Below are 115545 nucleotides of genomic sequence, written 5' to 3' on the forward strand. Positions count from 1 at the left end.
GAAAAAAAAATACCCTTCGAATTCTGTATATATTTTGTAAAAATAACAGTTTAATATTTAATAGAAATACGGGTAAAGTAATTAGTAACACGGGTATTATGATATTGGTGCATTAATTGTAATGCGTGTAGAGTTATAGTTATATGGGTAATGCTACCAAAATTACTAAAGGGAGGTAAAAAATGCAAAAAATACCATTACTGCGTTAGTAACGCATAGAAATATGGTGATATATGCTACAAAATCGGTCATTATTTTTACTTTTCTTAAAATTAAAATCTCAAAACATTTTTCTCAAGTTTGATTTTCTGGAAATATTTTAGAACACGGCTTCAAATGCATTTGTCATTAAAGCTGTTTCTGGAGGCATACAGCTTTAAACATAAGAATCATATTCAAATTTATTCTATTGATTTACAAATATTATATTTTATAAAAACAACAGATTAACTCTTAAATTTTATGTTATAAATTTAGGGTTTAATTGGAAAACCTAATAAGGCATACTCTATGTGTGTTGTTATCAGCATATTACAGCAATATATCTACATCAGTCTCAGCATTTCTTAACTGTTCATTCACATGATTTTTCTTTTCTTATAGAAAATCTAACTCTCCAAAAAGAGTACGTAAATATGTAATTGTTGAGAAAAAAATGAGAACAAAGCGTGGAACGATTATCATCCAACAAATCAACAAACAAATCTATTCTATCTTAGCGAAGGAAATTATTTAGCGGCATTCAACCTAAATTAAATATGGGTATCCGACTACAATAGATATCACAGCGTGCACATTTCACACACCGTGGTTACTATCACGCGGAATATCGCGTTATTTTTTTCTGCTTAGCAACTGAGATTTTGGAACTAAAAGGGAAATTAAATACCTGTTAAAAGACATTGTCATTCAGAAATGGATCAAATCGGAAACCTTGAGCTTTCGTTAGTATAGAATATTTTTAAATATTTGAGTTTGCAAACTTTTAAATCTAAAGAAAATGTCGCATAATTTTCTTTTTTGCTTTGACAGGTTTCTTGTAAAAAGTGGGTGGGGTAACATTTCTATGTGATCATTGTTTCAGTTGCTGATCCTTTTATAAGTACTATGTAAAATATCTTCATGTAAATTATCATAAGATGTCCTAAATTCATCCCTGTCCTAGTGTCAACACTATTTCTGTTTATCTCACAAGTTTTGTCAGATGTTTGTGAAGAAAGAAAACAATTGGATATTTTAGACATCAAAGTAAATTTAACGTATCTGCCACATTTCTTCAACATTAAAACCTTGGATTATTAAAAATATAGTATATCAAACTAGCACTGTGAAAACAGGGTTGCAAAACAATAAATTAACCACCAAATCTACGAGTTAGAAATCGTGGTCAATCTTAACTAGTGTATTTGCCAAAAAACTTACTATAAATTGGTGAACACTACTTTTTCCAATGTTTACAAGACAAAGTTGAATAAAACTGTTGGATAGAATATAGTTAAGCGTACCCTAGAAAAAAGCAAGTCTGTAATTATGCTGTTGTCGACGTAACCCAGTCGGCAGTTACTTGTATTATAGGTGGGGTAATATATCGACTGACACAGACACAACAAATGCAAATATCTGAAATATCCAAGATATTTATTAAAGAATATATTTACACAATATAAATATAATTATACAACTATAACATGAAATGGTCAAATATGAAGTGCAATGGAGCATTACACAACATACCCGAACATAGCATATTAAGTTTACGGGTGACAGGTTAGTAACAATGAGAGATAGGAATAATAGAAATATAGAGAGATATAACGGTATAGGATCAGGGGTCAAATAACATATAACGCATTAAGATACAGTTAATATATTTTATTTGAAATGATTAACAAAATATAAGGCAGTGTACATTTTATATAAATTCTTATCCTACGACATACTCCTCCAGGTTCGTTAAATATCCTACGACACTGTCATTATGTTACAATGTGTTATTCTCATTTTTGTTTGTTAAAAGAAATATCATTTTTGTTAAATAAAAAAATGTAGAGGTGTGGGGCCAGTAGCACCTATTTGAAGCAAACATGCAAATATTGTTTATATTCAGTGGGTCAAATCAAATCAAAATTTATTTATTGTCAGTATATATATATATATATATATATATAACATTTTACAAAACATAAGCTATGTATTATTAAGCTTTTGACCGCCATAGTGGATCTGCTAAACTAGAAGGGATGTGTACCAAACAGTTTTATAAGAACACTTATCTTATTTTGCATAAAACCCTTAAGTCATCTTGAAAATGTCAAATTACCTTTATTTTTTTGCTAACGTTAAAAGAAAGAAATTTTAAAACTATTATTATGTTACATGTATTTTAGTAATTTATCTACATGCAAGTATACTGCAACACAGTATACATGTTCATGTAAATATGTGTAGTTAATTTTGTTCTTGCATTTGTAGATGGGCTCAAGGTTACAATGGAGGGAAAGCACACTACATTGATAAAGATGTAATTTGCTACCTGTGTGGACACAATATAAAGTTTGTGGCAGAAGATGGGGCAGAGACAGTTTTTAACTTCCCGGGTGAAGGTGTCGGTCCTTTTGCTGCTCACAGTCTCAGTAGATGTTTTGCTGTTGCTGAAAAGTGTTTGAACCCAAAGATTTATGTATTCATCTATCCTACATTTAGGCAGATGTCTATCCTAGAAAGTAAGTTTATTTATTTCTCTGTGTATCAGGTTATAATAAAAGAGTAATAAATATTATTAAAATCTATAAACAAACAATTACCAGAAAAAAATATAAATGAATAATTATCAGACAAAGTTTTTATTCCATAAAATGTTTGGCACTAAATATATTTATTTTCTTATTTTTAAACAATTAATTTTTAATTCAAACTACAATGTATATTTGTTTTTAAATATAAGTTTATGCAAGTTAGGCTTCAGTACATGTAGCTTGCACTTTCCAGTATAGTCCATGAACAGACTCGATCAAACTGAGCCTGCAACGTTTCCAGTTTTGCTGTTTTAGACTTTCTTTAGAGATTCTAATTCTCTATATTTTTTTCATACAATTCAATCACCGTCTTATTCACTACAAGTCATAACAGATGATTTTGTCTTCTCCTTTCAGAAGGTGCCCAGTTAGAGTACACACAACTGTTTTTCTCAAGCAGTGATTTCTTGTGCAGTTTGTCTGGTATTCCTGAATTTGAACTTACATTATGGTGTGTACAATATTTTCTCTAATTTTTTTATGTTTAGAGAAAATTTAAGATCTTAAACTATCTGTATAATATTTATATCTTGTGTTAATGAAAATTTGAAAACAATTGTTTAGGAGCCTACTGTGAGATTAGGAAATGAAAAGGAACTAATATCAAGCTAAGGATATTACCTATGTGTCTAATACTGTGATTATCTAAATAAACAATTGCTATAAGCACATTTTTCACATTTTATAATTCTCACATGAATGCCAGTTACAGCTGATATGTTTACCCTAACAAAATCTTTAGGGAAATTTTCAAAATATATACTGTCTGAATGACAAACAGTGCAGACCATAATCAGACAACTGAGCACAGATGTACTGGTTGATCTTGATCTGCACTGGTAGAGTCACTTATTACAAGCAGGGCAATGTTATCACATATATCAACTTGCATATATCTATATACAACTGTATATGAATATCCATATGCTCAAATGGAATATTTATATATTTTGTAGGAACTTTCAAGATGGCAGTCAGTTATGTAAGTTTGCCTTATCAAGGGAACATATTCCTACAAGTCTGTCATTTAACCCAGGCAACTGGAGACAAATCTGTGTGACCACAGAGAAGAATATCACCATGTTAAATATAGAACAAAGTGACAAGTACTATGTAATGCAGCCAACGTAAGTATCTGAACTGTTCAAGCCTGATTCTTTGATTGAAAACTGTATCAATTTTGATTAAACTATGTAAGCATGACGAAAAATTATATGTAATTATTTAAACTTGTAATTATTTTTATGTAAAATGCATGTTGTTCTTAAAGTTGAATGATATATGGAAATACTTAGTAAGAATAGTTTATCCCTTTTTGTACCTTTTCCTTACCTACCATCCAAGTTTGTTATTTAAGAAAGTAGTATTACATAAAAGCCAAATGTTAGAATCTAAATTTTAGATGTTTGTACTAGAAACATATAATTTTATGATAGGTCTATCATAAGGGATAATTGATCTATGACTTGTATTTGACTTGAGAGCACAGTGCTACTGTGTTAGGCCAGGATTGTAGAACAAAATTCTGTTCTAGTAAAATTGACGAGAGCCGAATACAATGATAAATCTAGATTCTATGACATTTGTCATATATACCAGTATACCTTCTAATATTTAAACTACATTGTATAAATTTAACTGCTACATGTATCAAATAACATGGCACAACATCAGTTCAGATCATAATTGTGATAAAATATATGAAGTTTATAAAAAACACACAATATGCACATGTATAACAAAAAGTAATAATTAAACAGATAAATATAGGCACTTATATCTGTTGTTTTTTTGTGGATCCACAAAATTAAAATCTAAGGAAATTTCATTTCTTCTGTTGTAACATTTTTTTTGCATTTAACTTTTTTTGCAATAATAGAGAATCAACAAATTTAATAACTCACAGAATTGTCTTATGTGACAAAAGTATGCTTACTAAATTAAGTGAGTACACAGTATTTTATGAGATAAAACGTAAGATGAATGTTTTCAGTTTAGTTCAGTTTGGAAAATTTGATTGGCCCTATCACAGGTAAGCTGGGCACCCAAACACATTTTCTTTTATTTTTGTCATCTGAGCAAACTATTGCTGGTTAGATCATACTTTTCACATGTTTTTTTTTATATTTCATGCAAAATCACTGCATTATTTTATTTTTTTCATTTTTTTTTTGCTTGTGCTTGATATTGTATTTTCTGAAATGTAAGAGTGCTGTAATCACATGTTATGTTCAATATTTTTGTCATGCACATTTATTTTCATCTATTTATGAGTTGAAGAAATGTATGATTGTTTTGTCTTTTATAATTTCATTTTGTTTGAAGTCTGTATATAAAGTGACATGCATTATAAAATCATTATGTCCTAGCAAGCCATCTGGTTAGCTCAATAAGTAGAGTGTTGGACTGTGTATCGGGTGACCTGGTTTGATTCCCGGAAGGTGCAGGTCACTTTCATTGTGATTGATCATGTAATCTTTTCTACTGTCATTTGCACTGTACCTCTGCTCTGACATATACAGCAATTATCAGTTCCTTGCCAAAGTGAAGGCAACAAGTACTGGTAAACTGCTTGACAGTCTGCCCAGGAACAATATGGTGGATGAACTGAGCTCCGTAAATTCATTGTGGCTTAATGCCGTGAACCGGAGTGAAAACTACCAAGTTACCAATACCATCACCATAATGTCCTAGGTAACTAGGATTATCCAGGAAATCATGTGTCTGGGAGAGGGTTTGTGGCATGGAGATGTTTTTCTCCTGGAAAAGAAATAAATGTAGTACATCAAATTTTCATTTCAACATTCTATAATCAAAGTCCATAAAATGATGTGTTATATATAATTAGAAGATGATAGATAAAATACTTTTCTTTTAGGGAAAAATCACAAAAGTAGAGCTTTCACATTGTATATGTTAATGTATTAATGTTGTATTTTTCCTTTGGTTTAAATAATAAAATACATGTATTTTACGTTGTACATACTGCATATATTTTTTATTCCTTTTCTTTCAGTAATGTTTTCTTATTCCTGAGACAACCTTGTTAGGCATCAGATGTCATCTAAATTTATATTTGCATTCAAAATGAATGGCAGTATCATAAAAATATATAAGACTTTCCTAGTTATGAAATTATTAGTAACATTTCTTTTCTCATAACTTAGAGGTTTGACAATACATATGGTATATTGGAATGGTTGGTGTGGTTATTATTTGAGCCGCATCATGACAAAACAAACATAGTGCGTTTGCGACCAGCATTGATCCAGACCAGCCTGTGCATCCGCCCAGTCTGATCAGGTTCCATGCTGTTCGCTATCAGTTTCTCTACTTGTAATAGGGTTGGTAAGCTAACAGCATGGATCCTGATCAGACTGCGCGGATGCGCAGGCTGGTCTGGATCCATGCTGGTCGCAAACCCATTATGTTGGTTTTGTCATGGCACGGCTCATTTGTGTTTTTGTAGTTATGTACAAAATTATTAGTAATGAGAAAAGAAGGATGTTGAATTATTTTTATCAATTCTGTACTTCAATTTAGTTTGTTAGACATCAAGTAAATAGTTTTAGTTTTCTACATGTTAAAAGTTGAAATCTACAAGATTAGAATCCAAACATTTTAACTATAATTCATTATTTACCGGTACAATATTTCATGTCAGTACATTGTGTTACTGTGTTACATTTAGGGATGGGACATCTGTAGCATGTGTCTTTATTACAAATTATTTACTTATTTTTGATTCGTTAATTCACAGACGGGTACGATTGCCATCTACAGATCCCGATGCTGACGACGAGGATGAATATGTACGTGAAGTACCAACACGTGCATCAACACGAATGACACGGTACACAGTCGATGTTCCAAAAGCAGCAAAGGCTGGACTTGTTGGTGAACTGGCAGAAAGACTTGATGATATTCAGGACAAAACTGATCGTGTGAAGCCTGTATCTCAGGTCTGGACACCTATTGGTGACCTTTATATTGGATGTAAGGGTGGACAACTCCTGAAGGTAAAGTTTTGTATTGCATATTGCCCACAAAGTTAATGTTAACATTTTTAAGAGACCACTGTTGAATTATTTATGAAATATTGAATGAACTTGGTGTTACAAGATTTGGATATAATCTATGACATAGAGGTATATTTTTTCTAATTTAAGTACTGTAAATATGTAATCAAGATGAAGAAGAAAAAGTTCACTGTCATATATATGTCCACATTTAGATTTATTGCCATTGATGACATTAAACTGGGATGATATTATGTAAAATTTTAATACCAAAAATAGGGAATTTTATTGAATTTCAAGTTCTTGTACATACACTGTATATATAATGTTTATATGTTTAGGTGGATGGGGAATCACACAAGGCTCGAGTGCTATATTATCCACCAAAGGTACCGGAAACACCAGGATCCAGAATGTCAAGTGCTGGTATTGTGCGTGAATCCATGGTTGATATGAAACAACCAGGTCGAATATATTTATTTATAATTACATTTTCTATTTTAATTTCTGAAATCAATAATTTTCTACAATTACTTTTTACTATTACTACAGTAATATCAGTGGGGAACATCCATTTTCATAATTGTTTTTTGTTTTGCTTGTTAAAGTTTTATTTTTGACAAACACATATTCATAAATGTATATTTATTTCAGTTGAGGATGTAAGCGATATGTTACTAGATGGAAGTATTAACTGTGTTGGTCTTCACAAAAGAGGTTTATACTGTGCTGGCATGGTAAGTTACACCCACATGTTGTAAAAAGCAAATTCCTTTTCTTATGATACACAAACAGGTGTAGAAGCAGAAATTAGATAAAAATGCTGTACATTTTACCCTGTAACAGAAAAATAGTCAGGTGTTTTTTTTCTCTCCATAGAATGGATTTTAACAATTAAAATGGATACCTTATGAACAGTACAAAATACAGGTTACCTGGTTTGTTTTTATGTACAAAAAACCTCATATGTCATTTGTAGAAGTGAATTATATTAAGAAACCAATTATGTGAATCAAGAAGAAGAAACTTTTATATATAATCATGAAATTACCATTTCATTTGAAATATGATCAACTACCTCTCTGTGTAATTTCTGTGAAATGACGGAAATCCCCCTGATAGGGAAACAACAGCATCCAATTGAGTAATGCAAAATGACCAAAATGACCTCACTAAATAAAAAGTTGGAAATATCACAATTACTTAATTGCTCAAACTTCATTGCTGTACCCAATACTTGTTTTTGAATTTAACTTTTTTTTACATGAATTTATACTGAGATTTATTTTTACAGGATGGCACATTGAGACTGGTAGATGTTAAATCCAGCAATGTTCATGTTATAGAAAAATGTCACGTTGGTGTCCCAATCTCTTCCATGACATTTTCTCCGAGTTACAGACATGTAATTCTTGGTTCAACAAGAGTAAGTAGAATTTTTCAGATACAATCTGTAAGCCTTTTTGGTCCATTGTAAAATGTCTTCAATCATATGAAAATTTGCTGTGATCTACAAGAGGACTAAAAACAAGATACCAAATTTATAATAAGTATTATTTTAGATGCAGGGTTATATGATGAACTGAGGAAAATTCTTAAATTCAAATTGAAGAAATTTACAATTAATTAATTTCCATGGTCTATAAAGTCTACAAACATACTTCTAGAAGTTTCTTATAAATCAAGACAAGAGATATACGATTTTTTATTTGTTTTTATTGTAGGGAACATTGCATCTTTATGAACCAGGAACAGCAGATAGTCTCAAACTACTGAAAGATCTTCATCATGGTCAGTTTGTTGGAATATCATGTCTCCCAGGAAATGAACATTGTGTTGTATGTATACACATTTGTCCAATTTTTATATAGTTTAGTATATCTTTCTGTGACAAAAATAGAAACACATAAAGTATTTAGAACCTTCCTGCTCTTTTAAATTTAGAATATATATATTTCATCTCAAATGTGTTAAAGTGACTGTTAATTAACAAAAGTAAATACATATACATTTATAAAACATAAAAATCACAAAATGAAGACTCAGTTTTTTACTAAAATGCAGATTTTGGGGAAGATATTTTAACATTTGATATGTAAACATGTTGAAGTTATTCTTAATACAGTTCATCAACTGACTAATGTTATATATTTATACATTTATTTGTTTTATAGACTGCCAGAGAAGATGGGGAAATACAAGTATGGTCTATTGATAAGGGAAATATGGTTTCCTCATTCAATGTTGGAGTTCCAGTAAGTATTTACATTTTCATGTTTATGTAGCTGAATAGAGTCTAGATAGGGTTGGAGGTTGTACTCAGGTACCTATTGGTGCCTGAAACAATGCATGGTTGGGTATCTGTGATGGCCTTCCTCAACCAGTCAGACTCGAAGGTCACCATATGACCTTTATAAACCCAACAAAACAAATAAACATTGCAGTGAAGGGTGGATTGGCCCTGTACTGGTTACATATAGCTATGTTATTTCCTGCTTGAGCTGCTAAATAGTTTACATTCATATGAATCTCCAGCTTGGCTTTATTACAAGTCAAAATATCAGTTTTATAAATACTGATTCTATGTTCCTTGTCATACTATTTAAAAAAATCTATGTTATGATAATATACATGATATGTTAATCACATACTTTTGTTTTTTAAAGGTATTTTCTGTAGCATGCAGTCCAATGTTACATGTTTGTGCTGTGGGTACTGCTGGTGGAGTCATCAACTATCTTGACATGACTAATGTGGAGGCACCAAGGATCATACAAGGGGTCAGGGTCTATGAAGGGCCGGTTATGCAGCTAGTGTATGTATAATCATAATGTTCATCTCCATACATTATTGCTCTAATAAATAGAACATCCAAATTTAACCCTGCTGGAACGAATAGTGATAAGACTTTGCCACCAGTATAGAGCTAAGGCCAGCCTGCATATCTGTGCAATCTAACCAGTCTCTATATTGTTGGCTGACTAACTTTTAATTTTCATCTTGATATCCCAATATCTAATAAATAAAAATTGTTTGTTTGTTTTGGGTTTTACGTCACATTGACACAGTATAGGTCATATCGCAATGTTTCAGCTTTACTGGTGGAGGAAGACCTCAGGTGCCCTTCCATGCATTATTTCAGGCACCTGAGTAGAACCACTGACGTTCCGTAAGCTAGCTGGATAGCTTCCTCAAAGAACAAAATTGTAAAATTTATTGTATGTAGTATTTCCAACTATAAAGAACTTTCTAGCTTTGAGCACAGGCCTGCAAATTGCCTAAATATTTATTGAAATTCCATCTACAATGTTTCCTTTATCTAAAATTAGACAGATAAGTTTTTGAATGGTTCAGATATAACCCTTTTATGTTATTTTCATGTTGAATATTTATTTTAAATTAGACAGATAACATAATTATGGTACATAAGTTTTTCAATGGTTCAAATATCATATTTTTATGTTATTTTTATGTTGTATATTTTTTTATGATAACCAGATATGAAGATGAAGGCAGATATTTGCTGTCAGCATCAGAGGAGGGCCATATTTTCCTCATTGATGGAAGAGCAACAGAAGGTTTCAAACCCTTAGCCCATACAGGTACACATCTACCATTCTAATGATAAAATAAATAAAATGAAAATTTGAAGAAAAAAAGTACTCATGCCTTTTATAGAATAATGTTCTAAATAAGGGGGAAAAAACCCAAAACATGAAATAATTATATATGATTTTTAAAAAGTAACAATTTGCAAGGTGCTTGACAGTCCATTTAAATTCTGATTTCTATTTATGGTAAACTGTTCACACAAAAACTATATTTTCAATCATTGATTACTATTTCATAGATGTTAATATAGAAACCAACTGTTATTTTTTATGATTAATTTGATTATTATTGAAAGGAGGTATAAAAAATAATTTTAGAGATTGGTTTTCATATCATTTGGTACATGTACAATGTTACCAAAGGTAGTATTAGTTGTTTGCTTTGCAATGCATAACTTACATGAAACAAAAAATTGTGAACATTTTTTATTAACACCAAATCTATTGTAATGTAATATTTACAGAAACCAGTATGGAAGGTATATATCGTACAATGAGTATAGTTCTAAACTAATGTCTTATTTCACTAAACATTGCTGTACTAAGTTGAAATTCTTTTTTGGAATATGCAGCGATATTTTCTCTATGCCCTTAAGAAATAAGAATGTATATATTCTTTTGACAATTTGTTACCTTAGTGCAGTGACAGGTTAACCTCCTATTAAATTATAATAGAAGTTAACCCATTTCTGCACTAAGGTGATTTATTTCTGCTTGATGAAAGAATTGGTCTGTACTCTTAACCCTAACCTGCCAAATTTGTGTAATATATTTGTTCTGCTTTGATTTTGGAACAGTTCATTCAAAGTTTTAGGAGTTTCAATATCAAGATCCAAAAATATGTGCTACTGCCAGTATAGAATCTCGTCAGACTGCATGGATGTGCAGGCTAGCCTGACTCTATCCTGGCAATAAAGGCCAGTCACTCAAGGTTACAGCAGGTTAAGGGGTAAAGGAATCCCTTGGCATTTTTATTGTCAAAATATGAATTAAGTTTAATTAAGATTTGTTAATTATTCTGTAGTAAAAATACTAAGGAATGATGGCCTACTCTTGTGATGTTTTTTGTTTGCAGCTATTATATCTGTGTTTTAAAGCTTTCTGTGTCAATTAATCATATTAACTGCAAAAAAAAGGATTTACTTTGTATTTTCATCATAAGTGTGTAAGTAAGTAACGGCTTTATTAAATGAGGCAACACAGTTGGGCAAGCCCAGTCTTCCTGTATCCCTGTCAGCCTTAACAATGTACAAAACAATTTATATAACACAATAAATACATCAAGAAGACATCAAATAATAACATGACATACAATACAGGATATATTAAAGAGGTCTGTAAATTGAACTCTCTTTTAATGTCTGTGGCAGTAATTAAAAGCTTATACAAGTATGGAGCCAGCCTGCATGTTCAAACAGTTCTACCAGCTCTATACACTGCTGGTGGCATGATTCTTGTGTTACAGTGATATCACAATTTGTGTAACTGATAATGGCCTGTGCTAAACTTTGTTTCATCAGTATAGCGGTGAAGGAAAAGTGATAAAAGAATGATAAACACAATACTGAACTATTGTATTGATAGGTCAATATCTATTGTTTTAATAATGTGTGTGTTGTTGTTGTTGGTAGGAAAGCACAGGTTCATGGAACATGTTGTGATTTGGCTTAAGGTCACCTTGATTTGAATTTCAAATTTCCATATTCAAATTGCTAAAGGTTTTAAGTAATTATGAGTAAATATTATAAAATACAGGAATTTTGATAAACTAGAACAAAGGTTTCATTCATGAAAAGTTTGATTGTTTATTATTTAATAAAAAAAGCCTCAAAAATGAGTAATTTGAAAGAATTCTTTCAGAAATGTTTTTTACTAAAAATTCTGATAGTTGACAATGTATTTTATGTAAGACTGGTTTGACTATTTTTAAACAGACTTTGGGTTTTTGGCTTCAAAACCCTTTTTTTAAAATTTTCCCTTCGCAACTGACCCCAAATAGCACATGTTTTAAATATATAAAATATTTTACAAATTTGACTCATTAACTATCAAAGGGTTTTAATAATAGAAAAATAAAAAAACTAAAAAAAAAGTAAAAATTTTTTTTATTGATTATAAGAGATAAAAATTTTTATATTCTAGGGCAAAAAAACTTTTAAACTAGGGGAAATCTCTATACCTTCTTTTGGTGTAATGACTTTACTTCTAACCCAGAGCATTATAGATCCTATAGTATCCTTACCCACTAAAGTATTTGTATATTACTATGTGTATGATTTAAGGACTGATTATATATAGAATTTATTTAATTACTATATATTATACATGTATATTGCTTTATATCATAAAGGTAAGCCCCTTTAGCTCAAATAGGTAGGGCATTTGGATGGCTGCTTTTATCCCTGGGTGAGGTGAAAGTTCCCCTTGAACATTCCGGTCAAATGATCATTTATCTCTCACTGCTAATTCAGAAATCATGCAAAATAATTTATAGCTGACTTGTTGACATATTGGTAATTACTGATTAATTATCCAGGAAAGCTAGTTAGGTTGACCAGACTCTGAGATTTAACCAAAATATGTTAAATATGGAGTAAAAACCAGTAAAACAAATAACCTAACAATATATCATTTTGATACTTGTTATTATTTGATTTTGTTTCTTTCCGCAGATGTCATGATAATCACTTTGTGTGACATTCAGGTTAAGATTTACTGTGTTAAAATACAAATATTTTATATATTATTTATAGATGCCCAAGGAGAGATTCAGGCTGTGACAACATACACTGACTCCAAGAACACACTACGTGTTGTTGTGACCCATAATACATCTGGCAATAAACGTATGGGTGCCAACTATCTGACAACATTCGAAGTTTCTGATGATGTAATGAGAGGTATGTAATTCAAACAAATTATAGTATTTTTGTAAAACTAAGGCTATTCTGATATTTTTTATTTAAAAAAAAAAAAAAAAGAAAAAGAAAAATAAATAAATAAAAAATAAATAAATAAAAAACCCGAGCTAAACAGTTAAAATTTGTGAATGATTCCTAATTGATATAAAAATGGCTGACTTTTTTATGTTTTCTTTGTCAATGAAGATTAATTACCATTATTGTTTTATGTAATTATATCATTATGTTCATTTCCATATTATGCCACTTTTAAGGCTAAACTGTTTTTATTATTTCATTGAAATATTTAACAACATTTAGAGATAGGCAACCGTGACTGAGTGGTTAGGGTTTTTGACTTCAAACCACTTGACCCTCACTGCTGTGGGTTCAGATCAGGCAAATTCTTTTATGTGAAGAAGCTATCCATCTAGCTTATGGAATAAGGCTGGATAGTGGCCATATGACTTCTTCTATGTTCATATGATGTAAATCCTAATAAAACATATATATATATATATATATATATATATATATATATATATATATATAATATATATATATATATATATATATATATATATATATACATTCCTAGCCTTCAGTTTACAGCATGCTGAGATAAAACTTCAACTTGCATAGATTTGATTTATAGATTTTAGTAACTTTTAATGATTTGCTTAATGAAATGGCTATTTACTCTTCCATTAACAATTTTTTGAAAAAAATATCCATATCTTTGTTATGCTAAAATGTTCTTTGTGTTCTATTGCAATCATTTGGATTAATTGAACTATGGTAAGTTGCTGTTGTAACACACCATCTTTTGGAGTAAATGTTAATTATTTGTACAGTACCTGAATATATGAACATCATACGTTGTTGCAGGGTTGTTTTTGTAATAGATTAAGTAAACAAACATCAAAAATGAGTTCATGAATTATTTTAATGAATGATATGTAATAGTTTAAATATTACCAAGTTATTTAGAGTAATTTACACTAATGCTTTTACATTATATATAATTCTCTTTTTCTCTTTGTAGATTTGAGATATAACTGCAACAGTTTAAAATATGATTTTAAAGACAAGTCCATCAAGAAGGTCTCTGTGAAGTTGGCAGTACCCTCTTATGGTGCGGCTATATCCGAGGGCAACACCATGTTCACAATGGCCCAGAATAATAAAGCTGTGCAACAACATACACTGCCAAGTCCTGAAGAGTTGCCTAAGGTAAAAGACATGGTATAAAAAACTGTATACAAGGGGCCTGAAAAATCCATTGAAATAGTCAAACTATTCCATTTTTATAGTTGTTCGAAAGTAAATTTGAATAAGGATTTCTTATATAAATCTTTTACCAGAGATTTTCAAATAGGAAAATTATGAAAACCAGGTAATTTGACAATTTCCTGCCTTATGTTGATTTTGATTATATTTACATTGATTAAATGCATGGAATGATCAGAATAAATGCATGAAAAAAGGAAACATTTACATATCAAATTTAGCAATTTGCATTCATAAATGGAGATTTTTGGGTTTTCAAAATTTATGTGTTTTTTAGTAACACATTGTAACCCCCATCCTTTTTCAGTGGTATTTTAAAAAATACCCCATTTTTAAAAAAAAAAGTCTGAACGACAAAACCAAATTTTAAAACCCTGCAAAAATAAAGGGAAATTTTAATTTTAGAAATATTTTCTAAATTTCAAAGTAAAATTTTTCTTCTGCATTTTGTTAAAAAAAACAAAGCGAAATTTTTTGTCTTTTAGGATTTTTAAGAAAGGGTTTCCCTCTTTAACCCAAAAATCAAAAAATCAAGGTCATAGTTGCCTGGAGGCCGAGTGTTGCTGTCTCCACATCATAAATGGCTAGCCTCTTATGGGACAGATGGCTCTGTTCTTCTTCGAACTATTGGACAAATGGTTAGTGTTGTATTTAAAACATTAAAAATTTTCAGCGGTTTTAAAGTTTTTTTTGGGAAAGGGATGTGTATTTTTTTGAAATTTTTAAAAACAACTTTATTTTGGGTTTATAGAGTTGGTTTTTACTATGCCCAAATGTTGGTTTTTTTTAATTTTAAAACCCTTAAAAGAGTAAAATATTTTGGGCTGTAAAAGCATTTTTCACCTTTCGGTTTAAGGGTTGGGGATTAATGCTTTCCCAAAGGATCACAAAATTTAAACCAAAATATTTTTTTGATTTAAGGGGGAAAATTTACCTTGACACAATGTTCATCTGTCATTTGCATATAAAATGGGCAAATAATAATAACCACTGCTCAGGGCCAAAGGAATTTATTTCACAGGCTGAAAGTTTGGGAAAACAACCATGGGAAAATTTTGTTTTAAAAAATATTTTAATTTTTTTAAAAAAATGTTTCAACCCCTTTAAACCTTTTTACCCCCTGGTGAGGGCCCAAATTTTACCCGTGCAATTTCCATGTCAGCTGGGACATCTTTGTGTTTAATCATGTTCAGCCCTTTTTGCTAATTTCCCAATTTAGTACATTTTTAAATTTTCCCTAAAAATGATGAATGGTTTTGTCCAGATTAAAAGATTTAAGATTTTTAGTGTTGTTAGATAAAACTATTATGTATTACATATTTATTATGCTTTATTGGTATGATAACGAAAATGTATTTCATACTAAATTATTTTTTCAGGAGAAGACAGTGTGTATTACACCACATGATTACAGAATCGGTGGAGTTAAATGTATGGCATTTGGTGAGGACAGTCAGAACATATTTACAACAGGGTTTGATGGTGTTCTTACTTGCTATTCCTGGAAGTAAGTGCTTTTACATATCAGCTATGTTTCCATAGATGAGAATAAATATTCAGAATTAAATTCTTGTATACATATCAGCTTACATTTGATAAAGTTGTTTTTTTTCTGGGTAAACCTCTCATGAAAATATGTAAGCTAAGGCTTTTAAATATTATGCATGCATATCTATTTTTATCTTGAAGGAAATATTGATAATGATATGGTAATTTCTTGTAAACGAAAGTTGCAAGAATTATTGACGGTCTTTCGCACAAAGAGGTTTACATAGAGATAAAGATGTAATTTTTTTTTTCTTTGACACTATAAAATTTGATAGTGTATAACTTGAAACATTACCTATTGTTAGTCCACCTTTAACACAACGAAGGTAAGTTAACTGCAGACTTTGAAACGATAGCTTCTTACAAAAAACTAATTTATGTTTTGCTCAATTTCATACAAGAGCTTGCTTAGATTTGTGCATTACTTCTATCTTACTTCTGCTGTGAAATAAAACTGCATGTTATTTCTATAAATGAAAAGATTTGCGCATATAATATTTTTGATTACTTGAACAATTGACATTTTTCAGTGACATGAAAACTCCATGCTGTTCATTGCCTAACTTTTTTCTAATGTCTTATCTATAAATTTCCATAAATTTTGTTTTGTTTTGTTCATTGATCTAAGTTTTAACACCTTTAACCATTCCAGTTTTCAGCAGTCTTTGATCTGTTTTTGCTATATTGCGATTAAAAATCACAATCTGATTGCTGCATCTACTGCTAAACAGTGCTTGTTTTAAAATTCATTACCTTCAGCTTTGTGTTAAAATGGCATCAAATTTTAGGAAAAGCTAATCTTTTTATATAAGATAAAATGTCCTTTAACAACTTTTCAAACAATTTTTGTCTTTTACATACTGGACCTAAATATTGTATGGCATGGCCCAGGGGTTAAATGCATCAAACTAGTAAATTAAGGATTGATTTAAATTGATTTTTTTGACACTTAGATAGAGTCATCATGTTTCAAAACTTAACTTACACTTTAAATAATGCAAAGTTACATAACATGATTTGTTATATTACAGATTTCTCAAATGATATAGATTCTGTACTAGATTCCATAATGGATATTTTTAACAAATCTAAAGTATGCGTGACTGAAACAAAACGGACTGTTCTTAAGCATCAACCTAAATGGTTTGATAACGAATGTTTTGTACTGAAAAAGAGTAAATACTATCATTTAACGTCGCTATCGAGAATGTAGATCGAATTCTAACCTCGAGCATTACATACAAGTTAAAAAAAACAATTCAAAAAACCTTTGTGATTATAAAAAGAAACATTTCTTTAATAACAAGCTCGATGATTTAGTAAAAGATTTCAAATAACCCTAGATCGTTTTGGAAAAAAAATTAAGTATTTTTTTTGTCTCGTCTTCAAAATGGTAGCGCTCAGAGTAGTTTCCTTTAGACTCTTGGAAAGATCATTTTGAGAAATTATTTCAAGGCCTAGTTGATGAAGACGCAGATGAAATTGCTCTAGTTGATGGAAATTTAACTGAAAATTGATAATGAAAATTTTAACGCAGAGTAAATCCCAGAAAGAAAAAAAAATATTAATGAGCATTTTCAGAAATCTGCCAAAGGGCCGGGGACTTGACGATTTTCCCACCAAATTTCTTTTAAATACACATTTTTATTTTAAATTTGCCCCTTAAAAGTTACTTTATTTTAACCAGACTTTTTGCTAAAAGGGGAAATTTTTTCCCTTCAAAAGGAGTACCCCTATTTTTCATACCCTTGCACAAAAAAGGGTAATGTTTAATGATCCAGCGAATTATCGCGGAATCTCTTTTTTTAACAATTTTTTATGTTTAAGAATAAACACATTCCCATTTAAATAGGGCGGTACTATCTTTGTATTGCCAATTGTTTTATAAAAAAATAAGTGAAACGGAATGCCAATTTGCTGGATTAGAGCTGTTTATTAAGTACAACAAGATAATTGCAATTTTCTTTGCATTCCACTATTTCTAAGGGCCACTTTTCAAAAGAAAAGGGCCAAAATGTAATATGTTTTGCATCGTTGATTTCCAAAAAACAGCATTGATCTTTTTCAATCGTAAAACCAAAAAACTTTGGGGCAAAAAAATGTAAACTTTACAAATGCTAATATTAGGGGGAAATCTTCTTAAATTCTATTATTGCTATGTATTTAAATGTAAAAAGCATGTTGGTTACGTTCGACACGTTCAAAATCCTCAGAATTAATTTAATTGCCCGAATTGGGCCTCAAGCCCAGGGGAGTTGGGCTTCCACGAAAATTGGTTTCTCATTTTTATAAATGAATTAATTCAGTTATGATTTGAAACAATGAGCGATAAAATTAAGTACAGGGGATAATTGCCAAAATGAAAATTTTTCAATTATGGCTTTGCTTTTAATGTTTTGGCGGGGGGATGACGTTAGCCCTTGATGCACAAAAAAACCCCAATTTAGAGGGATTTTTTAAAACCAAATTATCCCAACTTATGTATTAGGAAAAACGTTTTGCAAGGTCTATTGTTTTGCAAAAAGTTTAAAATATATTTCAAAAAAACCAAAAAAAAAGTCATGGTTTTTTTAAAAAAGGGGCCAGTCGATTAAGCGGCGTAATTGGAATGTTTTTTATTTATAATTTAATCAGGGGGGGGGCAAAACTTAAAAAAATAGTTTTAATCTTTTTACCTATGTTGGGAGTAAACATTTACAATCCCACTATTTGTTCGGTTTAAAAAATTATTATTGGGAGCAATAATTTTGCAATTGAAAAGGCTTAAAACGAGTATTATTTTTCTTTTACCTTTTTTCTTCCTTTGTATGGATATGGAACAATTGCCTTTCAAAACATATTTTTAAAATTTTATTTGATTACCCCCAAATATTTACCATTCCTTCTTGTTATGATTCGAATTATTGGGTTTAAAAACCCCCGATTGGAAAAAAATTGTGAGGCTTATTCATCGTTTAGCTTCGTAAAACGATTTTAAGTGCGTAAATAGAACATCTAGTAATAATGTAGTATTAGGCGACTGTGGTCGTTATCCAATTTATGTAGAATCTGCCATGCGTTGCATAAAGTGCTGGTTCCAAAATTATTGAAATTACCTAATGACAGATATGTAAAAATTTGTTATAGAATGCTTTCAAGTACAACATGTGCTAAATATTTTAATTGGGCAAATGAAATTGAACATCTTTTATGTAGTAATGGGTTTGGGCACGTTTGGTGAAACCAAGGAGTTCAAAAATGAAAAGGATTGTTTCTCCATTTGTTTTTGTCAAAGACTTAAGGATAATTATTTGCAAGGATGGTATAGCAAGTTAGATTCTAGTGATTGTCTCTCATTGTATAATCGTATTAAAAAACAATTATGACCAGGAAACTTATATATCTATCTTAAATATCAGGAATTCAGACATTGCTACGCTCAATTACGTTCAGGGCTTTTCACATTTAGAAGTGACTAAAAAGTCATATAGAAAAATTAACACGAATGATTGGAATTTGTAAAGTATGTTCCTTAGGATTATTTGAAAAATGAATTTCACTTTCTATTAGTCTGTCCTGTATATGCAGATTTAAGAGCAAACTATATTGCTAAGAAATATTATACTTGTGCAACAGAGCACAAATTGAATATATTATTATCGTGTAAAAATGAAAATGTTATAAAAAGTCTTGCCAATTATGTTTATCATGCAACAATTCGAAAAAAGATGATTATGCAGTTTTGATTTAGATACGTCTATAGTTTATCATTAACAATGTAATTTGTGTGAATTGTTATAATGTATTGATGAGTGTATCCACATAACTTTGTATCTTTTTAATGTTACAATTGTATATGTTATGGGCTGGTGGCCTAAATCAATAAATTCTGTTCTGTTCTGTTCTGTTCAAAATGTTGATCTAAACAGATTTAGGTTATAGGTTAGAATTTAAGGCATTGGAATTGATTTTTTTGACACTTAGATAGAGTCATCATGTTTCAAAACCAGGTATCCTCTTTAAAACGCAACAAAACAAACACTTGCAAATATTTTATCATTTCATCCTTGAACATTTTTACAGCTACACACCAACTGGCATGGGTAAGGCTAAATCTGCCATGGAGGCTGCTCGAGCCAAAAAGTCCCGGCTGATGACATCACAGAAGGAAGAGAATGAGCATCTCGCCAGAATGACCGACTGGACACCTGAGGACATAATGAGACCTGCCTCAGATAAAATGCCTCCAATGAGTCGGGAGGAAAAAGTAAGATAACAACTTTGTTTCTAATATGACAATTTATGAAGGTGTGAATTTCTTTGTCATATAAGATATTTATTGCTCATGAGATTTGATGCTCTATTATTTACAGTTTAAACCCACTTTTATATGTTAGCTGTAGCAGAATTCAGGATTTAATATAGAATTTGTTATGATTAAGATATTATACATGTGTAATAAATTTTGATATAACAGGAGAAAGCGAAGAGGGATGAAGCTTTTGAGAGGGACGAGATCTATGTAACACCAACACCTATCCCAGAACCTGATGCCACATGGCTGCAGGTCCAAGAAATGGAGGTAAAGAATGTTTTTGTTTTCTTTACTCTGTTTTCTCTTAAAATAAATACGAAAAGAAAACACTTTACCATTACCTAACTCTGTTTGATAATGATGGGTCTGTTCGATGTGGATTTTTTTAAAATTATGTAGGACAAAAAAAATGTGTAGACAAAAATTTGATTAATTATTGACCACATTTTGGAAAAGGCATTAGAGGCATTTCATTTAAGAGTAAAAACATTTCGCAATATTAACCGTTAACCTTCTGCGATCAAAAGCAGTCAGCCTTTGTGACCAGTATAGAGCAAGGCCAGCCTGCACATCCTTGTAGTCTGACCAGGGTCTATACTGTTGGTAACTCAATATATTAATATTATTGATATTAAAATCACTTAATCTTTGAATGGACTGTTCCAAATTTAAGGCAGCTGGGACATTATTATTTTGTAGATTTAACAAGATATTAAAAAAAGAAATGTTGAAGTATGGAATTATAGTTCTAGTTAATCAGCTAGTGTAAGATAAGAGAGGAAAGTGAAAAACTTTGGTTGACTTTGTGGACTATGTCAATACAGTTTCGCTTTTTATTCATTCTTTTAACATACAATATAGTTTCTAATTGTGTGATTATATTTAGAATCCTCACAACATTAGTAAAGAATTTTTTGATCTTGTAAGTACAGATGAACGTGGACTATTTTGTGTAGAACAGTTGTATTTGAAATGTAAATTATAGCTGGTTCCTGTGTGTGTAAAACAGCCATTGCCCGTGTGATAAGGGGATAGGATACAAAACGAATTATTGCTTAAAATTGTTTTTGATTTATTGGGAAATTATTTTTTTAACATTTCAATTTAAGTAATCCAATACACTTCAGAACCTCTTTGCTAGTAGTTGTTGGTATATAGTTTACTTCCCTTTTCATTCCTTCATTCCTGTTGATTAAAAAGCTCATCATGGATTTGGAATTCTTATTCCAGGTGTCAAAATTGTGTCTGAAATAATAATGAATAATGTATGGAGGTGCAATTAGGTGTACCTTACGACTTTCTCCACCATTGAAGTCAGAAAGTCACCATATTGTCACCTTAGTGCAGTAACTGGTTAACTCTTATAAGATTACATAGAGAGTTAACCTGTTACTGCACTAAGGTGATGATATGACCGACATAGTGTTGGTGTGACTTACAAATAAACAAAAACATCTCTGATTGTTTAAAGACAATTACAAAAACATAGAATCAAATATTGTTACAGTATACATTATCAAATAAGATTTAATAAGTTGAATTATTAAAACTTTATTACAGAAAGTAATTTTTAAGATAAAGTTATCCTGTCCCCTCAAATATTGTGACTTGCATAAATAAACATCCAATAGAAAAAAAATGTCATAAAACACTTAGCTGAAGATTTTTTAAATTTACTATGAAGAACAGTATCTTAAATAAGAAAAGTTAGTTCAATTTGCTTATTACATATTGTTGATATGTGTAAGTGTGCTTATTGTTGTATTTGATGTAAGTATAAACATGTGTATATAACATGTTAAATATAGTGGTGAAGCACCATTTATAAACTCTCTATGTTTGACAACTCTTTGTTCAAAATATTGAAAAGTACAAAAAAAATAATTCACTTTTTTCTATATAACTGCATTTTTCAAATAAGATAACCATCTAATATGATGAAAAATTTATCCAATATAAATGATTTTATTGAAAAATAATTTTGTTTTAAATTTATTCATTACAATGATCTTAAATATACATTCACAAGTTTGATAGTCTTAATTGTATTTCAATGATTAGATTTTAAATGGCCTTAAAATCTTTTCATCTCATCGGACATTTGAGCTCTCACTATTTAGATGTTGAAATTTGCAGTTTTTTTTTTATCACTTTTTTGCAGCACTGAGCCAGTGTATTTATGAACATTTTTTAATTCCACATTTTAAAACCAGTCTGTTATCTACATACATGTATTGTGTAAAATGCCATAAAGGCATCTGATTATGGAATTAAATATTTTTCATGTGTTTTATGTAATGTATTTCAGTCCTTCAAAGAGGAAGATAAACAATATGCTGATGTGAAGAAGAATTTGAGAGTTTCTATTAGAGACATGAGGAGAACAGTAAGTTATAATAATATAGTGTTGATACTTTTCTTTTTGTACATGTATCTTGTTATAGATTCCAAAAAGTTATTCAATGGCCAGATAGTAATTGGCCATATATATGAACTATCTTTTGCTTATTTTGTTCTTTGGTAATTGGCATATTAACTATAGGGATTTTGTATTGTGTATGGAAGTCAAAATACTATCATACAAGTAACATGTTCTATTTATAGTTACAAACAATGTTAAAGAACAATGAAACACTGCCAGAGATAGAACAGTTGAACCGACATGAGTTTGACCTTGACATTGAGGAACAGCTGAGACTTCAGGCTGAGGCTGACCAGGAAGTGGAAAGGGTAAATTATTGAAATTATTTTAAAAAATTTATGCGCGTTGTCCAATTTTAAGGATTTTAAAGATATCTGGGAATCAAACAGTCATGTAGTTTTAATTTATGATAAGCTGTAGGCAATTTACAAGTCAAACAGTTTTTTTCTTTATATTAGACAGAAGCATGTATACATTCTCTTTGTTATAACACTTCTAGCCATTATTCTGATATTCTTAGGAAAGACTGTGAGATATACAGATATTGGTTAAGTGGTTATAATAGGTGTAATATTGAAAGTTTTAATCGACTTATACATCTTTTTAATGTTGTATATAATCAGGTTCGTGAAGAAATAGAGTTTGAGAACTTAGCTAAGATGTATCTACGTGAGATGATCAAACGCGAGTGCTGGGATGAGATGGTGGTTAAAGGCAGAGCTGTCCAGGTATTGTTTTAAACATATATATTAATACTGTGTTGTATAGATTGCAAATATTATCAAATACTGGTCAGCTTTCTGCTTGTTGTTAAAAGAAACAAAGTCATGACTCAAGTCAAGCTTGAACATATATCTGTTTTACAAGGCTTATACCTTTACTCAGCCAAAGCCTTCAGGCTGAGCCAAATTGATTACCATTTATAATCAATGATTCATTTTAATGATGATATATAAATTATCAAAACATTGAAGAAAGTGTCCATTTCTTCAAAAATCGTATTAGTTTTTTAGTTCTTACTGAAATAAGCTTTTCAAATTTTTTATCTCTTATCTTATGCTTAGTTTAATAGATCTCCATGGCAAGTTGTTACCCCTGTTGTATGTTAAAATCCTTTGGACTTCAATTCTTTCAGAACAAAAGAAATAAAAAAAATGAATTGGACAAAATGATATGTAATTGGTTGATATTGGTAAAACTTCTAAGCAATCAATTAACTACCTGCTCTTTTTTTATTTGTACAGGCTTTTAACTCAAATCTAGAAGTGAGCAATTTCCCGATGAGAGAACGGTTACCCGAAACTGTAAAACTCATAGAAAAAGTTACCAAACGTAGACAGGTTGAAATTGCAGAGGTCAAGGTATTTATATTATATTAACTTCACTATTTTATTTTTGTAGTTTCCAAAAAACAACAAATTCAGTTATCTTGTATTATATATATATATCATTTTCCCAAATTTTACTCATCATTTCCCAAATTATAATGGTTTATATATTTGAATGACTTGAAAAAGAGTATAAATAGAATGAATCAAGAATAAAGGTTGTAAGGGTAGACTTTTTCTCCCATGGTATTTTCATATTTGCACAATTTAAAGTAGATAGCTGTTGCACTAGATAATTTGCTTTGTGAAATCATGGGGGGGGGGGTGTTTTTTCCAATCTGTTTTTGATTTTATTCCATATTTTAAACTTGTTTGTGACAAGTTAAATTTAAATTTAAATAAAAAATATTTGTTAGTTATATGTAATTGTTAGCAGAACCATTTTAATTTTTTTCTATTATTTTATGATAAGTTTACAGTAAATTTTCAATAAGCCTTGTTTGTCAGTGATATATTTTATTTAAAACTTTTCATATTTTAAAGAATTTCACATACTGCAAAAAGAGTTTTGTTAATTTTTCCAGCGAATAAATACATTGATAAATTAATCCAGACTTATTGAAGATTTATTCAAATTTTGTTGACTTAGATTTTACATGAGAGAGAGGACATGAGGGTCAAGGGCATTCTTGATCTATAAGTCAATTTAAATGTATCAGTTTATATACTATTTCCTATATCTGAATTCAAATGATTTCACATTGCAAACATCTGATAATATTTTTCCCTGATTCAAATATTTTTTCTTTTATTTTTACTTACCGGGTTGTCATTTTTAATCAAGTAGCAGACATAAATTTATTGGTTTTGTATTTTATATATTTTTCAATCAGTAGATTTTGTTTCTTATTTGATAATGTTATTATTATGTTATGAAATTATCATGTTATAACAGCATCATGTTATAACTTTATCATGTTATAGTTTTATCATGTTATTATATTACTATGTTATTATATTAGGCATTGGATGATAGGCATATTCCTATGCCTAAGAAAAAGGTACATGTATTTTCTGAAATATAATTCTGGACAAGATGGCTCTTTTAAAAAACAAAACGCTACTTTAACAGAAAATCTGGTCACTCTTTCGTATAATCAATGTATATCCTTTGGTCAAAGTCAAATTATTTGTATTCTCCTATTAGAATATATTTTCATAAATATTTACTATTTTAAACTGACCTTTATTTTATGAATTTCATAAATGCTAGATGCATCCTTCGACTGAAATATTTTACTCACACTATCATGGACTCTTAACAAAGATTTCCTTTGTATGTACTAAAATATTGCAGTTATAGTAAATATAAAATTTCAGCATTTTTCAGATTCTTTGAATTAAGAAAGGGATGGGGGTGTACCCTTATCACAAAAAATGAAATTATTTAGAAAGAGTGACCTATTTTTGACAGCAAATTGTCATACACTAAAGCTAATAGTTTCTTGTTTGTATATTAGACTGACTTAATCATAAAACAGTAAAGTGTGTATTAGTATGTTTGCTGTCAAAAACAACAAGATGATATATTAACCAGAAACTAGTATAGATTTCCTTATTGTGTTCTTATAAATGCTATCACTAAAATAAAACAGGCATTTATACATGTATACATTCATGTTAGAGTTGTGTGTTCTTGTTTTTACTATACCTATATAATATATTGTGTTTTAGAAATAATAATAAAAACAACTTTCAGCTTTATACCATTGTATATTAGTTTTGTTTTACTGTATTATAAATTGTTAAAAGAATAAAAATAATCAGATGTAAAATATTGCAAAAGTTTTACTTCACTTGACATGAGATACAGCATTGTAACACTGCGACCATTTAAACAATTGGGCTTCAAAGCAGTGCTTATCAAACATTCTTTTCTTTACTTCTGCTTTTATAAACTCACAATAGAGCTTCAAAGAAACTTTTAAGAAGGAAAAAATATATATGTTTTAATAGGAATTATTCTAAACCTTCAAATATTCAATTGTTTTGATCTCTTCTCTTTTCAATGCAAGGATGGAATTTACTTTAATATTGCTCTACTGAGAACATTGCAGTGTTATTTATTTATTTTTTTGTGTGAAATGTTTTTATGAAAATGTATATTAGGAAATATAATGATAATTAAATGTTACACTATTCAGATATCACTATTGTAATTTCCACTTTTAAAACCATTTGCTCTCACAGATTCAGCTCAATTAGTATGCTAGTAGAGAACAGGTTGTCTTATCATTTTTAGTTTCTTCTCATACTTCATCAGTACTTAGTACTGTACTTACATTCTTTATTTTCTCAGTACTGATTCAATTTTTGTGTTTCTGGACAGATAAACATTATTTTAAAATTAAACAACAACAACCATAAATTCAGGACAGATAAACATTATTTTAAAATTAAACAACAACAACCATAAATTCAATCAATGTTCAAGCCTAGATCATAAGATAAAATGCATCTTCTTTTATTTTTATTTTTAATAATTACTGATAGTATTTTTTCACTGTGAAATTTAAAACTTTGTAATATTATATTGTAAGTAAATGGTGTTAGGATTGCAACTCTAGTTTCTTTTTGAAATAAGATTAGGGCCAGGAATTATATTCAAATATTCGAAACACTGCCGAATATTCGAACATTGAAAAACGAATACGAATATTCGAAAAAAAAAAATTTTTTTGTATTACTTTCAAATTTCAATTAAGATCGTAAATTAAACCATTGACCTTTACTTGACCAGGTGTTAACACGTTTGTATGACGCGTGTCAACGATTATCGCCAATTAACTGTGAAAACTTTGGGGTGTAGTTGATCAAAAGGGCACCCGTTTCACAGTTTGCAATTTACCTGTTTAACAGAATATAATGTAATTATTTCCGATTTTAATTATCCTATTTACTGTTTTCTGTGCAATAATCTTTCAGGTTAATCAGTAATTGTCTTAAATTTTGTGAAGACAAAAAAAAAATGGACACTTTATGAAAGCTACGCTCCTTTCGCAGCTCACTGAATACACTCACGTTACTTAAAGTGAGCGATAGTGCAACATTCGACTGATGCGCATGAGAGTATATGAAAGCATGGTCAGTGTCTATATTCTGTCAAAATTCCGTAGGAATTAGACACCGTGTGATATTTACTGCGTTAAAGCTAAATTTATCTGAAGAATATTTTAAACCTTATCAAAAATTATATATGAATAAAAAAAATATATTGAATTCAAGTTAAGTTTCAATATAAATTATGTGTTTTTGGGGCTTAGAAGCTACGGTGATTCATATTACTGTCAATCAAGTCACGTGAAATACCTCCCGTTAATAAGACAAATGATCAGCAGCCGGATTAACTGAACAAAAGACAATCAAATTATAAATTTATTTCAAAAGTAAACATTTATGTCGATTTACAATATATAAAATAAAAAACTTTTACGTAGTAATATAGGTATTTTTAATCGTCGATTATTCCAAGCATATTAAAGTAGTATAGTATTCAACATAATCAATTTCGGATACGTATACGTCAAAGAAAAATATTGGAACAAATTTTGTAAAAACGAATATTCGAATATATTCGAATATGGAAAACGAATATTCGACCATCAAATTCCTTATTCGTTCCCAGCCCTAAATAAGATACATAGTAGTGATATATAGTCAGTCACATCTTGTCTTATCTGATATAGTCCAAAAGGTGTTTTGTTTCAAACAAAAAAGTTCATATAACCAATCAAAACAGTTCATATAACCAAACAAAAAAGTTCATATAAGTAAACAGTATCAAAATTGCTTGGTTATAATTTTTATTTCACTGTTGCTGATTTGTCACATGCTGAATGCCTGCTTGTATTCAACCAATCATATTAATTGATTCAAATTTGAATTGTAATAGTGTATCAGCATTGTACATGTATATAGGTTTTTTGTGTTTGCTTTATATAACAATGTTTCAGTAGATTATAAGTGGTTTAGTGCCTAGCTTGTTTAATGTGTGGCTTATACTAATATCTTTATAGGCAAGAAAAGAGCACATAGAGACTTCAACAAAGCCAGCTATCACCACAGCGGTATGTATCACACTATTTTGTAAAACCCCTTCCCAGAAAATGGACTTGTCTAATCTAATAAACAATCAAACTGAATAATGATATTTGAGAGACTATCTGTCATTATGGAATAAATTTCTAAAATTCTATTTACCCCCCCCCCCCCCCAAAAAAAACAAAACAAAACCTTTTACCAGGTCTCTAAAGACAGACCTGACTGCAATGTTAAGATGGAACTTTGATAATGACAAATTGTTATAGATATTCATATAATATTATAGATTTTTTTTTTGTTATAAGCTTTACATGCAGCTTTTCAATCTAAGAAAGTTGGCAGAGAAATATGGTTGGGATAAAAAAGTAAGAAAACAGAAAAACTTATGAAGTTGGTAACAACATCCCCATGAAGAGTCATTTTCACATTGTTTTCCCCAAGTTTAGAGTTGATTTTCAATAGTATTTCAGTCATATTGTAAATACGTGAGGACCGCTATCTTAAAAAAAATTGATTGATTATGTACAAGTACTTGCCTATTTCTTTGTCCACACGTAACACATCACCCTTCCATCATTATCCATTCACCTAGTATTCTTCCAAATCGCAAAGCATTGTATTTATTTCTTTTCGATAAAAAATAGTTCTATATATTGAACTGCTATATGATCCCATAAAGCCTATTCTTCTTTATAGGTTTGGCCAAAGGCAGTGGTCATTGTGAATTTGCTAAAAAAAAAAACTTCCTGAAACTTAAGTAGAATAAATCTTATTTTTTCGTAGTTTTTTTCCACTACAAAACTAAATTATAATTCAAGCTGAAGATCATGTAATATTTTCTGTTTTAGATGTTTTTAAGTATTTTACAACAGAAAAGATATGGATATGGTTTAGTAAGATTCCTGATCATTTTTAAATGTTCCTTACAGTTAACAAGTTAAATTTCTTATATCCATTTTTGATATTTATATACAATTGTTCAGTTGACATGTTAAATCTTTTATATTTTCATGTTTAATTCTTTCTTAAGTCACTTTCATTGTTTACCATTGTTTAGAACAGTTGACTATCTTGTTAAATTTTCAAAAAAATGCATGTTTAGTTGCTTCTAACTTCCATTTAAATATTATTTTAGGTGAATTGAATTGGCTCGATGTTGCTTAAATATCTTAGTGTGTATTATAGAATAATAGGTCGGGATTTTATATGAGATTTTGAAAAAGTATAAATTCAAATTATTTTCAATATTTCTTATTATTCTTAAATTACCTGAAATATTTTGGCCAGTTTTGTCATTTGTGATATTGATATACAGGTAATAAATACATTGATATTGTTGTTATTTTTCCTGCCTGTTTTCTCAGTGTTCCCCCACATTTATTGGTGGGCCCACTATGAGTTGGGCAGTATCCAGTGTTTGCACGGTAAATTGTAACTCTGGTTGTACAATCTGTTGTAACCATAGCAATTTTTTTAAAGACCATTTTTTCATCCAATACAATTTCTTTGTGTTGTGATTGTAAGTGTAAATGTATACATTTCTTGCATTTGTCCTTGAAAATTACATTTCAATATTTCATGATTATGTGATTATTATTGCAAATGGTGAATTAATTGATTAAAACTTTATCAATCTAAATTTAAATTGTAGTATTTAATTTTGTTATTTAGAAATTGATTAATTTGTACAATGTATGTCGTAGACAGTTTTTAAATGCATCTTGTTGATATACAGATACATATAAGATAAGTGTGTCAGGTATGGTAAAAAATTATTGCCTTGATGTTCATTTTTTCTTAAATCTAATGTGATGTGACACGTTTCTTTGCAATTATTTTGTAATTTGAAAAACAAACAAAATATCTCAACAATTCTAAAATCAGTTCAATTCTGAAAAAGCTCAGATTTTTACTTTGAGATAATGTGACAGTCATAAATTAAACCAACTTTCATATTATCCTAGATCTGTTGTAGATTATCTTGATAATGAATGGTTTTCACTGTTTAGGATAATGAACTTGTATTGATTCTTTCTGATGATATGACAATTGCATGTATATATACTCGGCTTTCATATTATCCTTTAACATTTGTAATAGATAATATTAATAATTGAATGGTTTTCACTGTGTAGGATGATGAACTCAATGAGGGTGAAGATGATGACGGGAGGGAACAACCGTCCAGTACCGGAAGTCTTGGTAGGTGTTACTATTTATAGACATTTATTACTACGGACTTAATATTGTTGTGTTCCAATACTCCGCTATTTCACTATTCAGTTATTGTGTGTGAAAAATATATACATATATATTATAATTTAAAGTTGTTGTTTGGGATATACATTGCTGTATGCACTGAGATCTATCTCAATTTCACGAGCAAGGTCTTAGTGATTTCTATGAACATAATTTGATAAATATATGCTAGAGTCTTTGTTATATTTCTTGAATTTTCTTGCATTAAAGATTTATGACCTTAAGAAACAAATTCTGCTTACAGTTTAAAATACCTTTTTACATAAATTTGAAGATGCTTCTTTCTCAATTTTTAAAAATAATGAGTTTGTCAGTTAACATACAAAACAGAACATCTTTCAAAGTTTTATCTATTAATTCATCCATGGTTCTAGTTAAATTTGATCATTTTAATGCATTGTTCATTCATAACATGCATGAGTCTTAATATAATTCTTTAAACTGAAAATTTAATGATAAAGGAATGAGGGTTAATGCCCTTTTTTACAAAGCCCCAAGGCTTATCAGTATGTACATATTATGTCGTCATAGATATATATTTAAACAAATGTGATTATTTTTAAAGTTGCGGACACTATAGGTAAAGGAAGAACTTACTTTTTTTATTTACTTTTTGACAATTACAGTTAGCCACCAAACCCAGTTTTAATATAAAAACTCGTTTCTCACATAACGAAAAATTCTACGTGAACTTTTTTTTAACACAGTTCATATTACTCACAATCTTGTATATAAAAGTATCCCTTTTTCTGTTCATCTTGGGCAAATTTTTATTCTAATTTAAAATTTAACCAGGTAGAGTTAAAAAAAACAGTCAAGAAATTATAATGGCTTATTCAAGGACCTACACTGAGGTCTAAAAGCGTAAAATTTTAATTTCAAACCTAGATCAGTTGGGTCACTTAAAACAAAAAATTTGCAAAAGACAATTAAGAAATATGTCCAGAAATAAATTGCAATGCTTTTCAAGATTGGCGTATTTTTCACAATTAGAATAATAATTCTAGAAAATTGGGTAAAGCTAATGATATAAAATTTTTGCAAACAATTTATTAGACCTACATCACATTGAACATTGATAAAAAAATTCCAGTCCCATCGATCATGTCAAAAAACCTCAGTGGGGTCCCTTTTTATTGCTTTTGGTAAGATTTTCTAGAATGGGGGTAAAGTATTGAGAGTAAAAGAAGTATCATTGAAGAACCATGATTATTTTGAAATTAACTACAAAATTTATGTGTCTCAGAATGTAGGAAAAGGATACTTTAGAATATATATTTTTATATAATACAGTCTTTCTGCATGAATAAGATATTCATTTTGATCATTGATTTATAACATTAACCAACATTTAGGGTCTTTGTCATTCAAAGTGTATGATATTTTAATACAAATACCTGAACTGTTAACTTAAATACACCTCATCATTCTCTACATTACTTTCTATATACATGTACATTTCTCATTTTCTTAAATACGAATAATCATTGATACTTTTACTGTCCTCTTCATTATTATATTCATTCTACATTAATTACTATGAATTGAAATAGGCTCAAAATGTTTGTTTTTTATAAAATGTGGTAGAATAAATTTTGATTTTTTCCTCTTCAAGGCATACTTTCTGCCTTGAAGTGGGTTGTAAATTGGAGATGAAAATAAAGAGTAAACTCAGGGGAAAAGAAGTTTAGCTTTGGGGTGGAAGCAAGAGTTAATTGATGGGAAGTATACTAGGGGTCTGGGGAGAGTATATTTAAGTAAAAATAAAATCAAGAGTAAATTAAGCTAAAAGTACATTGAATGGAGAGACATATCAAGTGGGTGGGGGTGGGGGGGTCTATTCAGAAAACTAGAGTATATTTAGAGAAAAGTATAGGGAGGGGTAAAGATAGAATATGCTGAGGGGGAAAAGTACAAGAAACAAAAGTAAATAGAGGGAACAATTTTATTACGGTATTATTATTAAAGGAAATAAAGTATATACATGTATGTGGCTTAGAAACAAACATTATTGGAGCCTATTGATATTATAATCCTTTATCTAATGCTATAATAGACATATAGATTTTGTTTAATTCACAAGAAAAAATTTGCAGTTAATATTCATAATATCTCAAGAATTTTTGTCGAACACTCTTCACTGTATTTTGAAATTATTTCAGTCACAAACAACTAAAATTACCATGTTGATTTTCTTGAATGCCAGGACCACCATATTAAAGTGATAATGATTGTTATATGCTTTTTTATTTTATTTTAATAGGCAGCATGTACAACATATATATTGCCGGTATATAGTTATAACACAGGTCGTTTCTGTGAACCATTGTTGTTCTTTTTTTTGTTCTTTTCATTTTGCTACTTTTGTCCTTTATCAATAATTTAAATTATTTCATAGTTTTCACTGAAATTGCTTTTGGGTCAAAATCTGGTATTATTATAAGATATATATAACCTTTAACCTTCTGAATTTGTGTAAAAGGATTGCCCAGCTTTTCATTTGGAACAGTCCAGTCAAAGTTAAAGGGGTTTCACTATCAAAAATTAAAAATTGAGCTATCAACAGGGCTGGCGTTCACAATTGCTCTTAAAGTCAAAATCTCAAATCTTGTTGAGAAAAAGTTAACTTGAGATTTTTCTCAAGAGAGACTGAATCTCGGCCAATTTTAAGGTAATCTTAAGTTGACATTTGTCACAGTTTGAGAATGTAAATGAAAGCTGGGCCTGATCAGGTCACACTGCTTGGATGTGCAAGCTGGCTTGGATCTATACTGCTGGCAAAGGCTTAACACTTTTTATTCCAGCAGGTTAAGTGTAAGCATTTCATTGTTTGAAATTTATTTTCATGCTTTTATAATTTTGACATTGTCAAATATTATCATATTTTGTTATACAAATATATATACTTATATTCTTATATTCTTATCTAGGCAATATGGTTTATTCTATATTTTATCATGCTGTAGTAAAGGCTAAAGAAAAAAAAACAAATGGAATAATTTACAGAAAAAAAAAACACTAACCTAATTGATTAAATACATCAGCTATGAACATAGGCAATAATATTTTGTTCAACTTGAACTTGTTTGCAGGGTAATTTAGGGCTGTACACAACATGATAACATGATTGTGCATGTTACTCAGATTTCTCCTATATATATTTTATTTCATTTTTTGTTCAAGTGTGAAGCGTATTTTTATTGATACAGTATGTTTTATTATTCTATATCTATTATTAACATCCAGTCATTGCTTTTAAATTGTACTATGTGACCATCCAATATATTCCCATATTGGATGCTGTAGCAACCCAATATGATTATCCTGTATTGGACAGTGAAGAAAATTTGGTCTTTTCCGTGTAACATTGATGATAATGATAAAAGCCAATAACTACAAAGGTATTCAAATGAATTATACTAAAAGCGTTGCAAGCATCTTCTGTCAAACCTTATCAATACTAAGTTGCATTTCCTTAATATAATTTGGATATAGAATAAACAGGTTATTAAACATTAAACAAGTACAATTCAGAAATATATTTGACACTCATACACAGCTTTAGAAATTCATATTAGACTAGCTTGGTGGCTCGTCCAATATGGTTTCTCCAGCTGTGTAATTGTCCAAATATATTCCTGTATTGTACAGAAAAATGTTCAATATCTTATTATTATAACAATAAACAGACATTTATTTTGTTTTGCTTTTTCACTTTTTATACACAGGATACAATATATCAGTGACAGATATTTTGGGTAATGAGAGAGAAGTTTTCATATTTTCATATATTATATATTATATATATATCTCCTCTCACAAACCCAGGGACAGTATGGTGATGGCTTCAGTATATACTCTATCCAAGCTTTCTCCAACAACTCTATTTTCATCTGATAGATTTATACATTGTTAGATTTATACTTATTTTTTTTTACTGCAAGCATGTTTCATTGCAATATACTTTATATATATATATTTTAATCCAATATTGAAGAAAGATGAAGATCATTTTAATTGAATTCTCCTGAAACCCCAAAAAGTCATAAAAGGACAGGCCTGACAGTGATGGATTGATGTTGAAATGAAGCATCTGTCTGCAGTAGCTATAAGAAAAGATTTACATTATATTTTCCTAGTTATCTCCTGTTATGTACCAACTGGTATTTTTTTGCCCTGGGTGAAGGGAGACAAGCATACTTAGGACTTTCAGCTCCCACTGTCAGTGGAATGGACCCAATTATCAGGAAAGAGACATGAAATTCTATTCTAGACATGTGATATGTAGGGTTTTTCTGGATTCCACTCTAGGGATTTAGACATATCCATTGTAATAGGGTGGGATTTAGATAATAAAAAAGAAAAATAATGACAAATTTCCAATAGTCAGCCTGACAAGACAAGCCTATATGGGACAAAATATTGATATACTTTTAAATTATTCTTTTCATTCAGATGCAAAAGAAAACACTGTGCTTTATCAAAGTTACAGTAAAACTGTTGTTTTGCTGTTCTATGTTTCAAGAATAAATGAATGTATTAATCATTATTTTTGGAATGAAATCCAAAAATTGTAAAAGTTTCAGACAAAATTTTTCTCTTTTGTCACTGAAAAATTTTTTTTCTTGATTTTATTGTAGATTGAATATATATGATTGTTATACATATAAATTGCTAAGAATGCACACGAAAGAACAATTTCTTTATGATATGCATATTAATTTGTAATGACCTGCACATTTCTTTGAAATTTCATAGGTTATAAAGTGCATGTTTATTTTTAAGATATGTTTTTTAGATATAAATCCCCATTGATTAAGGTGCTCCATCCATCTACATAAGTGTTATTTTTTTACTATTCTTACGTAAATAAGCATTTGTATGACTTTGATTTAGAAACACTGCTCTTAGTCATGCAAATGCTTACAATGAATTTACATGAACACCACTAAATTTGTGTGATGCTCTTGCCCTGTTTGATATGTGTTTTGGAACAGTTTATTGGTTATCTTAGGGATTTCAATATCAAATTGCTGAACTAAACATCAAACTATCAAACTATACTTAGTCATGTCAGACAGCATGGATGTGCTTTACTTGCACTTTACTGGTGGCTTTAACTAAGAGAATCTTTCATTTGGTTTTTTTAAAAGGAAAACCCAACCATAGGGTGACTGGTTCGGTTGGATACAGGTCTTAGAGACTTTCCAGCACAGCTATTTATAGTAACTTTTATAGATTATTTACTATCTTGGTAGCATTCAAAAATGTGTTACATATTATGGTGAATATAAATGAACAAATTTATGATAATAGATGGAAGGTGCACCTTAATGCTTACCTTAATATAGTGCATGAAATTGCAGTCTTATATTTCATCTTATTTCAAACAGTTATGTTGTATGACTAACAGCTTCAATATTTCATTTAGATCTAACATTTAGGTGACATGATATAGTAGAATTATTATACTCAAGAAAACTAAAATCTTAGAGGAAGTTTGACTTTGAAGTTCTCTGTAAGGGATGATAGATCTTTTTGCATGTTCATTTTAACTTCCATTAGTCGGATACATATTTTTACAATGGACAAATGATAAAAAAGTTGACACAATATTTATAGAAGAATTCCATAAAATGGTTGAAAAGAAGAGATTAATTTTCTTCAAGTTTTATTTACAAAACATTTTTTTTAGAGGTATACTAGATTCCCTATCCCCCAGAGGTATCCCTTTGTTAGCAATCTTTGTCAGTACGCCCCAAAATGTAATTAAAAAAGATGTCTTTTAAACAGTTGCATAGTTACTTTACATACAAGTTATATCACTTCTCAAACAAGTATTTACTGGGTTTTTGAGTCAAAATTTTGTTACAAGCATATTTAGTTTAAATACATGTGATTTTTTTTTTTAAAAAACCCATAGATGTGATTAGTTAGAATACTTATAAATGTATATGCATTTTAGCTTCAGAGATTTAGTCTAAATAAAAATACAAAAAGAAAATTAGCAATGCATTTAATCAGCTATTTTAGCAGCATATTCCTACATATTCAGATATTTCATTATACATTTGAAATTTTTACTGCTGTATAACCATTTTTAGACTGAAATATATTATCTATTTCCTTATATAACAGGTGCCCAGTATGGTGGTGGGAACGAATTGTTCTACAGTCAATTTGAACTCCACTCTAGAGAACAGAAAGTCAACCAGATCATCTTATTAGAGGTAAGAATAGTTCTTTCTTGCTTTTGCTCCAATAATTTGTAAACTTGATCTTCCCTTCAGAACATGTGGTGGGGTAGTTGGGGTGAAAAAAGTGGGAGAAATGAGTCATGTTTTTATCTCCTGTTTTGTCTGTGCTTTGCCTAGAGCCTACAGGGCAGGGTCTTTACTGGGGTCTAAGTAAAACTCATTATTCATACTGGACCAGTGGAGATAAGGAAGGGGTGATATGAATTGATTGACCAGTTTATCATATTTTCCTTGAATTTTCCTCAGTTTTGAATTTGTTCAGTGTGGACATTTTTACTCTTGGTCATAATCAACACTTTAAATACGAATTATTTAAAAAAAAATGTGGCTAACTGACTAAATAATTATGCTTTTTCAAATGAGTCATCATTTAAGGCTTACAGTAGGCTTGAATCCTGGCAGGAATCTTGAATTCTTTTTAGTACATTTAAAGCAATCCACACATGAAGTTAACTTGTAGATTGTTGCAGTTTCGAATTCTGCCAGGGTCTATTTGAGGAAGCTATTCAGCTAACTTATGGAACGTTGTTGGTTCTACTAAAGTGACTGCTAATGCCTTAAATAATGCACAGAAGGGCAGCTGGGGTCTTCAGTGGTTCTACCCAGGTGCCTGCCAATGCATGAAATATGCACGACTTGGTACTTGAAATTCTAACAACAGGAAAGCTAGAAAGTTTGCTATTGTACCAATGCAAATGTGACTAAATACCTCCCCTTTACCAATAGCAACAAGTAAATGGATAAAAACATGGATTTACCATAACCATTGTAGACAATACATTCTGATTGTGATTTAATGATTCAAGTATAAAAAGGTGTTCTCAAAACATTCCCAATAATGTTCTTGAAATTCCAGTTAATGTCAAAACTGTTTTAGCAATTTATTATTATAAAATGAAAATTATAAGTGAATTGTTCAGTGTTGTGCATGTAATTTTGATTAATATCTCTGTCTACAGGATGCCATTTATCGTATCAAACAAGTGTTTAACAAAGACTTTGATGAACTCTTCATAAAGAAAGAACAAGAAATAGGTAAAATCAAGGAGAAAAACAAGCGAATAAGGAAAATAATTGCTGACCTTGACTTTGCTGAAGAGGTCATAGAGCCAAGTATGGGTGTGGCTGAGAAACCAGAAACTTTGTTGACAGTTGAGGATGATGAGGTAATGTCATATTTAAATTAGGAAGGTCAAAGACAGGTCATATGTAATATGATGTTCTAAATAAATATTATCATGTTATATTATAGTTGAAAAAATATGATTTTATGTGACCTAAATTGTTATGATATTTTGAAAAGATTGATGAAAAAATGACAAGCTAATAAAGCTCTTTTAAATCTTTTTTTTCTTAAATGAAGAATGTGTGGGAAAAAAAGACAAGAAAAACTTCTTAGCAATAAAGTTGATTTCTCTACCAGATTGGGCTAATGTACAAAGTCCCTTTATATAAAATAAAGTATGTTGTTACTCTGGCATCAAACTCAATGTTAATATTAGTTAATACTGGACGCTGTACTCAACTTCACAGATAAATGTTCCAAATTTTAAGACCATTTTACATTTATGATTCATTAAATAATGTTTTTTATTTCATTCAAATGTACATTCTTATCTATTGTCAGGTAAAAGTGGAGAGATATTACACACCAGAGCAAAGGAAGGTGATGGAGAAGAAACAGAAGGAGGAAGAAGAGAGACGTGCACGAGAACGTGGTGATAATGCTCGTGAACGTGCTCTCAACCAGATGATGGGTGGGGTACTTGAGATAAAAAAAGAAGATGAACTGAAGAAAGTAGGTTGAAAGCAAATATAATAATAAATTTCGTTACTCTCTAAATCATTTATGACACTGACAGCGTTTTATTACTTGTAGATCCAGATATCTTATTTTGTGCTGTGTTGCTTTACTTATTTTACAATTTCAGTTTCAACATTTATTTACATGGTACATTAACAGTCCTGTGCACCTGAGTGATGGCTTATGGTATTGATTTTTGAAACCATTCATTTTTAATTATAAAGGAAAAGAAATTACATGTCTTTAGTAAAGCTGTTTGCCAAAATGTTGTGACAAAAAACACATGAATAAAAATATTTTGAAGTTCAGTCGATACATTTGGCAAATTTTTAAAAGAGGATTTTATCTTGATGAAAGATTACAATGTACATCATAGGGTACTATATACTCAAATATTAAAGATATTTTATCTACATATTTTTTATATACTTTCAGGATATTCCAAAGCCAGCATTTATGACACAGAAAGATGAAAATGACTGGAGTGAGGATGAGCAGAAACTTGCTAAGGAGTTTGAGAAAAGAGTGAAGGAACTCCAAGAGGAAAGAGAAAAATACAGAAAGGTATTTACAGTATTCCAGCTCATTAATTTTGTTGTTTTTACAATTCTTATTTCTAGACCAAGGTCCCTTGGTTTTAATGCTCATATCTGGGTTTATAGTGTTTTACAGTCATTTCATATACACATATATACATGCATATGTAAACAGTGAGCATATATTTGACTAAGTTGTAAATTTTCACACTCTTTACTATACATGTATATAGTTTTTATCAAGATGCATGGGTTAATGGCAATGAACTTCAGATCATCTATCTTCACAGTTTTACATTTTAATTTTAATTTGTTGCTAATTGTTTCTAAGATTTCAGATGAAAGCATTCAAATTGTTGGGGGCTGTTTGTTCCCAAGATTATTTTAACTGATTACCATCTCTTGATTTCAGCAACTGGAGACTGAATTAAGAAAGAATCAGGGTTTGATCCAGGAAGGTATGGCAACATTTGATGACATGATGAACACAGTGTTCATGAAGAAAATCAAGGTCATGATGGTCATTTACCAGGTTTGTACCTCATTTATCTTGTATATTATGGTGCATTTTTACATGTGGCTAATGTCTTTTGTATAAAGGTTTGACTATTTGCTTGTCTTGTGACCTGTTTTATGCTAAGAGCAATAATCAAAGCATTATCTTAATATTTTCAAAAGTGCCCTGTGTTGGAGTTTATTTTAATGGTTAGAGGTTCCTGTTTTTTGAAGATTGATAAAATGCATCCATTGTCTTAATGTTGGCAAGAAAATGGTAAACAAAATATTTATTGTATGTTCCTAGCAAAGGTAGACATTGCATGAAGAACTTTAGGGAAACATTAAAAGCTTAATTTCAACTTTTATTAAGGCTATAAATACATGTATATATGTGGAAAATTATCCTACTCATATCTTATACACATTCACCCCCAATCACACAAAAAAAAAAAAAATTAAATAGAAAACCCACTGTTACATTTTTTTGAAACATGTAACATTTGTTATTGACTATAACATTTTGTTCCATTTTAATCTTTAGCTACTTTTGATTTGAGTTTAGCACTTCACAAGCTATTTTTGTGTTTATTAGGAGGAGCTGAAGATCCTGAGATTAAGATACTCTCTACTAGTGGAGGAAGAATTGGGGACGAGAGAGTCAGAGCTGAATCGTCTGATGGAACACAAGAAACATCTCAAGGTTTGTTACTTTTATTTTATCCTATAAATGAGCCGCGTCACGACAAAACCAACATAATGGGTTTGCAACCAGCATGAATCCAGACCAGCCTGCGCATTCGCGCAGTCTGATCAGGATCCATGCTGTTCGCTTACAGACCCTATAACAAGAAGAGAAACTGACAGCAAACAGCATGGATCCTGATCAGACTGCGCGAAAGTGCAGGCTGGTCTGGATCCATGCTGGTTGCAAACCAATTATGTTGGTTTTGTCGTGACGCGGCTCATCATAGAGTATTTCCTTCAGAGACACATAAGTATATTCACTATTAGATTGGAAGCATTGTTGCCAATCAGTGATCATTTTAAAACCTTATAATTACATTTATATAAACACTTTTTAACAGCACAATTTTTTTTTTAGAATTTATATTTGATTAATTTTAAGAATGTAATTAACCAGTACATTTCCTTTACCAGAGTCTGGCATCTCAAGCTGTAATAGACACACGTAAGAATGTGGATAACTATCGTGAACAGTATGATATCCTGTTGGCTGAAGATAAGGTAATGGACAAGGCATTTAAACGAGAGTTTAACGATGTGTCCGCAGTCCAACAAGATCAACTTTACAGATTGTTCAAGAGAAGACCAAGGTAATTGTAATGTTACTTGTATTATGTTTGTAAAGCTGGTGGTAAGAGGCATAATAAATGTTTTTGTTTCTATTATCTTTAATAGAAAGACTATGATAATGTTTATAAAATCCATAGAGGAGAGATAGCCTAGTGGTTATTGTGCTTGCCTCACAATCTAGGATTATGGTGCTTGCCTCACAATCAACCATTTCAGGGGTCATGACCATGTTTCCTTGTCTAACACCAGTACTGGCTAGTTCTAGGAAGTTAATTCTATAAATTCTACAATATTCAGTGATTTCAATGATTGCTGGCTTTTTTAGAAAGCATTGTGTCCTTTTAACAGAGTGCTAAAGAGAGTTGCTGTTTTTTTTACAGGAAGACAGTTGTTTTTTTTTTTACAGGAAAATGTGCAGATCATTTATAGTTGAACAATATTATTGATATCAAGCATAGTTTAGTTGATGATTTGCATGCTAACATTGTATAGAAACAATTTTTACATTGATATCGAATATTAAACCAAATTAGATTGATATTACCTATATATATATATTACAACATACATATCCAATATTCACACATGATATAAAATCTTGTAGGCGTATGATGTTGGAGAGATTCCATGGATTATCGGCATTTTCCGTTTTTGATTTACGTACTAATCCATTTTTAAGGTACAACTATTGTCTACATGTTGTCCACACAGACACTGTGCATTTTTACATTATGATTTATTCTTTTAATGAGAATAAGAAAGGCATGACTACAGTTTCTTTTGCACAGTATTTGTTGTTATGAAAAATTATTTGAGATTGACATTATATAGATTATTTACCTTGAAAATTTATCACAAGCTTTACATACAAGTTACAATACAGGTTTGAATTGAATAAAGTGATTGTATTTTTAACTAGTCCAAAAAAAATTTATATGAACTTCAACAGTTTTGTATATCAAATACTTTGTTGATTTATTTACAATAAAATGTAATCTAATGCAACTTAACATTTTGTTGAACTTTTTTATACAAATTGATATTTCCTTTAATGATTTTAATTGATGCAATGTAGTATAAATAGCACAGACAGAAAACTGTGCTTTCCTTTCTGTTGGTATATTTTTTAGCATTACTTAGGTTACTAACCTTTAGGACTTGAAGACTAGCTAATTAATCATAGATGAAAAAAAAATTATATAAAGGTATAATAATTATATAAAGGTATAATAATTCTAAAAGTCTTCTTTTTTTTTGTTCATACAAGTTTATGACTAAGAAATATTCATAATTATGTTGGTAATAACTTTATATGTACATGATTTGACTGAGTTAAGACTGTATTTATTTAGGCATCAGATTCTAGCCAAACTGTCGGCAACGTCAATGTATTCATTTTTTCATCCAAAAGAAAGGGACAGGTATAAACATTGTACTTAGTGTATGTGTCTATTTCAGCTTTTATTATACAATATTTATGTTTTATCATAACAAACAAACTGTTAGAGCACTTTATTTGATGTAAAAATCAAAGCCTCTTGTTTTGTGTCTTTTTTTATCAAAATTAAATATTTCCGAATGTAGGTTTAAAGTTTGATAGCTTTTGGTGTTTTTTGGTTGTTTTTTTTTACCAAAAATTGATGCTACATGTGTATGAAATGAGTTATAAGTTAAGAAAGCTTGCAGGTCTTTACATTTACATGCATTTTTTATAGTAATTGATAGCTTTTTTGATGATTTTTTTCTCAGATGTAATTTTTACCATGGAATTTTATGAGTGACAAAAATATCATTTATATATAAACTATGTTTTCTTCTGAAGGACATATATGTGAATAGATTGTATTGTAATGTAATTCAGTATTACTAATGCTTTACTATGCAAAGACATGCTTTATGTGACATTATTCATATTGTTTCTGTCAGTAATGTGATATTTTTTTAAAAATCCTGGAAACTTTATTCTCTTCATCAACAATAACAACTAAATAAATAGAACAGAAGAAAAAAGGTATTTTTAAATTTTGGAAAAGAGCTAGACATTTTATTGAAGCATAATAATCATTATAAGTGACTTGGATGTTTTTCAAACTTATTCTGTATATAAACAATAAATCTAAATACTGGTAAATACAAGATAATTTTATCGCTCAAGAAAAAAACCATTGTTAGATTTTGGAAATTAGGACATTTTTGTGAAACTTTATGTAAAAATTTTTCAATGATAAAATTATTTGCAATATAAAGAGTATTTTTTAAAAGATATTCTGTCTTAAAAGAAATCCTAGTTTTTATTTTAACTTTTTATACATGTATTCTTTTCTTTCTTATTTATTTATTTATATTTTTTTTTGCAGCATTAGTTTTGAGGAAACAAAAGGGAAACATTTGCAGTAAGATAGTTAAAATATGTAGAAGACCTACAGATTAAAATAAGGTTATTTAGTATGTTAACATAAACATAATTGGCAAAACATTGCTTACTTTTTCAGAGCTCTGAAAATTACACGAGCAGAAGGAGATGCTATATCACTGCCCAACCCATTTGCTGACCGTCCGTCCACGGCCAGACAGAATGCCCAATCTAAAGCTTACATGGACACTGCGATGGAGGATCTTGACAAACCAGTCAACTGTCCCGAGGGTGTGGAGCCACATGTCTGGGAGAGACTATGCATGTACAGACGTCAGAAAGTTGAAAATGAGAACTTGGTAACATAACTTTCTATAGTTTAACAAATTTAAATCCTATAGAATTGTATAAAATCCCATAATTTAAACATTAATATGTTCTTAAGAAAAACAATAATATGAATAGTTTCCATAAAATGCATAATTGGTGTAACATGCAAATAATGGCAGTGACAATACTTTCAATTAACATATTGCCAGGAGATGAAATTTAAAACTTCAGAAGATTGTCAGAAAGAGCGAAATTACATAATATAATTTGATGAAAAAAGGTGAAAAATTGGTTACCACAATTTCAATTAAGATTGGTTACCACAATGGTAGTTAAGATATTTGGTTACCTGATTTGTAGTTAAGATATTTGGTTACCACAATGGCAGTTAAGATATTCTGCTACGGCAATGGCAGTTAAGATATTTTGCTACCGCAATGGCAGTTAAGATATATTTATTTATTTTAATAGTTGAAGTTACGAGCCCATACATTGGCAGAAATGCAACAATTTCAACAGAAACGACAAGAAGAAGATGATCAGCTTAAAACTGACATTGATAGTATATCGGAGCAGTTAAATAAGTAAGTTATACGTACATGTTATAGCTTAAATTCCTTTCACTTTACATTAAATTTGATAGTCGTGCAGCTGAAACACTTATGGGGCTATTGGTAGATGTCTAAGAATTATAGTCAGCCATTATGACATTGAATGCTTTTTGTCCATGAAAATGTTTGATTGGATGTCTTATTTCAAGCATAATTTTTGAGCTGAAGAAGTCAGTATTGTACTAAAAGCTTTTGATTTTTACATTACTTCATGCATATACAACAGGACTAAGTTTTTGTATAATTTAATTCTACAATTATTGTATCTTATCGACATGGGTGTTTTAAACATACTATAAAATTAATTGAAATAACTGATCTTAGTCTTACTAGTAAGGCATTACATAAAAAGTCTAATATATGAGAGATACTGTCATTAAACTGTATAGAAAACATTTGTGCTGCGTCTCAACAAAACCAACATAGTGCGTTGTGACCAGCATAGATCCAGACCAGCCTGCGCATCCGTGCAGTCTGATCAGGATCCATGCTATTCGCTTATAGCTTCTCTACTTGTAAGAGGGTTGGTAAGCGAACAGCATGGATCCTGATCAGACTGCGTGGATGCGCAGGCTGGTCTGGATCCTTGCCGGTCGCAAACGTACTATGTTGGTTTTGTCACGACGTCGCTCATTTGCTTTTGATTGTTTCCATACCAATATCCAAAAAGTTATATACTGTAGTTGTCACTTAAGTCTTTACAACTAATAATTATGTTCATACATATTTGTATAAAGGTAACATTTAGAAATGCTATATTTCAGACTGCGAGAGGATAGGGCACGTTTTAACTTGAACCTTGAAGTACAGTTATTGTTGAAGCAAGGTCAGGTTGAGGTAGATGCAGGATCATTTATACATGACTATAAAGACAGTGCTCTCATTCATAGAAATGTTGTTGAAGACCTGAATGGCACAATCAAGGTATGTTATATCTAAACAAAACAAAAGTCAAAGTCAAATATTTTATTGGCAAAAACAAATACATGTTCATCGCCAAAAACAAAAAAAAACAAAAAAAATTTTGATATTATAATTAGGAGTTCAAGAATTGTATAAAAGGACAGTATGTATAATAAAAATTTCACAATTTTAAAGGCACATTATGCCACAGAAATCGATAGACTTTTAAGTCTTTAGAAAGGGCAAACATGTGTTTAATAATTTTTTAATAATGGACTTAGAGCAAGTTAGATATTAAACAACTTACGATAGTAGCGCTGAATTTGCAATAATGTGTCATTAAGGTTGAAAATGTAAATAAAGTAGTATTTTGACTTCCATACAAAATACTAAATCACTATAATTATACTTATTACTAAGGAACAAGAGGAGTAAAAGATAATTCATCTATATGGTCAAGGAGTCAATTTTTGGAAACTGTTATAAGATACTAAAAATAGAATGTTTTTTAGAAATAAAGTTGATTTTGAGAGTTTAATAGGCCTTTAAAATAATAAATTTCTAGAGTAGATACATGTAGTACCACTAATTGACAGTAATTAATAAAACAATCACAAATAATATGTTAATATTTCAGCAACTTGGCGAGAGTAAAATAGCAAGCATGGTAGAAAGTAAAGACTTCAGAAAGGGCATTATCCAGTTAGAATGGTAAGTACAAACTTTTAGATTTATCTGCAGATACGACTCTGTTAATTGCCATTTTCAAAATTAATTTTTTATTATTGTACTAGTTGTTTTAGAGTAGATGTTGAATTTTCTTCACCAGAATTTTAATCATCGTAATGGCTGTGCGATGCATTTTTTTCCAAAATTTATTTTTTATTATTGTACTAGTTATTTTAAAGTAGGTGTTGAATTTTCTTCACCAGAATTTTAATCATCGTAATGGCTTGGCAATGCATTTTTTTCTAAATTTACTAATTTTTTCTCATCCATTGATAATGAACTATTTTCAGCCTCGGTCACCTTCTAATCTGTCAGTCCTCAAAGTTAGACAATGCAGTTTTAAGGAATGTATAATTTTATAATATATCTACAATTATCATTGTTTCAGGGAGCATAAGAAAATGTTGATGGTGATTGAAGATTTACAAAACAAAATGAAAGATGTACAATTTATGAAAGTCACTCGTGAAATACAATTGGTAAGTTTATATCATTTGTGAGCCAAAGTGTTGAAATTTTTGTCATAAATTTCTTAAATTAGATTCTGATGAAGAATTGATAGAAATTGTACAGTTTATCTATGATTTACACAATAACATACTTTAGTACATTATTTCAAAGCTGTTAAAAATACATGTTTATGTTAAATGTATATTTTAGAGCTCTAAGAAATGAAAAGATACTAATGAATGATATCGTTTTACAGTTCCTGAACTCACCAGATTACGAAGGCAGGAAGTCGGAGGAAGTTGGAAAATTAGAACTTACAATTTTACAACAGAAAAAAGTAAGTATTTCATGTTCTTTGATACTTTTTTCTCTTTTATTTCTCAGCCCCTTACAGTTTAGTTGAATTTTTCATTTGAGCATAATTTCAGTCTTGTAACAACCAGTGTTTAGCCATCTCTTACATAGCAAGATAAAATTTTTTTAAACAAAATGTTGCTTAAATGTTTTACTAGTGCTATTGACTCTGACAAAATAGAAATACAGAACCATAAACTGCTAAATACAATAATGCGTTACTTGGTTCTGTTGAGCAGAACTTAACCAAAAAGTCTCTACTTTAGAATATATATTAAAATGATTTTGCTCAAATAAACATCACATGTTGGAGTCATTCGGAGTTTCTTCGTGGTATAGCACGATTATTTAAACTCGCAGACTGCCTCGTGAGTTATCTTTAAAACACAGTATATATTTCGTCCTAAAGTTCATAACATTAAATTTCTCGTAACCTTGTAATAAGCTAAATCTTGCCCTTAGGTGTTTACCTCTTGATTGTACTCAAATGTAGTAGCAAAATTATTGCGGTATATAAAGGTCACAAAGGGAATGCTTGTAATACATATCTTGAATAAACAATAATTTATAATACTTGTTAATAAATTTCTACCTTTTGTTTTTCTAAATCAAAGATTCACGAGAAGGACTTTAGATGAGAGAAAAGAAAACGCAATATAAAAAGACATTTGAAAACGGGGGGAACAAGTAAAGATGAAGGAGAATGATAATGAACAGTTGTTAAAGGAGCTGGAAGATCTTAATGTATCAGTACATGAGAGGAAACATATAGAACAAGTCAATGGTAAGAAATTTTTGAAATCTTACCCTCTTATTTTAAAAAACCTTAACCTACTGAATTTTGTAAGACTTGTCCAGTTTTCATTTTTGGAACTGTCCATTATCAAATTTAGATATTACGATGAAAATTTAAAGTTAGTCAGCCAACAATTTACAGCTTTTAGATTTAAGTTTATTTTACTACATTGTATGTACATGTATTTTGTGTCATGAAATTTTTTAGCTCTTAGTTTATCTTTGATTTACACTATTTTTACTTTACACCTCCAACAGCTGACCGTCGTGCTAACGCTGGAGCAGAGAAACGATACCAGGAGATTGTTCAGAGACGGAAACTTGTGGATTTGGCTAAAGCCCAGGCACAGGAAGTGGCAGTATTGCGCGCTGAAGTTGAACGTCTTCGTATGAGAACTTTCCCAGCTCTGGTACAAGTGGAACATTAGTGAAACAGACTAGATAATTTATCTGTGTAAACATTTAATGTGATAAATATAAAATTATTGTGATAAATATGAACAGTTTATTTATTGTAGTAAAAGAATTTACTTTTTTTGTTTGTTGAAAACTGATTTAAAGGAAATAAAAAGTGTCACTTTATAAACGTTGTCTATATAATATTGTAGCAAATATTTTTTTTTTAAAAATTCATATGGTAAAGTTATAATATGATTTTAGCCAGTGAGCTTTTGTTATGATAATTGAAAGTTGTTTCTCAAAAATGCAGTGTACTAGCAAAATTCAAATGTTTTGTATTATGCATGTCATGAAAGTTTGGTGAATTCAAAATTGACCATTGATTATTAGTTTAAAAAATTAATGTAATGTGTGATCAGTCAGTATATATCACGCCTGACAGCTTTATGTTAAAATGGTTGTTATGTGTCTGTATTTCAACAAGAAAGATGTGTTAAAATGTGTAAAAACCCTAAAAAGCTAGCATTTTTGTCTGTCTGTTATTAATTATAAAACATCTAATCATGAGCTTGTGCACAAGATTTTTATGTCACTTAAATTATTATGTAATAAAGTTGATCAAATGTAAAATTATAATAATTATGTATTGCATATCTAAGCTTTTTTTGTTAAATATTCTTTTCATAGCTGTTATCCCTTTATTGTGTAAATATCTATTAATATTTCCATTAGAAATTTACCCTCTAAAAAGTGAATTGATCTTTTACAGTATAATGTACTGGTACATTTATTTTGAATTTCATCTTGACTGAAACAAAATCATTGGATACCAACCTATATAGAAATGTGTAAATTATAAAGGAATGTGAAAATCATAAAGAAATGTGAAAATTATAAAGAAATGTGAAAGTTAAATAGAAATGTGAAAGTTAAATAGAAATGTAAAGGTTACAAAGAAATGTGAAAGTTACTAAAATTAAGATTTTGTCAAGGTTTAAACAAAATTTATTATGCATATAAAATGAGTAAGAAAACTGACTATAAATATTTATATTGTGAAAATGTTCCATCTTTTGTAAAATTAAAACATTTATGTACAATCTATTTTGTTATGACAAATATTATTTGTTTCAAAATGAGAACATGTATCTTTTATTTTTTTAGTTAATATCAGATTTTATCAAATTCACATATTTCTGACAGAAAACGTGTTATTATTGAAATAAAAATGAAAAATCATGAATACAGAATTTGTGTTGTTTTGTCTTTCATGCAGTGATGCTGAAATAATACGTATAGTAACTGACTTATGATATAGAATAGAGAAAAGCAGAATCCCTGTAGAAAGCCCAGCATGGCAAAATTGAAAATGTTGAAGTCATATCATTTTTTTAATCGGAAAGATATTAAGGTTTTGCACAGGGTCAAATAAAGCAAAGCATTGAATATTCTTTTTATCAGAGAGAACTATAGAAGCATTTAGCTTCTATTTATAGCTTGAGATGATTTGTATCATCTGACTGGAGCATGGATGATAGAATGCATGTACCACTGACATTCATGAATAGGCACCAGTACACGGGGCCTGCAACATTTTCAATCATACAATGTTGAGTGAAACCTTTATATATAAGTTTTCTTTCTTGCCATCTCAGTAAATTAAAATGCATGTCCATAGTGTTGAATGAAAAACAGCTACTTACAACTTTCTCTTCACATATCTTTACAATATATTTTATTACCCCCCGCCGAAAAGGCGGCGGGGGATATAAAAATAGTCTCCGTCCGTCCGACCTTCCGTCCGTCCGACATTTTTGTCCGGAGCATATCTCTAAAAGTATTTGAGTTATCAACTTGAAACTTCATAGGTGGATAGACCTCATTGAGGAGGAGTGCAGTGCACAAGAATGATAACTCTACCCTGCATAATTTTTGAGTTATTGCCCTTTGTTATTTTTCAGAATTAATTTTTGTCCAGAGCATAACTCCAAAAGTCTATGAGATATCAACATGAAACTTCATAGGTGCATAGATCTCACTCAGGAAATGTGCAGTGCACAAGAATGATAACTCTACCTTTCATAATTTTTGAGTTATTGCCCTTTGTTATTGTTCAAAATTAATTTTTCACCTGAGTGGAGCAAAATTCAAAAAGTGTTTGAGATATCAACATGAAATGTCATAGGTGGATAGATCTTATTGAAGAGGAATGTGGTGCGCAAGAATGATAACTCTTCCCTATACAATTTTTGAGTTATTGCCCTTTGTTCTTTTTCATGCTATTTTGTCCAGAGCTTATCTCAAAAAGTGTTTGAGGTATCAACTTGAAACTTCATAGGTGGATGGATCTCATTGAGGAGGAGTGCAGTGCACAAGAATGATAACTCTACCCTGCATAATTTTTGAGTTATTGCCCTTTGTTATTTTTCAAAATTAATTTTTGTCCAGAGCATAACTCAAAAAGCCTTTGAGATATCAAAATGAAACTTCATAGGTGCATAGATCTCACTCGGGAGGTGTGCAGTGCACAAGAATGATAACTCTACCTTTCATAATTTTAGAGTTATTGCCCTTTGTTATTTTTCATACCTAATTTTTCACCCGAGTGGAGCATAACTCAAAAGTGTTTGAGATGTCAACATAAAATGTCATAGGTGGATAGATTTTATTGAGGAGGAATGCTGTGCACAAGAATGATAACTCTTCCCTGTACAATTTTTGAGTTATTGCCCTTTGTTCTTTTTCATACTATTTTGTCCGGAGCTTACCTCAAAAAGTATTTGAGGTATCAACTTGAAACTTCATAGGTGGATGGATCTCATTGAGAAAGAGTGCAGTGCACAAGAATGATAACTCTACCCTGCATAATTGTTTAGTTATTGCCCTTTTTTTATTTTTCAAAATTAATTTTTGTCCAGAGCATAACTCAAAAGGCCTTTGAGATATCATTATGAAACTTCATAGGTGCATAGATCTAACTCAGGAGGTGTGCAGTGCACAAGAATGATAACTCAACCTTTTATAATTTTTGAGTTATTGCCCTTTGTTTTTTTTTCATACTTAATTTTTCAATTCATTTTTTTTTTCTCAAAAAGTATTTGAGGTATCAACTTGAAACTTCATAGGTGGATAGATTTTACTGAGGAGGGATGCAGCACACAAGAATGATAACCTACCCTGCATTATTTTTCAGTTATTGCCCTTTGTTATTTTCAGCCATCAGTATTCACATAGGTTTCAAAACTGTAATCACTATAGCCATCAGTTTTCAAAAGACCTCTTAAAATGGAATTATTCTGCTCTACTACATATACATTCTTCCAATGAGCAAACACATTCAGCGGGGGATGGCCATGTTGACATGGCTCTTGTTATTATATTTTTTTTACAGTTCATATCAACAAAACCAACCAATATTATAACACAAAAGAAGGGGATTAAACTTTTCAAACCTGTTGTTGAAATGTAGTCATTATAATTTTAACAAATTTTGTAACATAGTGCTAACATTATTCATAGGTATAACAACAAACACACTAGAGATTTATAAAAAATTCACTTAAAATGACTTCATATGAGATCCTTATGAATTTTTGTACAACATTATAATGAAAGTGGCCTTTTAAAGTCAGTGTAATATATTTTATTATCTATTGTTCTTTGATGAGAAAAATATCGGTGAGATATAATTTGTATCACATTGTTTGAAACAGATTGAGAAATAGAATATTAGTCCTTGTTCCTATTATATAAGCATACTATAGCAGATAAAGATTTTCATGTTGTCATGGATAACAGTTAACCACACATCTTGGCAACATTTGGTGCAAACCTTGGTAAAATCTTACTAGTTTAATGAACAAAATATGCTTAAACTTGTTGTCAGAAAAAGTGAAACTTTGTTTATTTTTTGGTGAATATGGACTGTAATAACTTACTTCAAGTACTTCACAATTTTGAAGATTCTCTCTTCTTTATAGTGAAATCTTGGATTATAGTATGAAGAGGAATAGCAACTTCTGAAAAGAGTATATCTTACTTATCTGTCATATGTTGGCCAATTAATAGCAGCATTAAAAAGACATTGTTTCATCAATGTGTGTCATTTTATAGAAAATTTATATGAAAATAATTGAGTCCTTTTTATGCTTACAATAAAAATAATTCAAAATGGATCTCATTCAAATAAATCACATGATACACTAAAATGAACTTTGATGATATATTTCCATATTTGACTAAATATTTGAAGTATTTTTTGTTAAACATAAAACTCTTTTAATTATTGATATTGACAGAGGCTTTTTATTATTACGTCTGTTACCTGGCTTATATAGTTTAGAACATGTATGTTTTGTTTTGGGCTGGTGGCCTATGAAGCAATAAAGATATTGTATTGTATAAAGTTGCTATATTTAACTGACAAATACGAGCATTATATTTAGCATTATAAATTCTTGTATATCAATATTGTAAAATTTGATAGAAAACAGTAAACGCTGTTCTTTCACCTAATGACATAGAACATTATCAAGATAGCATAACCAGTGTACGCACTATGCACATTTGTTATATGGGTTATCTCCCATTTACCGGTACGAATTTATAATATTGACAGGGAATAGTGATAAGTGCAGACCATGGTCAAACGACACTGGATCAGTTGTTATCAGCAATAAAAATTTAGAATAAATTAAATCTTTTCTTAATACAAGCCACATGCCAAGTTATTGTTTTGGAATTTCTGCTAGCTAGAATTATGTCAAAGTTATCTAATTTCTCAAATTTGTCTTTAAAATGGTCGGCTTTAATTATTTATTTTTGAGTTAAGTTTACATATGACTTAATATGCTTCGATATGCCTTGAAAAAAAAAATAATAAAAAAAAGAAAAATATTAAGAGGATATTTTTTCGTTTGCGTGAAATATGGAATATATTTTCACGAAACATGATAAAATGCCACATATTTTCACGAGCCGGTACGGCGAGTGAAAATATGTGGCATTTTATCATGTTGAGTGAAAATATATACCATATTTCACAAAAAACGAAAAAATAACCTTTTTATTTAAATTTCATTATCAACGAATCCCCTTGCTTGCTACCAACTGCAATTGTACAGCGCACAGTAATTTATGCGTGAGCACGCGCTGTTTGGCGCTACATTGTGACGTCATGTAAACAACTCTCTAAACGTCTGTACAGCGTTAATTACTGAATTAAAGATATTGGTGTTCGGAATAATTTTCTTAGTTAGGCCATTTTCTATCAGGCTAGATAGTTTTCAAAACAATATTCAAGAAAAAGTTGTTTTGTATTTATCATATTTTTCAATCAAAACGGCGAAAGAAGTCCCTTAAAATAAATATGAGTTTTGACTCCGCCCACTTTCATATTTATATTTCATATTTATTTTTAAAAAATATGAAATATATTTGACTGATATAGCACCATATTTCATGGGTAAAATTAAATAAACACTGAGAAACCCTACAAACTGTTCTACAAATCCTGTTATTTATTTAATCTCATGTCAAAAATGCAAATTTATGCAATATGTTGGCCAGACATCTCAACCGGTTTCACGTAGAATGAATAGTCATAAATTTGATATTACAAATTTCAAAGATCCAGCGTTTTCAACTCTTGTTGCGACGCATTTTAATTCAATTGATCATTCATTTAATGACTTTTCATTTTTACCGTTTGAGATTGTCAGCGACACAATACAAGGGGCAGGACGTGAAGTGGTTGCACACTTGGTTCAAGCGAGCGAATTGGTTGCAAACTTGACAAAATGGCAAACACGACGTGATTTTTTGAAACGGGTGAACGAATTTTTGCCAGGCAAGTGGGTTTCTTAGTTATTTTGAAGTTCATTAGTATGTCTATTCCATAATGCAATATATATACCACACTCGGTTTAAGGTTTCAGCATCCTAGATTCTGTTTTGACGAAGTTATTGAAGATATAAACTGATCATGTAGATATTTTGAAATTTGACTTGTGACTGTTCTGGTCGGTTTTTCTCCTAATTTATTCGAATTTGTAAGTTTTGAACTGCATTTAACAATAACAAAATATGTTTCTGTCAATGCTGTACAAATGGTTCAGTTCGCAAGGATGAAGATAACGTTCAATACACAAAAATATCTTGTTCAAGCACATTTTGGTTGCAGACTTATAATTCAAGCATTTTTGGTTGCAAACTTATTCTTATTCTATTGAAATCCATAGTAAAACTTTGCAAAAGGATTGTAGTAGTTTATATTTATTAACCTATTTTCAATGGCAATTATTGACATTTATGTTCTTTTACTTGTTTTTGTTATAAATGTTATTTATACTTTCTTCTTTTACAACAAGTATGCACTTTATGTTTCAAATTACATGGTTCTCAGTTCAATACTATAATCATCAGTAAAAGCCTGCAAACAAAATAATAGCACATAGAAGAAAAATATTTATTGATACTTCAATTCTAAAATATGTCATCATATGTAAAATGCAAATGAAAACTACATACAAAAAAACGTATGTGAGAGTACTGCTGTATGTAAGTGAATTATTTTCATTATAAACATAAGGACATGTGCTCACATACGATGTTACTCGGCAAAATTTCCAAAGTTTATCAAAACCACAATAAATGTTATTTTGTTTGTTTCGTATGTAAAGATCAGCAGTTGCTTTAGACATAAAGTATGTAAATGTACTTATAAACCAAAAGTTAAAATGACATAACTGATATACGATTGGTAATTTACATTGACTGATATGTGACAAAACTACTTAACCTTTTCCCTTATATAAGCGTGTTTCGACGGCTCCCCACCCCCCCATTTTTGAGGCCTCAAACCGTGAAAAAATGTCATATTTAGGCCCAAAACACTGTTTTTCGTTTGAGATATGTTGTTAAAAAAGTGACCACTTTTTCGGCGCCGTCCCCCATCCAAATATTACATCAGGGGGTTGCCAGAAGGGGGATGTGCCCCCTTCTGTTTGGGGGGGTTGAAGGGGGGCGGAGTTCCCCTCATCGCCAAGAAAATTTTGGACATGTGACAGGCTAAAAATGGCCTCAGGTCGATCTTAGGGTAACTAGTAACCGGCGCTGAAAAGCCTTTTACTCTATCTCAATTCATTGAGAAGTTGCAGCACTTTGAAATCAGTTTTGATGGAAAAAAACAATGCAAAATAGTGATTTTTGGCAATTTTGAGACGCCCCCCCGTTGCCATGGTAACAGGAAATTTACCATTGAGCATGCTGTTACAGAGGCTATGGTGTAGTCAACATTTGTGCCAAGTTTCATTAGTATTGGAGCATTTTTCATAGTTTCATAGCAGTTTGAACTTGTTACAGGAGGCTTTTCAATGAAAACGGCCATTTTTCGCAATATGCTCATGGGGTATAGGTTAAAGTCATTGTTCGAGTTAGGGAATTTGGAAGATGTTTCGATTGGTCAATAATAAAGAACAATTTAAAGACACATGTGAATAATGCCCTTGTGTCAATGTTAATATAGTTTGTATCTACTATACAATCAAATTTATTTCAAATCTTTAAAAAAAAAGAACAATAATGAAAGCTGTTTGTTGCTATTTTTCTCTTCTTTTCCTTTATAGTTAGTCATGCCAAGATATAAAAAAAAGTCCTAAGACTTTGTAAAAAGAAAAGAAGTATATCGAGGAGAAAAAAATGATGAAGATAAACACAACTGAACTTCAATTTAGCATATTGTGTTTATATCTATTTGAAAGACCCTGTGTTAGGATATATCTGCACGCATGTACAATTTGTATATATATTTCTTATTAGATGAACAGGTATAATTGCCTTAATATTGCTAATTATTAAAAAAAAAGATAAGTTATTCCTCGCTAAAAATATGCATGCCACATTATTGACACAAAAGTTTGCAACCAAAAATGCTTGAAGTATAAGTCTGCAACCAAAATGTGCTTGAACAATATATTTTTGTGTATTGAATGTTATCTTCGGACTTGCGAACTAAACCATTTGTACAGCATTGACAGAAACATATTTTGTTATTGTTAAATGCAGTTCAAAACTTACAGATTCGGATAAATTAGGAGAAAAACCGACCAGAACAGTCACATGTCAAATTTCAAAATATCTACATGATCAGTTTATATCTTCAATAACTTCGTCAAAACAGAATCACGTCCTGCCCCTTGAATATAAGAATCTTACACCGGCTGCCGGTACAGACCGGAATATCTAGCTTGAGGGTAACTGTTTACAGCGGTAACGAGGCTCTGCCGAGTTTCCGCTAAACAGTTACCCGAGAGCTAGATATTCCCGTCTGCACCGACAGCCAGTGTTTGATTCTTTTTCTTGCATATTGCATGTCAATTATTTTCGGAACAGAAATTATGAAAACTGATATTTTCATTACGCACTTTTTTCTTATAGTAGCGTATGAACATACAACTTCATTCATAAGGAAAAATGACGTCATCCTAAGAACGCGATTCATTCATAAAAGGCGCGCGTCAATGACGTCATTTAACGCACGCGACTTGTCTTACATGGGGGGTGTAAGACAGAGTTTTCTAGCACCGGTGAAAACGGTAGATAATCCTGTCTGATATGCAAGAATGGAGCGTCTATGTAGAGAAACCTACTGGATTCATAAACTTTTTCACCATCTGGATTAAATGCAAAAATTATATACGACATTTAATTATTTCCGTAGATTCTTTTGCGTAGACATTCTATTATAAAATGATTATATACTTTTTCCAATATAATACTTCATCTGTTTTATGCATGTATACACGTTACGTTACGTAACATTCACGTTGTTTCCTATTATTGTTTTTTTTATATATTTTATATAAGAAATACTTGTATTTCATAATCCGTGAATATATATATCTCGAAATCTTTATTAACTTTATTAATTTTTAATGGATTTTAATATAACGTAACATGTTTACAAAATATTTTGTATAAATACGTATATTTTTTTACTTTCTTGTACATTAAGCATAACTATTTAACGAAAGAAAACTAAAATGATAATATGAAAAAGGCAAAGCCTCAAAGCGAGCTCGATGTACTTTTAACGTGAAATAGTATGAAATAATCGCTCATTTTTATTTCAAATGCAGTGACGAGTGCGTGTGACGTCACACGTACTGTGTTAAATATGGCTCCGCCCCTGTCGTTAAATGAATAACGAGTTTTGAAAACGTTGATAAAACTTTGTTTGTTTATTTTATTTCACTCTATAATTTTTCAAGCGAAATAAAGATTATTAAAAGTGAAATAAATGTAAAACTTAAAACGTTTGCGACATTAAAATAGCGTACTTGATTTGATTGTTTTGCACGTGCTGTTTGGCGCTACATTGTGACGTCACGTAAACAATACTTTAAACGTCTGTACAGCGTTAACGACTGAATAAAAGATATTGGTGTTCGGATTCATTTTCTTAGTTAGACCATTTTCTTTCATTCTAGATATTTTTCACAACAAAATTCGACTATTTATCAGATATTTCAAACAAAATGGCGCTTTCAATTTTCATTTTACATTTTCCGTATTAAAACTGTCATTCGATATTTTATACACAGCTTCCGTTATTCTGGTTCCCTGTCCAATTATGGTTCCCATAGACGTGAACGGGTGACCAGTCTACACATCCGTTTTCAGTCAGAATTCCTCAGTTTTTGTCGTTATCTTTAAATTTCGAAAAGTTGCGATGTGTCCAATTCGGTACTTCGGACGAAAGTTTTCAAAACCATCACTTAGCAGGTACTCGCGTTACCGTAAAGCTCGCTTTGCGAGCAGGCCCTTCGGGCCAGCTCGTCGAGCTCGCTAATATGAAAAAGGCAAAGCCTCAAAGCGAGCTCGATGTACTTTTTACGTGAAATAGTATGAAATAATCGCTCATTTTTATTTCAAATGCAGTAACGAGTGCGTGTGACGTCACACGTACTGTGTTAAATATGGCTCCGCCCCTGTCGTGAAATGAATAACGAGTTTTGAAAACGTTGATAAAACTTTGTTTATTTTATTTCACTCTATAATTTTTCAAGCGAAATAAAGATTATTTAAAGTGAAATAAATGTAAAACTTAAAACGTTTGCGACATTAAAATAGCGTACTTGATTTGTTTGTTTTGCACGTGCTGTTTGGCGCTACATTGTGACGTCACGTAAACAATACTTTAAACGTCTGTACAGCGTTAACGACTGAATAAAAGATATTGGTGTTCGGATTCATTTTCTTAGTTAGACCATTTTCTTTCATTCTAGATAGTTTTCACCACAAAATTCGACAAAAAATTGCTTTTATTTATCAGATTTCAAACAAAAAGGCGCCTTTGATTTTCATTTTTTATACACAGCTTCCGTTATTCTGGTTCCCTGTCCAATTATGGTTCCCATAGGCGTACGCGGGTGACCAGTCTACACATCCGTTTTCAGTCAGAATTCCTCAGTTTTTATCGTTATCTTTAAATTCGAAAGGTTGCGATGTGTCCAATTCGGTACTTTGGACGAAAGTTTTCAAAACCATCACTTAGCAGGTACTCGCGTTACCGTAAAGCTCGCTTTGCGAGCAGGCCCTTCGGGCCAGCTCGTCGAGCTCGCTATAAAGTATTCTATTTTAAAATTAAAAGTGAAAAAAATATATCCGGCTATATTCGACCCACAGGCAATCGGTGCGTGGCTTGGATTGTACATGTATACATGTACATGACCACGCCCACTTATTTTTTATAAAATTTTTTTTTTTCACTAATATGAAAAAGGCAAAGCCTCAAAGCGAGCTCGATGTACTTTGAACGTGAAATAGTATGAAATAATCTCAAATGCAGTGAAGAGTGCGTGTGACGTCACACGTACTGTGTTAAATATGGCTCCGCCCCTGTCGTTATATGAATATCGAGTTTTGAAAACGTTGATAAAACTTTGTTTGTTTATTTTATTTCACTCTATAATTTTTCAAGCGAAATAAAGATTAATAAAAGTGAAATAAATGTTAAACTTAAAACGTTTGCGACATTAAAATAGCGTACTTGATTTGATTGTTTTGCACGTGCTGTTTGGCGCTACATTGTGACGTCACGTAAACAATACTTTAAACGTCTGTACAGCGTTAACGACTAAATAAAAGATATTGGTGTTCGGATTCATTTTCTTAGTTAGACCATTTTCTTTCATTCTAGATAGTTTTCACAACAAAATTCGACAAAAAATTGTTTTTATTTATCAGATTTTTCAAACAAAATGGCGCCTTCAATTTTATACACAGCTTCCGTTATTCTGGTTCCCTGTCCAATTATGGTTCCCATAGACGTGCGCGGGTGCACGTGACCAGTCTACACATCCGTTTTCAGTCAGAATTCCTCGGTTTTTATCGTTATCTTTAAATTCGAAAAGTTGCGATGTGTCCAATTCGGTACTTCGGACGAAAGTTTTCAAAACCATCACTTAGCAGGTACTCGCGTTACCGTAAAGCTCGTTTTGCGAGCAGGCCCTTCGGGCCAGCTCGTCGAGCTCGCTAATAAAATATTTTTTTCATTCAAAATGTTTTTAAAATATCTTATTTTCAATAAATCAACAAAAGGAAATTTGTTTTTAAAAATTTCATCCATATATACTATAAATATAGTACTATATTTATAGTATATATGGATGAAAATTTTAAAAACAAATTTCCTTTGTAACTTGTTGATTTATTGAAAATAAGATATTTTAAAAACATTTTGAATGAAAAAATATTTTATTAGTGAAAAAAAAAATATGTATAAAAAATAAGTTGGCGTGGTCATGTACATGTATACATGATGATGTACTATCCAAGCCACGCACCGATTGCCTGTGATTCGACCGAGCAGTGGTTACTGTACAAAGCAGGGGAAGTAACCGCTGCGAGTTTGTGATAGTACATGCAAGATTAACTTCCCTTTAATACTCTCTTCGATGTAAATAAAAATTAACTTCCGGTAAAATTGCACATGTGTATGTTTTGAAGTTGTTTTTATACTTTTATTTTGTAATATTGAGGTATTTAATGTAACAATTTAAAAAAGAAAACTATACAACATAATGGGAAGTAAAACTAAAACCAGCAAACTTCCCAGACTGCATAAAGGAAAAGCGAAAAGATGGAAAAAGGGCCACAGTTCAACGTCAAATCCAGAAAAGAAGACTTACAGAGAAGCTGCAAGGAATAGATTTTTCAGTAAAAATGATGGTATGAAATACAGTGTTTCTCAAATTGTGCAAGTTAAGTCTAATGTCACAGGATGGTAAAAATTGCAGCTTGACCGGAACCCTCGGAATATAGTCCTAATTATAAGACCTATACGTTAGAACGGTTACCTATTTCATATTTATCATTCATTAATCATGTTAATCTGATATTTTACACGTTTCATTTTCCATGTTCCGTTAGGTCTTAACAGATCACTGCAAAAACGGGTAGCAAACAATTTGACATTAGACATCGATTTAGATCTAACTGTCTAATGCATTTAAACAATTAAGACAGCGTGTATCTACATTAGGAAGTGGCTAGCTGTACGGGCCCGTACGACTAGCCAAATGTTCTAGCCGTACGTGAGTCATGTACGACTAGCAAGAACACACTGTGTTGTTGGGCTCTGATAATTGCGTCAATTACCGACGGTATAGAAGTTTGTCCATCATTAAGGAAAGTTTGCATGTTCTGTGAAACGCATTTTAAAATTCTATTTTCAGTCCCTGGGTAGGCTTTAATTAAGGCTAATTAATTGATTGTGCTTTATTGTTCGATATTTATCTACTGTATTTGAAAATTATACAATTATATTTGTTTTTCACCGTTTTTTTTTTTTCAATGTTCTTTTTATTTATTCCACACTGATCCTATTTATTCGATTCATGTGTTTAATTAACAAAAATTCATCTTTCACACAAATAAAACAACAAATCATAATCATGAGGCACAAAATAACATATGCATGTTCGACTTCCATATAATTGTGAAAAGTGCCGTACGGCTAGACAATACAGTGAGTCCTGGCTAGTCGTACGAGACTCACGTACGGCTAGAACTTCCTTTACATTAATTTTGACCTATTTATGAACAAAACTAAAAAATAACTACCTTTAAACAAAATAATTAAACTGTCACATCCGAAAAATCATGATTTCATGATTAAATCCTCTCATTTAATTAAAATCCTTATACAGCCGATAAACAAATGGCCGCGATACAGTGCAGGGATTTTTTTGGCTTATTTTATAGCTGTTATTGGGTCATATTCCCAATTGAAAATAGTATATTATTTTCCCAATCCACAGGAAAAATTCCCAATTGAAAGTTACAAAATAAAAATATTCATTAAAATTTTTAAAATCTTTGCAAATAAGGGCTTCTTCACTGTAATAGTGCTTAAATGTTTGAAGATGCCATCATAGACAGTTATTGTTTGCATCCATTTAATCACTGCAAAATTTTCAGTCATGCATTTTGTCCCAATTTTTAACAAAACATTGCTGAAATTCCCAATTCCATGGGTATGGGTCGTGTTCCCTAAATCCTGGAATAAAAACCTGCAGTGCATGAGATCTGATTGGCTAATTCAAATGCAAGCGTTTAAATGAGTCAGAAGTTTCTAACAAAATATTTTTTTAACGAAATAATTGCCCATGCACCGTCAGTGTGTTTGAATATATTTTTCCATCAAAAAATTTGGAATCAATCTGTAAAGCCCTTTACTTAACCAGTATGGTCGATAGGAAAAAATAGATTGATATTTATTTTTTATTTTTAATTGATAAGTACATTGTTTGAGAGCTTTTGTTAATGATTGAGCATGAAATTGAAAGAAAAGATAATAAGCTTTTGAATAAAGCTTGAAAGGCACGACAATAGACATTTTTTAATTTTGTTAAGATGCTATGCTTTTATGAGCAATAACTATTAGACATTAGGCTTGACCGACATAAAACTATAACAAGCCTGTAACGTCTAATATATTGGACTACTAGCAATACTGTTCTGGGGTTCTACCGCCCGGCTCCTTACCATCTTCTCACCCAAATAGTGAACAGTTCTGAACCGTGACCTACTCTCCGGCCAGAATATGAAATTAGGCAAAGCCTATGAATGTGGAAGTTGTTCTGTTTTTGCTTTACATTTCTGTTTTATAGGTGGCATTCGGAATTCAGCACTGCTTCCCTTTTCATTTGGAACGCCTCAACAATTATTGGTTTATACAGAATTTATTTTAGTTCGATTGTGTAGGAAGCTAAAAGATAATAGACACACTTTCAAACCAACCAGTACTGAGCAATGAGTGTAAAGTTTCTTGCTCAAGGAAACAACGACTTGCCCCTGACGGGGTTTGAATCCATGCGGTTAGCGATCATTAGATTACTAGTCCAATGCGTTTACCACTCGGCCATGCCATCACTTCCATACACACATTTCACAACAATTATTATTAAGCCGAAAAGTTGTGATTGTTCTGTTATCGGAATGCTCCGCCTGTTATCATTAAGTTACATTAAAATGGCGGCACCCAACTAGACATGACACTGAAAATTTCACTGATAGGTATAGAAAATTTTTTTAATTGTTATTTATTTGATTTCAATCCTTTTGAATATACATGTGTAGTCTATAGCCAGGCAAGCCTGAGCCTGATTCTCTGACCCGTCCTTGACTTCCCCCGTATTAAAAGTCATCCTCAAATTTCTCAGTTGACAGATCAATGTGATTTAAACTCTTCTAAAGCTATATGCAGTCACATTCCCCTGTTGGGTACCAAATGTCAAAGGGTTGGAAAAACATCCAGCCTGACAGGGAAACCCAGGACTTTTAGAATTACAGTCCAGAGCTCTTAAAACTGAGTTGTTCTGCAGCTTACACATCATTTCCCCTAAATAGTGAACAGTTCTGTACTGTGACATACTCACCCACTATGTCTAAAGACTATAATCTTTACTTTTAGGGCCAAGTACATTGACTGTTGATGCCCTAGCAAAACATGACAAAAGTCAAGGTGAAAATGATGCTGAATCCATGGCAACAGAATCAGATCAGCAGACTATGGGAACCTTTAAAACATGGGCAACTAATTGGACAGACTGTACAAATGCAACATTCAGCAAAGTTCATCGGTACTGGGCCTCTAATTCGGCTCTACACAAGGAGGTATTTTTTCTTTGTTGCATTCTATATGTTGGATGTTATACAATTAAAATGTTTAATAGGAGAAAGTCCTAGTTATAATTGTGTAAGGTATTTTTGATGGAAGTTTATGTCATTAAATTTAGAGATTTTTGTTCTTCATTCACAGTTTGTAATGTACTTTAAGCACAGTTTCTGATATGACATATATGATGTTTGTTTTGGAACTGTTGGGGACAGTAGGAGAAGAGAAATTCCCACGAACAATAACAATTTAGGATAGACTATTATCAGAACTATTTTTCTGATTTTAGTAACAGGTTGTGTTTTCATCTTTTTATATTTATGAAATTCAATGGTGTGGTTATTTTGATGATAACTGAGAAAAGAGATATAACAAAAAAACATTTATTTTTTTACTATGGATAGATCCTTGCAGTCCTTGCTGCCGTGACAGAAGTGATAAAGTCAGAAGGTGGAAAAGAAACCGAGACAGAATATTTTGCTGCATTGGTACACTAACTTTACATTACCCTAATGCCGCTTGATGTTTGAACTTGACTTACTCTGACATAAACATTGAATAGTTATTTAAAAAAAGCTACAGATATTAAAACTTACTTATGATTTGAGCCGCGTCACAACATAACCAACATAATGCGTTTGCGACCAGCATGGATCCAGACCAGCCTGCACATCTGCGCAGTCTGATCAGGATCCATGCTGTTCGCTATCAGTTTCTCTACTTGTAATAGGGTTTGTAAGCGAACAGCATGGATCCTGATCAGACTGCACGGATGCGCAGGCTGGTCTGGATCCATGCTGGTCGCAAACGCATTATGTTGTTTTTTTTGTGACGCGGCTCATATAGAATCTGGTCAGACTATGAAATAGTGCAGACAGGCTTAGGTCTATACTGGTGACATAGGACTGTTATAATGGATGCCGTCTTGTTTAGAAGTTGATAAGTAATAGAAAGAGCACCGAAACACGAGGCTATCTGATCAAAAATGAACCAATCAACGGGCATTATCTGCAGTGCGGGTAACTGATACCTGCACTCCAGTTACCGCTCTGTGCATGTATATGTATACGATTTTACTCTGACACTTTTTCAACAGAAAGGTCCCCAAACTATGATAAAATTGATTAAAAGAATGCTGTTGAGCTAAAGATGTTAAATCAGAATTTTAAGAGCATTTTTGTCCAAGTTTGTATTGTAATTGATAAACATTTACCAAGTTTTTGTGTAAAACATTTTGATTTTGATTAGTAGATTATTATTTGTCTCATAAGCCAACAAGAGAATAGACAATTTACTGATATTGTAAATGGCTTAGTAAAGTATGATATGTGCAGATGAGGTACACAATTTATGGATTTTAAATGTTTTAATGTTAGTACTAAACATAATTTGACATACATCTTAACGTGAAATAATGATATGAAATTGTTTTAGATGACATCACTAGAAGGTGCGGAAGGTGTAGAGTCTATTACAGCCATTGTTTATCTGTTGTCACTAGTTTTAAAAAGGTATGTATAGTAGTAATATGTTTGAATAATAATTATTGCTAATTTGAGCAATTTTTCATGACAGGGAGGGAGCCTTATGTTTGCTATATTTTGTGATCATAATTATTGTGTTGATTAAAATTTAACTCCCATATAATTATGTTTTGGTAAAAGCATATACAGTCAAACTTGTATTAAGCGACTGCGCAAGGGAAACACCCAAAACAGTCGCTTAATGAAATGGTCTCTTAAGACAAAGCATGATAAAAAGTCAAAATTTATACATGACATCTTTATTTTGCAGTGGGAATGTTTTTCAACTTCATTTATATAAATGCTTAATAATTAGAACGCTCCAATAATCTAAATGGATGCTTATGTAAAAAAATAACTTTCTGATATTTATTGACAAATCAGTTTTGATCCATTACGTACATGTTTGACATTTTTCCAGAATTTTTTAAATCTCTGTTGTATTTCCAACACGAAAACCCTGATAAGTGAAGCTTTTTTCTGTTGTGCATTTTTCATTTGAAATATTAAAAAAACAAACTACATCTGATTGTAACGATTAATTTAATTGCTGATCAAGTTCAAGGTCAATTCAATGCAGTCTAAATATCAACAGCTAAGCGTATACACCATCTGAGTAGGGGCGGAGCGTTGCATTGTTTTATCGATATTATTGGATAATACATGTCACTCGTACACTTAGGCCATCCTTAAAAAAATGTTTGTTTGCAGTAACGCGACCGACTCACAAAATTTGCCCCTACTCAAATTTTTTTTCATGGTCTGGATAAAAAATATTTTTTTTGAATCAGAAAATTATGCCTTGTGCTTTGTTTTTGTTCTTTTAAAGGTTAATAGAAGAAATAAAATGTAGCTCTTATTAAATTAGAATTCAGTTGTCAATTTATTAATTGTTACCAGATTATCAAAGCATATATTGTCCAGCATTTTTAAATTCCATGTTTATTTGGGAGTACAGTTCAATAAAAAAAAAAATTTAAAAAAAAAATCGACCTACCTACCCACCTTGAAAATTCTGGGTCGGGTTACTGCAAACAAACATTTTTTTAAGGACGGCCTTACCTTTATTTGCATACACTAAAACGGTTTGGCAAATAGAGTTTTTCACACATTTATATATTGTGTTTTGATTGTTGACACTTGTGACATTATGAGAAGTCTAAGAACACATTTACTTGACAGATAAAAGTGGTCGTTTAATGAAAAGATTGATCTCAATTAGCTGACTAATTAGCGGTTGTTAGTCGCGTTGAGCAAAAGTCGCTTAATACACTAAAGATATAGAGAGAAAATGGACGGGGGGAATTGAAAGTGGCCGCATAAGACAAAAGTCGCTTAATACACGTGGTCGCATGGGCAAGTTAGACTGTAGTTGCCAATTTGATCTGGCACACTTGCTGTTTCTTATAGTACCTTTATTATCCCCCGCCGATAGATCGGGGTATATTGTTTTGGCGTTGTCCGTCCGTCTGTCCTTCCGTCCATCCTTCCGTACGAACCAAGAGGTACTTGTGTGACTTGGAGAACAATGGGTAACAGTAAATTCTCTTTGATCCTATTCATTCCGTTTTTACTTGTGTGTCTTTATTTAAGCCTTGTGTGAGTTAAAACAGCCAAAAAGATCAAAGGAAAAGTCACATTTTGTGAGTACGTCCTTCCATCCATCCGAATTTCGCATCCGCGCTAGTTCTCTGCCACTTCTGGCTGGAATTCAATGAAACTTTATGGGAATCATCAATAACAAGAGGAGATGCGCATATCGTCGGCTTGTTCCAGTCAGACCTTTTAACTCAGAGTTATGGCCCTTGATTAGTTTTGCATTATGCATATAGATCAAAAATCATTTCCGCGTTACTTCTCTGCAACTACTGGCTGGAATTCAATGAAACTTTATGGGAACCTTCAATACCAAGAGGAGATGTGCATATCGTCGCCTTGTTCCGGTCAGACACTTTAACTCAGAGTTATGGTCCTTGATTACTTATGCAGTATGCATATAGAGCAATAATTGTTTCTGTGCTACTTCTCAGCAACTACTGGCTGAAATTCAACGAAACTTTATGGGAACGTTCAATACCAACAGGAGATGCGCATACTGTTGGCTTGTTCCGGTCAGACCCTTTAACTTAGAGTTATGGCCCTAGATTAGTTTTGCAGTATGCATAAAGAGCAATAATCATTTCCATGCTTCTTCTCTGCAACTGCTTGCTGGAATTCAATGAAACTTTATGGGAACCTTCAATACCTAGAGGAAATGCGCATATAGTCGCGTTGTTCCGGTCAGACACTTTAACTCAGAGTTATGGCCCTTGATTCGTTATGCAGTATGCATATAGAGAAATAATCATTTCCATGCTTCTTCTCTGCAACTACTTGCTGGAATTCATCGAAACTTTATTGGAACCTTCAAAACCAAGAGGAGATGCGCATATAGTCGTCTTGTTCTGGTCAGACACTTTAACTCAGAGTTATGGCCCTTGATTAGTTATGCAGTATGCAAATAGGGCCAACTTTATGGAACCTTCAAAAACAAGAGGAGATGCGCATATCATCGCCTTGTTCCGGTCAGACACTAACTCAGAGTTATGGCCCTTGATTAGTTATGCAGTATGCATATAGAGCTACTTCTCTGCAACTACTTGCTGGAATTCAATTAAACTTTATGGGAACCATTAATACCAAGATGAGATGTGCATACTTTGTTGCCTTGTTCAGACCAGACCCTTCATTACAGAGTTATGGCCCTTGATTAGTTATGTAGTATACATATAGAGCAATATGGCTATTTCTTTGCAACTGCTGTATTGATTTCAACAAAACTTTAAGGGAACCATAGATACAAAAAGGCAATTTACATCTCATTGCCATGTCCAGATATTACTATTTAACACTAAGGCTCTGTTATTGCCCTGAATATTTATTATGATTGTCCTAAGAATATTACTGTTTACCCCATGATAAATATATAAATAAAGCCTTATGTCTTCAGTTGTTGTGTTAATAATAACCAGTACTCGGCTGGGGATATAAATTCAACGAATTTGCTTGTTTATTCACAGGTATGTGTGACACTTCAAATATTCATGAATTAAACTAAATGTACATAAAATTGAATCAGAATGTAATATTTTTCAGAGTACCAGTTCCAGTATTGAGGAATAAATTTTCTGAGGTTTCAAAATGTTTGCTTGATTTGATGGGTCAGTATGCTGATGAAGATGCTACTTCTCTTCTTAAATCTGTAAGTTGTTCTTATTATACTTCAGAGAAAATATTTTGAATTATTTTTGTCCTGTTGAAGTTTAATTGTTGACCGAAACTGATAGACTAAATAGACTAAATGAATTAATGTTAAATGTGTCCTGGTGTTGACATGTATTACTCTTATACCTCTATGATACTGCCAGTTTAATTGCATCAATCTTATATCAAACAAGTATGTATTACTTGCAAGTTAAAGTTGAAGCCCTAGCTTATAATTTTTCCATGCCATTCATCTTTTACCACTTTTTTAGATGATGATTTTCTGAGACTAGACGTTAGAAATACTTATTTAAAAAATTGTTCAGTCCGGAAGCATTTACTTTTGTAAATGCATTGTCCTAGTTATCATTTATTTACATTGCAGAGATAGAAATCTACAATGACATTGCCAATTTGTGATGAATTATATTTTGATAAAGTCCAAAATGCTGCATAATCTTTTTTTATGTTTTGATTATTTAAAGGGGCATAGTGATAATTTCATGTTAGTTCTGCATTACTTAATATGAAAAATTTATAATTATGGTCTATTTACAGTTGATTACATCGTTGGCATTTGTGTTACGATCACAAGAACGTGCTGTATGGAACAACTCCTCCACACAACAAATCTACAAGGGACTTCTTACATTCATAACTCACAAGAAACCAAAGGTGATCTTATAATGCCCATCAAAATTTTCATTTTCTATGCTATTTGAAACTTGACATGTAATATTTTGATTGATATATTCACACAACACACATATACTTCGTTTATTATTATAAAACAAAGAAGTGTTATGTTACAGATAAGGAGAACAGCACAGCAAGGTGTATGTATTGTATTAAAGGGAAGTTTATTTATGCTACAAGACAATTCCCCGTCACATCACCCTGCTGCAGCCATGACAGCCAAACATTGTATACAAGTCATTGAGGCCACAGGAGGTATGTGGTGTGAATGCTTTAAAGTACATTATTGTTTGCCACAATTCAGATAACTTACAGCAGGACTGTGGCTCTTTTCAAATGTGTGCATGTGTCTGAAATAATACATTGAGAGAAACCAGAATTTTCCTCCTTCAGCATTGCAGAAAAGTTGCCAAATGACCTTTACAGAATCGGTATTACTTTAAATCGAACTTGGGAAAAATAATTTTTCTAGCTCTAATTAATGACAAGAACAGACTGCAGCATGGATCTGGGGTCAGTATCTCGAAGCTATCGTTAGCATAACGACTGTCGTAAGCCTCTCGTTAAGGTTTTTACTGGTATCTCGAAACTCTCGTAATTAACGAATAATCGTTAAAATGCCCAATTATTAACGGTTGCGTTGAAGGTGTCGTATAGCTCTCGTTACTATCACTTTGGCACAAAAGGAAGTATACTTCGAATTTAAAATACACAAAAAAATGAGAATTATATCACCTTATTGATAAAAATGATGAACCTACATAAATATGATATTTTATTTCTTTTTCTCACATATCAAACATATGTAAGAGCTCTTTTTGTTTACATGAAGATGTAAATTTAAATGCAGATGAAAAAAATTCATATAATAACTGAAGCATCGAAAGGAATAAACTCTGAAATGTGTAATTTTGCACAAGACAATATAAATAAATATTTGCATGTACATAATGTTAAAAATGTAACAAAATTCGGTACTTTTTACAGAATTATATTTCGAAAAGTTACCTGTGATGTAATGATTTAATGACATGAAGAAAAATGCTTTACGTTACGCTGCAAAAATCAGTACAACAGAGAGGCATGAAATATATGGAAATTTTGTTTGTTGAACGTAACAGATTGAAATATTTTGCTCTTGCCAACACCAGCTGTTATATTTTTACTTGCTATATTTAAATTTGTAATACATAATCCTTTCTTAATCCTTTGTTAAAGACAAAATGAAAATTTATCCATAAATTAACAGAAGATTACATAAAAATCTGGAAACAAAGTGATCCCTCGGAAGCATTAGTCACAACAAAATTACAAGAGAACTGCTGACTCGGTTTGATTGAGTCTGTACATGAGACATAATGAATACGTGCAACATCCCTCACGCCCCCTCGCACCGGCTTGAGCGGTACCCAATTCTCAACACTTAATAGTGCTGGCATCAATGATCCCGAAGGACCAGAAAAATATAACAACACTGAAGTGAACTTAGTGAATATCCACTGAAAATAATATTTTTTAATATTAGACAGGTGACGTGACCTTATATAAACGGTTGTTTGTAAATATAACCCGAGCCGTCAGGCGAGGTTGATATTGCAAACTACCGTTTATATACGGCCATATACTTGTCAGGAATATTTATAACGAATTTATAAAGCTTCGAAATCGGAAGTTCTTTTTAAAGAGTAAAATTAAGATTTCCAGCTCGTGAAAATATATGGAAATTTATATTGTTTCGTGAACATATTCTATATTTCACTCAAACGAAAAACATCTTAATATTTCTTTAAAACTTAAACCATCCTCTCTGTCGTCGTTGTATCATCATCAATATCATAGAAATAAACATTGTCACTGGTATATCATGATCGTTTTTTAACTTACATAAGAAAAAAGAATTCTAGATTAATTATGGTGAGATTAAGCGTTTACATTGTATACTAAGCCGAGTTATGGACTAACTTTAATCTTAATTTATTGTCCTGATATGTGTTTAAATAAACAGACTACTAGTTTTCAAAATAGACATTATGACGACTGAATGTTCGCTATTTACATTCATTTAGATATTTGCAATTCCAATATTTCATCCATGAAAGCAACATTTTTCAAGTTTGAATCTTGAGCGTATACTTACACCCTGAAACATGTTAATTGCTGTAGCCTGAAAAAAATGAGGGAGGGTATTGAGAAGAAGCTCGGCCAGAATATTTGTTTTGACTTAGTAAAGTGTTTAAAATGTCTGATTTCCACTTGCAGCCTTTACTGCACAATCGTCAGTCTACAGTCGTTTTCCCTCAGTTACTAGTCTTGCTGTTTCTATTTAAAGTTTTTACCTTTCAATAGTAATCACGTCAGTTTCATAGGAATTTTCAACATTTGCAATTTTTCTTGGTTTACGTTTTGTTACGACCATTCCTTCCTGCTTGAACACACTGTTCGCGGTATTCAAATGTTTACATAATTCAATCGTTAATAACTAACGAGTAAGGAACGAACGATTACTTAACTATCGCTTTCGAGATACCCGCGCTAGTCTCTCGTTCACCAACCTTCCGTCAATCGTCAGCACGTTCATTAACGCAAATATAACGATAGCTTCGAGATACTAACCCCAGAGCTATAAATCAAGGACAAAACATTTATTTCAATTAATCTGTAACAACTTTGAAGTGATTCCACTTTCCTGTCATTGCTAAAAAGGGTTAAAACCTTTATTATCTAGAAAATGAATTAATATAACATTTATTTATTCTGTTAAGTATATTGCATGAACTTTTGATCAATTTCATCTTCACAATTTTGAGTTTCAGGAATATTCTTAACTCTGACAATATACTCTTATCAATCTAATACAGTGAAATTTGAGAAAACCGGAGGCTGTGAAAATCGGAACTTTCTAAATACCGGACAAATTATTCAGTCCCAAATTTTCTCTTCTTTAAACTATTGCATAAACATTGACAATACCGGAATCTGTAAAAACCGAATATCGGACAGTTAATAGGGGACTACAAAGTCAATTATATAGACAATTACCCTATCAATACCGGACGACGAAGGTGTGAATAACTTTGTGTACTTGTCAATTGGTTGTGTCTAAAACTCTACCTGAGCTGTAATGGAACACTGATTGTCTTATTTGTTAATTATGTCTCTTTTCTCAGTTTGATTTATTGTAAGGCATAGATTTTACTGTTTTATATAAATGCCAAAATGCACGATGAATTGGTAATGAATAAAGAAAAGAGTATTTTTATATTGCGTGGCTTTTTGTATATTCATTTCCCAAAATGACAACGCAGTGGAACAACATTTATTGGTGCTAAGTTCTATTCCATGGCCTAAAAGCATTCGACGAGAACTGTCTATAAGTGACAAAGTTAAATAAATTTAAAGACAGTGAAACTTTGTCGAGACCTAATTTAAAAACCTTTATCTGAAAAATATGGTATCGGCAATATTAACAATGGGAGCATTATTATAAACAAATAAAGTAAACTATGTTCGTTAAATCATTATCCATTACCCAAATGCATATACGGATGTAATCAGACTTTATGGTTATGAGGTAACTGCTGTTGGTTTAAATCCAAAATTTTATTGTATTTATATGCAATAATAGGACAAAAATAATTAAAAAATATTTTATTGTATTTTTATCATTTAGCAATATACATACACATGATCATGAATCAAATATACAGCATCCTTTGTAAGTCATTGCTCGGTACATAGGATCCTGAACAGCTGACGGGGACATTGAGAATACTTGACCGCTGAGAAAACCGGGAAAAAACCCTCGGTCCGAAAGCCGTCCGGTTTTCTCAACTTTCACTGTATTAAAAGAATTGATGTGTAAAAGATTATGAATAAATTGTATAAAGAATCTAAGGATCATGAAGTATATTATATGATTTTAGGTATGGGAGAGGCTATAGATACGTTACATACATTATCCTTGTTGAAACAAGTTCTTCCTGTGTTTCCTCAGAACAGTGTGAAAACTGTATGTGAAACTATACTCAAAGTTATGACCCTTAGCAATGTGGTATGTACACAACCTTTTCTTTTTATTTGATTGTAAAGACATGCATGTATAAAATAGATAATCACACAAAAAAAATCTTTTCATGATTGATTCACAAGTCTAGTGTGAAATAAAATGTTTATACATGCGATGCTATTATTCTCGATATAGATTGACATATACAATGTTCTTGAGAATACTTACCTTATTAATGGAGATTTGTACCCTATTACATCTTAGAAGTATAACAAACTTATGATACTGCATAACTGCTTAATTGATTTGAAATGAAAATTCACAAAATGCAAAAGTCATATATTAATTAAAGAAATTAAATGTCACAATAGTTCAATGAAAATTGAAGTTACAGACATGCAGTATAAGAAGAGAAATGATTTAATATTATGTACAAATGTTATATATGGTTATATATCTGATATACACAGATGGTAACTGCCAGCAGTATGCAGGTGTTGCACAGTTTGTTCCAGGCAAAACCTAAACCTGAAACCCTACCAGCTGAGCTCAATGCACAAATTATAACAGTAAGTAGATTATCTGTTGTATAGTTAGAAAAAGGGTAATTATGTTGAAAGTTATTCTGTGAGAGTTAGAGAAATGTAGGAGTTTAACATGCACCAAGCTGCCCAAAGGCTCACATGCTCTAACTACATGTATTTGATGTATAGATTTTGTTATACCTTGTTGCTGAGGGGTTGCTTTTTGAGGCAACCAAATTCGAGGCTGCATGATAGTAAAAGGCGACTAAATGGGTTTGAATTACTGGAGTCTATGCATCTCTTAGTTCCAGCAGGTGAGGTGGCTTTGACACCTGATGTTGATTTTAGTTTTTTATATCCAAGGTTAGCCAAAATCATCTTCACTGTTTAGGTTCCATATAACCTAAATTGTGTTGGTGTGCTGTAAAACCAAACAAAACAAATCTAGATTTGGTTAGGTGATTAGGTGACATAGAGTTATTTTTTTTTGGAAAATTACAAAAAACGCAAATGTTTTTGATGAGTGTTTGGACTTCAAAAACATTTATAAAAGTTGTGCTACATGTGTTGATTTTATAATTTAGGCCTTGTATGATTACCAGCCATCAGAAAACGATGTCCAGCCAACACAAGCTTGGCTAGTTGTCATGGAAACAGCACATGTAAATTTATCAAGGTGAGTTAAATTTTATTTTATGTTTTATTTTTAAAAGTTTCTTTCAGGACTGACAAAAGTTACAATTATTAAGTTTCCTGAACAGTATTTAGCTTTTACAGTTCTTTTCTTCAGCAATTTTTGAAGCATGGCCCATTCCATTGGGATAAGAAATTTAATGAGCATTTTCCTCATAATTTTGAATGGTAGCCTTTAGTCCTGAGTATTAAAAAAATTGCTAAGCTGAAAACTGGTGACAGATTATACAGCAATAATCACCTTTTGGCATTACTGGTTTGTTTTGGAATTTTGTTGTTGAATTGTTGATCTATTGGGAAAACAAATTCTATTTGCAACTTGGAATGTAACTTAATATTGATTATAAAGAAGGTCAGAAATTTCATTAGACAAATGTTTTGCCGTGATATTATCAAACATATTTTATCACTTTCATTATTTCAGTTTGGATGGGAAACTTTGTATAAGTCATTTACCACGACTATTCTCCGCTGGAATGGTGTGTTTGTTGTCGGTAAAACCAGAAATTACACAAGCTGCTGCTAAATCATTGAAGGTTTGTATTACAAGTATTAACCCTTTACTCCATATATTACAAGTATTTAGTGGTCTACTGGCCTGGTCAATTAACAGAGTTGTCTACTGGTAAATTTATAAAGTTGTTTACTAGGGAATTAAGTATTGTGTACTTGTTAATTAATTGAGTTTTCTACTGGTTAACTAGGTCATCTACTGGATAATTTATTAAGTTGTCTACAAGTTAATTAAATAGTGTGCTTTAAAAATTGTCTAATTGTTAATAAGCTGTGTACTGATGAATGAATTGTCTACCATCTAGTTAATTAAGTTATCTACTGATTTGTCTACTTACTTGTTAATCACTTAAAGCTGCTTGCCTCCAGATAAGCCAACATACTTCAAAAAAATATAATACTAAGATTTTAAGAAAAGTAAAAAGATTCAAGTAATAATTTACATGTCTTGTGGGATTTATGACTGATTTTGCAATATTTATCACTGTATTTCTACTATTTTTGCATATTTTGACCTCATTTCTGTAATTTACATGGATTGTAAATGTTGTTTGTAATGTGTCAATTACTTCCTCCGTTCCCTGCACACCATTTTACTTTTCAAAAATTGTTCATGATTCTGGAGATATGCTACTTTGTTTTTGAAAAGATGTTAAATATTACTTTTGTGATTATTATTGTGTCAATAAAACTCACAATATATTTATGTATTTTATTTAAATTTATTCTAACAGAGCAGTATTGAAAAGTTATAGAAAAAAGCACATGATAAGGAAGAACTGTAATGAAACCTACTTACATTTGTTTATTTTTTATATTTTATGTTTACAGTGTGTGATAAGCAGTTGTATTGCCCTATTAGCCGAGAGTTTGGCACCACAGTTAAATACAGAGGCAGGTAATACATCTATACATAAGATAATAAAGGCAATAGAGAGTGGACTTGGATATCAGTTTCACGCCTCATGGGGACTTGTACTTCAAATGTTTGCCGTATTATATCAGGTAAGAATATTCCAATTATGTAATTTTCCCAAAGTTGAATTAATAAGTCAAAAACATTTTCTATGGTTGAATTACAAAGTCAAAATACTTTCTATGGTTGAATTATAAAGTCAAAATACTTTCTATGGTTGAATTATAAAGTCAAAATACTTTCTATGGTTGAATTATAAAGTCAAAACACTTTCTATGGTTGTATTATAAAGTCAAAATACTTTCTATGGTTGAATTATAAAGTCAAAATACTTTTTATGGTTGAATTATAAAGTCAAAATACTTTCTTTGGTTGAATTATAAAACCAAAATGGTTTCTATGGTTGAATTATAGAACTAAAATCTTTTTACAGTTGAATTAGTAAGCCAAAAACTTTGTGTTTGAAATCAGCTTAACACTTCCCATGGGTGAATTATCAAGCCAAAATGTTCAAGAGATTTTTTATATAAAATGTATACCAGTTGTAAACCACGCATTTTTTCTGCCTATATCAACAAAATATAACATAAATCTCCACTTACTTTTTCAGAGTTTAGGCAAACAGTCACCTGCAGCATTTACCAAGGTAAGCTTATGTTGGAAATGATGTTTTAATTTATCCTGATTTTAGTTTAAGCATGTTAATTTTAGCTAAATTGTGATGACACCATCATGCTTTTGTGAAATTGAAGTTTCAAGTTAGCTTCTGTGAACTAACAAGTATTTTTAAAGAGTAGAACCCGCAGTCCTGTGGTTGTATGAAAGATACCTGAATCATTTAGTCACAGCTTCCCTTTAGTTTACTCTTAGTATTTTATGTTTGAAAAGTTCTTTACTAGATAGAGAAACAAAAATGTTTGCATTGCTATGGATAGATCGCTTGTATGGTCAGTCTTTTTTCTTCAAATCTTTAAGTTTTAATTTACTTGAAAAATAGAAAGTATTTTACCTCTTCATGAGTTGTCTGTATAAAAAATAGATTTGTAACACTATAACGCATCATTTTATGTGAAATAAAATATCATGTTACCATGGTTTCAGAGTTTGTCAACAATAGCTGAACTAAGAGACAGTGTAAGATTTCCATACAAAGGAGAACTTGACCATGCTGTGGGCTGTGCAGTTAAAACAATGGGTCCTAGGACAGTGCTTAGTGCAATACCTCTACAGATCACAGGGCAGAGGTTAGATTTCTTAACAAACATTGATTGTACTAAAAAAATTTTCATGGTTCTTGCATAAATATAAGGCTTTGAAGTGCTGCATTACTATGATAAAAATGATAATATGTGTAATCTACAGGATATATTTTGTCTTTTATTTTTGTGCCCCTGATTTGAGTGAAGGGTGGGAGGGGGTATAAAGGCTTGCTTTTGACCACCCTGCTGTCTTGCTGTGAGTAACAATAAAGTGGAATGTTGTGGCACCAGTGTCCTATAGACAAAGTTCTTGTTTAAACTTATTTAGTATAAGCTTCCTCAGAATGAAAATAATAATAATAATAAAAAACAACTTGATATTTGCTTTAGTAAATAACTGAATAATTTCAATCAATAATAGGATCATTTCAGTAAATAATAGGATTGATTAAATTAGGGGATATTTCAGTGAATACTGGATATTTCCAATCATTAACCGACTAGTGTCAGTAAATAACTGATAATTTCCCTCACTTGTTCATGGCTATCTTTAAATTATTAAAGTCATACCATATTGTTGTAATTGATGAGGTATTTGAGCCGCGTCATGACAAAACCAACATAATGGGTTTGCGACCAGCATGGATCCAGACGGCATGGATCCTGATCAGACTGCGCGGATGCGCAGGCTGGTCTGGATCCATGCTGGTTGCACACCCATTATGTTGGTTTTGTCATGGCGCGGCTCATTTGTTGTTGATAGGTTCCAGTGTCCCTAAAATTCCTTAAAAAATCCTAATTTTTTTCAGTTTGGCTAAAATTCCTAAAAAAATGAAAAATTCAAAGGGAATTCCTAAAAATGCCCTATTTTTTCACTGAAATTCCTATTTTTTTATCTTTTATATATCCCGATACAACCATTTTTCAATCAAAACCTGAATTTTAACACAGTCATTGGCACTGATGTCATGTCTGACTAAATTGCATATAGTCTTAAGTTGTATTTACTTCAACACCTGCAGAAATGCCATACTTGATTAATTGCCAGATGTTATCAGAAAAACAATAAGAAACTGTTTGTTTTAAATATGAAAATTGTCTGACTTTGACTATATCAAAATAGTCACTTGTTTAAAATAGAGATAAAAATTTCCAAGCAAATTATATTTTTTATTTGCTACAGAGTTTTACCATTTACCTCAGTCTCAGGTGCATTTAAAGGTACCACTAAATTTCATCAGACTTTATGTAGGGGACCTTTTTAGCTCACCTGTCACAAAGTGACAGGGTGAGCTTTTGTGATCGCTTTTCGTCCGGCGTCCGTCCGTCCGGCATCCGTCCGTCCGTAAACTTTTGCTTTAAATGACATCTCCTCATAAACCGCTGAGCCAATTTCATTCAAACTTCACAGGAATGTTCCTTTGGTGGTCACCTTTAAAAATTGTTCAAAGAATTTAATTCCATGCAGAACTCTGGTTGCCATGGCAACCGAAAGAAAAATCTTTAAATATCTTCTTTTAAACAACCCTGAGAGCTAGAGCTTAGATATTTGGCATGAAACATCTTCTAGTGAGTGTCTACCAAGTTTGTTCAAATAAAAGCCCTGGGGTCAAAATTGGCCCCGCCCCAGGGGGTCATTGACTTTCCCTATATGCATATAGTAAAAACTTAAAAAATCTTCTTTTAAAGAACCCAAAGAGCTAGAGCTAAGATATTTGGCATGAAACATCTTCTAGTGAGTGTCTACCAAATTTGTTCAAATAAAAGCCCTGGGGTCAAAATTGGCCCCGCCCCAGGGGGTCATTGATTTTCCCTATATGCATATAGTAAAAACTTAAAAAATCTTCTTTTAAAGAACCCAAAGAGCTAGAGCTAAGATATTTGGCATTAAACATCTTCTAGTGAGTGTCTACCGAGTTTTTTCAATTAAAAGCCCTGGGGTCAAAATTGGCTCCGCCCCAGGGGGTCATTGATTTTCCCTATATGCATATAGTAAAAACATAAAAAAATCTTCTTTTAAAGAACCCAAAGAGCTAGAGCTAAGATATTTGACATTAAACATCTTCTAGTGAGTGTCTACCAAGTTTGTTCAAATAAAAGCCCTGGGGTCAAAATTGGCCCCGCCCCATGGGGTCATTGATTTTCCCTATATGCATATAGTAAAAACTTAAAAAATCTTCTTTTAAAGAACCCAAAGAGCTAGAGCTAAGATATTTAGCATGAAACATGTTCTAATGGATGTTTACCAAATTTGTTCAAATAAAAGCCCTGGGGTCAAAATTGGCCCTGCCCCGGGGGTCATTGATTTTCCTTATATGTGTATGGCAAAAACTTAAAAATCTTCTTTGAAAAAACCCATATAGCTAGAGTTTAGATATTAAGCATGAAACATCTTCTAATCAGTGTCTACAAAGTTTGTTCAAATAAAAGCCCCGGGGTCAAAATTGGCCCTGCCCCGGGGGCCATTGATTTTCCTTTTTTGTGTATAGCAAAAACTTAAAAATCTTCTTTGAAAAAACCCATATAGCTAGAGTTTAGATATTAAGCATGAAACATCTTTTAGTAAATTTCTACAAAGTTTGTTCAAATAAAAGCCCGGAGGTCAAAACTGGCCCTGCCCCAGGGGTGTCATTGTTTTTAACTATATGTGTATAGTAAAAACTTAAAAAATCTTCTTTTAAAAAACCCAATGAGCTAGAACTTAGATGTTTAGCATGAAACATCTTCTTATGGGTGTCTACCAAGTCTGTTCAAATAAACAAATAAAAGCCCTTGGGTAAAAATTGGCCCTGGGGGTGGGGGGCTATATACAGGTGAGCGACCTCAGGGCCATCATGGCCCTCTTGTTCATAAAATCTTAATTTGTAATCAAGTTATTTTCAAGTGATGACTGTAGAATAGATCTTTTGTAAGGGATACCAGCTGGCAGATCTAGACAAGTTTTCATATTTGGTAATATAAGTGGGTATGGTAAATTGGCTGTAATGATTGGATGCTTATACCATTTGCACCCCAATTAGCATACTAAGAAGTGACACCTTCAGCTGCCCTTTTTGTACACATTAACATAAGTCATACCAATGCAATATACATTACTGTAAATATGTTATAACATTTAGTGTATGTGTTTTTAAAATCTGGAAAAAAAAACTGTTAAAAATCATTGAATAGATTGACTCTGCTGTGAAATTTTCTACAATTTTTAGTAGCCCTTATTTAACTATCTTTAACAAATTCTTCAGTGGTGTTTGAATTTAGGTTAAAATATTCCTGGGAATGACCTGAGTGGGTCATATCTTTTTTATTGTTTTTTTAAGAAAGATCAAGACTTGTTCAAAATGTACCAACCTTGAATAAATGTTGATAAATTTTTTATGCATTTATAGCTAGAATAAATTTAAAGCATATTTTCTCCTTCCATTTACTATTGGCAAATAACAGTTTAACTAATTGAATATTTGTTGTTCCAGGATACTCATAATTTTAAAAATGTTTTCATTCTTGTTATGTTTTAATGTAGTTAAGTTTTTCAGCTCTTATTCATATTAGGCAGTTAAAGGCAGTTGACCAGTGAATCCATTTATTCACGGTGACTATGGAACACTGGTAGACACCTTTGTTATAATTGAACTAGAACATTATTTGTGAGTTACTTACTTTTGTGTCAAATATGCAAAGTTGAGCCCATGTCATGGTCTTTTGGGGCCATAATTTAGTTATTAAATTCCAAATTTTGGCCCTAAAATTTCTTTTACCTACCATAAAATTCCTAATTTTAGCCCTAAAATTTCTTCAAAATTGCCTTAAAATTTGCCCTATTTTTAGCTCACCTGTCACAAAGTGACAGGGTGAGCTTTTGTGATCGCTTTTCGTCCGGCGTCCGTCCGTCAGTCGTCCGTCCGTAAACTTTTACTTTAAATGACATCTCCTCATAAACCACTAAGCCAATTTCATCCAAACTTCACAGGAATGTTCCTTTGGTGGTCACCTTTAAAAATTGTTCAAAGAATTTAATTCCATGCAGAACTCTGGTTGCCATGGCAACCGAAAGAAAAAACTTTAAATATCTTCTTTTAAAAAACCAAAAGAGGTAGAGCTTAGATATTTGGCATGAAACATCTTCTAGTGAGTGTCTACCAAGTTTGTTCAAATAAAAGCCCTGGGGTCAAAATTAGCCCCGCCCCGGGGGGTCATTGATTTTCCCTATATGCATATAGTAAAAACTTAAAAAATCTTCTTTTAAAGAACCCAAAGAGCTAGAGCTAAGATATTTAGCATGAAATATGTTCTAATAGGTGTCTACCAAGTTTGTTCAAATAAAAGCCCTGGGGTCAAAATTGGCCCCGCCCCGGGGGGGTCATTGATTTTCCCTATATGCATATAGAAAAAACTTAAAAAATCTTCTTTTAAAGAACTCAAAGAGCTATGGCTAAGATATTGAGCATCAAACATGTTCTAATAGGTGTCTACCAAGTTTGTTCAAATAAAAGCCCTGGGGTCAAAATTGGCCCCGCCCCAGGGGGTCATTGATTGTCCCTATATGCATATAGTAAAAAATTAAAAAATCTTCTTTTAAAGAACCAAAAGAGTTAGAGCTAAGATATTTAGCATGAAACATGTTCTAATAAGTGTCTACCAAGTTTGTTCAAATAAAAGCCCTGGGGTCAAAATTGGCCCCGCCCCGGGGGGTCATTTATTTTCCCTATATGCATATATTAAAAACTTAAAACGTCTTCTTTTAAAGAACTCAAAGGGCTATGGCTAAGATATTTAGCATCAAACATGTTCTAATAGGTGTCTACCAAGTTTGTTCAAATAAAAGCCCTGGGGTCAAAATTGGCACCGCCCCGGGGGTCATTGATTTTCCTTATATGTGTATAGCAAAAACTTAAAAAATGTTCTTTGAAAAAACCCAAATAGCTAGAGTTAAGATATTAAGCATGAAACATCTTTTAGTGAGTGTCTACAAAGTTTGTTCAAATAAAAGCCCTGGGGTCAAAATTGGCACCGCCCCGGGGGTCATTGATTTTCCTTATATGTGTATAGCAAAAACCTAAAAAAATCTTCTTTGAAAAAACCCAAATAGCTAGAGTTAAGATATTAAGCATGAAACATCTTTTAGTGAGTGTCTACAAAGTTTGTTCAAATAAAAGACCTGGGGTCAAAATTGGCCCCGCCCCGGGGGTCATTGATTTTCTTTATATGTGTATAACCCAAATAGCTAGAGTTTAGATATTAAGCATGAAACATCTTCTAATAAGTGTCTACAAAGTTTGTTCAAATAAAAGCCCTGGCCCGGCCCCCGGGGTGTCATTGTTTTTAACTATATGTGTATAGTAAAAACTTTAAAAAAATCTTCTTTTAAAAAGCCCAATGAGCTAGAGCTTAGATGTTTAGCATGAAACATCTTCTTATGGGTGTCTACCAAGTTTGTGCAAATAAAAGCCCTTGGATTAAATTGGCCCTGCAACGTTGGGGGGGGGGGGGGGGGCTTTATACAGGTTAGCGACCTCAGGGCCATCATGGCCCTCTTGTTTGTCAGAAGGTGCTGGACAGCCTGTAGGTATGAATTATTGAATATTACTTTTACTTTAAATGACATCTCCTCATAAACCACTAAGCCAATTTCATCCAAACTTCACAGGAATGTTCCTTTGGTGGTCACCTTTAAAAATTGTTCAAAGAATTTAATTCCATGCAGAACTCTGGTTGCCATGGCAACCGAAAGAAAAAACTTTAAATATCTTCTTTTAAAAAACCATAAGAGCTAGAGCTTAGATATTTGGCATGAAACATCTTCTAGTGAGTGTCTACCAAGTTTGTTCAAATAAAAGCCCTGGGGTCAAAATTAGCCCCGCCCCGGGGGTCATTGATTTTCCCTATATGCATATAGTAAGAACTTAAAAAATCTTCTTTTAAAGAACCCAAAGAGCTAGAGCTAAGATATTTAGCATGAAAATATTTCTAATAGGTGTCTACCAAGTTTGTTCAAATAAAAGCCCTGGGGTCAAAATTGGCCCCGCCCCGGGGGGTCATTGATTTTCCCTATATGCATATAGAAAAAACTTAAAAATTCTTCTTTTAAAGAACTCAAAGAGCTATGGCTAAGATATTGAGCATCAAACATGTTCTAATAGGTGTCTACCAAGTTTGTTCAAATAAAAGCCCTGGGGTCAAAATTGGCCCCGCCCCAGGGGGTCATTGATTGTCCCTATATGCATATAGTAAAAACTTAAAAAATCTTCTTTTAAAGAACCAAAAGAGTTAGAGCTAAGATATTTAGCATGAAACATGTTCTAATAAGTGTCTACCAAGTTTGTTCAAATAAAAGCCCTGGGGTCAAAATTGGCCCCGCCCCGGGGGGTCATTTATTTTCCCTATATGCATATATTAAAAACTTAAAACGTCTTCTTTTAAAGAACTCAAAGGGCTATGGCTAAGATATTTAGCATCAAACATGTTCTAATAGGTGTCTACCAAGTTTGTTCAAATAAAAGCCCTGGGGTCAAAATTGGCACCGCCCCGGGGGTCCATTGATTTTCCTTATATGTGTATAGCAAAAACTTAAAAAATGTTCTTTGAAAAAACCCAAATAGCTAGAGTTAAGATATTAAGCATGAAACATCTTTTAGTGAGTGTCTACAAAGTTTGTTCAAATAAAAGCCCTGGGGTCAAAATTGGCACCGCCCCGGGGGTCATTGATTTTCCTTATATGTGTATAGCAAAAAACCTAAAAAAATCTTCTTTGAAAAAACCCAAATAGCTAGAGTTAAGATATTAAGCATGAAACATCTTTTAGTGAGTGTCTACAAAGTTTGTTCAAATAAAAGACCTGGGGTCAAAATTGGCCCCGCCCCGGGGGTCATTGATTTTCTTTATATGTGTATAACCCAAATAGCTAGAGTTTAGATATTAAGCATGAAACATCTTCTAATAAGTGTCTACAAAGTTTGTTCAAATAAAAGCCCTGGCCCGGCCCCGGGGTGTCATTGTTTTTAACTATATGTGTATAGTAAAAACTTTAAAAAAATCTTCTTTTAAAAAGCCCAATGAGCTAGAGCTTAGATGTTTAGCATGAAACATCTTCTTATGGTGTCTACCAAGTTTGTGCAAATAAAAGCCCTTGGATTAAATTGGCCCTGCAACGTTGGGGGGGGGGGGGGGGCTTTATACAGGTTAGCGACCTCAGGGCCATCATGGCCCTCTTGTTTGTCAGAAGGTGCTGGACAGCCTGTAGGTATGAATTATTGAATATTACATGTAATATATTTCAGTGATGATCTAGATTTTCCCAGGAGTTGGTTATTACCTGTAATCAGAGACAATGTTCAAGAAACAGAACTTAGCTTCTTTACATCATATTTCCTACCACTAGCAGCAAAACTCAGACAAAGAGGTTTGTATTCTACTTTTCTTATTTCATATTGTGGCAACAATAAAGGTAAATATGTTTTAATTTCTCAGAGGTTACAGTATGGTTATATTATACCTCAGTCCAATAAAGTTTGATTATATATGAACTTGATTATATATGAACTAAGTGTGAAATAAAACATTATGAAGTTGTTCTTTGTAAGGTGATAGTTTTGAGCAGACTGGATTTTCAGCTGTTTTATTTAGTTGAAGGTGGCATGTTAACCTTTAGCCTGCTAGTGGTAACAGATTCTACACATGCAACCGGTTTGTTTGCTATTCAGTGTGTAAATATTTTTGAAAATTTACATGAAATGATAAATGATTTTACTTGGATTGAACAATGGACAAGGCAATTTAAGAGATTGAGTGTGTTAAGGTTTAATGTTAAAATATGTAACATGATGGGTAAGTTGAGCACAATCTGAAGAGATATTCTTCATAAGTAAATTGGAAAGTTGCTACAAATTAGGGTTTTAAAAAAGGACCAGGTGGTAAGAGCTTTCCATGATCAGGCTCAATTAAGAGTCTGCCACATTTTCAAATTTCTCATTTTGGGCTTTATTTAGGGATTCCATTTTTCTCTATTTCAAGGATGAAAAGTTGAATTTGGGTTTTTCTTGTTTGGGAATGTGTTACTGTGAATGTTATATGTAAGTTTTTTTGCTATTTCAGCATTAGAGTTGTCTGATCAGCAGAATATAGTAGCATCAAAAACATATGAGGCATTACAGTTACAGATTTGGTCCATGTTGCCTGGTTTTTGTACTCGACCTACAGATCTTGCTCAGGTAATACAGCTACTTAAAATCAATTGTTACAATGTGAAACTTCCTAATAACACTGATAAATTCTAAATATCTTGTATAAATATATTTCTAATCAGTAATGTATATTTCACAAGTGACTGTAGCTACTAGTGAAATATGATAATTTTCATACCATGACATGAAAATAAATTCTGTATTTGTAGGAAGAAAAAAAAATTCTGTTATATTCTTTTTCTTTATTAAAGTATTTAATAAATATTATAGCATAAAATCGGCCATTTTTCCCTATTTTGCCCATGTTATAACGGGACCAAAACCATGTGTTAACATAGTCACGCGCTCTTGTTATAGCCCGGTTTCACCTCTGCGCAATACATACAGGGCCCAGTAAACAAACAAAAAATGACGATTTGGCCTGTTTGCCAAAGAGTCATGCGCTCTTGTTATATTGAAAGTTATTGATTTGAGGGCCTCAGTCGCATATTCAAGTAAATATGCCGGAAAAACGGCGTATAGACATCGGTGCTAATCTTGGTTGTCGCCCTTTCTAAGAAACGGACAGTTGTCAATGTAAACAAATACAGTAGAATCTACCTGCCATTCAGTTTAACACTCCGATTAACTTACAAAACTAGATAACACAAAATTAATATGAGAACATGTTTTTTATTTATGTTAATGTTGATAAATGCTCTTCATATTTCTTTGAGAGAATAATGCTTAGTGCCTGATTTTTTATAAACTTGTTTGCTTGAAAAAAAACAAAACGATTCTGATGTCACTCATCAATCTGAAATCATTCTAAGAATTTCTGAGGGTCATGTTTTGTCTTGGGTAGAGGGTAGAGTAATGTGACGTGTTTTTTTTTCTTGAGATAATAAATCTCCAAAGGCCAAGCTTTGTTAAATCAATTAAAATTCAAAATTTCGTTCGGTTCCGAGAATTTTCCAAGTTGTTGGCCCCGGAAAAATGAAACGCATACGTAAAACATAGAATTGGATAAATACCGTCTAAGCACAAGAATTTAATGTAATTGTGTTTTGTATAAACTATACATCACGAATCTGTTTGGAAATTTTATGCTATAATAGCGTCAACGCACGTTTATTTCGTGTTATAAAGTCTGCAGAGTCCCTCGGAACTGTTGGAGCCCTCGCCCTACCGGGCTCGGGCACCAACCGTTCCTCGGGACTCTGCAGACGTTATAACACGGAAAAACGTGCGTTAACCCTATATAAATATCTTTTCTCTTTTATCAAATTTCTTAAAACAGTATTTTGTAGAACAGGTACCAGTAACTGAAAGTAGAACATTGTGTATAAGTCACAATGTCAAAGTTATTTAGTGTATATGCTAAATAGAATATATTTGAATAGGTAATATTGAAATATCAAAATTTTATTTCTTGGTCCCATAAAATTGCTTCCATAGCCTTTATTCATAAATTATTATAAATAAAATGTCAATTTTATTTTGGACATATACATTTTTAGAATTGACATGTAAAATATCTAGATTTTAACTTAAAAGGAGTTCAACAATAAATGCATATTTTTCAGTCATTTAAAGGAATAGCTAAAGTATTAGGTACAGCTATAAGTGAGAGAGAAGATCTGAGAATGGACGTTATGGCTTCATTAAGGAAACTTATCAACCAGAGTATCACCAATGGTAAGAGGATTTATGGGTCAATGTCAAATGTTTTACCAGTGAAATCTGAACACAGATAGTTTTAGTTAGTTTATCACATACTGTGCCGCTTTTGCGACTCCGTAAAAATGGTATTGCACGGCTATGCATATAATTTGATGTGACGTCATTTGTGTTATACAGATTTATTTTAGGTATGTGATAAATAGTAGATATTATATTCTTGTAGATTCATTATCGAATTTATTGAACTTACTTACTTAAAGACATTTTCTACAGTTTTATGAAAATTTAATCCTTTCATAGAATTTTCTAAATTTTTTGTATGATGAGTAAAATTTAATGGCGAATTTAAAAATAAAAATATATGTTGACGTGTTGGATTTCTTGTAAAATGGCAGTTTTCATGGTAACCGTATATCTCAAAACTGTCAAAATAGCCAAACTGTGTTTTAACAAATAGAAAATGTATAAGATAGCTTAAAACACACAACAAGCATTGTTTTATGCAAAGATAACCTTATCTTATGATTCTGTATGAAACAAATGATAATCTGAACATATTTCTTTAAAAAATGAGTTTTCCATGTTCCTTAACCGAACAAAAAATGAGAAAAATAAACATGAATTCTGTGAATAATTAATGATATTGAAAAATTTCTTTCATAGGATTTTCTAATTTTTTTATATGTTCTGTAAAATTTAATGACGAATTCAAAAATAAAAAGAAAAATATATGTTGACGTGTTGGATTTTTAAAAAAATGGCAGTTTCCATGGTAACCGTATATCTCAAAATTGTCAAAATAGCCAAACTGTGTTATAAAAATGTATAAGACAGCTTATTACACACACAATTAACATAATTTTATACAAAGCTTGCTTTATCTTTCTATAAAACAAACGATAATTGGAACATATTTTTTTAAAAAACAAGTTTTTCATGCTTTTTAACTAAACAAAAAATGAGAAAAATAGACATGAATTCTATAAAATTATGAAAGCTATAAAGAAATTTCTTTCATAGAATTTTCTTTATTATTGATATATCAAGTAACATTTAATGGTGGATTCAAAAATAGAAATTATAGCATAAAATCGGCTATTTTCCCCTCTTTTGCACATGTTATAACGGGGCCAAAACCATGCGTTAACATAGTCACGCGCTCTTGTTATAGCCCGGTTTTACCTATGGGCAATACATACAGGGCCCTAAACAAACAAAAAAATGACGATTTGGCCTGTTTGCCAGAGTCATGCGCTCTTGTTATATTGGAATTATTAATTCGAGGGCCTCAGTCGCATAACGGCGAGCAGCATTCAGTAATTATGCCGGCAATACGGCGTATAGACATCGCCGCTTATCTTGGTTGTCGCCCTTTCTTAGAAACGGACAAGTTGTCAATGTAAACAAACATAATCTGTCATTCAGTTTAATCCCCCGATTAACTTACAAAAATGGAAAGCACAAAATGAATATAAGAAAACGTTGTTTTATTGACGTTTATATTGATAAATGTTCTGTATGTTTCTTTGAGAGAATAATGTGTTTTGCCTGATTTTTTTTAAACTTGCGTGCTTAAAAAAACCGATTCTGAATTTGAATCTGATGTCACACACTGATCTTTTCCTACCGCCAATCTGTAATCATTCTAGGAATTTCTGAGGCGTCTGTTTTGTCTTGGGTAGAGTAATGTTATGTTTTTCTTAAGTTAATATATCTCCAAAGTTAAACTTTGTTAAATCAATTAAAATTCGAAATTTCGTTCGGTTCTCAAGTTGTTGGCCCCGGAAAAAATAAAACGCATACGTAAAACATGTAGAGTTGGATAAATACCGTTCAAGCACAAGGATTAAATGTTTGTGTTTTATATATAACATACATCAAGAATCTGTTTTAAAATTTTATGCTATAATAGCGTCAACGCACGTTTATTTCGTGTTATAAAGTCTGCAGAGTCCCTCGGAACTGTTGGAGCCCTCGCCCTACCGGGCTCGGGCACCAACCGTTCCTCGGGACTCTGCAGACGTTATAACACGGAAAAACGTGCGTTAACCCTATATAAAAATACATGTTGACGAGTTAGTTTTTTGTAAACGGGCAGTTTCCATGGTTACCGCATATGCCAACTGTCAAAATTACCACACTTTCTTAAGAAATATCAGTGTTATCCTAAATGTATTGTCAAATATACAACAAAAACATGTTGTAATAAAAATTTCTTTTTCTTTTGATGTTATATTAAGTAAATGATACTGAATATGTTTTTAAAACATATTTAGGGCCATATTATTTTTTCACTCGACTAACATACCCGAACAGTAAGCAAGTATTCAGAAATTTACAAAGAAAATAATGAAATTCGGAACATTTCTTAGATATTAATTTTGTTTTTTATTCAACACTTTTAAAATATATCATTTTAAACTTCTTTGCCCAGTTGTCTGCCAGTAATCAAGTGGCGACGCACTTTCGTCACTATACCACAAGTGGGTGGGGTAACGCGCGCAGAATCATCATCAATGCTGTCGTACTAATGCTAGGAGAAATCCTTTATCTGATGTTGTCTAAACGACCTCTTATTCTTTTGAACCGATCTCCTCCTGAACATTTAGAAATATCTATTCTGTATTATTTACTCATTATTTGCTTAAAGCCGAAGTTTAAACACTTATCCGAATACTATTCAACTTGACCTTCTTTTTGAAGAGTAATTATCGGTGATTATCTTTCTTGGAAACGCATAACGATGCGCACAGAAAACTACCGAAAACGTCTTTAAATGATATTATTCTCGCCAGAGACTTGCATAATATAATTTTATTGACCTAGTTCAATTAATTCAGTATTGAACTTACACTCATTCAGTATCCTCTTTTTTGGTCATACATGTATCTAGGGTGTCTGTCCATCTTTCTGGCCTATATCAGTCTTTTAATTGTAAATTTGATAAATGTAAGGGACATGTATTGCAATTAAATTGAGAAATAAAAGATACTTATATAACAAAGGAGCAGCATTGGGGACAAAATGTTTACAAACAGGAAATTTGATTTTTATAAAGATCAAGTGATGCACTGAAATTGGAAAAATCTGCAGAAGATGATAAAGAAATACATGTATATCTAGAATAAAACAGAAAAATGGATTTTTACGATTCTTAGTTGGGATCATTTTGTACAAAAAAAACCAAGATTGTTCTGGAGAAACAGAGTGAGAGAATGATCCGAAATTTTGCACAAAGTTATTAGTCCAGACCAAAACAAATGGTACACAAGTCTAGAAAAAATATTTCCAATCCCTTCATGTCAAAAAACCACAGTGGAGTCCCTTTCATTGTTATTGTTTTTGCGTGATTTGATTTACTTTTACTGTGTCAATTATTACAATCATTTGAGGTGTATGATTATGATGAGGAATCTTGTTTTATCTTTTATAGATGATGCTAAGGCAGAATTATCCAGGTTTTCTAAGAATTTTCTGCCTATCCTGTTTAACTTGTACACAACAGACCCTGTCCGTGACAAAGATCCATCAAAACTTGCCGTGTTAGAAACAGTGAAATCATACCTGCAAATCACTGATAAACAGGTGAGCTCAATGAATAGATTGAAGTAAAGGACAGTTGTTTGAAAACTATCATCAGATTATTAATGAATTTGTGTTTGACAAAATGATATTTTTTTTTTCAGTTTGAAAGAAAAGATTAAGCTGAAAGTATAAAAAAAAGACAGTACAAGTAAAGTCTTGGAGAATTTTTAGCTCACCTGTCACAAAGTGACAGGGTGAGCTTTTGTGATCGCTTTTCGTCTGGCGTCCGGCCGTCGTCCGTCCGTAAACTTTTTCTTTAAATGACATCTCCTCATAAACCACTAAGCCAATTTCATCCAAACTTCACAGGAATGTTCCTTTGGTGGTCACCTTTAAAAATTGTTCAAAGAATTTAATTCCTTGCAGAACTCTGGTTGCCATGGCAACCGAAAGAAAAAACTTTAAATATCTTCTTTTAAAAAACCATAAGAGCTAGAGCTTAGATATTTGGCATGAAACATCTACTAGTGAGTGTCTACCAAGTTTGTTCAAATAAAAGCCCTGGGGTCAAAATTGGCCCCGCCCCGGGGGGTCATTGATTTTCCCTATATGCATATAGTAAAAACTTAAAAAATCTTCTTTTAAAGAACCCAAAGAGCTAGAGCTAAGATATTTAGCATGAAACATGTTCTAATGGGTATCTACCAAATTTGTTCAAATAAAAGCCCTGGGGTCAAAATTGGCCCGCCCCAGGGGGTCATTGATTTTCCCTATATGCATATAGTAAAAACTTAAAAAATCTTCTTTTAAAGAACTCAAAGAGCTATGGCTAAGATATTGAGCATCAAACATGTTCTAATAGGTGTCTACCAAGTTTGTTCAAATAAAAGCCCTGGGGTCAAAATTGGCCCGGCCTCAGGGGGTCATTGATTTTCCCTATATGCATATAGTAAAAACTTAAAAAATCTTCTTTTAAAGAACCAAAAGAGTTAGAGCTAAGATATTTAGCATGAAACATGTTCTAATAAGTGTCTACCAAGTTTGTTCAAATAAAAGCCCTGGGGTCAAAATTGGCCCCGCCCCGGGGGGTCATTGATTTTCCCTATATGCATATAGTAACAACTTAAAAAATCTTCTTTTAAAGAACTCAAAGAGCTATGGCTAAGATATTTAGCATCAAACATGTTCTAATAGGTGTCTACCAAGTTTGTTCAAATAAAAGACCTGGGGTCAAAATTGGCCCCCGCCCCGAAGGTCATTGATTTTCTTTATATGTGTATAGCAAAAACTTAAAATCTTCTTTGAAAAAACCCAAATAGCTAGAGTTTAGATATTAAGCATGAAACATCTTCTAGTAAGTGTCTACAAAGTTTGTTCAAATAAAAGCCCTGGGGTCAAAACTAGCCCGGCCCCAGGGGTGTCATTGTTTTTTTACTATATGTGTATAGTAAAAACTTTAAAAAAAATCTTCTTTTAAAAAGCCCAATGAGCTAGAGCTTAGATGTTTAGCATAAAACATCTTCTTATGGGTGTCTACCAAGTTTGTGCAAATAAAAGCCCTTGGGTTAAATTGGCCCTGCAACGTTGTGGGGGTTGGGGGGCCTATATACAGGTGAGCGACCTCAGGGCCATCATGGCCCTCTTGTTTATATTTCATTTTGTCTTGTCACTTATTCTACTGTACAATTCTTTGTAACGATGAAACTTTCCTATAGATTATTGGTTATGTCCCTAAATTACCTAAGAATATGGTGATTATATAATCAAAACTGAGACATGTTTTTCTTCAATTGTCAACCAAAGATGTCATGGAACAATGGGTGCCATTCTTTTGACATTCAATGATAATACAAAGACATTTAGATATACAGTGTAACCTCGCCAGAGTAACACAGTATGGGAGACAAAGATTTTGATTGCGCTAAAGAGGTTAAATGTATTGTGAATGCTTACATTGGGAATTAATATTACTATTGTAAAGAGGTCATGGCTGTACTGAGGGCCACTTTGTTGAGGTTATACAGTAGTTCAAATCACTTATTTTACTGATCTGGCTTCAGGTCTAGATGAACAAGTGGAGAAGTGACATAACAGTTACATGTAAGGTTCTCTGTGCCTCTGAACTTTGGGGGGTGGCGGAGGGGTTGGGGATGGATCATAGAGTAACTAAAGTGTTTCCTCTTTCAAACAAGTGAAGTATCATACTACATATAAACTACCATAGATATTGATTTCATACATATTTGATTAATACTATCTTACAGGCTGTGGCCACATATTGTAGTAAATGTAGGGAAAGACTAACAGAAGAGAACATCACAGCATATAAAAGGTGGAGTAATGTTTATTATTTAAAATCATTCTGATAATTTTACACTAAAGGTGATCTGCCTTAATTATGTAAAAAAAAGTTTATATGTTAAAAGGTGTATTTCAACTTGATGATTTTTATTAGTACAAGAATTTTAAGAAAAATCTTCAGAAGTTAATTTTGATTGTTGCACTTTTTCATAATCCCTCCTGTACAGACATAACCAAGACTGCAATTTTCATGTGATTTTGTTGTCATTAATGCTTCCAAGGAATCACTCTTTCTCCATATTTTTTACTAATTAACCAGGTTTTCAATTTTGAAAATCCTGGTTATTAGATTGGGGTATGGCGGGCGGATGGGCGGATGGGCGGCTGGGCGGATGGGCGGGCGGGCGTCAAACGAAATTGTGTCCGCTCTGTAACTCTTCAACCCTTTGAAGAATTTTGATGAAACTTCAGACAAATGTTTACCACATCAAGATGACGTGCAGAACGCATGTTCCGCATGGCTGGCTCCAAGGTCAAGGTCACAGTGACATTAACATTGAAAATCCTGTCCGCTCTGTAACTCTTCAACCCTTTGAAGAATTTTGATGAAACTTCAGACAAATGTTTACCACATCAAGATGACGTGCAGAACGCATGTTCCGCATGGCTGGCTCCAAGGTCAAGGTCACAGTGACATTAACATTGAAAATCCTGTCCGCTCTGTAACTCTTCAACCCTTTGAAGAATTTTGATGAAACTTCAGACAAATGTTTACCACATCAAGATGACGTGCAGAACGCATGTTCCGCATGGCTGGCTCCAAGGTCAAGGTCACAGTGACATTAACATTGAAAATCCTGTCCGCTCTGTAACTCTTCAACCCTTTGAAGAATTTTGATGAAACTTCAGACAAATGTTTACCACATCAAGATGACGTGCAGAACGCATGTTCCGCATGGCTGGCTCCAAGGTCAAGGTCACAGTGACATTAACATTGAAAATCCTGTCCGCTCTGTAACTCTTCAACCCTTTGAAGAATTTTGATGAAACTTCAGACAAATGTTTACCACATCAAGATGACGTGCAGAACGCATGTTCCGCATGGCTGGCTCAAGGTCAAGGTCACAGTGACATTAACATTGAAAATCCTGTTTACATGATTTTAACTTGATTTGGCAGTCAAAGGTCATATCATCTTTGGAGGTAATTTAAAAAAGATATGATATATTATTTCATGTCTACTTTGTAACTTGTTTTTCATTATACAGAATTATCAATATAATTATAGTGAACAAATTCTTCTGTGCTGAACTCGTCCTACATTTCTCAACGGATTTTGTTCAAACTTTCACAGAAGCTTTGTCATCAAGCACCCTGGCACATATTGTCGGGGTTTTGTGATTGGATAGTTTTTGACCTAATTATGGCCCTTTGTTTTTTTCCTTATACATAATATTATAGTGAACACTTCTTCAGTGGCAATTCCTCCTACATTATTCATGTTTTACATTGCACATAGTTACATTGTTTGTTGCTTGTATTTGTATTTCAAATACAACATATTTATCTACAATGGTGATAATTGAAAACCTGGTTTCATGGCATTGCCATGTTTCTTGTTTTAGATTTGTTTTATTGTTATATGACCAGATGATTTATATATAAATTTCAGACATGCGTTACATGATTTACTGATAGGATTTTTACCATATCTGGTTGAGACGGAATTGTTGAATGTTTACCAGTTAGCTATTGAACATTTACAGGTAAGTGAATCGTCAATGTTTAGTAATGTGTCTTTTAGTATTTGAGAAAAATATTCTATTCATTGTTGAAATGCTGAAATTTGGCTTTTTTCTATCAAGCTTGTTCCAATAAAGGTTCTACGTTTTTAAAGCAAATCAAATTGACACAGTTTTTTTAAAAGTTGGTCAGTTTTACTGAACTTTACTAATAGTGGTAAAGAGCATATAAAAAAGGGTATGACCTTAATTTTCTTGAAATATTCTAGAATGGGCAAATACTCGAGAAAAAAAGCCATTCATCTCTGAATAATATTGTAAAAGGGACAATCATGGTCGAGTGGTTAGAGTTGATGTCTTTGAACAGCCCCTTACAATTTTGGGTTAAAATTTTGCTAAGAAGTTTGTATTCTTTCATATTATGAGCTATCCAGGTTGGTGGTTCTACTTTAGTGCCCCATTAATGCTTAAGATAATGCCCTTAGGGGCACTTTTTGATATTTTTTCTTCCAAGAGTAAGGTCAGAAAATCATCATAAGACCTGAACAGGGTTGATGTGGTTTTAAACTTGACAAAACAAATGGAAATAACATAGGTACCTTTTACATTACATGAATTACCTGTCTGCTTACATTCTTAACCAAAAATATGCTTAACGTCTGATGAAAGAAATTACAATGCAATGATTTTGATAAAAAATCTTTTTGCCATTATTGCTTCTATTAACATTTTCATAACATTTTAAAAGAGCGTTGATAGCTGACATATGAAATTATTTCCTTAATTTGCTTATTTATTTTTATGCCCCCACAGAGTGGGAGCATATAGCGTTGCACTTGTCCGTCCGATTGTCCGTCCGTCCATACGTACGTCTGTCCGTACGTCCCGAAATCTTGTGACCGCAACTCCTCTTAAACCGGATGGCAGATTTTGCTTAAACTTCCAGGGATGAACAACCTTAATGTGTAGATGGTACTAAAGGAAGGAATTTTTGCTGCCACCAAATTTAACAGAATTATGGCCCTTTGTTGATTTTTAGCTCACCTGTCACAAAGTGACAGGGTGAGCTTTTGTGATCGCTTTTCGTCCGGCGTCGGTGAGCTTTTGTGATCGCTTTTCGTCCGGCGTCCGTCCGTCCGTCCGCACTCACAGGAGAGTAATTATGTGGCTAGAGGGACAATAGGTAACTGTTCTTTCTCTTTGATGTCATTCATTCCGTAATGCTTTTATGTGGCTATTTTCTTTTGTGTGGCTAAAAAGAACAATAGAGAGAACAATAGAGTAGCTACATTATTACTCTCCTGTTAGAACTTCCGTCCGTCCGTCCGTCGTCCGTAAACTTTTACTTTAAATGACATCTCCTCATAAACCGCTGAGCCAATTTCATCCAAACTTCACAGGATTGTTCCTTTTGTGGTCACCTTTAAAACTTGTTCAAAGAATTTAATTCCATGCAGAACTCTGGTTGCCATGGCAACCAATAGAAAAAACTTAAAATATCTTCTTTTAAAAAACCCAAAGAGGTAGAGCTTAGATATTTGGCATAAAACATCTTCTAGTGAGTGTCTATCAAGTTTGTTCAAATAAAAGCCCTGGGGTCAAAATTGGCTCCGCCCCAGGGGGTCATTGATTTTCCCTATATGCATATAGTAAAAACTTAAAAAATCTTCTTTTAAAGAACCCAAAGAGCTAGAGCTAAGATATTAAGCATGAAACATCTTCTAATGGGTGTCTACCAAGTTTGTTCAAATAAAAGCCCTGGGGTCAAAATTGTACCCGCCCCTGGGGTCATTGATTTTCCCTATATGCATATAGTAAAAACTTATAAAATCTTCTTTGAAAGAACCCAAAGAGCTAGAGCTAAGATATTTAGCATGAACCATGTTCTAATGGGTGTCTACCAAATTTGTTCAAATAAGAGCCCTGGGGTCAAAACTTGCCATGCCCCAGGGGTCATTGATTTTCAATATATGTGTAAAAGCAAAAACTTTTTAAATTAAAAATTCTTTGAAAAAAACCAAATAGCTAGAGTTTAGATACTAAGCATGAAACATCTTCTAGTGAGTGTCTACAAAGTTTTTTCAAATAAAAGCCCTTGGGTCAAAATGGCCCTGCCCCGGGGGTCATTGATTTTATTTATGTGTACAGCAAAAATTCTTCTTTGAAAAAAAACCCAAATAGCTAGAGTTAAGATATTTAGCATGAAACATCTTCCAGTTAGTGTCTTCAAAGTTTGTTCAAATAAAGCCCTAGGGTCAAAATTGGCCCTGCCCTGGGGGACATTGATTTTCCTTATATGTGTATAGCAAAAACTTAAAAATCTTCTTTAAAAAAAAAACAGAATAGCTATCAAGCATGAAACATCTTCTAGTTAGTGTCTCCAAAGTTTGTTCAAATAAAAGCCCTGGGGTCAAAACTGGCCCCGCCCTAGGGGTGTTATTGCTTTTAACTATATGTGTATAGTTAAAACTTAAAAAATCTTTTTTTAAAAAACTCAACGAGCTAGTCCTTAGATGTTTAGCGTGAAATATCTTCTAATGGGTGTCTACCTAGTTTGTTCAAATAAAAGCCCTGGGGTTTAAACTGGCCCGCCCTGGGGGCCTATATACAGGTGAGCGACTTCAGGGCCATCATGGCCCTCTTGTTTCACTATGTACTATGTAGAAATTTTGTGAACGCAACTCCTCTTAAACCGGATGTTAGATTTTGCTTTAATTTACAGGGATGAACAACCTTAATGTGTAGATGGTAGTAAAGGAAGGAATTTTCGCTGCGACCAAATTTAAGAGAATTATGGCATTTTGTTGATTTTTTCACTATATACTATGTAGAAATTTTGTGAACGCAACTCCTCTTAAACCAGATGGCAGATTTTGTTTAAATTTACAGGGATGAACAACCTTAATGTGTAGATGGTAGTAAAGGAAGGAATTTTCACTGCGACCAAATTTAAGAGAATTATGGCCCTTTGTTGATTTTTTCACTATATACTATGTAAAATTGTGTGAACGCAACTCCTCTTAAACCGGATGGCAGATTTTGCTTAAACTTCCAGGGATGAACAACCTTAATGTGTAGATGGTAGTAAAGGAAGGAATTTTTGCTGCGACCAAATTTAACAGAATTATGGCCCTGTGTTGATTTATAGTTTTCAATTTGTGGCACATGTAGTCCAAAAAATTATTTGACCTAGAGTCATTAGATTGACAGAACAGTGGCGTGTGGGGGCATCCGTGTCCTATGGACACATTTCTAGTCTTACATGTCTTGATTAATGACCCCCTGAAATGGCTGCCACTTTTAGTAAGGGGAGATAACTGTTATATAAATGAGGTACTATCAATTGTTTCAGGATACAGATAAATCCATACAGAAGAAATGTTACCGTATACTAGAGGAGATATGTTCCGGAAAGTCTGTTGAGACAAGACAGTTTGTGATAGAAAACCTCGCCAGTATACAAACTTCGCTGTTATCCTCACTGTCTGCTTCAAGTCCATCTTCCAAAGCTGTAAGTATTTGTAGTCCTTATTTCATTACTTTTAGCTCAACTATTTAAAGAATTAGGAGAGCTCAAGTACTCAGCAAGGTATCAGTGACAGCATTGTTGTCACACGTAAGTTTTGGTATGCAAGTTGGTGTCTCCAAAGTGCCGCATCCATGTTAGTAAAAGATTATAAATTGAGAACTTGTTAAAACTACTCAATATATCATGAAACCTTGTTTGAATTTGGACAGGCTCTTTTTGTTTTACCTTCCCATTGTACAAGAATTGTTTAAACCTTTACCAGGCTAAAGACATGTATCATAATAGATTTTTCCGACTTTCAATCTGGACAAAACAATTCATCATTTTTAAGGAAAAATTCAAAATATGTACTGACTGAATAGGGATCAGTGTAGACTATTGTCAGCCTGTACATTCAACCATGTATTAACCAGCAGATCTTTGTATGTACTTGTCGCATGGATAGAATTTGTTGTTACAAGCAGGTTAAGATTTAAAACCAAACAGACATATTTCATTTATATTGGAACTTATACAACAGCTTATAAATTGAGATTTCTTAGATATTCAATAAGAATTTTAATTTGCAATATTGTAGTGGAAATAGTGTTTGTTTTATTTTTTATTATTTTCCATGTTAACAGTTTGTTTAATATATTGAATCATTATCATTTCAGCCTAGATTGAGATGTCTTGTCAATATTTTTCAATTACTGGACAAAAGACAAGACGATTTCCTGCTAGCTGTTGTACCAGAGGTAAATACAGTATAAGTATTTTTTTCCTGTTGAAAATTTGTTTCTTTTTTTTTTTCTGAGGAAAACTCCATACTGCATATTAAAAAACTTCGGAAGATTAATAGAATCTATCATTGGGTTTGATAGAGGATAGGGAAATCCCAACCCGAGGGTGATCGGTTCCATCGGGAACGAGCCTTGGCGAGTTCCCGATTGAACCGATTGCCCGAGGGTTGGGATTTCCCTATCCTCTAGCTAACCCAATGGTTGATTATTTTTCTCACTCACCTGGACACACAAATATCAGTTAATCTACTTGCTACGCGCATTACAACGAACCTAGTTTTGAAAAGGGGGCGGGGCTTAGGATTAAAAAGCATTATGTACGTCCGCAAAAAATTCTTCTGACCAAGTTTATGTGTGAAAAATTTAATGAGAATAAATTCATATAAGATCCCTCATCAAAAAGCAAGGTTATCATGATAAAACACATTGATATTAAAAACGAAAAGTGCCATAATATTAGTGTTTATAAGGACTTCAGTCCATACTTCAATGGTTGACAAAAAAGCGTTTACCGTTTGCAAAGATTTTTCTACTTTTTCGGTTATTTTGGCCGAATATTCAATTAAAATATATCAAAATGAGATTCGTCATCAAGAAGCATCGTTATCATAACAAAAAACATGAATGTTTTTCAGGCAAAGTGTCATAATATCCGATTTTACGAAGAATGTTTCGATATTTTAAAGTGTGCTATTTTTAGTAACATATCGTTATTGAAAAGGGCGGATCTAGGTAGAGTAGGACTCATTGCAGTGTGAAAGTTATCTTTTATCAATCTATTTTGATTCCGTAGACAATTTAATAGATTAGCTCACAAATATTTAATACATTTTGACCTTTTGACGTTTCATTTTTATTAAAATAGGAGTGAATCGCGTATTATTTAGAAGTGCTGCACGTTGAGTGTGAGATAAGCCCATGTGAGATAAGATTTTCCAACACCGCTATTTTTAGTAACATTTAAGGATATTTCTATCTGGTTAGTGAGAATAAGCCTTTCTTTCTGTGAGAATGTGCCAACTTGAATAACTGGCAGTTCTTTATCATCATTATTGAATTAGTTTAGTCAGTATAAAAAAGATTATTTTATCTTAAACTTGTAGGCCATATCTTATGTACAGTTTAATTTAAGATAAATTTTTTGATTATTAAATTTGGATGAACACTATTGTTGGCATTGCAGGCATACCCTCTGTTCAATTTAATTTTATATAAGATAATGTACTGACTATTAAATATATATGACCACTATTGTAGGCTATACTGTGTACTAAAGAGGTGGCAGAGAGGGCCAGGGCAGCTTCATATAATCTCCTTGTTGAGATGGGACAAGCTGCTAAACGTTGGTCAGATAATAATGATAATGGTAGGTAGATATTTTAACACAATTATCAAGTTATCAGTTATTTTAAATCAGTTATTCAAGGAATAGCAAGAGCTGTCCTACTCACCAAGTACATGACCAGGGTTTTCATTTTTAAGAGTTAGGCAATCATTATCATCAGTTAAAATGCTGGTAAAATTGTTGTATTTTCAGCCTTTTGATTAAAATACCCACCTTGACTCTTTGTCCAATTGGTTGTTTTTGTAAGTACATTTGTTTGCTGAGATAAAAATGAAAACCCTGAGCATCACATGTTGGTTAAGCATTTTGTACTACTAAACCCATTATTGTATCTTTTAAATGAAGAATATTTCTTTTTTACCATTACCTCTACTTGTAGTATGTAAAGTTGTTTGAAATTAAAATAATTTTACTATTCCTATATAACCAGACACTAAATTAATAGCTGTGCTATCATGGAATAAATGGCTTAGATATAAAAGTTTATTTTTGTTTTGGCCCAGAAGCAATAATAATACTTGTTCTTTCCGTAAGAACTCTCTATTTGAATTTTAAGGGGAAAAAAAACAAGTTGTGTTTCCAATAGTTGATGCTTAAATAACATTGTGTTTATAATGTATAATTATACAGGTGTTTTAGAGGAATATTTCAAGATGGTTATGGCAGGATTTGCAGGCTCCCCACAAATGATTAGTGCAACACTACTTGCCTTAACAAGAATCATGTACCAGTTTAAAGGTAAATTAAGTTTAAAGTATATTTGTTTCTTTGATGTTTTTGTTTTCATGGGTTTCAATTTGTGCTTTTGTTGTGTTCTTTAAATGGTTAAATTTGAGGTCTGAGGGGAACGGTGACCTAGTTGTTAAGGTGTCGGTTTGTCTGTCTGTCTGTCTGTCTGTCTGTCTGTCTGTCTTGTAAGCTCTAGGATGAAGTCTTACATTAATGTTAATACAAAATCTGAGCTTCACATATATTCTGTTTTGTTAGTGAGTGTAAAAACATTTTTAGATTTAAATTATATCGTAATTAAATTATATCTGACTTGAATTATATACTTATTGAATTGTATTTTGCCGTGTCTGTGGCTGAGCTGTAAAGGTTGACTGCAAACCACTAGTCCCTCACTACCATAGGTTTGTTCATGTGAGGAAGCTATCCAGCTGGAATGTCAGTGGTTCTGTTCGGGTGTCTGTTTGTGCCTGAAATAATGCATGAAGGGGCAGTTGAGATCTTCCTCTACCAGTAAAGCTGGAAAGTCGACAAATGACCTCTGCTTTGTTGGTACCACATAAAACCCAACTGCAAGAATTATTTTCTAATTGCAATTCGTCCTCACTAAATTATATCTCAATTTAATTATTGTCTTATTGATTGATATCCTAGACTCCAAAGTGGCATTATAGAGAAAAATTATGTAATTCTGTTATTAACAATTTTACAGCTGAGATATCAAGTGGAATGTTGGAATCAATTATAGACAGTGTATGCTTATTACTGAGGTCAAAGTCACGTGAGGTCGTACAAAGTGCCCTCGCATTTTTGAAGGTCACAGTTTCAGTGTATCCAGTCACTACACTGGCACAGTATCTTAAATCTATAGTAAGTAGAATTAGTATAGTTCCATGAAGTTAAAATAATTTCCCAAGTGTATGTTTTAAAGTTTCCTACTTGTTTTATTTGAATAGGAAGTATTTTCTCTGTATTGTATGCAATGTAATCTCAGAAAATAGAATGTTCAAAAAGGCCATAACTTATCTTATTGATATTAAGAAATAGTTTTTTTTTAGGTTCAAACCTAATATTCTTTTAAAGTATGATGGAGTTGGGAACTTAAGAACTTGAGTATTTATTATAAGACCGTTTAAGGTAATCTTATTGCATTTTGACAATATTAAACTTCCTGTTAGAGTTCTTTGAAATCTAAAAAATGTAGGTCTATGGTGAATTATAATTTGTACCCAGGTCTTCGGCACCTGAACGGATAACAATGATGAGTTATTAGCCTCTCACTACTGTATGTTTGACTCCTGCCAGGAACTATGATTTTTTTTATGTCTGGATGCTATCAGGATGGGCATTCTAAGGTCTTCCTCCACCAGAAAGCTAGATAGTCACCATATGACCTTAATAGTGTCAGTGTTACTTTCATCTAACAAATTATCTAGGATTTACTAACTTGATACATTGGTTAAACACAAGTTTTTGAGTTTATGTCCATGTACACTTTACCTATACTGAGCATCCTCAAGGCATATATCAGAATGTAAATGTATTTTTATTTATAATTTACAGATGGAGAGTTTAACAAGTATGAAAGAAGATTGTCACCATCATTTCAGATTTAAAGCTAAGGAGGTTTATACCAAGCTCATTAAAAAGTTTACGTAAGTGTATTACTGTACAGTCTTTAAAAAGATGTTATTGCTGGTAGATAACAATTGTATAAATGACTGGTACAAAATTTCAACATGAACATTTAAGATTCAGATGTATTCTTCATTGGGCTGATATATAAAACCAGGAACCTCTATGGGGAAGTGCTTTAGGTTGCTTTATTATTATTGCAGATTAAAATAATATTAGAGTGTGAAATTCTTCTTTGTAAAGAAGCTATTAGTATTCAGGTAGTTTTTGCTAGGTTGCTGATTCTACTCGGGTGCTTGCTCATGTTTGAAATAATGCAGAAAGGTCACCCGAGGTATTCCCTAACTAGTAAAGCTGGAAAGTGATGATGTGATCTTATTGTTGGTATGATATTAAACCCAGCAAAACAAAAATATATATATAAAGTAAACTCCATATTTCCTGTCTTAGCTATGAGACAATCTACAACATGGCAACAGACAGTATACGTAAACAGCTTGTAAATATACGTAAAACTCTGGAACGATCAAAGAAGAAGAGGCGAGCTGATGAGGGTAGTGACAGCGACGATGAACAGGAGCATTTCAATACACAAGTTGAGAGGTATAGTGTTAGTGAAAGATAATTCAATGAAATATTGAAATAATGTTTACTAGATATTGATGATTGTGATATCTTGAAGTAAATGGTTTGGCTGAAATAAATACATACCTTGATTATCAGGATAGTTTAATACAGATTAATTATTAGCATTCTAAACGAGGGGCAGTCTAAAAAAAAAAAGTAGCAGTTAAGCACAAACTTTATGAAAATATTTTTTTTGCCATACATAGATAAAATTAATTCATAAATAAATGTTTTGTAAGGAATTTAGTACAATACAAAGTAACTTTATTTTGCTATGGATTTCAAAATTGATAAATTTCTAAAGAATCCTGATACTGGTGTATTCCAAGGTTTTGAAAACAAACACCTGAACAACTCTGATTTCATTCTTTTATTTTCTAGTATTGATGAGCTTCTGAAAGATTCAGATTCAGAGCCTGAAGAAGCTGAGAAAGATAAAAGGCCAAAATTGAAGGCCAAGAGATCAATAAAAGGTAACCAAGAGACAGGGAAGGCGTGGCTACATGAAGGTGGAGATGATGACATCACTGATTTTATGGACACTTCTGCTGCAAAGAAAGTCATGGGTAAGGTATTTTAGTAAATGTAAGTAAACGTGAGAAACAATTAACGGTGATGATTGGCATATGATATCCATTTGTTTTCTTCAAGCTGTATTAAGTCAGAGGAATATTCTTCCGTCAATCTGTCACACAAACTGTTTTCCCACAACACCTTCATTTGTAGATATATTTCATAGATAATTAGTGTGTTTGAATCTTCCATTGACTATTACGCTTAAGTCAGATTTCACTTGGGTCAAGGTCACTAAGGCTTAAAATAAATTTTTCTTTTCTCAAAGTTAGGATTTGTTTCTAGCTTTGTCATATCATGATCTAAAAGTTTCAGTTAGTGTTGTCACTTTTTTGTTTGATTTGTTAATTACAAAAGGAGGTGAATGTGCTTGTGCATGATATGTTTTCCTCTGACCCCAGCAATGATATGTTCATGCCCTTTAGGTCCACAACGATTTTTTTTTCATAATGGGTTTGAATTGCTTAGTCCAAGAACTGAAATCAAAAGTGGAAGATTTTTCTCTATAATACAGCTTGTTTAAATATGTTTAATCTAATAGCATGCAACTTTTTAAAGATTATTGCATAAAATTTAAATTTCATAAAAGGTTTAGTATAGGAAAATATATTTATAACTCTGATAAGTCTTATTGGCCTTGTTTGGATACAATGGTATTCTTAATTATTTTGACTTCTTTTTTTCCCTTATTCTCAGCTACAAAGCCAGTAGAAAAGAAAGAAAAGAAGATGGATTCTGGATTTAAGACAGCACCTGATGGTAGACTTATTATTACAGAATCGAGTGATGATGAAGGTAAGTTGTACAGTATTCTTATGTGAGGACGTTATCCAGCTTGCTCACGGAACGTTGGTGGTTCTTTTTCCTCTGGTAAAGCTGGAAAGTTGTTATATGACATTTACTGAGTTTGTTTGATGTAAATCAACTAAAAAAGGACATAATTCAGACAGATTGGTAGGGGTAGGCATTAGGATGGTCCTAAGTAAAGGATAAGGATGCTGATTTTGAGTGACTTCACACTCTGGTTTAGGTTTGAATACTGTTAGGGAGCTTTGAATTATTATGCCCCCACTTCGAAGAAGAGGGGGTATATTGCTTTGCACTTGTCGGTCCGTCTGTCTGTCGGTCTGTAGACCAAATGGTTTCCGAGTGATAACTAAAGAACCCTTAGGCCTAGGAACTTCAAACTTGGTATGGTGATTGGTCATGACCAGTAGATGACCCCTATTGAATTTGGGTCAAGGGGTCAAAGGTCAAGGTCACATTGACCTTGTATGTTAAAACGGTTTCCGATCAATAACTAAAGAACGCATAGGCCTAGGAACTTCAAACTTGGTATGATGATTGGTCATGACCATCAGATGACCCCTATTGATTTTGGGGTAAAGGGGTCAAAGGTCAAGGTCACATTGACCTTGTAGGTGAAAACGGTTTCCGATCAATAAATAAATAGCGCTTAGGCCTAGGAACTTAAAACTTGGTATCATGATTAGTCATGACCAGCAGATGACCCCTATTGATTTTAGGGTCAAGGGGTCAAAGGTCAAGGTCACATTGATCTTGTAGGTAAAAACGGTTTCCGATCAATAACTAAAGAACCCTTAGGCTTAGAGACTTCAAACTTGGTAAGATGATTGGTCATGACCAGCAGATGACCCCTATTGATATTTGGGTCAAGGGGGAAGGTCAAGGTCACATTGACCTTGTAGGTAAAAACGGTTTCTGATCAATTACTAAAGAACGCTTAGGCCTAGGAATTTCAAACTTGGTATGATGATTGGTCATGACCAGCAGATGACCCCTATTGATTTTGGGGTCAAAGGTCAAGGTCACATTGACCTTGTAGGTAAAAACGGTTTCCGATCAATAACTAAAGAACCCTTAGGCCTAGGAACTTCAAACTTGGTAAGATGATTGGTCATGACCAGTAGATGACCCCTATTGATTTTGGGGTCAAGGGGTCAATGTCATAGTTACCTAGTACTTTTATGTGCTTTTGGTATACACATTTGAAGGTCTTATGTAATATAACAACTTGGCTGTCATTAATGAGGCCTATCTGATTCATAAAATTTATGTATATATTATTTGGTAAGATTTTTAATAACTTTAATTGCTGCACACAACCTTTTGGGTCACAATAATTATTACCTTGTGACTAGTCATGACCAGTAGATACTAGATAACCCTTATTAATTGCTTGTTCACTGGGTCAGAAGTCATGCATAATAACTTGATCACATGACAAATTGGCTGCCGATAGGGGGCATACATGTTTTACAAACATATCTTGTTTTACGTCAAGAAGAAATTTTAACAGCTAAAGAAATGCTGGTGGTTTTATTTGGGTCCTCATTCTGTCTGAAATTGTAGGAAGCTGGAAAATGCCATATGAACTTTACATTGAAATCATAGCAGCAAGAAGTGCTAAAAGTAAAAGCAGGGGGAGCTAAATGTCTATGTGTAGTCTAGTTATTAAGGTTATAACAATGTCTCGTGATGGAGAATGTTTATTATACACAAACAAGAAGGGTGTAAAGTCAGTTCTAGTCCATGTTTTCATGAAATTGCATATTGTCAAAGCTATGATTGATACATGCCTACATGCAATGTACTGATTGTTCATAATTGTTACAGATTTCTGATTATTTTATTTTGTTATACATGTATTTTCTTTCATATTTTAAGTTTTGTCTTTATTTTCACTTAATGATGATTAAATGTTATATATATATTAATATGTTTAAAAAAATATGAAGTGATAGTTCAAGTGTGTAATATCTGGAAAAAGAAACATTGAAAGTTGAAGTTCATACAATGTGAATTTTTTTGAAAATATGTTGAAAACTTTTGTTTAATATTTACTTAGACTTTTTTTACAATTTTGATAATGTAATACATTAGGAGGAAATAGCGAGGATGAAGATATAGATGAGTTACTGGAAGCTCTGGAGAAGGGACGTGACTCTGGAAAGGTGAGACCTTAATACAATAAGCAGTCTGTTTTCCTCATACTTGACTGCCATTTTTTGTTCAGATACCATCATATACCTTTCTTGAACTTATTCTTTAAAATGCTGTAAACTGTATACTGGCTCTCCAGATTTGGATATTCATACTTGCATCTTTTACTTTATAACAACTTGGCTGGAAATGAAAAGCTTTTTTTTTAGGGAAAAACTATTTCAAGTTCTTTTGATATTTTTTTATAGATTAATTCTTTTTTTGTGGAAGATAGTCAAGGGCCATTTACATTTTGTGTGTGTGTGTTTAAATGTGCTGGAACCCAAAGTGATTAGCCATTGCTACCATTATAGAGCCAATGTGTAGTCTGACCAGGTTCTATACTGTTGGCTTTTCAATTTTTGTAATTTTGGTGATGAAATCACAACTGTTTCAAATGTAAAACTGGACAAATACATTACATAAATTCTGCTTGTTAAGAGGTAACTTGCATTTTAGACAACATTTCGAATTGTTATGCTGATATAATGTATTTGTATGATTTATAATGACTTTTATTTATAGATAAAGCAAACCAGGAAAAGAAAGATAGAAGATCTTGGCGGATCAGATGATGAGACCTCCAGTCCACCTAAATATAGAGGTAAATAGCTTCTTTCATTGTTTTAGCTTCTTTCATTGTTTTACAAATTAAATATGGTCAGTGACTAACCATACATGTGTATATACTTGTAAACATTACTAAATATATTTATTAGCCATATTTGAAGTACCTAACTCTTGCTTCTTTGGCTAGACAGTACGTAGGTACATTCAAGTTTGACTGAAATACTTTTCTTTCTGAACTTGAAAAAATCCTGGGAAAAACTGAGTGTCTTGTTAGTCTGTCACTTCTTTGTTACAATAATTTTACAAAGGTACCACATAACAGAACAGTGATAAATTTAATTCTGTCTTTAAACATATTTATTTTCTTATTAACAAAGGATGATTTTCTCCTTGCTGCTGTAAGGTTTGTATTTAGCTTGACTAATCAAAGAATAGGGAGAGCTGTTGTTCTCACCCAGGCGTCAGTGTCTTTGTCACACTTTGGTTAAGTTTTTGCGGGCAAATTGGTATCTACAAAACTACTGTAAGAAATGGGTTGAAACTTCACAGTATATAAGGATGTCACTATCAAAGTCTGTTAACTCTAACATGAGTTTTGACAGAATTTAGACTTTGAAAATTCTACATTATCCAGACTCTTGTTTTAATGTCAAGCAATAAGAATAGTTGAGCGTCCATGCTTTCTATCGACAGCTCTTGTTTCTATGAGGAAGAAAGTTGTTTTCTCGTAAGATAACTTTCCGAGCATGAGATAGTGAACAAACTGACATGTGAAAAGTCTTAATTTCACAAAAATTTGAGAAATAGTAAATCTATAGATTTGACATTGTATTTTCATTTATCACATAATCCAAGGCTCAGGAATGTAATAAAGCCATTTCATATAAACGATATTACACTAGTGTTACAACACTGATGTGACGTCATTTGTGTTATAAACATAGCATTAAACCGCGCTAATATTAACGTTACATTAAATTTAAAGCGCATGAAAAATGACTTTTTTAACTATAATGGATATGTGATAAACAGAATATTATATTCGTGAAGAGATAATGCTAAAGTTATTGAACTTGTTGAATAAAACAATAATATGCTCGCCAGGGGATTATACAATATGATTTGATTCAAATTGATAAATAAATTGAGTATTAAATCTACACTCATTCAATGTCCATTATGTAGAATAGAATTGTTGATATTTATGAGGAACTTGTGTTATTGTTTGTAGCTGGAGGTGGTGGTATACACAGACCTCTCAACAAACAAGACAAACCAGCTAGAAAACCACAATTTGGTAGTGAATACAAGTCAAAGGTAAGTTGTCACTTGTCACTAAGAAAAATAGGTATCATTCTTCTGGTACCTGTATTGTTCAAAGTTAATTTTTAGCTCACCTGTCACAAAGTGACAGGGTGAGCTTTTGTGATCGCTTTTCGTCCGGCGTCCGTCCGTCGTCTGTCCGTCCGTAAACTTTTGCTTTAAATGACATCTCCTCATAAACCACTGAGCCAATTTCATCCAAACTTCACAGGAATGTTCCTTTGGTGGTCACCTTTAAAAATTGTTCAAAGAATTTAATTCCATGCAGAACTCTGGTTGCCATGGCAACCGAAAGAAAAATCTTTAAATATCTTCTTTTAAACAACCCTAAGAGCTAGAGCTTAGATGTTTGGCATGAAACATCTTCTAGTGAGTGTCTACCAAGTTTGTTCAAATAAAAGCCCTGGGGTCAAAATTGGCCCCGCCCCAGGGGGTCATTGATTTTCCCTATATGCATATAGTAAAAACTTAAAAAATCTTCTTTTAAAGAACCCAAAGAGCTAGAGCTAAGATATTTGGCATGAAACATCTTCTAGTGAGTGTCTACCAAGTTTGTTCAAATAAAAGCCCTGGGGTCAAAATTGGCCCCGCCCCGGGGGGTCATTGATTTTCCCTATATGCATATAGTAAAAACTTAAAAAATCTTCTTTTAAAGAACCGTAAGAGCAAGAGCTTAGATATTAAGCATGAAACATCTTCTAGTGAATGTCTACCAAGTTTGTTCAAATAAAAGCCCTGGGATCAAAATTGGCCCCGCCCCAGGGGGTCATTGATTTTCCCTATATGCATCTAGTAAAAACTTAAAAAAATCTTCTTTTAAAGGGAGACACAGGCAAAATTTACATTTCTTAGTTTTGATTTTTTCATTTATTATTCTGTAAATGCCCACAAAATGAATTCATTTGACAGTAAAAGGAACGAAACTTTTCTCCATATAAAGAATCAAATGGTGGTTTCCTAACCTGACCGGCGTGGGTCAGGTTAGAGCCCTAAGATTTCACAATAGTTGTCACATTGAACTCTGAAAACGTAAAAGAACATGTCAAATGAGTGACATAGACTCGTTTCAATTATACAATATCCACAAAATCTGTTATTGTAACTTCAAGGGTTTATTCAAGTCACATGACTTGTTTTAAAACTATTTGGTGATTCTATTGGCGACTAAATTTTGTTCACCATATATAGATATATTTACGCTTCAAACCCAAAATATATAGAATTTAAACAGAAATTCATGCTGGAACTTTAAGAAATGTCATTTTAGCGTGTTTTGAGTGCATAAGATCATTTTCATATTTTATCATTATATTGCCTGAATATCCTTTTAAAGAACCCAAAGAGCTAGAGCTAAGATATTAAGCATGAAACATCTTCTAGTGAGTGTCTACCAAGTTTGTTCAAATTAAAGCCCTGTGGTCAAAATTGGCCTCACCCCGGGGGGTCATTGATTTTCCCTATATGCATATAGTAAAAACTTAAAAAATCTTCTTTTAAAGAACCATAAGAGCTAGAGCTTAGACATTTGGCATGAAACATCTTCTAGTGAATGTCTACCAAGTTTGTTCAAATAAAAGCCCTGGGGTCAGAATTGACCCCGCCCCCGGGGGTCATAGATTTTCCCTATATGCATCTAGTAAAAACTTAAAAAATCTTCTTTTAAAGAACCCAAAGAGCTAGAGCTAAGATATTTAGCATGAAACATCTTCTAATGAGTGTCTACCAAGTTTGTTCAAATAAAAGCCCTGGGGTCAAAATTGGCCCCGCCCCAGGGGGTCATTGATTTTCCCTATATGCATATAGTAAAAACTTAAAAAATCTTCTTTTAAAGAACATAAAGAGCTAGAGCTAAGATATTTAGCATGAAACATGTTCTAATGGGTGTCTACCAAGTATGTTCAAATAAAAGCCCTGGGGTCAAAACTGGCCCCGCCCGTAGGGGGGGTCATTGATTTTCCTTATATGTGTATAGCAAAAACTTAAAAATCTTCTTTGAAAAAACCCAAATAGCTAGAGTTTAGATATTAAGCATGAAACATCTTTAAGTAAATATCTACAAAGTTTGTTCAAATAAAAGCCCGTGGGTCAAAACTGGCCCTGCCCCAGGGGTGTCATTGTTTTTAACTATATGTGTATAGTAAAAACTTTAAAAATCTTCTTTTAAAAAACCCAATGAGCTAGAACTTAGATGTTTAGCATGAAACATCTTCTTATGGGTGTCTACCAAGTCTGTTCAAATAAACAAATAAAAGCCCTGGGGTTTAAACTGGCCCCGCTCCGGGGGCCTATATACAGGTGAGCGACCTCAGGGCCATCATGGCCCTCTTGTTTAAATAAATAGATAACAATTGGTCAACAACAATTAGAAAAAAACTTGTGTTTAAAAATGAGATATTTGTTCCTTTTATAAATCAAAATTTCAACTGTTGAACTATTATAAACTAAGAACATTTCTGCAAGATTTTTTTTTATAATTTCTTGGCTCATTGTACTGTTCACAGTCATCCAGCCTTCAACAGTATGCAAAATAGTCCAAATATTTGACGCACGACTTTTAAAACATGATTCAAAAAAATATTTTTTGTTTGTTTTTTTTTTTACTTTTTGATACATGCTAAAATTTTGATAGATGCCAAATTTAAAAAGTAGATCATTACAGATTTAAAAGTTTACAAGATGTTTTGGTTAGATTTTAAAGATTAAAACATCATTTTTTTTTTGGCAATGTTAATTGTAATCTCTATAGATCTACATGACTGTACAGTCTTGAATGAATGAATCTAATTTTCAGTAAACAATCCTTTCACTAAAATCATTATTGTTGTGTTTAAGTAACCATATTTACTATTCGTTATTGACTTTCTTGTATGAAAATTACTTTTATGTAATGTTTGTAGAAGGGAGGTGGAGATGTGAAGAAAGTTGGCAAACATGATCCTTATGCCTATGTTCCACTAGATTTCACAAGTCTTAACAAAAGGTTAGTCATTTCATTATCAAATTTCTCTCCTTTAATTTAGCTTTAAACTTTGTTATTTTTTGAAACAGCTTATTTAATGTAAATATATTTCTATGTGCCATAATGCTTAATAATTGTGTTAAAACTTGTAGAAAAGTCAAACAAACAAACAAAATTGGAATGCACATTGTTTGCCATGTCAGTATGCAGCTAACTTTGAACTTTGGAGGGTTTCATTAATACTTTGATGTGACCTTTATGGACCATGAAAAGTTTCAGTAATACATTGAAATGACCTTTGTACTTATTGACCTTCACAAGGTCAAATTTTAAAGAACTTTGATAACTGATAGTATTCCTGCTGATAAAAATTGTAAGGAGATATTGAAATGGCATTGTCCATTTGTCCACACCCACAAATAGATACTTAAGTGGGCATGTGAACAATAAGTAAACATTAATTTTCTTTGATGCTATTCATTCTTAATATTTTTTCTAGCTTATGTGAACATTTAAATGTGTAATCCACTCTAACATTTAATTTTCATATTTAAACTTTGTATAAATATCTGATTTCTTTATGGTAGATTGTATATCAAACATTGTAGTGATGAGTGATACTGGTAAGAAATATTTGCCTCATTCATGTTGTTCTTCTTTCCAGGAAACAAGCAAAGATGAAGGGTCAGTTTAAGAATCTGGTAAGAGGAGCAAAGAAAGGGGCTGCCAAAGGGAAGAAAGCAAAAAAGAGATCTTGAATTAGCCAGATACAGAAAAATATACGTTGATAAATTCATGATAAAAAATAAAAGGTTTTAATTTATTCGTCATTTGCTGATGAGGATTGGCAGACTTGTTTCTATGTTACATGTAAAACTAGAAAATAACATTCAAAGTTTCGGTAAAGTTGCTAACCTTCAAGTGTGTACATTTGGTATTAAACTATTTAAAGTGAGTCCTGGGCACTGCACATGTTTTTTTGTCCCGTATTGTTCAGAGACATTTTTTAATGCAATCGACCTTGTGTTACATCTTCATGTAGCGCTCTGCAAACAAAATTACCGTCACTCTTGTACCGAGGTTTGTGAACTCGAATTCTGCTGCTTTTTTCATGAACTAGCTTTTTGATTTAGTTGTGATTTTGAAAAAGACCCCATTTGCTATGTTGAACGATTTTTGCATAGTCTGCTTTTCTAAGTACTGGTTTGTAGTTTGCTTTGACATGCTGTTATAGCAGTTTTGAATGTTATAGAAATAAAATGAAAGAAATATGACATTAAATTTTATTTAAATCTTGGTGTTTTCTCTTGTTTTTAGCTCATGTGAGCAGTATTATATGTGAGCTTCTATATTCGTCACTTATCTATCATCCACAACCTGTTTGCTTGCAATATACTGGCACAAAACTTTACCAGTATGTCACTATTCCTGTATAAAAGCAGCCGAAAAACCACACAAGACATAGTTTGGGTGTCGTTGGTTTAGTGGTTTAAGTTGTTGACTGTGGGTTGGACTACAAGTTCTTGTTCCGAATGCAGTAAATGTACGGATATCTAGCCAGACAATAAGGAATTAATCGTCTGATTCTGGTATGAATGAAAGACATCCTGACATCCGTGTTTCTTTGATGGAGAACCACGCCAGAGAACGTCTACATTGGACCGCTGGCAAACTTGGTAGACACCCATTACAAGATGTTTCATGCTAAATATCTCAGCACTAGCTCTTACGTTTTTTTATTAAAAAGTCGATTTTTAAGTTTTTACTATATATAGAGAGATAAACAATGACCTTGGGCTGGGGAAAATTTTGACCCCAGGACTTTTATTTGAACAAACTTGGTAGACACTAGAAGATGTTTCATGCTTAATATCTAAGCTCTAGCTATTTGGGTTTTTTAAAAGAAGATTTTTACTATATACAAATAAGGAAAATCAATGACTTCCAGGGCGGGGCCAATATTAACCCCAGGGCTTTTATTTGAGCAAACTTGGTAGACATTGACTAGACGATGTTTCATGCCAAATGTTTAGCTCACCTGTCACAAAGTGACAGGGTGAGCTTTTGTGATCGCTTTTCGTCCGGCGTCCGTCCGTCGTCCGTCCGTCCGTCCGTAAACTTTTACTTTAAATGACATCTCCTCATAAACCACTAAGCCAATTTCATCCAAACTTCACAGGAATGTTCCTTTGGTGGTCACCTTTAAAAATTGTTCAAAGAATTTAATTCCGTGCAGAACTCTGGTTGCCATGGCAACCGAAAGAAAAAACTTTAAATATCTTCTTTTAAAAAACCATAAGAGCTAGAGCTTAGATATTTGGCATGAAACATCTTCTAGTGAGTGTCTACCAAGTTTGTTCAAATAAAAGCCCTGGGGTCAAAATTGGCCCCGCTCCGGGGGGTCATTGATTTTCCCTATATGCATATAGTAAAAAATTAAAAAATCTTCTTTTAAACAACCAAAAGAGCTAGAGCTAAGATATTTAGCATGAAACATGTTCTAATGGGTGTCTCCCAAGTTTGTTCAAATAAAAGCCCTGGGGTCAAAATTGGCCCCGCCCCGGGGGGTCATTGATTTTCCCTATATGCATATAGTAAAATTTACTTAAAAAATCTTCTTTTAAAGAACTCAAAGAGCTATGGCTAAGATATTGAGCACTAAACATGTTCTAATAGGTGTCTACCAAGTTTGTTCAAATAAAAGCCCTGGGGTCAAAATTGGCCCCGCCGGGCCCAGGGGTCACTGATTTTCCCTATGTGCATATAGTAAAAACATAAAAAATCTTCTTTTAAAGAACCAAAAGAGTTAGAGCTAAGATATTTAGCATAAAACATGTTCTAATAAGTGTCTACCAAGTTTGTTCAAATAAAAGCCCTGGGGTCAAAATTGGCCCCGCCTCGGGGGGTCATTGATTTTCCCTATATGCATATAGTAAAATTTACTTAAAAAATCTTCTTTTAAAGAACTCAAAAAGCTATGGCTAAGATATTTAGCATCAAACATGTTCTAATAGGTGTCTACCAAGTTTGTTCAAATAAAAGCCCTAGGGTCAAAATTGGCACCGCCCCGGGGGTCATTGATTTTCCTTATATGGCATGTGTATAGCAAAAACTTAAAAAATCTTCTTTGAAAAAAACCCAAATTGGCAAATAGCTAGAGTTAAAATATTAAGCATAAAACATCTTTTAGTGAGTGTCTACAAAGTTTGTTCAAATAAAAGACCAGGGGTCAAAATTGGCCCCACCCCGGGGGTCATTGATTTTCTTTATATGTGTATATAAAAAACTTAAAATCTTCTTTGGAAAAACCCAAATAGCTAGAGTTTAGATATTAAGCATGAAACATCTTCTAGTAAGTGTCTACAAATTTTGTTCAAATAAAAGCCCTGGGGTCAAAACTGGCCCGGCCCCAGGGGTGTCATTGTTTTTAACTATATGTGTAAAGTAAAAACTTTAAAAAAAAATCATCTTTTAAAAAGCCCAATGAGCTAGAGCTTAGATGTTTAGCATGAAACATCTTCTTATGGGTGTCTACCAAGTTTGTGCAAATAAAAGCCCTTGGGTTAAATTAGCCCTGCAACGTTTGGGGGGGGGGGGTTGGGGGCCTATATACAGGTGAGCGACCTCAGGGCCATCATGGCCTCTTGTTTAAGTTTTTTCTTTCGGTTGCCATGGCAACCAGAGTTCTGCATGGAATTATATTCTTTGAACAATTTTTGAAGATAACTACTAAAGGAACATTCCTGTGGAGTTTGGAAGAAATTGGCTTAGCGGTTTATGAGGAGATGTCGTTTAAAGTAAAAGTTTACGGACGGACGCCGAACGAAAAGCAATCACAAAAGCTCACCATGTCACTTTGTGACAGGTGACCTAACAAAACGTTTGGGGTGAGATCCAACAGTGACCCAAATAGTTAACGAGCAGTGTTTACACATGGGCAGAAGAAATACATGTACTAATAATTCAAAGATAAAATATATTGTATATTTAAGATAATGGGACAAAAATGTTGTTTAAAACATATTATGTGGTCGAGGACTTTAAACACGCTCTACCTTTTGAATGCAATTGTTTTTATACTTTGTTTTTATTTTTCAATCGGCTTTTCCTAGCAATAATAGGTCTGTGGCATAACATTATTAACTCCTTTCCAAGTTAAAAAAAAAGATAAAGTACACAATTCTGAAACAGATTTAAAAAATGATTCTTCCCGACTTGACCCTTTCAGTGACAATGGTACCTTGTGTAATACACCAAAGGAGAAGGCTGGTATTCTTAGTGTCGTAATTAGTGATAACATAGCCGTGCCTTAAACAGACTCTTCACATTTTGTAGCCATACCCCCTTTACATGCCAATGAGAAAGGGGTGTTTAAAATGTCCATTTTGTCCCAGAAACGAATAAACTTTTCCATCTTTAAAAACGGCAAATATTAGTTTTATAACGTTTAAATAATTATACCCCCACCACAAAATGTGTGTGTGTGGGGGGGGGGGGGCTATAATTAATGGATTCGCTTTGTCGCGTCGGTCGGTCCGTCCGTCCGTCTCTCTCCATTTTCGTGTCCGCTCTATAACTCCTATACCAATTGAAGGATTTTCTTAAAACTTGGCTCAAATGTTCACCCAAAATCAAACCCTTTTGCCGGGTTAAGGGAAAATTTACACTT

At 32.2% G+C, this 115545-nt stretch overlaps 2 protein-coding genes across 2 annotated transcripts; both read left to right on the top strand.

The window, feature by feature from the left end:
• The first annotated feature begins 785 nt into the window (after nucleotides 1-785).
• LOC132753462 (cilia- and flagella-associated protein 43-like) lies at nucleotides 786-49150 on the top strand. The gene is made up of 47 exons (XM_060743944.1): nucleotides 786-944; nucleotides 2473-2723; nucleotides 3153-3246; nucleotides 3752-3922; nucleotides 4789-4827; nucleotides 6556-6814; nucleotides 7156-7279; nucleotides 7469-7551; nucleotides 8109-8240; nucleotides 8539-8652; nucleotides 8989-9069; nucleotides 9481-9629; nucleotides 10313-10416; nucleotides 10890-10904; nucleotides 13179-13325; nucleotides 14371-14558; nucleotides 15158-15253; nucleotides 15995-16122; nucleotides 16469-16489; nucleotides 20226-20409; nucleotides 20620-20724; nucleotides 22766-22843; nucleotides 23062-23187; nucleotides 23503-23607; nucleotides 24124-24240; nucleotides 25230-25268; nucleotides 28284-28334; nucleotides 29157-29201; nucleotides 30444-30510; nucleotides 31133-31147; nucleotides 34296-34325; nucleotides 36706-36797; nucleotides 37784-37990; nucleotides 38452-38622; nucleotides 39064-39192; nucleotides 39577-39696; nucleotides 40255-40362; nucleotides 40821-40996; nucleotides 43469-43688; nucleotides 44131-44243; nucleotides 45035-45194; nucleotides 45811-45884; nucleotides 46291-46381; nucleotides 46609-46689; nucleotides 47321-47339; nucleotides 47395-47490; nucleotides 47760-49150. Exons 1-47 carry the CDS (start codon nucleotides 916-918, stop codon nucleotides 47927-47929), a joined length of 5214 nt encoding a protein of 1737 aa, XP_060599927.1. The 5' UTR covers nucleotides 786-915; the 3' UTR covers nucleotides 47930-49150.
• A 10688-nt stretch (nucleotides 49151-59838) lies between these two features.
• On the top strand, nucleotides 59839-112168 carry LOC132753457 (RRP12-like protein). The gene is made up of 34 exons (XM_060743938.1): nucleotides 59839-60131; nucleotides 62878-63080; nucleotides 63486-63569; nucleotides 64516-64592; nucleotides 67740-67845; nucleotides 68406-68522; nucleotides 68660-68798; nucleotides 72467-72594; nucleotides 73020-73118; nucleotides 73658-73749; nucleotides 74191-74302; nucleotides 75111-75284; nucleotides 75806-75841; nucleotides 76297-76439; nucleotides 83669-83790; nucleotides 84483-84598; nucleotides 86137-86248; nucleotides 89667-89818; nucleotides 92023-92090; nucleotides 93732-93825; nucleotides 97154-97312; nucleotides 97987-98067; nucleotides 99370-99478; nucleotides 100088-100195; nucleotides 100899-101056; nucleotides 101750-101841; nucleotides 102272-102424; nucleotides 102830-103014; nucleotides 103718-103816; nucleotides 105926-105996; nucleotides 106550-106628; nucleotides 107826-107911; nucleotides 110815-110897; nucleotides 111541-112168. The coding sequence occupies exons 1-34, from the start codon at nucleotides 59984-59986 to the stop codon at nucleotides 111632-111634; spliced, it is 3879 nt and encodes a 1292-aa protein (XP_060599921.1). The 5' UTR covers nucleotides 59839-59983; the 3' UTR covers nucleotides 111635-112168.
• The last annotated feature ends 3377 nt before the right edge of the window (nucleotides 112169-115545 follow it).

This window comes from Ruditapes philippinarum, unplaced genomic scaffold (assembly GCF_026571515.1).
Source record: "Ruditapes philippinarum isolate M1 unplaced genomic scaffold, ASM2657151v2 ctg4252_1_1_1_1, whole genome shotgun sequence".
In the NCBI taxonomy this organism is placed as follows: domain Eukaryota; kingdom Metazoa; phylum Mollusca; class Bivalvia; order Venerida; family Veneridae; genus Ruditapes; species Ruditapes philippinarum.

Coding starts and splice junctions, on each gene's coding strand:
- LOC132753462 (XM_060743944.1), top strand. CDS start 916: ATGGATCAAATCGGAAACCTTGAGCTTTC. Junction 945..2,472: donor ATCGGAAACCTTGAGCTTTC/GTTAGTATAGAA, acceptor TTGCATTTGTAG/ATGGGCTCAAGGTTACAATG. Junction 7,280..7,468: donor GGTTGATATGAAACAACCAG/GTCGAATATATT, acceptor TATTTATTTCAG/TTGAGGATGTAAGCGATATG.
- LOC132753457 (XM_060743938.1), top strand. CDS start 59,984: ATGGGAAGTAAAACTAAAACCAGCAAACTTCCCAGACTGCATAAAGGA. Junction 75,842..76,296: donor CACCTGCAGCATTTACCAAG/GTAAGCTTATGT, acceptor CCATGGTTTCAG/AGTTTGTCAACAATAGCTGA. Junction 89,819..92,022: donor TGCAAATCACTGATAAACAG/GTGAGCTCAATG, acceptor ACTATCTTACAG/GCTGTGGCCACATATTGTAG.